The 144,179-nt window shown below is 40.8% G+C and overlaps 1 protein-coding gene across 1 annotated transcript; it reads left to right on the top strand.

The window, feature by feature from the left end:
- Nucleotides 1-31,632: 31,632 nt before the first annotated feature.
- LOC124596449 (juvenile hormone acid O-methyltransferase-like) lies at nt 31,633-97,773 on the top strand. Its single transcript, XM_047135583.1, has 6 exons — nt 31,633-31,657; nt 33,721-33,949; nt 38,351-38,571; nt 42,334-42,466; nt 69,575-69,722; nt 97,547-97,773. The coding sequence occupies exons 2-6, from the start codon at nt 33,797-33,799 to the stop codon at nt 97,729-97,731; spliced, it is 840 nt and encodes a 279-aa protein (XP_046991539.1). The 5' UTR covers nt 31,633-31,657; nt 33,721-33,796; the 3' UTR covers nt 97,732-97,773.
- Nucleotides 97,774-144,179: the final 46,406 nt, after the last annotated feature.

Below are 144,179 nucleotides of genomic sequence, written 5' to 3'. Positions count from 1 at the left end.
GCAATATTAGTGCTGACTACCGGTCACTAGATAGTATCATCATCAGTTCAAGAGCTGCCAATATATGGGTCTGCCATCATCATGAAAAAAATAACTTACATCACAGAATAATTTTGTTAAATGGAATATAAATGTTTTTTACATTGAAATCCATACACAGTGAAAGCTGTAGTTATCATATCCGTGGGTTCTGTCGTGTTAATCGATTACTGATCTTCTTTCACTAAATATTTCGTCTTGAGACTGATGGATGTTGTTCTTATTCAGAATTTGTTGCAAAAAAGTAATCTGTATTAGACATTCAACAAGATTTTATGGCTATTTATAGTAGCAACCGATTAATTATTTTTGTAATAGGAATTTATTTATTAAGCGAACTGGATTTTTCGTTCTGTGCAGTGCCTAGTATCTGTACGTAACTGGAAACGCGGTATGTGGTACCTAGCTCTGCATCAATAAGAAAAGGACACACAGGTATAGGTTTCTTTCTTGTTTGAAGAAAATAAACAAATTTTAACGATATTTAATTTATTCTGAATGAAAATACTTCAGAGATTAGTTATATTTATTACTTTTACTATCACACGAGCGGTTTTAGGCTCTTATAAGCCCATCTTCAGGAGTCGTAACTCGGTGGTGTGACCCCCGAGCGCCGCGGTGAAAGTGTACCACCTCGGCTCTTGGGGGTCACAGCACCACGTTACGACGCCTGAAGATGGGCTTATAAGAGCCTGAAGCCGGTCGTGTGATAATAAAAGAACTTTACAACTGTAGCGGGATTTTCAGCCTCTGGTACAATGCTCAGTTGGAAATGTTCCACCAACAGAATTGTTTATAATTATTACCTTGTAATTGACATGAAGCCTCGGAATTGCTTTTGCATCAGATGCTAGTAAAAGTTTGTATGATCACTAAGCATAACCAAATTATAAGGGGAACATTTCATACTAGTGCAGTATTTGATCTAGTGTTCAATCAATAACATGATTTGCAGTCTGCATAGTAACACTCTAAGTACGACATATGTCCATATGAAGTTTTTGGTTTCAAATGAGAATTCCTGTAATATTCCTAAATGTTGACTATTCCTCCTCTGACACCCTGTAGTATGTTGCGAATAAGGTGCTGAAATTCCTATTCTGAAATTTAATAATAAAAGGAGTTCATAATCGCTAAAGGGTTTTCGTCTTTACATCGCGAATACACAATTTCGTGAATAACTTGGAAAATAAAGGAACTAATTCAACAAGGTTGCAGAAGAACGTTTCCTTTCTAAAACAATAAGCTGTTAAATCTTCATGTTTGTGATTTTTGTGTTTTCGTGGAACTCAAAATTACGAAAATACTACCTTTTAGTACCCGGTTATATATTACTTCCTTTTTGTGTATGTTAAATGGCAATAATTCTAATGATGTGATATTGCGCGATTGTTGGTCGCTAAGCATGGGCTACATTCATACACAGGCTCCAGGAAGAGCAAACAGTATGCAAAAGACGCTATACTAATTTGCAAATTAGAATCTGTAGCAAATTCGTAGATCATATACAGATGCTCACTTTGTATCCTCTCACATTTTTTTAACTTCCAATTTCGATTGAGTGAACCCACTATTAGCTCAAAAATATTTCTTATACTTATGAGTGATTTTTTTAGTGCTGAACACAGTAGAAAAGTTAAATGAAATTAATGTTAAGCCAAGGTTTGGGAACGTGATTGATGTTGTCCACACATTCTTACTTGTTACTGGTAGATGTTGTGCCTACAATTAAGCACACGCCAGTAGTAGTTTCTGAACTTGTATAGATGTAATTACATGGCTATGCACCTAGTGTTGACTAAAATCAATTCAGCTACGATGCTGCATTTGTATAATTCTAATTACACCTGAGGTAGCTGTAGTTAATAAAATTCACACTAATCAAAAATCGAAACTTTTCATTAAAAACATTTTCTTGTATTATTAATTTATAATTCATTGTGCTGTAAGTGCCAGGTATGATCGTCTCCTTAGCAGAAATTGTTTCCCTGAGCTGCTGAAGTCTGGCCCTTAGGCATGGTCTGAATGGAGTGGGGCAAGCAGCGTGATTTTGATTTGCCCTGCAACAAGCAACGCAAACTTGGTTAGATGTAGTGTCCTGGATGCAAGCATTTTGGGGGGCATTTGCAATTAGCGATACCAGCGTCCAGCAGCGCGTGCACATGTGATGGAGGCCAATTTGTTTTTCTCGAGCGTTCAGGGAGCAATGAGCTATGTCCATTGAAAAAATTATCACAGTGGTACAATAAAGGCCAGAAATTTTGCAGTCTAGTCACTGTCAATATAAAAATAGATCGATTGTAAGCATTTAAGATTAATGTTAATAATCATTTTTATTGTGTCATACTGTTTTGACAAAAGTAATTCACAAACATGTCTCACACATTTCTTGCTACTAGTGACAAACTATTATTTCGTCTACCGAGATCGCTATGTTGAACATTACGAGACTGATGTATTATCTCAAACCACATCTTACCCATTGGCTTCTACAAAAAGGAAGCAATAAGACATTCTGGGATTCCAAAATCAAAAATTTTTACTGATGGAGAAAAGTTCAAGTGAAAATGAACCACATGAGAAATAAAAACAAGAAGAGCGTCATATGTTTCTCATGAGTATTTCGTCTTCTGTGAAGAAGTTGTCTACAATACAGAAATTGTGTTTTCAGGGGAAAAATCGATGAGTGGTTGACTGAAGCTGCGAGTGAGAATCTGACTGGTTATTCTTCTCTTCCCAGTCTGTGACGGTATCAGACAAATTAGTCTTGATAATTTACACATCACACATTACTAAAATTACCTCTGTTGTGCTTGACTTTAAACTATAAGACGTTATAACCATTTGACATAAACATTTTTCTGGGTATGGTACCGCGTTATAATGTGTAAAACTACTGCTGCTGGAGAAAAACCAACGTTTCGGCCACGGTTGCAGCGGCTGTCGTCTGGATCTACTCGTGCGTTCAAGCTATGCAGAGTCCCTTGTATTGTGTTGCTACTGTTCACTGCGCACGCCATTACGTCATAATTTTAAAAAGATAGTTCGTTACATTGGTCACTTAGGGAGGAAGGAGAGGGAACTTAATTTTAATACGTTATTGCGGTGGAGGGAGAGCGTAACCCCTTTTGTGTATTGGCTCTTGTGTTATGTGCGATGATTGGTGGTCACCATTGAATGAGAAGTTGGCTCCTATTTATGAAATGCTGGACGTCTTCCCCGCGGCGGGAGTCACTCGCCGGTAGTGATCGTTCCTCGTGTTGACAGTACGGTCTGTTGGGCTCGATCTACGAAACGAACTATTAAAATTATGACATAATGGCATGCGTAGTGAACAGTAACAACAAAACATAAGGACACTGCATAGCTAGGACGCACCAGTAGACCCAGAAGACTGCTGCGGCAACCGTGGCCAAAACGGTAGTTTTTCTCCAGCAGCAGTAGTTTCATACGTTATGACGCGGTACCACACCCAGAAAACTTTTATGTCGACTGACTCTGGCCGCGGAAACGTACGCAATTATATTACAAGCAATTGTTTAAACAATTTTCGTTAAAAATAAAATTGTGAAAAACCAAAAAAAATTTCAGATCTACTTATCTCAAGGTAACTATAAGCTTTTCCTCTGGCAATATAGGTGAATGGAAATTGGTGCAGGTACTCTCAAGTGTGCACCGAGCTTTTTCCAAATATAATCAAATGTAGGCTCAGATGTCCCCGTGTATTCATGGAATTTATTGGAATCTGATTGTAAACCGATTGTAAACTCAAGTATAACGTATTAAACTCTCCAAAAAATTCTCTCTGTTTCACTAGTATTCTTGGAAACTTCCTTACAGTAGATACATTTTCCATGATAGCTCTGTTACTGTTTTCCTGGTAAGTCCTTATAAGGTTCCCTGAATGCTTCCTGCGCTGGCCAGTCATGAGTCCTGTTCGGCATCTGACATCAAGACCTACAGGGTGAGAACTCTCAGACAACCGCAGTTAACTCTCGAGGTGAAACTGAATGTCACGCGCCCCCAACCGACCTGCAGTCTGTCTCAGTCGATTATAAGGACATTATTTGGTAAAAAGTTTGATTCTCACACATCTCACAGCTTAATTCGTTAGCTTCATGTTGATCTCCCTATCGTTTCGTTAATGGTAGTTAGTGTGATATATCCAGATAAACTAAACTACTGCATGAAACAATTAAACCGTCGTCAGTCCTCTAGGACATTGAGTCCCCAGAATCTTAAGAAAGGTAATAGCAAAGAAATTTAAGCAAATAACCACTGGCGTGGAAACAAGACCCGAACACGCCTGGGAGGAAAAGGTGGTAGATATGCAGTACAAATGAAAGCTAGCCTTTAGGACTCGAGACTGTACAACACTCCTTACACTCAGGAACGGGGCTGGATATTTATCGACCTTGTGCCTAAACGCACGTACTTGGTCTTTCCCGTGGCGGTTGACCTGCTGCTCTCTGCACTGCCTGCAATGATGTCTCCTGTAATAATTATTGTCTAGCAGGGAGAGGAGCAATTCACACCAACAATACCAAGAGGTACACGGCTCGTGTTGTCTGTAGTTCAACCATGCCTAGACGGTAAATACCACTGTTCGATGGTGTCCACATTATTACTTTGTGCCAGGAAGGGCTCTCAACAACGGAAGTGTCCAGGCGTCTCGGAGTGAACCAAAGCGATGCTGTTCGGACATGGAGGAGATACAGAGAGACAGGAACTGTCGATGACATGCCTCGTTCAGGCCGCCCAAGGGCTACTACTGCAGTGGATGACCGCTACGTACGGATTATGGCTCGGAGGAACCCTGACAGCAACGCCACCACGTAGATTAATGCTTTTCGTGCAGGCACAGGACGTCGTGTTACAACTCAAACAGTGCGCAGTAGGCTGCACGATGCGCAACTTCACTCACGACTTCCTTGGCGAGGTGCATCTTTGTAACCACGACACCATGAAGCGCGGTATAGATCGGCCCAACAACGTGCCCAATGGACCACTCAGGATTGGCATCACGTTCTCTTCACCGATGAGTGTCGCATATGCATGCAACCAGACACTCGTCGGAGACGTGTTTGGAGGAAGCCCGGTCAGCCTGAGCGCCTTAGACATATTCTCCAGCGAGTGCAGCAAGTTGGAGGTTCCCTGCTGTTTTGGGGTGACATTTTGTGGGGCCGACGTACGTCGCTGGTGATCATGGCTGTACGATACACGAATGCCATCCTCCGAACGGTAGCGCAATCATATCGGCAGCGTATTGGGGAGACATTCGTCTTCGGACATTGCTCGACTAGAGTGGTCAGCATGTTCTGCAGACATGAACACTATCGCACGTGCCTGGGATAGACTGAAAAGGGCTGTTTATGGAAGACGTGACCCACCAACCATCCTGAGGGATTTACACCAAACTGCCGTTGAGGAGCGAGACAATCTGTAGAACACTGTCTTGACGAACTTATGGATGGTATGCCACGACGAATACAGGTATGCATCAATGCAAGAGGACGTGCTAGTGGGTATTAGAAGTACCGGTGTGTACAGCAATATGGACAACTACCTCTGCAGGTCTCGCCGTATAGTGGTACAACATGCAACTTGTGGTTTTCATAAGCAATAAAAAGGTCGGAAATGATGTTTATGTTGATCTCTGTTCCAATTTTCTGTACACGTTACGAAACTCTCGGAAGCGAGGTGATGCAAAACTTTTTTTGATGTGTGTAGACAGAAATAAATACACTGTTAAATCGATTATGTATTAAATATAGTTTCTGTGATAAAGCTTACACATTCAGAATCAAAAATACAGCACAAGTTATCAACGGATATTAAACGGCGAAAAAATTTGTATGCTACAGAAGGTATTTCATCTGCATTTTCGGTGTGCGTATGCCCTACACTCTTTGAGTTTTTTCCTAAGGGAAAAAAGAATCGGGGAATGTCCGACGAATACAAAAGGAAATGCAGATGGGTAAATGCATTCAATTTTGTTTACATAAAATTTGTTAATCATTCATTAAGCTTCTCATTAATTGTCATAATTAAGTGAGGGCATTTATCAGCATGACAGCACTGTGGCATTATAACTCAGCCGGCCGGTGTGGCCGAGCGGTTCTAGGCGCTTCAGTCTGGAACCGCGCGACCGCTACCGTCGCAGGTTCGAATCTTGCCTCGGGCATGGAAATGTGTGACCTCCTTAGGTTAGTTAGGTTTAAGTAGTCCTAAGTTCTAGGGGACTGATGACCTAAAATGTTAAGTCCCATAGTGCTCCGAGCCATATGAACCATTTGAACCATTATAACTCAAATCATCATAGTATACCATAACATTTTTAAAAAATCAATACATTTGAAATGAAAACTCCAGTCACTGCTGTGCAAGAAAAGTTAAGGAACATAGTTAAAGGTATATAAAAAATGACTAAAAGGATAAGAAGCGAGATAAGAAATCTCTAGTAACAATGTTTACTTTAGACAATTTTTCATAAATATCGCAATTATTAACAGATTTCGTTCCTCATTATGAGAGTTTGTGTGTTTCAAGCAAGCGTCCCGAGAAAACTTAAATGCCTACAACAAAGGTTTACAGAGGTTGTGCTGAAAAGGGAAACACTGCGTTCCACACGCCTATTTACAAAGGACGCCACAGCGTTCCAAGAGCCCGCAAAGGCTCAGTGCCGACCTGGCGTTGTTGCGTATGGCGCAGTGGCACGCTTGATTTCTCAGTTTGTGTTGTGACATTCCAGAACGTCCACCTGCTTTGCATGCTTCGGAAACTCACTCCCGAGTAATGTAGAGGATTCCGCATATTTCTGTCAATGTGGGTAACTCAACATTGTCCATATTCACACGCATACACAGACCTGAAACTCACATTTTCTGAGTGCATCGGTATTCGCTTACATAATAAATGGTATCAAAGAATTTTTACAACATATTATTTACAAACTTACAGATGATGCAAATACCAGAGTGACATTTACACACATGGGTCACAGCTGGGGTTTCCCTTTCATTTCAGTTGCTTCCAGAACATTTACTCTTTATGCTAAATTTCTCGTTATACTTTTTTAAAATTCGTTGATGATAGTCTGGTCCAACAAATAAATTTGGAATGAATTTTGAAAATTACTGTTTTAATTAGGTCTTCACTGGAAATTATTTCTCAGAATTATCAGTTCTTGTCTGATCCAACTTCAGATCAGAAATGTTACGAACACCTAACAGCTTGCCAGAATTAGGAAAAGCTAAACAGTAAGCATTCGTGTGAGGTATACTGGCAATCTTAAATGGTCCACCATAAATCAATTTAAATTTTGGAATCTCAATATCAATCTCGCTTGATTTGTCGTTCTCATTAACGAGAACGAGGCTGCCATTTGCGAACTTAGCAAACTGCGATATCGCGTCATGACGCCGTATTCGTGCGTCGGCTTTCTTTTTCATTACCTCTCGTAAACGTTCTTTCTTCACCTCAATGTCAATACTACAATGAAGCGTCAAAGAAACTACTGCACTATAGGCATGCGTACTCTAATACAGAGATATACAAGGAGGCAGAATACGGCGTGCGGTCGGCAACGGCTATGCAAGACAACGAGTGTCTGGCGCAGTTGTTAGACCGGCTACTGCTGTTAGACTGTCAGGTTATCAAGATTTAAGTGAGTTTGAACGTGGTGTTATAGTCGGCGCAAGAGCGATGGGACAAAGCATCTCCGAGGTAGCGATGAATTGGGGATTTTTTCTTACGAGCATTTCATGAGTGTGCCATGAATATCAGGAACTCTGTGAAACATCAAATCTCCGACATCAATGAGGCCGGAAAAAGATCCTGCAAGAACGGGACCAACGACAACTGAGAAAAATTGTGTAGCGTGACAGAAGTTCAATCCATCCGCAAATTGCGGCAGATTTTAATGCTGGGCCATCAACAAGTGTCAGCATGCGAACCATTCAACGAAACATCATCAATACGAGCTTCCGGAGCAGAAGGCTCACTCGTGTACCCTTGATGACTGCACGACACAAAGCTTTACGCCTCGCCTGGGCCTGTCAACACCGACATTGGACTGTTGATGACTGGAAACGTGTTGCCTGGTCGGACGAGTCTCGTTTCAAATTGTATTGAACGGATGGGCGAGTACGGGTATGGAGATAACATCATGAATCCATGGGCCCTGCATGTCAGCAGGGAACTGTTCAGGCTAGTGTAATGGTGTGAGCCGTGTGCAGTTGGAGTGGTATGGGACCCCTGATACGACTAGATACGACTCTGACAGGTGACACAAACGTTAGACTCCTGTCTTATCACTTGCATCCATCCATGTCCACTGTGCATTCCGACGGAGATGGGCAATTCCAGTAGCACAATGCGACACCCTATACGTCCAGAATTGCTACAGAGTGGCTCTATGAACACTCTTCTGAATTTAAACACTTCCACTGGCCACCGAATTCCCCAAACACCAACATTATTGAGCGCATATGGGATGTCTTCCCACGTGCTGTTCAGAAGAGATCTCCACCCTCCCGTACTCTTACGGATTTATGGGCAGCCCTGCAGGATTCATGGTGTCAGTTCCCTCCAGCACTACTTCAGACATTGGTCGAGTCCATGCCACGTCGTGTTGCGGCACTTCTGCGTGCTCGCGGGGATCCTACCCGACATTAAGCAGGTGAACCACTTTCTCTGGCTCTACACTCTAACTCAAGTACATCGTCAGGTATAATGCTCTGCATAGGGGCACGCTTTGTGTAGTTGGTCACTTTCACTCTCTGATATTTATTGTACATCTTTATTCTATCTGTTATTCTCTTTAAATTGTTAAAGTTCACAACCTCAGCCGTTTTCTCTGTGCATTTCTTTGGTCCACAATAGCCATAGGCTACGTGATAATAGTCATCTGTTTGGGTGATGTACTTGGCGGGCCAACAACAAGCCCCGCAAATAGCGAAAAACTCTTTGCAAAACTGTTTGTACTTTCAACATTGCAGCACAGTCAGCAATCGTTGTAACCTAATATGTAAGGAATTATCAGCTTCGATTGCGGTAATGAAACCAACTTTTATCTAGGTTTCATCCCAAATAATTGAGCCTTCTTCAGAAGGTATTCCTGAATCTATAATTTGTCTAACAGGGCATGGTACAGAAATAAAACTAAAAGAGCCTGAATAAGCGTAGTCACATTTTAAAAATGCGGTACATGAGTACTAAGTCAACACCAAGCCTTTACTTGAGCTCTGGCGTGCGCCTCGTCTCCATGGACGCCGTGCCGTGGGCCTCGGGAGCTCACGTGAAACTAAGTAGGACTAGATAACGCGCTGCAAATCAACATGCTGGGCCATGTTAATTGCAGCTTGTTATCTAGTCCTACTTAGTTTCACGTGAACTCCCGAGGCGCACCGCACGGCGTCCATGCAGACGAGGCGCACGCCAGAGTTTCCACATTTTTAAAATGTGACTACGTCTATTCAGGCTGTTTTAGTTTTATTTCTAGACCATGACCTCTTAGACAAATTATAGATTCAGATATATCTTCTGAAGAAAGCTCAACTATTTGGGCTGAAAACTAGGTAAATGTTGGTTTCATTACCGCAATCGAAGGTGATAGTTTCTTGTATCTTTGCAAAACGATTCTGTCGGAGATGTAAACATATTTTAGTTCATCGTGCTAAAGATCATAACATCTTCGATTCAAGTTGTATTACCGATATTTCTTAACAATATTGTCTGTAATCTCCAGTATTAACAACAAACCAAGGCATCCTGCCGCGCCTATCACTCCTCCTTTTATACTCTTAAAGATCTACAGTGAAGGCACATGATCATTCCAGTTCAGTTATTTCGCATGCGAGGTACCAGTTTTACGGAGGGCGACATTCCTTTCGTGAGTATTACTCCTAAGTACAAGGTAGAATAGCACATAAGTCAGACGGTAAAGTAACGCACCATTCTTGAATGCTTCCAGTCACGCACAATCACATTTTCTACAGATGCAATGCATGTGCTCCTTTTTCTGTATGTCTATGTCTATGTGAGTGTCATGGATGGCTGCCATAAATCTTACCTTGTCCTCTCGCTGGTGGATCCACTTCGAACTCTGTCCCAGACACAGTGGTTTGCGATTAATCCCCTTGACACAACAGGATATAATGCGTGGTGGATCCACCAGCGGGAAGACCGGGTCGGGTTTATTGGAGTCATCTGCAACAAACACATGGACACAGACATACAGAAAATAGAGGCAATTCATAGCTTCTGTAGAATATTTGGTAGTGAGTGGCCGCATTCGAGTACAGAGCTATACTACACCATTAGACTAATGTTATGTTCTATCTTGTACATAATACTCACGAAGGACGCTCCATCCATCCAGCGGACATCTAGTACACAAAATAGCGAAATTTGGTTGGTAAAGTGCCTTCATCGTGCATCTTTAAGAGTATAAAAGGAGCTGTGATAGGCATGGCAGGATATCTTGGTTATTACTGGAGAATACAGACAATATTGGTACGAAATGTCAGTAACATAACTTGCATCGAAGAAGTTATGCTCATTAGCAGGATGAAAATGTGCTTACATCGCCTACAGAACAGTTTTGCAAAGAGTTTTTCGGTATTTGCGGGGCTGTAGCAGTATCTAAAATAACGTACATGCTGCTGAAACTGATACTCCGCAGTTGTTATCATGCACGCATGCATGGAGAGCTGTCAGCGGTGGATGGTTGCAGTATAAAAGCATAACTTGCTGTTTGTATATAAATTACGTTGCCAGGGGAGTGTACTACGTAGGTACGAGGAGGGGAAATTCTCACATTCCAGGATACTCAATGCAGTTGACACACTGTCCGCTAACGGATAACATATTACTAGGATCAAAAACCCGAAGTCTACAGTTTGTAGAAGTCCTGACATGGTTGTCGAGACATATCAACGGTGGAAGGAGTAAAGAAAGGTAGCGAAGCTCATCTGGTAAGAAATGAGAGCATATATGTATTGGAAAAGATATGTGAGCAGCAGCAAAAATCAATTCTGTACACATGTCAGCTTCCTGTTGCATATCCCTACACGGCGGAGGGAGGGCCAGATGAATGTGTAGAGCTTTGCCAGACTTTGAGTTTCCACAAAGTGCATCCCTACATGAGTCTGCAGGAAAGCTCTCTGATGTTTCATTGCAGTACACTTATTTGTTCTCAGACTACGAGTTTCCAATCTATACCATTCGTTGACTCTCATTTAGGTACGAGGCAAGTGTTACTATACTTTTCATGAGCTTTTTATCCAAAAATGCATGTATGTAGATCATTGGTAGGGGGGGGGGGAATTCTTAGGATTTTTTAGTAGGTTGGTGTATATAACTCATACATATCCTCGTAAAAAAATCAAACAACGCGTGGGTATGCCAGCAATATGACCATATACATACGGAAAACATGAAACAACAATCCGTAGCTGTGTTCTCACACATGCTGTCAAATGTAAATATTACTGAACTATAGTTGGTTCTCACAACCAATGTTATTCCTTAAATATTAAGAATAAGGATCAATGAGTTTATCAGACTTAACCCCTTCCCTAGAGTGTTCTGTAGGAGAGTGGGCTGAAGCCGCGAATACCACCTTCAGTAGTGTGAGAAGGCTGTACTCAAGATATGTGGAGTTACCACGAAATTTATGCATTATCCCACACGAGCAAAACTACCTAACGTCAGACCAGGTCTTCTTTGTGCAAGAGGAATGGTACCAGAGCTGTGGTAATGCTACAATAAACAGCAATAACACAGTTACATTTCCTTTGGCTGCTGTTCGTGGTGCTTACTCCTTTGTAAGATGTTACGACTTCTTTGTGTGCAGTTTCGTGTAGCAGGGCGTGGGTTGTAGCTCAATGTATCAGCTATCGAAAATATTCAAGTCGGTTTTCTCTCACTCTGTTTCCTAGTGAGACATAGCTGTATCCATTAAAGTCGATACCAATACTAATAATAAGCGCAACTGAATCGGCAAATCTCATTGGGGATACATACGTTGCCGACTCAGAACGGATTTTATTTTTATATTTTAGGATTTTTATCTCATTATAAAATTTGAAATTTTCTGAATAAAATGATTATTTATAACTCAAACTGATAAACTCACATGCGAGGAATTTTTATATATATATATATAATCTACACCGATGGTGTTAAAATTTTTACGAGCATTACTTCAAGAGCTAATAAAACCGGTATTTTTTTGTGTTGAAAGCTGTGGATTTCTGTGTTATAAAGGTTAAATTATGTGTTTCATTGGTAGCACTGTCAAAAACAGTATCGTGTCGTTTCGTAGTATAAACACGCGTTGTATGTCGAAGTGCTAACGTTTTTAAGAGGAAAAGTGACGAATATATTGGTAAATCTCTCAAAAAGTAAAGAATGACGCCAAAATGAAGTGTTTTTAAGAAACTTGGGTTTCATGGTAATAGATTTTCGAGTAAAGGGAATGAAAAACAAGTACGCCACCATTGTCCTCCAGGACCTGATTCATGGTGCAATTACCGCAATGCCCACTACTGAAACAGTTCATACAGCCATTATCATTCCATCCCAGCAGCAGTCATGGATATCATAAAACTTATTTACAGAGACCTGGAAAATCCTGGATTACTGAAGTGTCTGCATGGTGAGACTCAAAATCCCAATGAGTCGTTCAATAAACTTATATGGACTCCCTTATCAAATAGTGTTTTTGTTGAAATAAAGACAATAAAGTGGGGGCTCAGTGACGTTGTTATTGCGTTTATTGATGGCAACATTGGTAGGGTGAAAGTGCTACAGCATGTGCGAATTAATGCTGGAGGAAACTGCATCAGACAACCTGAAAAGTAGACAAGATTTGCATTTATAAAGCAGAGTATGCAGCACACTTGGCCACTAAGGAGTCCAGAAAGAAGAAAAAAAGAAAAAACTTGGAAAAAGATCAAGAGTATGATACACACTATGGTGCAGGGTGCTTCTGAGTGACTAAAAATAAAAAATTAGCGTATATTAAGTGAATTACAGGCTTTCGAAACTTCAGAAGCCCTTCATGAGAATTTAAATTTTCTGTTGTATCTTTCACTTAATCTCAAAAATCACTTCGAATAGAGTATTCAAATTTTAGGGAGTAATAATATATATATATATATATATATATATATATATATATATATATATATATATACTGAATCTACTGAACTAACAGAAGAACATAATGTTATGTACAACTAAAATTATATAGGATAACGTACAAAAAAGTACACAAAATTTTAACTGTGTAATTAAAAAATTGTATTTCCGAAAGCAGTGGCTGAAATGAAATTATTGTAGTTCAGTAAACTCAGAACATACAGTTTAATGTCCTGTAAAAGTTTCATGTCAATGGCAACAGGGGTTCCGGAAATACATTGAAGCCAAGTCATTAAATTTTACGTTGTCGGAATAGGGTATTCCAACTCCCCTTAAAAAGACATATAAAAACCATTAATTTCGTAAGAGACAGACAGCAGTGTCCTGTCTTCGCTCTAGTTGGTTTTTAAGCTGCTCGAGCAGTGATTATACACTGACGATGCCTTCCTAGGTCACCAGAGTAGTGCAAAAGGAAGTAGTTTTACCATTTTAAAGTTTGTCAAATTAGTGATTGGGGTAGGAAACTTGCAGAGTAACTGTCCGATGTCAGACAAATATATCGTGCATTGGAGTGTTAAGAGCGTTGCATTCCACATGATTAATACTTCAGAAACCATATGGCTTTAACAATATAGCATTTTTAGGTGCAGAACGTTGTAGCTACAGAAATGCGTGTTTATGCCCTGTAATCATTTCTCTCATGCTGGTACCTTCCTGGCAGTGACTCCAGACAGTGTAATAATACTTCAGAATTGATAGCACAGTTGATATACATGAAATGTTTCAAACTCCGTCTGTCTGGAGCTCCATCGTGTATAAACTACACGTTTATTCTTAACCATCCGTTATATGATTGAAACACTCCCAGGTCTACTACACACCGATAAGAGGTGCTACCCTCCTCGATATGCACTGATCTGGAGACATCTTGTACATTTGGATGGATGCCGTGGGTAAGACTGATGCGGAACAGTCTTTACTGAATGGCAGTTACAGACACAGCTCGCCCTGTTTTTCACGAGACGTGGAATGTAGTAGGCGTCAACTGCAGATTCACAGGATAAAATTAAAACTACGTGGTCAGTTGTGAAGGAGGTGTCTGGTCAGTAGCACAAGGTCGACGATATAAAGTCAGTTCTCAATAAAAATATTTCTGTTACTGATAAATCATATATATGTATAGTATTTAACAATCTTTTCTGAGCATTGCTGGTGAATTAAATAAAAATTTAGTTTATACAGGAAATGATATAACTTTCTTGGCAAATGCCTTTCCGTGATTGATGTCTGAAATACTCCTCTGTGATATAGACATGAGGGAGATTGAGTCAGTAATTAAATCACTGAAGACTAAGGACTCTGATGGTTATCATGGAGTGTCTAGCAGAATATTAAAGCACTGTGCTGCACATGTTAGCCCTGTATTTAGCCATATTTGTAATTTTTCCTTTAGGAGTAGTCAGTTTCCTGAGCGATTAAAGTACTCATTAGTAAAGCCGCTTTATAAAAAGGTAGAAAGGAATAATGCAGATAATTTTAGATCTATTTCTATGCCATCAGTGCCGGCCGATGTGGCCAGCGGTTCTAGGTGCTTCAGTCTGGAACTGCGCGACCGCTACGGTCACAGGTTCGAATCCTGCCTCAGGCGTGGTTGTGTGTGATGTCCTTAGGTTAGTTAGGTTTAAGTAGTTCTAAATTCTGGGGGACTGATGACCTCAAATGTTAAGTCCCATAGTGTTCAGAGCCATTTCAACCATATTTTATGCCATCAGTGTTTGCAAAAGTTATTGAAAAGGCTTGTATGTAAGGATAATTGATCATTTTATATCACACGATTATGTATCAGATGTACAGTTCGGCATTAGAAGTCGTTTAACAACTGAAAATGCTATATTCTCTTTTCTCTGTGAGGTACTGGATGGGCTAAAAAAAATGTTTGGAATATTTGTTGATTTTACTAAGGCATTTGATCGTGTTGATCACTAAATATTGTTCCAGAAATTGGGCCATTACGGAATACGGGAAGCAGCTCACAACGGGTTCACATCTTACTTTAGCAACAGGCAGAAAAAGGTCACTATTCACAATGTTGATAACGGCTGTGATGTAGGGGGTTTAAGTGGGGTACTGTCAAGTGGGGGATGCCCCAGGGATCAGTGTTGAGGCCACTCCTGTTCCTTATTTATATAAATGATATGCCCTCTGGTATTACACGTAACTCAAAAATTTTTCTGTTTGCTGATAACACTAGCTTGGTAGTAAGGGATGTTGTGTGCAACATTGGCTCGTTTTCCAATATTGCAGTACATGACGTAATTTCATGGCTTGTAGAAAATAAAATAATGCTTAATCACAGTAAGACTCAGTTTTTAAAGTTTCTAACACACAAGTCAACAAAATCTGACGTTTTAATTTCACAGAACCGGCATATGATAAGTGAAAATGAACAGTTCAAATTTCTAGGTTTCAGATAGATAGTAAGCTGTCGTGGAAAGCCTACGTTCAAGATCTTGTTCAAAGACTTAATACTGCCACTTTCACTATTCGAACGGTATCATAACTGAGTGATCATTCGACACGAAAATTAGTCTACTTCGCTTATTTTCATTCGCTTATGTCATATGGTATTATATTTAAAACGATATTTTTGGCTCAGAAACGAGCGGTTCAGGCAATAAGAGGTGTAAGTTCTCTAATCTCTTGTCGACCCCTGTCCACGAGTCGGGTTTTTTTAACATTGGCCTCTCAATATATATATATATATATATATATATATATATATATATATATATTCCTTACTGTCATTTCTTGTTATCAATATTAGCTTTTTCCCAAGAATAAGCAGTTTTCACTCAGTTAATATTCGGCAAAAATCAAACCTGCATTTGGATCGAATTTCCTTAACTCTTGTGCAAAAAGGTGTGCAATATACTGCTGCATCCATTTTCAATAAGCTACCACTCGAATTAAAAAATCTTAGCAGTAATCCACGCTCTTTCAAATCGAAACTGAAGAGTTTCCTCATGGGGCACTCCTTCTGTCGAGGAGTTCCTTGAAAAATTAAACTGATTCTTATTGTATTGTTGATTGCGTTTACTTAAACTTATGGACTGACGTTTTTCGGGTTCATGAACATTTATTTTCATCTGTTATTACTTTTAGTTGTAATTTCATGAACTGACACATTCCATGAGGTTGGAGATTTGTTTTTCAATTCGGTCCTACGGAATTTGATGCGTAAATAAATAAAAAATAAATTAATTAAATTGGCGACAGTGTTGCAGGGAGGATTCGTCAAGGAAAATGTGGGAGGGGCCTGCCAATCTCCAATTTTATCCTACAAATGCGGGAAAACTCTGTGACACCCATCATACAGGGCAAAATGACCAGTCGTAACCATAAATTCTGCACTATGATCGATGTGGTGGAATATATAGATAATCTGACTGCATCGGTATGGAACATTGTCTAATATATTTTGGTGTATATGACCGAATGAATGTACAGCACAGTCATTTATTTGTAGTCACAATTCAGTATACGGTACTTGCATTGTAGTGGACGGGTGATTTAGCGATGATACAGAATCTGGTAATCATTCTACCGTGTGGCGTCGAAACTGTGGAACAATTGGTATAGTCTGGTGTATGTCACTGAATGGACATACTGTACAGTCATCTATTTGTTTTCGCAATCTAGTATGCGGTGTGTATGACCGAGTGGACGTACTGGACAGTCGTCTATCTGCATTCACAATCTGGTAAATGGTACATACAAAGTATTGGAGGGGTGATTTAGTGATGGTACAGAAACTGGGAAGCATTGTGCTGTATCACTGGCTGGAATTGAAATTACCGAACGACTGGTGAAACTGCAAGAATTCGCACACCGTCAACTGCAGTGTGTATTAGAGTACATCATCCCATATTGAACGACTTTTGACAGTCCAATCCATCCACTGATAAGCTTTTCATTGCCACATGATATTGAATGACACCATTTGGTTGAGATTCCCCCAAGGAAGCGTACTGGCCCCAACACCTTTTAATATACACTCCAGGAAATGGAAAAAAGAACACATTGACACCGGTGTGTCAGACCCACCATACTTGCTCCGGACACTGCGAGAGGGCTGTACAAGCAATGATCACACACACGGCACAGCGGACACACCAGGAACCGCGGTGTTGGCCGTCGAATGGCGCTAGCTGCGCAGCATTTGTGCACCGCCGCCGTCAGTGTCAGCCAGTTTGCCGTGGCATACGGAGCTCCATCGCAGTCTTTAACACTGGTAGCATGCCGCGACAGCGTGGACGTGAACCGTATGTGCAGTTGACGGACTTTGAGCGAAGGCGTATAGTGGGCATGCGGGAGGCCGGGTGGACGTACCGCCGAATTGCTCAACACGTGGGGCGTGAGGTCTCCACAGTACATCGATGTTGTCGCCAGTGGTCGGCGGAAGGTGCACGTGCCCGTCGACCTGGGACCGGACCGCAGCGACGCACGGATGCACGCCAAGACCGTAGGATCCTACGCAGTGCCGTAGGGGACCGCACCGCCACTTCCCAGCAAGTTAGGGACACTGTTGCTCCTGCGAGGACAATTCGCAACCGTCTCCATGAAGCTGGGCTACGGTCCCGCACACCGTTAGGCCGTCTTCCGCTCACGCCCCAACATCGTGCAGCCCGCCTCCAGTGGTGTCGCGACAGGCATGAATGGAGGGACGAATGGAGACGTGTCGTCTTCAGCGATGAGAGTCGCTTCTGCCTTGGTGCCAATGATGGTCGTATGCGTGTTTGGCGCCGTGCAGGTGAGCGCCACAATCAGGACTGCATACGACCGAGGCACACAGGGCCAACACCCGGCATCATGGTGTGGGGAGCAATCTCCTACATTGGCCGTACGCCACTGGTGATCGTCGAGGGGACGTCATCGAACCCATCGTTCTACCATTCCTAGACCGGCAAGAGAACTTGCTGTTCCAACAGGACAATGCACGGCCGCATGTATCCCGTGCCACCCAACGTGCTCTAGAAGGTGTAAGTCAACTACCCTGGCCAGCAAGATCTCCGGATCTGTCCCCCATTGAGCATGTTTGGGACTGGATGAAGCGTCGTCTCACGCGGTCTGCACGTCCAGCACGAACGCTGGTCCAACTGAGGCGCCAGGTGGAAATGGCATGGCAAGCCGTTCCACAGGACTACATCCAGCATCTCTGCGATCGTCTCCATGGGAGAATAGCAGCCTGCATTGCTGCGAAAGGTGGATATACACTGTACTAGTGCCGACATTGTGCATGCTCTGTTGCCTGTGTCTATGTTCCTGTGGTTCTGTCAGTGTGATCATGTGATGTATCTGACCCCAGGAATGTGTCAATAAAGTTTACCCTTCCTGGGACAATGAATTCACGGTGTTCTTATTTCAATTTCCAGGAGTGTATATACTAATGACCAGCCCGTCCCCCAAGGCACCGAAAGCTTCATACATGCAGATGATTGCGCCATTACCGCTCAAGCAGACAGCTTTGAAACTGTTGAACAGAATCTGTCAGAAGCCCTCTAACAACTTGCCACATACTATAAGGAGAACCATCTCAAACGCAACTCAGGGAAAACCCAAACCTGCGCCTTCCACCTAAAGAACAGACAATCTGCAAGAAGACTACAACTTAACTGGGAAGGAGTGCCCCTGGAACATTGCGAAACACCAAAATACTTAGGCATCGCCTTGGATAGAGCACTCACCTATAAAAAGCACTGCATTAACACTAAACATAAAGTAGCCGCGAGAAACAACATTGTGCGCAAACTAACGGGCACTACATGGGGGGCACAGCCTGGAATAGTGAGAAACACAGCTCTTGCTTTGTGCTATTCAACAGCGGAGTACGCGTGCCCACTGTGGTACAATTATAGCCACGCCAAGCAAGTGGACATACCGCTTAATGAATGCTGCCGCATCATCACAAGCTGTCTGAGACCAACCCCGACTGATAAATTGTACTGCCTGGCAGGCGTGGCCCCACCAGATATTAGAAGGAAAGTAGCGGGCAGGAAGGAAAAGACAAAGGTGTTGACCTCACCTACCCACCCGCTATACAAACACCAGCCAGCCCACTGTCGACTAAAATCTAGAAAAAGCTTCCTGCACACATTAGAAAACATCTCTTAATATTCTGCGCTCTGGTGTTACACGTTCCAAAGAGAATGTGCGCAAATGGGGCCTCTCAAATGAACCGGCGCTGTGTGACTGTGGACACACTCAAACCACCATCCACCTCACGCAGTGTGTGCTGTGCCCAAGCACCTGCACCGTGAAGGCTTTGATGAATGCACCCCGGAAGCGCAGGACGTGGCCAGGTTCTGGTCCAAGACTTCATAAAATAAAAAACTACTTGACCCTGTTTATGTATCTGCCGGCCGCGGTGGTCTAGCCGTTCTAGGCGCGCAGTCCGGAACCGCGCGGCTGCTACGGTCGCAGGTTCGAATCCTGCCTCGGGCATGGATGTGTGTGATGTCCGTAGGTTAGTTAGGTTTAAGTAGTTCTAAGTTCTAGGAGATTGATGACCACAGATGTCAAGTCCCATAGTGCTCAGAGCCATTTGAACCATTTTTATATATCTGTATACTTTTATACTCTTTTTGTATTTGTTATATACTTGATATGTATGTGTTAATAATTCTGATTTTATGTACGATGCTTCTGACACGATTAAAAAAAAATTGGTTGAGATGGAAAGAGCCTTGGCGGAACACTGGATATCTGCTACTTGTCAGCGTGGAGCATAGTATTAAACGTTGGGTTCATCACCTTCCCAGTTATTTGGATGCGTTCCTCAATTCTGCAGACTAGTCCTATTTTTGTATGCTACAATACCCTTCAGATGTTTTTTTTTTTCACCAATAAAATAACAGTACCTCACATGTGCCTCACATGTACTGTGAAAACACCTTCCAGCGAGGGTCAACACCAGAACAGTAATCATGTACATGACTGAAAAATGAGGGAACAACGCTCTTCGAAACAAAACGCTGAGGCATCCACTATCCCATTACTGTGGAAGATGAGATTAACTGTACAGGGTACCACCTTCTGATAGCTGTTGCGAATATTCTACAATCCCGCAAGCTCTTCCAGTTTTAACATGTTGCGATGTATTCCCGACGTTTGTCATTGGGTAACATAACCTGTGCATTTTATTTCTACCAACCTGTATGTGGTGGTAGCTACATAGTTACACCATGTGGTGTTCAGCTTTCTGTAAGATTGAAACGTAATGATGTCGGTTTAGCACGTGACACAGACCTTTAGGACATAACAGAAAAAGTGGCAGTGCACAAAGCTGTAATTGTATACTGCTTGGAACTGTTACAACAACAAAAAACACAAAACAATATACTAAATTGCTTATGAAGGAATAACAGAGGAACCCTCTCTCGTGATTGATAGTCTGTTGGATATGGTCTTCCTCTAGTATAGTTGAAAAACTTTGTGCAGATCTGCGCAAGAGACTTCGACCAATGCCCACCAGCTCCAGTGAAGTGATACGTGTATATGTAATGTGCTTAGTGTCAACACAAAGATGATATTTGTTTTTTGATACATCAGGAGACAGAGAGATATGGTAAAATCTTATAGGAGGTTCTATTATAAGGAGTCGTATAACTGATTAAAGTTTGCATGCATATAGGTCTCTCAAAACTACACCAATTTTGCTCATGAAACCAACAGAACTCCACTGTATCTATTCTCATGGAATCACAACTGTTTTTATTATTATCATCGCGACTGTGTGTTTAAAAATACGTCTTACCACAAGTCCTATGTTATTTCATACTCCATAATCTCTGATTATAAAGTAGACACCACCTTAATTATAGCTCGTTGTAGAACATCGAAATGATAGTGTTTTTCCCGACATGTGAGTATGTTGTGTGAAACAAGTTGACATGATCAAATTGCTGATAAAACTAGAACGCAAAAATCTGCTGCTATTGCAAATGATAGTTACTCTATGACAGAATCTTTACAGACAGGTCAGTAGAGCGCAGTTATGGAGTAAAAATGTCACATGTAAGCATGCAGACGGTATATACTTTCGATGTATCGGAAGGGATAGACACAGTAAAATCTTATAGGAGTTTCTACTACAGTATAGACTCTCATGAATTGCTTCTAAACGCCAGTGTGATATAACATTACACTGGCAAAACGGGTCCTGCCATAGTGTACAAAAGAGCACTGTACTCTTCAATTATAGCTTGTTATTGTCGAATGTAAAATGATTGTGTTTTCTCTGACGTGGAACAAATGGAGTGAAGGGCTGTATTCTGTAATGTTATTTCACGTGTCTGAAATGTTTGTAATACACACACACATAAGTTTTTTTTTTTTTTTTTTACAGACACTGATTTGAACGTGAGGCTCTCAGGTTGTGTAATTTGTCGAGCAAGCTGAAAAACATTGCTTAACACAAATGTAGTTTCTTTGGAGTTTAAATTCTCGCTTTTTCTTTACTCCATTGATGATTTCGATATAATTAGAACATTCTGCGGTAATCAGTAGTTATCGCAGCAACATAGTGGAAGCATTTTTCCCTCAGTTTTATGCAGGGTGCACATGTATAGGCCTCAGCAGTCTGGTCATCTATGATCGATGGCGGTGCTGTAGATTTTTTTCACTTAGTTAGGTGTCGCAAAATAATAAGATGCGCATTGTATCCTGCAGCAAACGTAAAAACTATATTGAGTGTGTTTTCCTTTTTAAAAGATGCTCGCATACAAGAAGTGCCTTGACATTAAATACTATTGTTACAGTGAAGCGTTTTCACGTTCAGAAAGGTAGCCACTTTCTGGGGTGGGCGTTCTTTGTGTGAGGTCACCAGGGCAGCTGCTCCACAACAGAAGGGGCAGTGTGAGGGGCAGTGCAGTGCAGCTACATTTTAGATGAACAAACTGTTTGTACTAGGGATGGTCCTGAGTTATCTCATACTGTTTAGTTGGCTTTACATCCTTTTATGTTTGCGAAGGGCCGATGCCTAGACCATCACCTCAAGGCTGGGTGCAGCCAGCGGCCAAGGAGAATGGCAGTTTGCCACAGATGGCACACTGTAGCAGTTGAAAGCGCTTGTGTGTGTCCCCCACCCCGCAAAGGTGGAAGGAGGGGTGAGGGAGGTAGGGGAGTGAATTATGGGAGGTGGGAGTGCCTATAATTTTGCTAGCTCTTAGCTGTACTATGAGGAAAATGCATGTTCAACTGCCACCCCTCTGCCATCTTTAGGAACTACATTTTTCCCCATTGATTATGAGTGCAGGTTTTTCTTTTCACGACCAATTCACTGTGTAATTAAAACAGTGAAGCGTTTTCCATCAGCTGCAGTAGCATGTATTGGCTTCGATTACCTGGGCTGTAATGTGATTGTCGAGCAGGCATCTGTAGCGAACTCTGACGCCAAACAGCGATAGATACAGTCCTCAGCTGCAAGCTTACAAGTAATTCACTTATTAAACTCCTCTCTGTTGAGTGGTATTGTGAAATCTTTTCCCAGAGAGATAACATCAGTTGTATGGAAATTTTTGAGTCCTATTGCTATTTTCTGCATTACTTACGTAGTGCTATGCATATAGTTGTGTACTTAGGACTGATCTCTACGATTAATGATGTAATTAAGACCAATCTGTAGTTCAATTTCCCAATCAAAATAAATAAAATACACTAACCTAACCTTCCTCTCCTGCATCTGGATAGTTTCCTTGTGTTGTGGGTGCACTTGGGCTTTCTGTCCAAAAGGACAAGAGTTCGAGTCCTGGAAATAGCAACATCATTTTGAATTTCAGACCACTTCCTTTGTGGGATGGGGGAGATGTGGGATGTCAGGGTAGCGGTGGGAAAAACAAATTTCCACCAAATTTCGATATTCTCGCCATAATTCGAAATTGCCATCATATTTGCAATTCCCACCAATGGGAATGGGTGAGGGGGAGGCGTTGGGGAGCAATGTGCAGGCTGAGGAAAACACATGATGTCACCTGGGGATGTGGTGGATTTGGGGTGGGGGTATAGGTGGTAGTGGGTGGTGGGACTGTTATAGGGGTGGGTGTGGGAGTAATAATTGATCAACTGAATAAATTTACATATCAATTTGATATCAAAAGTGTCCTGGGAGCCTGAGTACCCTACTGCTCATATACTAGCATCTTAAGGGTCTTACAATTGCAGTTGCGGTAACCTGAATAACATGCCTGAAAGCAGCTGAGACGTCCTGCTAAACCTGCAGGACAGGACAAGTAGTAGGAACTGTGGAAGGGAGCCAGAATGAGCGGCTGTAAGTTACTCTCCAAACATAACATTTTATGTAGTTATCCAAACACTACAGCGCAACTTCTAAGCTTGACTATCGACAGAAAACGCCTTTAATTCTAAAACGGCTGAAGGCCCATGAATTAAATACAACAACTATAAAAAAATTTTTTTGAGACAGAAGGCTCCTGGCTTTAACCTTAAGTAGCATTTAATCCCAAGTGATGTAAGACCTGATAAGTAAGAATCGAAAATTTTAAAGCGGCTGAAGGCCCATCATTTTAAGAACAATACAACTACGTTAAATTCTCAACAGGCAGAAAGCCCACAGCTTTATCTTCCAAAGGATGATACTTGATAAGTAAGATCCATAAAACTTAAAGCGGCTGAAGGCCGGTGCTTTTAAAAACAACACACTACAATAAATTCTCAACAGGCAGAAAGCCCACAGCTTTATCTTCCAAAGGGTGATACTTGATAAGTAAGATCCTTAAAACTTAAAGCGGCTGATGGCCGGTGCTTTAAAACAATATAGTAAATTTTCAACAGGCAAAAGGCCCAAACTTTATCTTCAGACAATGTAAGACTTGCTCAATTTAGAAAAACTTACTTTTAAAACTGCTGAAGGCCTTTGATTTTAAAAACACAATTACAAGCATACGATTTCCAACCATCGGCTATGAACCATTAAAAATACACACTTAAACGAAAACAGGAAAGGCAGTATAGGCAACGGTGCTCATAAGTTTCCAGGGGGCTCCGTCTGCCCTTGAAATCGTAAAATTCGCTTAGGTGAGACAAGAAGTCGGCCCAACTATACTCGATCCGTCGGTAACACAACCAAGAGAAAGTCAGGGACCCACCGACAAGACCACTTGCTAGCGACCGACCAGTATACGAGAATTCCAAAGCCAAAAAGTTACAGACATAGCCGCCCACAACCAAAAATACATTAAGCTGTCAAAAACTACACACCATGTTGGACAGTGACAACAGGTGAGGAAAGGACACTGCCTGCATTTACGTCAGCGACTTGGGCAGGTAATCGGAATGCTAACGGCCACAAGGCAGAAAATTCCGCTGGTGCACTTGAATTTCAAACCGACAAATATAGTTAATTCCACCACACGGCGGCTAAATCTTCACTAACTCGAACACTCGCTGTTGCTCCCAGGAATACCACCAACAGCGAACCACCAACCAAGGGAACAACGTGAACAGACGTGGCTTCGGTAATTAAATCGCCACTCAACTTTCATGGCCTGGGTCGGTGAGCCACGAACCTCGTAGCACTCGGAACAGCCCCCACATGCTCCGACACTGCACAGAGACCGACAGCGGGCCCGGCCGAATGTGCCACGCAGACACTTGCTTGCTAATCCGCTCCAACCGACCGATTGGCTGCACACCGCCAAGCCGGAACTATAAACACCAGACCGAAGATGGTATACGGTGTAAATATCGATACACACCGCTGCTGCCACACGTAAAAAGAGGAAGAACCACGGCATAACCGCAATAACCGCGGGAAACCAAACGCAGAGTAACAGCCAAGTTTTAAAGCAACGCATAAGCAGGGGTCAGCACGGCTCATCAACGACTTACTCGTAGACGGTAGTGTGAAACAAGCTGCAGCCATATGTCCACTCCTTCTGTCGTTAAGTATCTTTTAAGGAACAGGCCATACAGATACATAAAATGTGTACCTAACTCAATCGTCTGAATGTATTACAGTATAACAAACACGAGTATAATACTCCTGATGCCATAGTCAGTTAGTTCGATCAACGTCCCGTGTAACGATCTTTTTGTGGCAGTTGCACCTGATGTAGGACAAATTAAAACTTTATTGAGCAACAAATATGTATGCTGAATTAAGGCCACTTTGTATGAAGTGTTCAGACAATTTATAAGTATTTCACTATTAGTTCTTTAAATCACCAGAAGACGAAAGCCACTTCGTAATTACATTTACCAAAGAAAAACAAACAAACAAAACCTTAAAACAGCATTTTCTGTTAGGGAATAAGATTGTATAATAATTTCCACAGTGAAATTTAAAAAATTAGTAAAATACATAAGTTTATAAAGCCAGCTAACCATAAGTATAATACGAGGGTTGGAACTTAAATAGTGACAATTGTTTATTCAGAACCGATACAAATGAGTTACATGTTTGTACCTGTTACTGTCCTTCAAAGTAGTCACCAGCATTGTATAGAACCAGTTGCCAGCAATGTGGAAGGCGTAGTATACCGCTAGCAGAGCCTGTTCTGTTGATGGTGCGAATGGAGCGGTCTACTGCCTGTCAAATCTCTGGAACAATTCTGAAGCGAATGCCACGAAGTGGTTACTTCATTTTCGGAATCAAGTCAAAGTCACAAGGACTTAAGTCTGGAGAGTATTGTGGATGGTACAGTACTTCCCAGTCGCATAGACCGAACAGAGCAGCCACAGCTTGCGCTGTATGCGCCCGCATAGATGCGAGGGTTGCGCAGAAAGTGTCGCCGCTTCTTTCGCAAAGCTGGTCGCAGGTGATGCTCCAAAAACGAACAGTAATACTGTGCATTGACGGTCTGCCGTGGAGGAACGTGATGCGTTAGGATAACACCATCACAGTCGTACACTAGAATAACCATAACTTTAGACCGCTCCATTCGCACCATCAACAGAACAGGCGCTGCTAACGGTATACTACGCCTTCCACATCACTGGCAACGGGTTCTACACAACGCTTGTGACTACTTTGAAGGACAGTAACAGGTGCAAACATGTAACTCTTTTGTATCGGTTGTGAATAAATAGTTGTCACTATTTAAGTTCCAACCCTCGCATCTATGGGCCTACTAGCCCACTTTGCACTTAAATACAATGTTGAAGTATGTGATACCACTGAAGTCACACTCCAAGATAGAGGCCATTTGGCACTAAAAAAAAAAAAAATGCACGTGTTAGTGCTGGCTGCCTACATGAAGTATCAAATCATCAACAATATAAATGGTGTCACCAAGCCACTCTTTCAGACTCCTTCTCTCCTGTAAAGCCAATTATAATCCAAAATAGCCGAACCACTTGTGCTATCGTGCAAAAATAAATTAAAGATGGTAGAACTAGCACAACTGTGTTTCGTACCATCTCCCCTCCTCCTCTCCAGGCAGTCACAGGGTAGTATTACAATGAGACAGTAAAATGTATTAAATTGCCGGCAAGTTCGAAGCTATGCATTAAGGAACTACATAAACTTTACTTGAATAGGTACCAAATTCAAGATATGCATTATTTCGGAGGAGGTCTAATGTAATTCTGTACACATACGTAGCTCTGTTTTTAAGCAATGTGATATCAGAACTATCTGTAAAAATGGAGTCAACTTCCATTATTTTCATGGCAGTCATTGATTTTTGCATATACATACACATGTCTGTATTTCATCAACGTAATATTAAAATGATATGATAATTGGTATAATGTTCATAATTTCCATGAAAGTCGAAGATATTTACATAAAATGGTATAAGATATTTTACATAAAATGCTATATTTGCCTCTCGGTGTAGGGCACTGCTTAAAGAAATGGTGAGGGTAGCCATTTACAAATTCAGAATTGATCACTCTCCTTTTTTTAAAAAAAAGGAATGGGTAATTATTTAAAAAAAACGGATCCAGTAACCATTTAAAGAAATAGAATGGGTCATCAAAATGACTCTGAATTGTACCTCTAACGCGTCAAATTTTGAAACTAAATGTAAGAAGTGTGACGCAGGGCGAAAAGCTGTGTTTCTGTCATTGCTGAGTGTAGGAAGTGGAGCCGACATTCACCGTTTTTCTCGTTTATGGCTGAAATCTAACACATATTTTAAGAATTGAAGGACATGTTGTATTAGAATTTAGACTGACAGACCTGGAGGAATGTTTCCAGATGGATTTTCACTCTGCAGCAGAGTGTACACTGATACGAAACTTCCCTGCTGATTAAAACCGTGCACCTCATTGGGACTGGAACCCAGTTTCTTTGCCTTTCGCAGAAAAATGCTCTACCTGCTAATCTACCCAAGCCCAACTCACGACCAGTCTTCACAGTTTTACTTTCGCCAATACCTCATCTCCCATACCTCATCTCCCACTTCTTTCCAAACTTCACAGAAGCCGCCATATGGCAAGTGTGAAGAACAGGGGGGGAACGGGGAGGGGTTTAGCTGCTACACTACCCTGTCCAGAACCACTTTCGCTGTTCCCTATGAAGGAATTCATAATAGTGTGTTTAAGGGCGCTGGCTGGCTTTACGGGAGTGACAAGGAGAGACACCACACAATAAATTCAGTTTCGGTCTTGGGAACGGGAGGCAGAGACCACGGTTGGTTTGCTTTCCAGATTAAAACAAATCTAATCAATCTACATTTTTTGTCATGTATTTCGTTAATTCTTGTCGATTAACCTTCGCGGTACCATGGGGGTTAGAGGCGGTAATTTGTATCTATGTTTCGAAAATACTGCAATGTAGTCAGGTAATTTATATTCTAAAATTTTGCTTTAAATATTTATCGTTCCTAATGAACCCATATACCAGATTCCGTATTTGTTTCAAATCCTTCAGTTAAACGTGACCCACAAACTGTCGTAGCAGTAGATGTAATGTTTCACAATGAATCTCATATTCAGGATTTTCAGCTTCACGACCATATGCACAAATTAATATCTCTTTACAAAGTATGTTTTGAATAAAAGTCAACTATAATTAATAAAATGTATATTTTTAAAATTTTTTGTCGAGGTCATAAAATAACTCCCCACCCACTAGTTGTACACATTAAAAAGGGCATTGATTTTGCTAAGTATGTGCTAAAAAGTTCTACAACGTAGTTTTACATCAGTACCCTTACAAAAACTACGTTGTCAATATGAGTCAACAGCAGTTAACGAATTTTTGATTTTTCTTTTCTTTTTTTTTTTTTTTTTGGTTGGCATAAGTATCCCCCTCCCGAAACTGGTAATAGACGTTACTGAAAATGCATTGCTATTGCTAGGGCGAATGTGTTGAATATCAAAATCGGCGATGATTGAAGTTGTGTTGAAAGTACTGGAAAGCGGATAGTATCAGCGGAGATAGCAGCTAACTTTACATAAGGGTGATGTGCTCCTTTTATTGGGAACTATGAATTGTAGGCCTTGATGTTTAGTTACTGAAATTGCGATATTATAGTAGTCAATTAATTTTTAGTTAGGAACGAGTTATTCAACGTACAGCATCCTGCAATGGTTCATTTAATCAGCTCGAAAACGTGCATCTGCATAAGTAACTTTATTTGTTCAGAAGTATATGGAGACCTATATGAGATGTGGAGTTGATCACCAAATGTCACGAGAAGCGTACCCCCGCCCCCCACCCCCAGTATAAATGCAGGTGGTGGGTACTGCGTTGTCAGTAGACGAGCAATAACTGCAGAATGGATCAGACACGAGAACTCAGTGACACTGGATGTCGACTGCGGACTGCTGGTGCTGCAACTGAGAACTGGAAACGCGATGCAACATTTACAGCTAAACTAAGATCATGCATGCCTCATGTACTAACGGAGAAGTATCACCTTGAGTGGTTGTAAAAAACTACATGAAATCGGAGGCAGGAATCACTCCTGAATTACAAAGTGCTAGTAACAGTTCACCTAGCACAATGACTGTGCATAGGGAGTTAGAAAGGAATGGGTTGAAATAAGCTCGCAGGTCCTCATGAACCACAAATTCGTGTAGTCAATGCTGAGCACCTCTTGGGATGGACGGACTGCAGTTTACGCTAAATGAGCGACTCGGAGCAATGAGTCACGCTATACCCTGTGGCAGTCCGAAAGAAAGGCTTGGGTTTGGGAACGCCCAGAGAAAATTTCCTGCCATCATGTGTAATGCGAATATTTAAGTTTGGAGGAAGTGTTGTGATCGTATGGGGCTGTCCCTCGTGGTTAGGGCGTGTTCTGCTAATTGCGCTTAAGTCAATGCTAAATGCGGAACTATATGAACCAATTTTACAGCTCTTTTGACAGCACTGTGTGTTCGATCAGCAAGCCAATGCAACCTGTAATGAAGTAGCATCTATCATGTAGTGGTTTGTGTACAATAATATTCCTGGCAATCGGCTGGTTCCCCGTGGGTCCTGACCTGAGCACAATGGAACATCTCTGGGGTAAGTATGAACATCGGCTTAGCCCCACACTCCAGCGTCTAACTAACTTTTCCGGTTTCCCGATCTTGAGGAATGATCGACTGCCACTTCTCCGCAGACATTCAGACACCTCTGTGAAAGAGTCTCCAACGGAGTTCAAGCCACCATAAGGGCGAATAGTGGACACAGCCCGTATTAGTGTCCACAATAGCTTGTTTGATCAGATTGTGTAAGGGTATAAAATTTGGAATGCAACGACTAGTCGTTACGGAAAGTACAGCTCGCGACTATATGAGGCCGACCAGAGGCTGCAGTGGAACACTACTACTTGGGGGCACTTAACTGCCTATGGATAACACTAACACATAAACATGACAACCACTGGTAAATCCCTGCAGCACAGCAAAATTAACTGGTACCGCCAGGTGTTAACTAGCCGACCAAGCGGCAACGCAGGGGAGCTGATCTGCACACTAAAACAAAATAAAACCCAACCACAGCCCTTACACCGTCTTCGATTTACGAGCATTCGACCACTTATATGACAGTCTTGGCCTGTCACAGAGCCAGACGCTGCAGCTGGCCCAGGATACCTCGCAGGTGCCCAGCCCCAGCGCTACCCCTTCTCGAACATTCTTTACGGCGACCTAAGCTATGACAACGGTGCCGGGCATTACACGATACCCAAAACTAAAGGCCACCCTATCCTCATATGTTCTGTCACAGATAGCAAGCAGCTCGCTACTGCTCTTATTATCCTACCAGACAATCGCAGACTCTTGACGCTTGCCTTGGCACATTTTTTCCCTCTGCCCTTGAAAACACTGCCCTTCGCTCGCTTTTCATCCACCATCTATCTCCTCGATGCGACCGTATTAGTGGATAATCTTGCCCAGCCCCATATTCCATGAAGTACTCGGTTAGTAACTGACAAATATGGAGGTGACAGTAGATTTTATGAGATGGTCACCACGTCATTGAGGGCGTAGACGGGCTCTACCCTTTGCGTAATAAAAAAAAAAATGCAGTGGAACTTTCAGTTTGCGACCACGAACTGTGTAGGATCCAGTCGGTTCGCGTGGCCACTCAACAGCACATTCCCGGATGACACCCTGTCTTAGATGTGTGTGCTCTCAGCGCCCGTAAATTTTTAAGTGTCCTAATTCAGTCTACGAAAATATTTAATGGGTTTAACTTTCCTCCCTCCGGTTATGAGAACTTGCGCTGTTATTAAGTAGTAATTGCTGGTTAGAACTTCGTAACTTTTCATGAGTCGCAACCCTCGGGAAATGGATTTATTAGTGGTTTAACGAAGAGGCAGCGCTTTTTACTGTCGTGAGTGAACGACACTCGAAAAATCTCGAATAATGCGCTTAATTTGTAATTTAACTTGACTGATTATGAGCTTTTTCACCCCAGGCGCATAATGTGACAGTGACGAGTACACTGAGTAGGGACTCTCGTGTTAGTCTAGAGACATTAACTGTTATGAAATTCCCTGGGTGCTGAGCTGACAGTCTAGACTCACTATTTGTGCCAGTGGCATTCAGTAGCGTATGGACATTTTAATAAACAAATTAAAAAAGAGTTCAATAGTGTAAGCGTAGGTTTCTGCGGCTGCTGTCACTCTCAATAAAATTCTCTTGCGCTGTGGACAGCATTGTCAATATATAAAACTGTGCGACGTTTCAGCCGCTACTGCAAACGATCTTCCTCGGGGCTTTGTACTGAGCTACACTGTTGAATGTGAGAGACTTTATATCTTATATAGCAGCGTAGGAAGCTGCCTTACGTAATTTGATGGGGCGCTTGTGGGCAGAGGGGGTGTTAGGCGTCCGTTATTGGTGGGTAGAGACGTTTGTGACTGGTGTTTAGATTACGTCTTGCCATTGGTGGAAACAGGCGAATCAGAAACGGACGGTAGTTGTGACGTAGCACTGCGTACTCGTTATCAGGTGTGGGCAGCGGCGTGCCCGCGCTAAGTGTGCGTACGACCACCGCGGTGCCCCGCTCGCACGTGTAAGTCGCTTTGCGCGCTGTCCGCTATCTAATGTCTCTCTTATTAAGCAGTGTAGCTCAGCATAAAGCCCTGAGACAGGCCGTCTACAATAGTGGCCGAAACGTCGGACAGTTTATGTATTGACAATGCGGCCAACAATCCAGAACAGTTTGAGTGAGAAAGTTCAATAGTATTAACAGAAATGGGTTCGTCTTGGCTGCATAGATTTGTAGTCGCTTGCATTTCTGTCACCAGCCTAATGATATAGTGTTCTCTTACAGCTATTGTACTGCATCAGAACTCCCCAAGTTGCGATAAAACACCTTCCCTTAGGTTTCGTGCTTTTATGTAGCGTTTAATCTTCATATTTTCTTGTCAGGTATTCTTCACCAGCGATTAGAAGCTCGTGTGAGCGCCACATGAAAAAAAATGAGAGGCAGATGTTAATTTTCTTCTGGTGGACGCAATGCTAACGTGCCATCGTGTTTTTGTAACAAATTTGCCAAAGTAAATGGTGGGTCTCAGTACACGTTGGCGCGAACTGCGCTGTTCATTTAACCCGTCGAGTTATTTTAAATTTCCATTAAAGAAACAACCAAAAGCTTTCTTCCGACAGTCACAAGGAACGACCACAAATGATACTAGTCTATGTAGGAGCAACTTACATGCCACTTAGAACTAATACTTACGGATGCAGGTTCTCTCCTCCCCCGTCAACCCATCATCACCACCAGATAACGAATGGCCAGACACTTGATGACATTTAGACTAGAACCCTCGAAGGGACGTTAACTACATTTCTATGAAACCTGACACGATCAAAGTTTCTGGAGTACTTTATCTTGATTTTTAATATAAAATTTGTCTTGATCGCACATTCATAAAAAGATGCTCTGTCTCGATTGCTAACTCATGACTTTCATATTTAAAATAGACAGAAAAAATATTGTTCGCAAATACTTCTACGTACTAACAATATTTACCCTATAAAAAGAAAAGAAAATGAATGAGCATAGCATCAGAGTTTCGTTACACTGAGTAACTCGTCAGATGTAATACAAACATGTACAGTGTCATAAAAATTACTGTGCGGTCTATGATGCTACTATTTAACATAGAGACAAATGCACATCTGCTAGAGAGCACAACGGCGTGCACGGTAGCATGATTAAAGTTATCGTATAAAAATCATACAAAAACACAGGAAAAATCTATTGGAAGTTAAATTACGTGCATTTAAGGATTACATTTCAACACGAGTATCTATGGTATCCGCATTTTGTAAACAATTGGAAACATACCACGGCATTAGTTTAACTATGTTTTTGAACGCTAAAACCGGTTTCATCCACCAGTGACGTTTTGCAAATGATTATGAACCCAGCGCCGTTGAGATACACAGAAAAAGGGAAACAGCAACTCGTATTCTAATCTGTATGCTATTAGTAACCAACTTGTCACGAAACATCTAAACGTACTCGTACGGTACACTGTGGTGTATATTATAATTTTCAGGCTGTTCTAACCGTGCACCACCAAAGACAATATCGGTTCACAACACTTACTTATACTGATCACATTACGGGTCTGGAGATGTACAGAAGTCTTATTTTACGAAAAGCTCGTCTTATTTGATGTTATTAATATATACGAAGTGTCCATCAAACGGTTCTAGTAAGAAATTCAGGAATGAAATAGAAGGAGTGGGTCACCAATAAACCCCTTAGGATCTTCTTAAACTGAACTTGTTATGGCTGCTGGAAGTATATTGTTAATGTGTGCTTCTGAATAATGGACACCTTTCTGGACCGGAGTAGGTGACCTGAAATTTTTGTAAAGATACATAAAATTGTTCCCATGGAGCGAACTGTCGGTTTGAAAAATGAGGTATATTATTTACGATAAACTTCATTAACGCGTAAATAGCTGGGAAGCAGTAGTCAGTTTCCTTCGGCCTTGTTTAAAAACCTCTTCCAGAAACTGACTAGTATTCCGTCTCTAACGGCAAACGGTTAACGTCCACCTTCCCATTAAACTGTATCCGATGTGGAGGGGGGTTTCTCTAAAAACGTTTTTCTTCCAGGCATCAGCATCTTGTTCCTGGCTGTGAGGAGGATAGACTTCTAACCAGCTTGGCTGAGCAAGAAGTGTACACCAGCATGGATAAGCCGGACTTGTACAACCTCGGGTGTGCTCCCCTCACGCTGCTGGCCGCCAAACAGGTTGACGAGCTGTGGCCGGTCCTCACATGGCCGAGGCAGCCGCTGCCGGTGCTCGACATTGGCTGCGGGCCCGGTGACGTCGCCAGGAAGGTGGGTTCTTCACTTCCAGTCACGTTACTGCTCCATCAGAGAAATCGACGACTAAGCAACTCCGATGTATTCTGAAAAGTACCGTCGCTCTTGGATATCTAGGACCACCGAGAAAAGGAGGTACACAGAGTGTTCATTTTAACAGAAGACACTGTAGTATCTTGAAACTACACTTCGGACCAAAAAAAGTTCAAATTCCAATTTGCTTGCTCGGAGGGGGACACTCAATGATATCAAACTCAACCCGCCACCCAACCCCGTGCGTGGCTGGTATGGGTGACTTTGAAATCTTCAATGGGAACGCCCGTTTTTTATTGCAGATTACGATTCTACGGCCAAATCTATATACTTTTGTCTGAAGCATTTCCTTCCTTTCGCCACAGATGACGCTGTAATCAGAGGAACACAAATGGGTACCCCATCGCAATTTATGATATGATACTCAGTGGCCCTTGAAAGGCATTGGGACCGCACCTCCATGCTGTGAAGTTGGGGCAGGCCAGTATTTCGTAACTTTTACTTGGAACCCCATTCGCTTCGTCGTATTCCTCCGACACATCGAACAGGGGAGTACTTGACGCGGCACTGTGGCCATGGCTCGCGACGAACTCTACTCTCCTTTTCCATTTCGAGTAAGTGTTCAAAAGTAGTATCACCATCTCCAGTACACTTAATGATCCACTTTCCAAATGATCGTAAACAGGACAGAAGCATAGATGCGGGAATAGCAGCATCGCCGTTTCCGATGCTGTCGCCCATATCTTTACTGCCTGTTGGCACTTGCTGCTGCACTTCATCTTTTGCACATCCCCAAAGGAAGAAATCCAGTGACATCAAATCCGGCGACCTAGCAGAACTATAAACAGGGCCACTTCTCCAGATCCACCGACCAGTGTAAACACGATTTAATAGCTCCGGTGCTCCAATTACATAATGCCCCGGGAACTGTCATGCTGAAACCACATACGTTGTCGAACGTCGGAAACAACGTCTTACAGTTGTACCGGTAGTTCCTGTTTGTGCCACTTCAACGTGCCGTCGATAAGATACGGACTAATGAGTTTGTTTCCTACGACGCCACAAGATATGTTAACCGACCAAGGACGCTGATGGTCAACTTGTTGTAACCAATGGGGATTGTATTCACTCCAGTAATGCATATTATCCCGATTAAGGCAACCATGGTTTGTGAATGTAGACTCACTGGAAAATAGTTTCTCGGCAGATAACTTGGAGTCGATTGCATTTGTTGACGTGTCCATTTACAAACCACTACCCGGTTACGGAAATCGGCGCCATGCAATTCTTGATGCAGCGATTTGTAGTGTGGATAATCCTTAAGACGAAGCAATATTGTACATTACTACCTATGAACATATTCGAATCGCGGTGTAATTGCTTATCCGTGGGCTGTGGTGCACTGCCACTGTTACAGCTACTTCACTATCTTCTCCTTCAACAACAATTTGATATGCCAGACTACCAGTAAATGGTAGCTTTAATGCGCCGCTGCACATACTGAGTAAATGAGATAATGTCTGTCCATCCCGCTCACAGGTAACTCATCACCAGCAGCAACAAGGGCTTTACATTTATCACACCCATTCATGAATTTTAGTAAAGAAAGCTATACATAACGTCCTACGTACGACAATAGATTTTAGACTTGCTGTGGGATTTCTATTCTACTTGCATAATCCTTCTTCATCTCCTGATTTACAGTACGACCTGGTACACAACAGGTGCACCAAATTTCGGGCACCTATAATAATTAACAAGAGAAGGATAGTTGCTAGTCACCATATTGCGGAGATAGTGAGTTGCAGACAGCCACAACAAAAAGAGCTTTCGGCTAACAAGGCCTTCGTTGATAATAGACACTGGCAACCGCAACTCACACACACATGATCATAATCACCGACTATTTTCTTTGAAGGCCCTGTTGGCCGAAAGCTCATTTTCTGACAGTCCTTTTGTTGTGCCTATCTTCGATTCGGCACCTCCGCTATACAGTATCAACTATCTACTTCACAGTACTGTTACTTTCTAGCTGGAATTTTACATTGTGTAGTATCTAACAGATCGATATATCCTTTTCGAAAGCAAGAAAAAACACGATGCTCACGATTAAGCATGGATTATTTATGCAAGGTGTTAAAAATTATCCCATAATTTGAGAGGCGATGCCAACGGCCTTGTCGCAGTGGTAACACCTGTTCCCCTCAGATCACCGAAGTGAAGCGCTTTCGGGCTGTGGTAACACTTGGATGGCTGACCATCCCGTCTGCCGAGCGCTGTTGGCAAGCGGGGTGCAATCAGCCCTCGTGAGGCTAAGTGAGGAGCTACTTGATTGAGGAGTAGCGGCGCCGGTCTCGTAAACCGACTTACGGCCGGGAGAGCGGTGTGCTGACCACGTGCCCCTCCATATCCTCATTCAGTGACGCCTGTGGGATGACGATGACACGGCGGCCGGTCGGTACCTTTGGGCCTTCCAAGGCCTGTGCGGACGGAGTTTTTTTTTTTTAGAAGCGATAGTGTGGTCCAAACCAAGACAAAAATATCCAGTAAACATGGCTTCTAAAACGTATATATTAAGAGCTGTGACCATTTGTTCAGTGTAAAAATTTGTTTCACACGAGCCTATGTGAACAAATGCTCATAGCACTTAAGGTATACATTTTATAGCCCATGTATACTGGTTTTTTTTTTCTTGTTTTAGTCCATATTGCCACCTTTCAATATACGGTACGATTTTTTAACTTCCAGTACAACGAAACATTGGCCTTTGCGTTTAGGTCTCGCGCTGTGAGGGTTCCATACAAACTTCATTATTTATACAGACAGTTCACCCATATCGGAAATCTAGAATCTCGACAACTTATCAACCTGTTATCAACAATGATACTGACAAAGTATTGGTCCCAGGAATTGCAAGGCGTTCGAAAATGTTTTAATTTCAAGTCTGAAGTCGGATTTCAAATGACAAAAAGATATTTTTTCGTGTGATACAATTACAAATTTACATAAACTGTGAAATCTTGCTTCATGCCAAAATTCATGATTCTAGGTGAACGGGAAGTAACTATAGTTTTGATGAGTGAGCTTTCGAGTGTCAAAATATGTCATAAATGGCCGTACCTCGTGATTTCACTGTCTTGGAAGCTTCACTTTCTTACTCCGTCAAGGGACAGTAGATAATAGCATGTGGCATAAATTTAAGCTTGATACGTTTACTCGTTCCTGAGAAAATGGGTTTTTGACAATTGGAGAGACAGATGGACTGACAATAAAGTAATCCAGCAGGGGTTCGATTTTTACCGACTGAAGTAAGGAACCTTAAAAAGAAACGAACTGTAAGTACATTGTGTTTTCATCAGTTTATGAGCAATGTTCTGACACAAGGACACACAAATCTGGAAACAAATCCAGCTCCAATAAAGCTTAAACGCAGCCGATGTTCCTCACACCAGCGTTGAACGCTTGCTGAAGACGTGGACCCGACAAGCTCACCCTACGTATGCAGGAGCCGGCCACAACCCATGGAGTTTCCACGATACCGGCGGGATTTCAAATAGACACCGGTTGATGGTGCGCCACCTGAACTACCTTCCAGTTGACGCAGGCTCTACAGGGAGGTCATAAACAGTCTGAAAAGCTTGTAGGGGTGTTGCAGGGTAGGTTGTACTGAGATATAATTGTTGAGAACAAAATTGATACGTTGCGGCAAGTCCGATTTAATTAGCAATAGAAGCACTTGCACGGGCAAAAGTGCGGTAATGCACAGACACCTGTTAGTCCGTGAATTACCACTTCTTCAAATGCACATCACCAGCTAAAATGTTCGTTTTCCGGAAGTTACAAATTTAATCTAGGTGAGTAGAAGCAACATTTGTGCTGTCTGAGGAAACGAAGGAAGAACATATTTGGCAACAGCTTCTCCGGTACACTGCTTCAATTCACGCGTTCAACTATTTGTCTAGCTAACTTCAATAATAACAAAATCAGAAACGATTAGTAATAATTTCCCAGTGTAAACTACCCTGCAACATCCTTACAAGCTTTTCAGGCCGTTCCCGACCGCCCTGTACGGACTTTAGCTGGTGCGGTGAGCTATGTTCCGCGGACAGCGCGGCGAGCCGCCCCCATGTACCAGACCACGACACACGGACTGGACGCTCTGTAATCTGCACCGTGCTCTCCATTCGACAACTGTGGCCTCTTTCATCACCCTCCTCTTTTCTCAATATTCGACATGTCTGGAAATTGCACAGCACGGTTGTATCAATGATCTGCAATACCTGTGGATCGCTTTGCCTCTTCAAAGAAACGGAAGCACTGATTAACTTTATATGCTGTATAGCTTAGAAGAGCAAATCAGAAAGTATATTTCTGCACTGGCAGGTTTTAGCTCCACGGCTGCCACCGGGCACGAAGCTGGTGGCCTGCGACATCAGCACAAAGATGCTGGAGTTCTGCAGGCAGCACAACGCGCTGCCAGGCACCATCACGTACGAGCAGCTAGACGTGGTTCAGCCCGACCTGGAGAACTCCGCCGTGTGGCAGTACGCGCCCTTCGGCAAGGTGTTCTGTTTGCTGCTGCTGCATTGGGTGCCCGACAACAGGTGTGTTCTCAGTTTGTCGCACTATCCCATACCGTACAACAGCTGGCCTGCCTTATTTCTCCAATTGTAATGCAAGGGGGTTACACTTGATCACTCTAGCTATGGATTGCTGTTGTGGTACTTCCACGAATAAGAAATACAATAACAATCAATCATACATTTTCTCCAATAATATTTTAAGTTTATCGATATGTATATCTTATGGTACAGACAAAACTAGATTATGTAAGACTTGTTGTCAGACTGGCAGAAGAATGTGTTATGTATTAAAACGAAGTCACAGAGCACCATGCAACTACGAGGGCACGTCAAAGGGTAAAGGACACTGTTTAAAATAGAAATAAACTATTTTATATTCAGGCCAACCTCAGCTTTTGAATGACATGGCGTTAGGCAGAAGTCCGCTAACAGTTGGTTAAATTGATTTTCATTGAAGCACAATGGGTTTCTCTGCCTAAAGCCTCATCGTCAGGTGCAACATACGCGGTAAAAACAAAGTACAGCGTCACCATATAATGTGGATGTTAAAATTAGTAAACGAATGTCAAAAGTATAGTCACAACTTAAAAAGATTGCAGGCATACCGGTCGCTCCTAGTAAGGATTTACTATTCAGTGAATATCGTCATATGGCGTACCTTCATTTCTTAAAATTTGCCTGCATCAAAAAAGACGAAAGAAAATATTTTATAGTGAGTGGACGCTAAAATTTTTTAAAAAAGGGACGGTTTAGCGTTAAAAAATTGTCACTACTAACATGATTTGTCACGACACTACGCAGATTACTGTGTGATAAGTGCCAGGTGACAGTGTCTTAGCAGTGTGACAGAAGGGCAGGTCGGTGTAGGATAAAGCAAAAGCGCCCTGCATGACCGACAAGGAGAGACTAGTTGGCTGCCGGAACGGAAGCTATCCATGTGGACCGAGGCCCAGAAGAAAGACAGGTCGCGGCGCGTACGTCACGAATGTAGGCGTGCGCTCGCTCGCTCACTCAACTCAGCAGACGAAAACTACGTTTATACGTCTGTTAACTGGTAACTAAATGTGTACGTACTAACGAGAATTGCATCTTTTGCTGGAATCCGCTGTTATGGATTATTACTGTTATTAGTCCTACAATGACAGGAAGTCCACTACGGCTGTACTGGGGTACAATAAAATTAAAATAATGCCAAAATGATTATCAGCTGCATAAGGAACCACTTCTTGTATGAAATGAGGACTGTTAAGCAGAAGAGACTAAATGCGATACACATTTATATCAAGTACTAGTCTTAAATTACATTTTGTTGTAGTACTGTTAATCAGTAGGACTTGGTTCAAATGGCTCTGAGCACTATGGGACTTAACATCTGTGGTCATCAGTCCCCTAGAACTTAGAACTACTTAAACCTAACTAACCTAAGGACATCACACACATCTATGCCCGAGGCAGGATTCGAAATCAGTAGGACTACATAATAGCAAATTCCAGTAGAAGATGCAATTCTCATTAGTGTGTTCACACCAAGCTGCAAGTTAACAGGTCTAGGAACGCATTTTGTCTGCTGAGCTGAGCGAGCGAACGAGTTCAGGCCTACCTTCGTGACGTACGCGCTGCGGCCTGTCTTTCTCGTGGGCCTCGATGTGGACGGTGTGACGTCATGTACTCATGGCTAGGAGCGCTGGGCCGATGCCTTTACACACGAGAATAATACATAATTTTATTACGTTCTAAAACTAAATCATACAAACAATCAAAATTAGACAGAATGATGTGGTGCTTTAATTTCAACTGGTTATTCAACGTGAATTGTGCGTTTTCGTTTACTCTCTCTAACATATTCAAAATGTGGCCTTTTTCTTTCTTATGGAATATTTTTAAATTTTCTGAAGGGCTTGTGATGTTGTGTCCCTCTTCGCTAAGTGCGCCGTTAATTTAACTCGTGGGTTATTTAAGATAAGGTGTTTCTGAAATCTTATTTGAAATGACCTACCGGTTTGTCCTATATATTTATTACGGCAATCTTTGTATGTAAAACAGTATCCAGCCGCTTCATTATATTTGTTTACCAGAGCTCATATATTGGTTCTGAGCACTATGGGACTTACCAGAGCTTTTTGCCTGGGTTTACTGCTTCTATCCGAAAATGTAAAACACGCTGAAGTAATGTTTTACATCTCGTATGACTGCATTGTTTTCGCGTACTGCACCCAGATATGGTATTCTAAAAGAAATAGAGTGTTCCTTTGCCTTCTCGGGTGGTGTTTTGCTTTGCCCTTCACCGAGCTGCCCTAACTCACACCGGAAAGACACTGCCACTTTATAGTTTCCACATAGTAACTTGCGTACTGCCGCGACGTGTTAGAAGTGACGATATTTTATTGCCAATCCAGCCCCTTTTTGAAAACTTTTAGCGTCCGCTCATTATAAAATGTTTTCTTTTTTCTTTTTAGATGAAGACAAATTTTAAAGGCTGTAGCACACCACTGGTCTCCAGCTAGAACCGAAATTTTTTTTTTTACCAGGAGAGGACTTGGCAGATGTTCGACAAGTCAACTGGAAGAAAAATAAAAGCTGCAAAGGCGTACTGTTTACTGAATATGTTCCTTCTCGATATGCATAAAAAACAATGAAAGTTCATGATTCGCTGCAGGTTGTTCTGCAAGGCATCTTTGAACGAGAGACTACGGGGAGAGTAGTATAGATTTAGAAGCTGTAAAACTACTTTGGAGGAAATAAACCCCTCTGGTCTCTACGAGACATGAAAAAAATCTCATTCACGCTTTCAACTCAACGGAAAAAGAAGGAAAGGACACTATAGATGGATACAGGGGAGAAGCTGCTGGTTTCATTAAAAACAAAACGGCATATCCCGTTGTGGCTTCTGCCCCACATCCCTCCGCCGTCCACAGTATCGGCATCTATTCGAGCTATGTGATATAGCAGAAGAAAATGAAGACAACATGGTCGTTATGAAATAATATTAGGAAAGTTGTTGGACGCGAAAACGTATCCCTTTCATCGTGCCAGAATGAGAATTTCAAAGAAATCACAATTGGATGCAATGATAGTAAAAAAAATGCCGTCGATAGCGCCTTAGCTGCAAAATTCAGCAGAAGGGTCCTTCCCTGTCCCTAAGAGTCCGTTAGAAGAACATGTCGCTTTAATTCCGGGCTATGTACAACAACAGTATATTTGTAAAATAAATTAAAAAACTCTTTCATTAATCAGTTGGAGGATAGACATCATAAATTTTTAGAAAAACTGTTCTTTGCCCCTAAAAGGTAGCAATTTTACAATTAGTCTATAATTTAATGCAACATTTGAAGCCACAGGAACAAAAAAGCTGTAGTCAGTAATTTTTTTATGGAATTAGTGAAGTGCAATTCTGAATTTTCACCAAGGTGTGCTCAATCTGCTGGTTTTCAAATAGCACAAGATATCAACAGAGAGCAAGGAATGATTACATTGAAGACCTATAACGACACTGAATTTACCGTTACATGTAATTTCATTTTTGTGCTCACATTTACAATGTTATCTTTCTCATAATGTGTTCGGCGTTGTGAACAGCAAGTTCAAGCCTGTTAATTTAACTTCGTTTGCATAATGTGAAATTAAAATCACCTTATTTTGTATGGGTTTTTAGTATTAGTGTTGTACATTTTCACCACAAAATAGTTTTGTTGTAATTCGTTCATTTGATTCTTACAAAAAATCAAAAAGTCTTATGTGTCCTCCACTGGGGCAACGCCTCCTAAGACATTAATATTTTCACAGGCGCGCTGTCCAGAACATTCAAAAGCTGTTGGTGCCTGGAGGAGAGGCTGTCTTCAGCATAATAGCTAACATGGTGTTTTACACAGCGTTTGAAGAAATGGCGAAAGACTCGCGTTGGGCGCGGTACATGCAGGTAACCCTTAGGCCTACCCGATATTCTCCTAAATCTTAGAAATACTTGGGAAATTATGTTTAATAATTCTAAAAATGCCCTACCTCAGGAGAAGTCAACCTGTTTAGCCTGCCACCCACTTATGTTTCTGTGTTAGTTGTAAAATTTTCTAACCGTCCACCGATTACACAGTATATATGATTTATGAAGTAGGGATAAGTTTACTTTAGAAAATTTATAAAGCCGAGCTACATCAAGTTAAAACACACAATAGTCAGTCCCTTTTTGTCAACCCCTGCTGCTGGTGTCCCGTGGTTAATGAACAGGGCTAATCATAGGGCAGAAAGAGGCATCCGAGCACTCAGTCTTCCCGAATTTCATGTACGATAAGAACCGGAAGATGCGGTATTACCGGTCAAGCTGATAACAATAAATTATACTGCACTATCCCTTGGAATATGGCTGAACTGGAATGCAATCACACTACTGTCTATGGCTCTACGTTGTCTAGGTGTCTGATTGCATCAGCCGGATCTTGTTCAATTGATAATTCACATGAACGCAGTTCCCTCGAACTGTACAAACAAATGAGTTACAATAAATTTTGCGGCCAATGCAAAGAGTTTGCAATAAATTTAAAAAATTTATTTCAGCAGATTCCATAAACTCTTTTCCTGGTGCCTTTTGTCCGCCTCAACTGGTATTTAAAGCAAAATCGTGAACCAGATGTGCTTAAAAGGAAATGTGAAAGTCCATAGATCGTCTCGTGTACCTCCATACAACGTACGTAACAATTTAAAATTTCTAACTTGTGATCGCTGATGCGCCAAGTAAGTCACTGTTCGAATGATACGAGGGCTTGTAGAAAAGCAATGCCTCCGAATTTTTAATTCTGTTCTCTATACTGGTAGAGGTACTAAAGGTCTGGCTTATTTCTCAGTCGACTGACGTAAGATGGTTTCGAATTGTAGCGTGTTAAATAGCGGTATGTACCGCAACTATGTCGGTGCGTAAGAAACAATGTGTTGTAATGGAGTGTCTAACCGCAGACAACGTGCATCCAATTGAAATCCATAGAAGAATGAAAGCTATGTATGGTGATGATTGTATCGACATCACTAATGTCCGACGCTGGGCTGTACGTGCTCGTAATGAAGGGAGAAAAAATCGTCGAAGGAGACCTAGAGATGAATACAGTAAGTAGATTCAGAACCATGTAGCCTGCAGTATTTATTTGGGTATGAAGAGACTTGCACAGTATAGAATAGCATGGAGAGCTGCATCAAACCAGTCTTCGGACAGAAGGCCACAACAACAACAACCTCATTGTGAGTGACAGAGCACAATCTCTTTCCAAATCTTAAAGAACAGCTTAGAAGACTTCGCTTTAATAGCGATGAAGCAGTGTAATTAGAGGTAAGGTTTTGGTTCCGTCAGAAAGTCAAATATTCTACAATGGCTGATCAACAAACCGGCCTCTAGCTGGGGGAATGTCTTCGTCACCAAGGTGGCTGCGTTGAGAAATAAGTCTATAGACATGAAAAATAATGAAGTAGATATTAATAAAGCTTGTTTAATTTAAAAAGTTTTGTGATTTTTCGAATTAAAAAAGTTCGGAGCCATTCAAGTTCAGCACATCCTCGCAAATACGATTCTCGACTGAACTCAAGCCACAAACCTAGCGGGTATCCCGGGAGGAGTGATCAGTATTGAGGAATATGACAGGAACGATCATTCGAAGCAACAATGCCCAGTAAACATTGACTGCAAAATTCATGATTAATGAGCCTTGAGCACCTGTTCATCATCGATACTGTGAAACCAATCGCACATCGACAACGACCATATACTCTGCAACTTACGCAGAATCGTCACTGGAGAGTGGGACAAACTGGACCAGGGCTGGCTTGATAATCTCATCGAAGATACATAAGCAAAGGTTTAAAGTCTGAACATATTAACGTTGGCCCAGGAATGCTGTGAAAAACCTCCAGTGGGAAGCAGAGGATTTTGTCCTTACACAAATGTCTGTGTGTTTGATTTGGTGATCTGAACACATCCCAAATGAAAACAATCGCATGATTGAAGCCAATTTTTGTTTTCTGTCCAGTGAATTTCCAAGTGAAAGGGCGATGCACAACATTTGTTGTTGCGTGTATTTTTTGAGGAAATAAATTCAGATGTCTCGAAGTGTTTGGGTGACAATTTGCCTATTCTTTCATTTCTCCAGAGAGTGGAGAATTCAGCATACGTCCTATGTCCAGAACATCTGCTATGAATTTCGCCTTGATCATTAATAATAAACTTTATCATCATTGCTTTTTCTCAATTCTATTACAATATGTAGATTTTATTTTAGTAAAACGGATTGCTCTTCATAACCTCACTTCGAGAAGCAAACTGCTGAGCAGACAGCTGTCACAACGCAAGCACTTTCGGCGCTGAGGTGTCATCAAGAGCAACCACTCGTGACAGACGAGACTTGTTACATTGGTACAACGCCAGAGGTCCTGCAGTAGACTCACTTGTCACGAGTAGTCAATAGAGACAACAAAATCGTTCACGTGAAAGGGGCTTTAGACATACTCTGGCGAGACTTTCCAAAACAACCAGTTCTTAGGAGCCGAATCTCCACCAGTATATCATTACGACTTCTGCAGGGTGAGAATTATTGAACTATTTGAATAAAACGTAAATTAGTTACAAACTACGGCGTGCACACAACTTATTCAACATATGAACATCACTACAAAAATTGGGATTTAGATTACGACATGTTCGATATTGCAGCCATCATTGGCGATGATGTGGCGCAGACGAATAACGAAATTCTGCATGACCCGCTTAAGTGTCGGAACAGCGGTGCTGTCGATGACCTCCTGAATGGCTGTTTGCAGCTCAGAGATGGTTTTGGGGTTATTGCTGTAAACGTGTCGTTAATATAGCCCCACAAAAAGGTGTCGCATGTGTTCCGATCCAGAGAATATGGTGGCCAGTTGAGGCCCATGCAGTGGCTTCTGAGTACCTGAGAGCCATAATGAGTGTCCCTAAAGTGTTCTTCCAGAACATCAAACACTCTCCTGTTTCGATGGGGTCGAGCTCCGTCTCTCACGAACCATATCTTGTCGAAATGAGGGTCACTTTGTATAATGGAGATGGAATGATCTTCCAAAACCGTCACGTGCCGTTCGATAGTCACCGTGGCATCAACCATCAACGAATATCGAACCGACAATCCGTGACTGGACATTGCCCACCACAGACTCACCTGCTGAGAGTGAAGAGACTTCTCGATCGCGAAAATCGGATTATCAGTCCCCCCAGTGCGTTTATTTTGGTTACTGACGAACCCATCCAAATGAAGGTGGCCTTCGTTGCTAAGCCAAACAACAATGCGCATGTTAATTCCCATCATGCTACGCAGCCAACAGTGCAGTAACAGTGCAGTTTGAACTTCCTAACGCAAACCATTCAGAGAAGCTATGACGATTTTATTACATGTAGTTCAATAATTGCCCCCCCCCCCCCTCCCCCCGTATAACACTAAGGTCAGTTAAATTCTAATGTGCGCTTTTGTGCTGATTAATTCAAGATGTTACAATAAGATGTGAATGAAGTGTTTCTCACTCAGGATATTTCCACACTATCACGAGTAGACATAATTTAACTTCGTTTATTTGAACAAGTAAACTTCGAACACAAACAGTCACTGTTTCTTAAACAGCGCAGCAGAAGAAAGTAAACGTTTTCCAGCGATTCTTCCTAGTATTGTGAAGGAAAGTTTCATCACAAATAACTGTTCTTAAACGAAACCGGAATAGATTCTTGAGGGCTTAGATTACGTTCTCGTGAGCAATGAAAAGTCTGTCTTCAAAACAAAGTACGTATCCAAAGTTGTATCTCACGGGCAGTACGACTTGTCCACGGCGCGGAACACAAAGGCTCAGAGCGCAGGTCGCGGGCGACGTCCCATCTGAGGCTGTGTCCAAATAGTGGTGGTACTTGAGTCGCTGGCTGGCGAAGACAGAACTTTCTCTAGCCGGCTCCGTGCTGGTGTAACCTCCCCACCGAAAATTTTAAATGATATTATTTTAAATGCTAATGGGCATTGAGCTAAGTGTAAGCTCCCCAGAGAAATTTTGAAACACAATAGTTGAATGTTAACAAGAATACAACCTAACGTAAGCTCCCAGCAAATAAATTTAATGACAATGACAACTAAACAAAAATTAGCAATCTGACCCAAGTATAAGTTCCTCACAAAAATAATGAAAGTCAATTCAGTGATAAGAAAATGTCAGTGATAATGATAACTCAATTAAACCGAAATATCGGTCTTTCGCCCTGTGCAAAAAATCATAATTAATTTCTTACCTCATTGAAACTGCATGTCAAATTTCTGCTCTTATTGTTGGCCACGGCTTGGAGGAACTGCATCGCAAGTAATACTTTTTTTTTTTTTAAATTTAACTAAAACTTTTCTTTAAAGGAAATGGAAGGAAATCGTTCGTTCAATTAAATAGTACTTTTGTTAAAAATATTGCTTTGAAATCAAAATTATTATTGGGGCGATTGTTGCACAAATTAGTTACAGTTAATTTACATTATTAGCTGAGCGCATTTAAAAATAATATACCTCATCCTGAATCTTGACCAGAGTGCCATGTCGACGCTCGCCGACTCCTCACACACAACTGTACTCGACTGCTACTACCGACATACTGCACTGCTCACAGACTGCCCACTGACTACTGCTCGCAACTGTACTGCACGACTACTACTGACAGAGTACCGCTCGCAACTCTCGCGCGGTCAAGCGCAGACTAGCCACGATAAATGGCTCTCTGGTCAGAGACTCTGCAATGCCTCGCCATCGCCGCCACACAACATACGTGTTTCATAACCCTCCACTGGGAGGGCAAAAATGTGGCAGCGATGGTGAGTCATTTGGACTTGCCAAGCGCGGCAAAATTTTTTCTTTAATTAATCAACTTGTACAATTTACCGAATATTTAGATACATGAATTAAATGCTGGGCACATGCACCGAGTACAAAACATTTCAGACAAAGACAAGATATGAGTACAAAACATATTCGCAGATCAGAAAAATGTATATACAAATTATTTGACAGATAACAAAGTGCACACGCACTGAAAAAATTCTTTAGCATTTTCAGAACAAATAAACAGAATGGCAAAAAATCATGTTGACAAGTGACATGAGTGCACATGCACTGCAGTTGAGAACATATCAGCAAATGACGAAATGTATATACAATGAGTAACAAATGACATAAGTGCAAACGCACTGAAGTATTGAACATACAGAATGAGTACAAATCATATTGAAAAATGAGAAAAGTGCACAGGCACTGAAGTTCAGTAGAAAGCATATTAACACATAAGTGCACATGCACTGTAGTTCAGAACATATCATCAAAATAAAATGTACACTCCTGGAAATGGAAAAAAGAACACATTGACACCGGTGTATCAGACCCACCATACTTGCTCCGGACACTGCGAGAGGGCTGTACAAGCAATGATCACACGCACGGCACAGCGGACACACCAGGAACCGCGGTGTTGGCCGTCGAATGGCGCTAGCTGCGCAGCATTTGTGCACCACCGCCGTCAGTGTCAGCCAGTTTGCCGTGGCATACGGAGCTCCATCGCAGTCTTTAACACTGGTAGCATGCCGCGACAGCGTGGACGTGAACCGTATGTGCAGTTGACGGACTTTGAGCGAGAGCGAATAGTGGGCATGCGGGAGGCCGGGTGGACGTACCGCCGAATTGCTCAACACGTGGGGCGTGAGGTCTCCACAGTACATCGATGTTGTCGCCAGTGGTCGGCGGAAGGTGCACGTGCCCGTCGACCTGGGACCGGACCGCAGCGACGCACGGATGCACGCCAAGACCGTAGAATCCTACGCAGTGCCGTAGGGGACCGCACCGCCACTTCCCAGCAAATTAGGGACACTGTTGCTCCTGGGGTATCGGCGAGGACCATTCGCAACCGTCTCCATGAATTTGGGCTACGGTCCCGCATACCGTTAGGCCGTCTTCCGCTCACGCCCCAACATCGTGCAGCGTAGCCAAGACACTGAACTGTCGTAGTAATATTCCATGTTTCCATTTTGGCAGTACATCAGGTACACCAAACAGTGGGACCATAATAACGTCTTCATCGCTCACAGTGGTGGACAGCATGTCGTGTCAACACCACGCTCTTACAAGGCACACCAACGTAGAATTAGTGCAAAAACCAAATATAGTGCTCCATGATCATGAGGATGGACAGGACAAATGCATATTGCAGTAATTCAGAGTAGTTAGCTCATAAGATGAAGGACATTAAGTCACATAATAGGCTTCATTGAGAATTACGGTAGTAGTTTGCGGCATTCATAGCCCAGTTATTGAACATTTCTGTACCAAGTATGTAGTATTACAGAATAATGTTCATAAAATTAAATTATTGGCATCATGGGTAATTGTATTACAATAAACAGTGGCAGTCCTTGGCCAGTTACAAAGCATATTTAGTATGACAGAATAATGTTCATCAGAAGTCTTAATTGAAAAGGAGAGTCAATTATTGGCCAGCATTAACATAATACATAGAGTGATACAAATTATTGGCACTCATTGGCCATTTACCAAAACATGAAAAGTCAACATTGAAAACAAGAGCTAATTAATGGCATAATTAATAACATAATTCATTTAGTGACATTAATTATTGGCACTCAGTGGCCAGTTATAGAACATGAAAAATCATAATTCATTTAATTAGATTAATTATTGGCACTCAGTGGCCAGTAAGTATTGAATAGTATAAAACATTGTTCATCATTCAGTATTATTCATAACTTTCTTAAATGAGTAGCATTATTTGAAACTGGTGATACACACCATTAAGAAGTCATGATTAAAAATCAGTTAATTACAGTCATAGCATTAATAATCATGGGCATTGTAAGTAGTCTCATTACAATAAACAGTGGCAGTTATTTGCCCGTTACAAAGCATTATTTTATATATATATTTTTTTGTATCATTAAGAAGTCATTACTGAAGTGACATACTATTCAGAGCTGATCAGTATTATTCAGAATTCTCTTAAACTAGTAACATTACTTGGGACTGGTAATACATTTTTTTGTTAGCAATGCATTGCTTAGGGTAATTATAGGGGAAAGCAAGAGAGAAGAATTTGCTTCTGGGTTATTGGTATAAATGAAAAATGTGTAACGTCATTCGTCATAAGTCAGCTGTGGCAAGATTATGAAACAAGTAGAGTATATGTAACCATATTCATAGATTTAATGAACAACTGCTTATAGCACATTAATCTCATAAATAATTTCTCCTGCAAAAAATATATAAAAATGGATTATTAAGCTGAAAAGAGAAATGCATTTTATGCTGAAAAGTAGTGAACTTTGAATTAACAGGTAGTGAAATGTGTATAAAAAATGTTTTCCAGAGCTGTCCTTTCCAAAACCTTCAGTCATTATACTGTGCAATATAACACTTGCTGTCAAAACGAACTGCAACAAATACTTAAATAACTACATAGCCTAAATATAACTTCAACATTTTCCTCATCTGCAAAGAAAAAAACTTCATTATCCATATCATCAAAAACTCCATTATCATCATCACCTGTAAAGAAAAACTTCATTATTCATAGCAGCATATTCTTCATCATTATTCATCAGCATTCATTATCATCTGCAAAAAATCACTTCATTACTCATTACACAACTATTCCTTATCTCTAGCATATTTCATCACTAAAACTAAGATGTGTAGTTCTGTCTGACAGCCTGCGTCAATCACCTTGTATTCTGAAAGAAAAAATTAGTTAAGACTGCTATTCTACGATGAGTATAGTATATTCTTGTTAATGCTTGTTAATCCTGATCCATTTACTCTTCCTCATAAAGTTATTGCATCTTCTTTCGTTTATTCCGTAGGTGAAATTCCCATTTCTGTTGAATTTATTTCTTACACGCATCATTTCTTTCTGAAATTGATGAACACAGATTAATGTCTTCCATTTAAATCATATACCCACTAAATAATGACTGGTTTATGGTGACATAATTATCCATACAGCATAACATGACAGAAAACGTAATATGTCAAAGACATTGACAGTGTTCAGATGCAAAAATGTGCACAGAATAATACAATGCAGCAGCAAAAAACGTAAAACAGTCACGATCTTGAGATGTCACAGGGCAACAAAAATGTCAAAGTCAACTGGTGTGTATTATATCTTAACTATTTCACAGTGCATACAAACAGAACTGGAATACAATCATACACACACAAAAAAAAAAATGGAAAATGTGCACGGTCTGATGTGTAACGACAAGAAGAGCGACCTGCTAACCTTACCTTGCCGGGCACTTGCCAAGAAAAAATACGATAATCATCAGTAATTAGTCATGTGAATATAATTGCATAAGTGGTCATAAAAAATTAGTAAATGGCATCATAGTGTGTTGAATCATACAGTGTCTTCATTCAATAAAGGGTTTAATATTTGACCAATGGTGGTTGCCTTTCGATTTTCTGGTTCTCAAAGTTTCGACGTGTACCACATTGGGATGAGGAATGCTGCGAATCCGATATGGACCTGCGTATAGAAGTTCAAATTTACTGCACTTACCTTTTATTCTGCTGGATAAATAGTGTGTACGTACTAATATCTTCTGTCCAATGTGAAAGTCGCGGCGTGTACAAACCTGTTTTTGCTGTCTTCTCCGGCGCTCTACGGCACGTTTGATGTTGTTCAGCGCAATGTCAATTATTTCGTGGTGTCTTAGTCGACGACAGGTAGGGAAATTTACTAATTCTTTGATTTTGTTTGGTGGTTCAACGTTTTTCAGGTTAACATGCGGAGATAGCATAGTGGATTCATTTGGAATGGAATTAATTACATCTTGGAATGAGAATATGTGTTTATCCCAATTAATGCGTCTTTTTTGGCAGTATATTCTACACAGTTTACCAATTTCTTTCATTAACCGTTCACAGGGGTTCGAAGAAGCATGGTACTTGGATATATAGATCGGAGAAATGTTTCTAGCTCGTAACATACGTGTCCATGTAGCAGAACGAAATTGTGATCCATTATCGGAAATTACTTTCATCACATGCCCTACATGAAATAGAAAATGTTTTACAAATGCTTTCGAAACGGCTTTAGCAGTAGCTTTGCGTAACGGAGTGAAAGTAACAAATTTTGAAGTGAGCTCAACAGCGACAATGATGTAGCAAAAACCTCTGTTAGTTCTCGGAATTGGACCAAAAATGTCTACTGCGGCCATATGTCTTAATTTAACAGGTACAATGGGATATAATGGAGGAATATGTGAAGTGGTGTCTGACTTAGGTTTCTGGCAAATTTTACAAGATGCTAAAACTCGTCGTACATGTTTCTCCATGTTGGTAAAATAACAGTTCTGTCTCAGTATAAGAAAACATTTTCTTGCTCCGTAATGTGCGTAACTTAAATGAGTGTACCAGATTAATTTGTTAACCAGTTCGTCAGGAATGCATAATAACCAGTTGTTGCTGTCAGGATGAGAGCGGCGAAACAGAATGTCATTGCTTACAGTGTAATGGTTTCTAATCGTAACATTATTCCTATCTTGCCAAAGGTGTTTAATTTCTTTCCACACGTTGTCTTTATTTTGTTCTTGTGCTATGTCCTGTAATGACGACGAAATAAAATTTTCAAATGCTACTTGCTGAATGTACACGACACTGAAATTTGCTTTGCAGAAGTTGGTTGCTACGTCTTGCTGATTGTTGCTGAGAGAACGCGATAGTGCGTCTGCTATAACATTTTGTGTGCCGGGAATGTGAACTATTGTAAAATTAAATTCCTGTAAATAAAGCTTCCATCTGCTTAATCTGTCGTGTGTGAATTTAGCCGAAAGTAAAAATTGTATCGCTCTGTGGTCTGTGTAGATGGTGGTATGTCTGCCATAAAGAAAGTGCCTAAATCTCGTGAAAGCCCATACAACACATAATGTTTCCAGTTCTGTAACGGAATAATTTCGTTCAGCAGGTGACAAAATGCGACTTGCAAATGCGATGTTTTTAATTACTATTGAACCATCTTCTTCAATTTCCTGGAAAATATGTACGCCTAAAGCGGTGTTGGAACTGTCAGTGGCAATGGAAAAATTTCTAGTAAGATCTGGGTGCGACAAAAGTGGAGCATTCAACAAAGCACGTTTCAGGTTCACAAATTCAGAATGTGCTTGCTTATCCCAAGACCAAATACTGTTTTTACCTGTTAATTGGCATAATATAGGTGTGTCCAAAGCAGGGTGATGAATAAATTTACGAAAAAAGTTAATTAAGCCCAAAAAACTCCGTAATTGCTTCTTCGTCGTAGGAACAGTAATGTCACGTAGAGCTTGAAGTTTTTCCGGATCTGGCGCAATGCCTTCTGCTGAAATTACGTGTCCAAGAAATTTTATAGAAGTTTTGCCAAAGTGCGATTTACTAAGATTAACTGTGAGTCCTTGTGCATGGAAAGTTTGTAACAGACGTTCAAGAATCATATTGTGTTCAGTCCAGTTAGCTTCTGCGATAAGAATGTCGTCTACGTACGTCGTAATTCTGTCTTTAAGTTCTGTCGGAAGTATTGTGTTCAAACCGCGAATAAAAGCTGCAGAAGAAATAGTTAACCCGAATGGTAATTTACAAAATTGATAACAGTCGCCAAAACAAAGAAATTCTGTGTATTTTCTGCAATTAGGATTAAGTTGAATTTGCCAAAATCCCGATTTCAAATCTAGTGTGGAATAAATAGCTGTACCGTGAAATTTCTGTAGAAGTTCCTCTAAAGTCTGTGGTCGATCTGTTTCATTAATAATAATGTCATTAATGTGACGTGAATCAAGCACAAGGCGAAGTGAGTCATCTTTTTTCTTAACAATATGTAACGGGTTTATGTACGGACTAACTGACGGTTCAATAATTCCTTGGTCAAGCATATCCTGCAACTCTTTTTTAACCTGTTCTCTGTGGATATATGGAATGGGATAATGCTTTGCTTTAAATGTGTCGTGCTGTTTCACTAGAAATTCATACATAAAACCCGACATAGTACCAGGAATGTTGTCAAAAACTGGAGCTTGCTGTAAAAGAATTTTGTGTAATTGCGTTCGTTCGTCGTCTATAGTTGCACTGCTTTGTTTAACTTTATCGGAAATCATCTGTATTACGTCGTAGTCAGCTTCGTCTAGAGTATTATAGTTATGTACGTACGTCACAATATTAGTAAAAGCGTTGCGCCAAATCCTAATTATATCTAAGCAACTAAGAGCAGATATGTGGGATTACAGTCTATGTTACGTGACACGGAAATGACCTCTGTGCGATTAATTGTTTGCTCTTCCGCAGATAGTGAGTGCTGAAATTCTAAAGCAAATTGTATATTTTCATCCTTCAACATTAAATAAGAATTCTGAAAATCAATAACTGCGTCATGTTGTACCAGGAAATTCGTACCTAAAATAACATCTGTTGTCAGTAAAGGAACAATCCAAAAATTAGAGTGAAAAGTGTGACCTGCAATACAAAATGATAAATGCGTCTGTAATTTAACGTCTACACCTTTACTCGATACTGCTCCTTTTACTTTCAATTTGCCTAAAGGTAATGTCGGATAGGTATTCTCTCTGTTACACTCGTTAAAAGTTTCTTCATTTATTACTGATATAGGTGATCCGGAATCGATTACTGCTGAAAATTTCGATGAACCAATTTTAATTTCGATGACAGGATGTGAAATAGTTTTCTGAACAAATGGTCTTTCCTGCAAGAGAGTGTCTCTGATATCGTCAAAAGTAATTTCATTTTCGTGGACAACATTTTGCGTGTCTAAAGTAGTGCTTGTATTATTGGAAGATGCGACCTGTACAGTATCTAGTCAGATTCTATCTGATGTGTTACTATTTTCAGCTGGATGTTGTGGCATTTCTACTATTTGAACAGTTCTATTACTTCTTCCAGACGTATTACGCTCTGGATGATACCTACTGTCGGGTTCATTCATGAGAATAGGTTCTTGTGTATAATTTTGCTGTTGGTATGTCCGACTGTTGTTAGATGTACGCTGAAAATTGTTCTCATTATTCTTACGTCTGTCGTAATAGTCATTCCTATACGGTGTATTGCGATAGGAATTGAAATACTGTCTTCTCTGTGCGTAGTTGTTTCCTTGTTGCCGTGTGTTACTGTTTGTTGGATCTGGGACTATACGTCCACGCGGCGAAACATTAAAGTTAGGTTGACCTTGTGCATTCCATTGTTGGTTAGGTATGCTAACCGGCTGGTTATATGTTGTTGTTGTGAAACACCTCTATTGTTACTAAAGTGTGGTTCCTGTTGCTGAAAATTTTGACGATATTGATACTTAGAATTTTGGCTGTTATTAAAGTTTTGGTAGTTGTCGTTCCTAAAGCGTCTGTTACATTTTCTATTAAAATTTCGCGTCTGATCATAATTGCTGTACGTTTGTTGGCCTTGGTTGTTATATGTGAAGTTTTTGTTTACGAAAGAATAGTCTGATTGCTGCACTTCTAAAAGCTGTAAAGATCTCTGAATGCTGAAATGTTTTCTTTTTGCTGGCCCGTTAGAAGTGACACCCTTAATGACCGTGGTAATTTAGAGATGCATAATTGTATAAGTGCGGATTCACTGTACGGTTCACTTAGGTACTGGTTTTGTTGCACCATGTGCTCAAAAAATTGCGTCACACTGGGAAAATTTGAGTTCTCGTAATTTGGCAAACTAATTAACTGATCTTTAATTCCGCGCTGTGTCGTCTTCGACCAATACGCAGATAGAAAAGCATTCTGAAATTCTTCTACCGAGTAACATTGCCTCGCGATCGGTCTCATACGAGTTGCCGGTTCGCCTTCCAAAAAACTGCAAATAAATTCAAGTTTGTGCGTTACGGGCCAAGTCGGTGGAAAAGCAACGCTAAATTGTTGAATCCAATCCAGTGGGTGAATCTGTGTTCTGTCATTCTTAAACACTTTAAATTTTCTTATCGACAGAAAATGTTTGTAATCGAAATTATCGTCTCTGTGTGATGGAACAGGTTCAGGATTGTAAGAGAATCTATTGAACTGTGGTTGTTCGGGATCTAAGTCCCGTACTCTCTGTAGATTACCCAAATTACACGCGCTGCGTGCGTCAGACAAATGTTCATAAAGTGGCGTCTGTTGTGGTATGTTATTAACTGAAATGTTTTTCATCTCTGTTACTTCTTGTTGTAAACTTGACAATTTTCTACGCAGCGTGTTATTAGACGAATCGATCTCATTAACTGTCTGCTGTAAATTTTGAAATTTAGGTGTTTGGTTAAATGAAATCGGTGCAGTATCGTCTGATTTATTATCATTATTACTTTCAATAGCATCAATACGACTGGCTAATTCATCATATTTTTCAGTCAGTATTTTTGCCTGATCATCGGTTTTAGAATCGGACGCATTAATCTGTTTTTGCAACTTACGTGTAGTTTCGTTCAGTTTTTTAACGTCAGCTTTGACGACATCTGAATCCTGTGTTAGTTCTAATTGTTCGAGTCTGTCGGTCACTGTTTGAAAATCGGTTGTGTATGTGTCTGTTTTCGATTTAAGATCCGAAATTTCGTCACGTAATTCTGTGTTCGACTGTTTGATGGTATTAATTTCGTCGGACACTGTCGCAATATTATTGTCTACATACGTTTTTGCCTTCGCAAACATTTTACGTTTGTCTTCTTGTCTCTGTGCTGTGATTGTTTCCATTACTTGTCGTTTTACTTTGTTTTGATCCTGAATAAATTTACGGAAACGCGTATCACTGTTTTGTATATGGTGATTAAAGCGTTCGTCAATCTGAGTGTTCTGTTGGTCGAATTTCGCGTCTATCTTTGCGTCCATTGTGCGCGGAAGTTCTACCGTCATTGCTTTAAACTCGTCCCGTAATTGTGTAGCTTTTTCAGAGCATTGTTTAGCGACTCCGCTAATTTCGTCTCTGAGTGTTTCTGTTGCAGCTGTTTGCAATTCCCTTAATTCCTGAGCAACACACTTAATTTCTTCGCTACTTTTTCTTGAATAAGCCTCAATTTCCTCGCGTAACTGTTCCTTAGTGTCATGACATTGTATGGCAACGTCTCTAATTTGTTCACTAAGCTGTCTGGAACTGTTGTCTAATTTATCATTTAGCTGTTTGGAACTGTTGTCTAATTTATCATTTAGTTGTTTGGAATTGTTGTCTAATTTTTCATTTAAGTGTTGTTTGAGATTTTCGTTATCTTGTTTGACCTGTTCACTAAGTTGATGTTTGAGATCTTCACTCTGTTGTTTGGAATCTTCCTTATTTTGTAGCAATATTGCCATAATTTGACCCAATGTAACATTCTCTACCCCATTCACTGTGCTGTTTAATGGTGGATCTGGAATTGTCGCATTTTGTGTGACCATTTGGTCATTCTGAGATTCACAAAAAGGTTTGTCAGCCGAATGTACACTGTCAGACATTATTTCGGAATTAAATAAATCCGTCGTACTTTGTGTATCCTGTTCATTTTCATTAGACAAATTTGTGTGTTCATCACGTAAATTTAGTAAACCGGTTGTGTTAGGCTCGGCAGCGCTCATTACAATAGAGCGTCCCGCGTCATCGATTGTCGTCAAATCAACAGAGGACATAACCGAGTTCGTTTGTTCATCATTAAGACAAAAGTCGTCATTAGTGGTTGGAATGCACTGATTGTTAGTAAACGCAGGATTGTTATCATTACACTGCGTGTCACATGTCCTATCGGTAAAGTTGTTTGAGTTGGTAGTTTCATTCATAATACCTCGCGATACACTATTCACAGTCTTTCGCGGCATTTTTACAATAGTCAATTATTCACAAAACAAATAAGCACAAATGCAAAAGCAACACACAAATACAACAGAGCAACGAATTGCCGTTGACCTGTAGAAAGAAAGTCACAATATTAGTAAAAGCGTTGCGCCAAATCATAATTATATCTAAGCAACTAAGAGCAGATATCTGACTGTTTTTCAAAAGATTCTCAACGAAATACGATCCTGGACTGGGTGTCGCCAAGTGTAACCTCCCCACCGAAAATTATAAATGATATTATTTAAAATGCTAATGGGCATTGAGCTAAGTGTAAGCTCCCCAGAGAAATTTTGAAACACAATAGTTGAATGTTAACAAGAATACAACCTAACGTCAGCTCCCAGCAAATAAATTTAATGACAATGACAACTAAACAAAAATTAGCAATCTGACACAAGTATAAGTTCCTCACAAAAAAAAATGAAAGTCAATTCAGTGATAAGAAAATCTCAGTGATAATGATAACTCAATTAAACCGAAATATCGGTCTTTGGCCCTGTGCAAAAAATCATAATTAATTTCTTACCTCATTGAAACTGCATGTCAAATTTCTGCTCTTATTGTTGGCCACGGCTTGGAGGAACTGCATCGCAAGTAATATATTTTTTTTTTTTTTTGAAATTTAACTGAAACTTTTCTTTAAAGGAAATGAAAGGAAATCGTTCGTTCAATTAAATAGTTCTTTTGTTAAAAATATTGCTTTGAAATCAACATTATTATTGGGGCTATTGTTGCACAAATTAGTTACAGTTAATTTACGTTATTAGCTGAGCGCATTTAAAAATAATATACCTCATCCTGAATCTTGACCAGAGTGCCATGCGACGCTCGCCGACTCCTCACACACAACTGTACTCGACTGCTACTACCGACATACTGCACTGCTCACAGACTGCCCACTGACTACTGCTCGCAACTGTACTGCACGACTACTACAGACAGAGTACCGCTCGCAACTCTCGCGCGGTCAAGCGCAGACTAGCCACGATAAATGGCTCTCTGGTCAGAGACTCTGCAATGCCTCGCCATCGCCGCCACACAACATACGTGTTTCACTGGGAGAAATACTCGCGAGGCGGAAGGTTTTAATTTCCCTATTGGCTTGTGAAGCTGCAGCGAATGCAGCTAGAGATACGTGTCTGGAGTGACGCCTGTTCTGCGCCCTCTAGCTGCTTACCGGGAGACCCTCTGTGGATTGAGCAAGATACGGCGGGAACCAGTATGACCGCAGGTGTTGGACTGATGATAACCCGTTGAACAGAGATGCGTTGCGGGTTGGCGGCGTCGCAGGCGACTCTGAGATAGACACCAGTTTACACGAAAGTTCTCCCTTAAATGATAACAAATATAACAAGAATGACAGCACAGTATCACTAAATTATTGAAACTGCCTAAAATTACTACTAGGAAACCAAGAGGCGTATCATTCCAATGGCAAATTACGTCCTTTTCTGCTAGCACAGACTTCTTGTAACTAATGCATCTGATTCCTTGATTTTTATTTTATCGTGTTTCGTTAACAAGCTTTCCAAGATTTATGCGTTACCATTTTCTTCGCCTCAACGAATCTCTTTTAATTTTATGTGCTACTGATACAATTATAATGAAATATTCAGCGTTTCGAGCTCTTTAAGAGGATATATTATGCTTCTCTGACCTTTTATGGTGCAGCAACACAAACACAAAAGTAAATGTTTTCGAATACAAGCAACGCACGTAATCAGATGACCAGTACATGGACGCACCAGCCACGCGTAAGTCTGACATTTCCGCGACGCTACCTATACCTGTCCATCGCGAGGTGAGTTTTCTCTGCAGTGACAGGTTTAAGCGACTGTGCCACGCCCCCTCTACTACCAAGGGCGCCATGTTCGTTTCAGTCAGACGCTGCCGACTCATCGCTACTCGGGACAGCTTTTCGTGTGGCAGAGAACCCGTAACGTGTGCTACAACACTGCCTATCCTTTGCCATGCTTTGGGCAGTTTGTTGCAAAGTATGTGTGTATATGTCATGTAATCTCACAATTTCGCTTATCATCGAAAGAACTATCACTTAGGATATAATGTGATATTTGACATGACATCAGAATTGAATTCAAGATGGCGATCCAAGATGGTGGACCTGGGAATACGAACACACTTCCTAGGTCACTTTTCTTAACTTGAAAGTGGCGGGAAATCAAAAAAATCATTCCTTGCAAATGAGAAAAGTAAACATAATTTAAATGTACCCAACGAGGGTACACAGATTGAAATAAATATTGATGACTTCATCCAAACTATGCACAATTTTTGGTGAACTTAAGAACTGTTATAGCTAATCCAGATGAATCAGAATCGTATTATCCAACGTATGATGGAAAATCCAATAATAATGTAACAAAACTGTTTCGTTATGTGACTGTAAAGGAAAGAAATAACATTTTATCTAGAATCGCACATTCTTTGATATTTACTATTAAAGACAGTCTTGATCACGATTTATTTATCAAGGTGACCGGTTTCGATCACAACTGTGGTCATCTTCCGACCTACAGGATGTGTACAAAGCTTTAATTAGAGGGCTACATACATTAAAGAAGATACATCAAGTTATAAAGCTATAAAAAGATGAATTACTATTGAGTAGGATCCTCTTTCTGTTGGAGAATCAATACTGGAGAAACCAGTGCACGTCTTACGATACATAATGGAGGCTCCACTGACTTCAGACTGCATGATGTCATTACTAACCACTGAGTTGTAAGTCGAATTACAATTTAAAATTTCTTAGTTAAAAGAACATTGTCAAGAACTAAAAATAAATACACACTAAAATTAGCTTATTAAACAGCTATTGTCAATTAAGAAGTGTTAAAAATATTTAACTATGTAGGAAAAATGAACTTCGGTTTGGCTGTACATGGGTTGCCCTCTCAAGGCCTGTTAGTGAACCATTTGGAACCACTGGTTGCCATGGTGAAGTTGGACACCGTTGCAAATCTGAGGCAGCAGGCTTCTTTCCACTGATAGTTGTTGTAAAGTCGATAGTCGAACTAGTGGTTGCCATAGTGAGGACAAACGCCAGTGCAAAGATGTGGCAGGAGGCTTCTCTCCAACGAAGTTGTTGTGAAAGTGGAATGGTGCGTCAGACAATGTATTATTGAGCAGCAACATGTCTTTATTGAAACGATTTTCAATGTGTAAGCTGCAATAATCTGTAGCTGATATGTATACTACATGCTGCACAGATACAATATGAAGTAGTTGTCCATATATATGAAATATTGTCTATGAAGTTGGTATGTAAATTACATGTGACAATTTTTAAAGGCATTGCTATTCCTCAAGTTATATTTCAGTCTTACAAGCAAACAAAAATAATGAAAAAGGAAGGAAAATTATAAAATTATGAGCCATAGTGTCAAAAATAAAATGATGTGAATTAGCAACATGCAGTCTAAAAGCAAAAATTCTAAAACAGATAGTCAGTCATAAAATAATATTTCGTGAATAAAATTACAATGTAAAGATAAAATATTTCCTAAAAGTCTTAATAATTTTTTTAAAAATTTTTAAAAAACAAAGGACAGAAGAGTAACCATTCTGAAGAAGATCATCGAAAAGCTCAAAGAAATGTTTATCTTTGAACTGAAGTTGTTCGTTTAAAACATATAATGGATTACTTTTGTGAAGTGAAAAGATTTCAATTTCTTCTCAGGTATTTAGCAGTGGTCCTTTTGGCACAGTATGTAATATTTTCAAAGTGTTAGAAATGCAACCCTCTGAATTATTGTAACCATCTAGATGTTGACCAAATATTGATTTGGTACATGCAGTACCAGTAGTATGTTCTCTGAAACGTGTTAAAAAGTTACAGCCAGTTTGGCCAATATACTGTTTCTCACAGTCATTACATGTTATTTTGTAAACGCCTGACTTTTGGTATATATTTGAGTCTCCAATTGTGTGTTTCAGTTTCATCTGTAGGGGGTTATTAGTTTTAAATGCTATTGTCACGCTTGTGTTCTTAAATAATTTATTTATTTTATCTGAAATAGGTCCCATGTATGTCTTTTTGTAAATCTCTTCTTGGAATTTGTAACAGCATCATTTGTTTCTTGTAATTTTTGATACAACAGATCAATACCTGATGGGAATTAAAATAGTTAGCAACTGCTATCTGTTTTGATGTATCAATCTTCTTCCTGATTGCATCATGTTGGAGAGGAAATTTCAGTTTCCTATGTACCATAGTTTTAAAAAATACCATTTTGTATCTTGATGGATGGCATAATTTAGCATTTATTATTACATCAGTTGATGTGGGTTTTCTATAAATAGAAATATTATGTTTTCCATTCTTATTTGTAATTGTGAGGTCCAGCATATTAATACTATTGTTACTATCGTGTTCTACTTTAAATACAAGTTTTGGATGTAAATTATTTGAGTTGTTAGCGAAAGCATCAGTTTCTTCCTAAAATTTAACTCCACAATTGAGCAATGCAAATATTAAACATGTGATTGCTGATGTAAAGAGTGCTGCAAAACATGCACAATTTAGTAAGTCTGAAATATGTGACTTTGCACGTAAAACTAAAAATGTCATTACTAATGAAAAAGATAAAAACAGACATAATAATGAATTAAAACTCGTACAACAAATCACGAATATACCTATTCAAGAGACTATCTCTATTATTGATGATAACTTAACATATCACAAAATAATGAGCCCCGAAGAAATAGTAGAATTCATCAAACTGTTAAGAATTACTCTAGATTTTAATTATTTTTCATTTAATAATAAAATATACATACAGGAAGATGGACTTGCAATGGGGAATTCCCTGGCTAGCACTATAGGAGATATCTTCGTCAATTATGTTGAAATTCAGTTTTTAAAAAATAATCCAGAAATAACAAATAAAATTATATACTACAAAAGATATGTTGACGACACACTGCTATTATGTAATGGCTCTAAGGAAGAAATTGATGCTTTAGCTAACAACTCAAATAATTTACATCCAAAACTAGTATTTACAGTAGAACATGAAAGTAACAATAGTATTAATTTGCTGGACCTCACAATTACAAATAAGAATGGAAAACATAATATTTCTATTTATAGAAAACCCACATCAACCAACATAATAATAAATGCTAAATCATGCCATCCATCAAGATACAAAATGGCATTTTTTAAGATGATAATACATAGGATACCGAAATTTCCTCTCCAACATGATACAATCCAGAAGGAAATTGATATATCAAAACAGATAGCAGTTGCTAACAATTATAATTCCCATCAGGTATTGATCTGTTATTTTAAAAACTACAAGAAACAAATGATGCTGTTACAAATTCCAAGAAGAGATTTACAAAAATGACATACATGGGACCTATTTCAGATAAAATAAATAAATTATTTAAGAACACAAGCGTGACAATAGCATTTAAAACTAATAACCCCCTACATATGAAACGGAAACACACAATTGGAGAGTCAAATATATACCAAATGTCAGGCGTTTACAAAATAACATGTAATGACTGTGAGAAACAGTATATTGGCCAAACTGGCTGTAACTTTTTAACACGTTTCAGAGAACATACTACTGGTACTGCATGTACCAAATCAATATTTGGTCAACATCTAGATGGTTACAATAATTCAGAGGGTTGCATTTCTAACACTTTGAAAATATTACATACTGTGCCAAAAGGACCACTGCTAAATACCTGAGAAGAAATTGAAATCTTTTCACTTCACAAAAGTAATCCATTATATGTTTTAAACGAACAACTTCAGTTCAAAGATAAACATTTCTTTGAGCTTTTCGATGATCTTCTTTAGAATGTTTACTCTTCTACCCTTCGTTTTTTTTTAATTTTTAAAAAGAATTATTAAGACTTTTAGGAAATTGGTGTACGAACTATTAAATATGAACCAACTTACGAGTTAGAACAACGAGAAAATATTCTGAAAAAATCGAAATTTAAGATATCTTTTTATGAAGTACAACTGCAGAAGTAGCAGGATTGAGTAGTAAGAAAAATTTCGAACTAGATATCACATAACTGCAGAATTTATGGGATATTTCGAATTTATTACATTTCAGACAAATTGTAAAAATAATCAGTTACTTCGCTCTTCGTTATTCGACCACATTAAATGGAACAAATGAAATTTTACCACAGGAAATCTGGAATATTAACCCACCAAATAATATTCTCAAAGCATACAATCAATTTCTCGATTTTAAATGAGTTACACTACTTATATCAGATGCTGACATAATCCCACATAATTTCATAATGAACTATCCTATCTATGAAGATTAATGTGACGTGTAGAAATAATATTGTAAGTTCAAAGGAAAGGACTAGGAATCTTTGTGTGGAACTTTTAATGAAAAATCCCTTCAGATACTTCAACGTATGTTGGAAAGTATAGTAAGAAAAATTTAACTTACAATGCTTCACACAGAATATTTACTGAAAGTTTTTAACTATATAAATGAATAAAAAATTAGAAAAAGTTAAAGAAATATTAACATCATGTTTTCATTTCATTTTAAAATATTTTCAGGATGATAAAGAAAACAAAACTGAAAAATTTAATATGTTAATTAGAAAATGATTGCTCATTGTATTTCTTGTGTATAGCTCTTTTTATGTAGATTATATTAGCATTTCGAATTTTCAAAACCAATTAAGATTTGCGTGAGATCGATGGCTAAAGGACAAGTCTGCTTCAGCTGAACTACTAGTTTGCAACTCGTATTTTATCCAGTGGCAGGTGGCCTCTAGATAAAGATAATACTGACCTAGAGCAACAATTTCCGTCAGTGAAAGAAAGGTTGCGCACTGAGTGAACTTACGTAAACATTCTTTTCCTCTATTTGTAGTATGACTTACGTGAAACATTCTCTCGCGCCAATCTAAGGCAATTCAAAACTTCTTTCAGAGATGGCGCTGATGGACGATCCATTGAAAATAATAGCGGAACATGTTTTACTTAAAACATAAATTAATTGTTTTTAAAGTTGTCTTCAGTATTCATACTATCATTTACATGTTATTCTTATTTCTTCACTTCAAATAAAACACGAAAATGTGAAGAAAATAACTTATTTACATCCAAATTAACTGATAGAAGTAGTGCTTGTAGAATGTACTTTGTCACTCGAATACCTAATATATATACCATTTTAGAGGATATTTACTGTGTCAAAGCTCTAAACCAAGTATGAAGATTGAAGGATTTTGACCATTATCTCTTGAAATCATCAAAGCGTCAGTGGTTAGAGAACAACTAGCTATTTGACAAAACTTTTTCTATTCTCGCTTCTGTACGATCTATCACCAAGTAAAGGGCAAGTTTAAGACCCATCCTAAGGAGCGGGTGGTGTGTTTCATCCCGAAATAATGGAGCCCTCTGTTATCTCAGAAGGAAGATGCACTGACGTACGAGAGGTCAGAGCCCGGAATCTCGGTTTATAGGACTAACACAGTGGAAGGTGTTCGCTAGCGAACGTTTTGCACTTTTTAGGAATGAAGCTAATTTTGTCCTATTAAATTTCATAATCTTTAAATGGACAATATCAAACAGCTAAAGCAGTGTGGTGACTGTCTAGAAAAAAGAATGTTAATGAATTTCATAAAGATAAGTAACGAAAAGATGGATTTGTAAAGAAAGTGCATCGAGACATCAGAAAATTAAAGTTATATGTGAATTTGGTAGAACTGTTGGTAAAACAAGAACACTAAAAAATCAAGTACAATCGACAGTTCATAAAAATCGTATGGCTGCTCAAGAAGAAAGAATTAGGAAAATTTTGAGCAAAGGATAGATTTCTTATATTCACCATAATTCATTACGTTTTATTTTCTTACGTTCACTTTTTATAAAGAAATATTAAATTTTATTTTCTTACATTTACGTTTTATATGAAATATTAAATTTTATTTCCTTGCTTTCACCTTTTGTATGAGAAAATAATAATTTGAAAATTATTGAACGTGATACGAAAAAATGTTCAGATTTATTAACTTTTCTAAGTAATTTAAAAGAAATTAAGTGATTTAGACCTGAAAAGTAGATGTTCTGTTAAGTTCTGTGTAAGTTCTAGTGAGTTAGCTCACGAGGAACGAATCAGCTAGTGAGCTAGAACTGAGATATAATCTACCAAAACGTCCTACTCTCATTGTCTATAGAAAATCTGACACCCACGCACATTGAACCACATGTGGAATATTTTTAAGCTACACTGAAGCGCCAAAGAAACTGGGAGAGGTATGAGTATTCAAATACAGAGAAATGTAAACAGGCAAAATACGGCGCAGCGGCCGGGAACGCCTACATAAGACAAAGAGTGTCTGGTGCAGTTGTTAGATCGGTTACTGCTACTGCAATGGCAGGTTACAAAGATTTAAGTGAGTTTGAACGTGGTGTTATAGTCAGCCCAGGAGCGATGGGACGCAGCATATCCGCGGTAGCGATAAAGTGGGGATTTTCCCGTATGGCCATCACACGTGTGTACCGCGAACATCAGGAATCCAGTAAAACATTAAATCTCCGACATCACCGCGGCCAGAAAAAGATCTTGCAATAATGGGATCAATGACGACTGAAGATAATCGTTCAGCATGACAGTCTTCCACAAATGTCTGCAGATTTCAATGCTGGGCCATCAGCAAGTGTCAGTATACTAACCATTTTCTCGTGTACCGTTGATGACTGCACAACACAAAGCATTACGAATTGCCTTGGCCCGACAACACTGAAATTGCACTCTTGATTACTGGTAACATATTGCCTGGTCGGACGAGTCTCGTTTCAAATTGTGTCACGCGGATGGACGTGTACGGCTATGGAGACAATCTCATGAATTCATGGACTCTGCATGTTAGCTGGGGACTGTTCAAACCGGTGGAGGCTCTGTAATGGTGTGGGGCGTCTGCAGTTGGAATGATACGGGACCCCTGATACGTCTAGATACGACTCTGGCAGGTGACACGTACGTAAGCATCCTGTCTGATCACTTGCATCCATTCATGTCCATTGTGCATTCCGACGGACTTCGGCAACTGCAGTAGGACTGTTCCACACCCCACACGTCCAGAATTGCTACGGAGTGGCTCCAGGAACACTCTTCTGAATTTAAACACTGACGCTGGCCACCAAACTCCGCGGACATGAACGTTTTGATCATAACTGAGACGCCTTGGAACGTGCTCAGAAGAGATCTCCAACCCCTCGCTCTCATACGGAATTATGGACAGCCCTGCAGGAATCATGGTGTCATCTCCCTCTATTATGGGAATCGATGATGATGCTGACTAGTTGTTCCTGATATCGACACTGACATTAGCAAGATATATGTCTTACCTTCAAATTTGAAGTCGATAACAAATGACAAAAGAAATATTTTTCTTCGTGTTATATAATTAAGGATTAATAATTTCGGATTTTTGCTTTACGTGTACTGTGAAACCTCGGTTCTAAGTCAATGGGAAGTACCCTATCGGTTTTGGTGAGTGAAGTTTCGAGTATCAAAATATGTGACAATCGGCCATTTCTTTTGATAGTTTTGACTTAGAAGCTTAAATTTTTACACTGCGAAGGGGCCATAGACTTTGAATATGATACGCCAACCTATTACAGAGAAAGTTTGTCTTAAGGGGCGGACAGACAAACAGACGGATGAAAAATGACCAAAATATATTTTTTTGTGTTATAGTTTTACAAATTAAGCATTTTCGATTTTTTTGGTTTACAATTGTACTGCGAAACCTTGTTTCTAGCTAAATTTCATGATTCTAGGTCAACGGAAGTATCCTATAGGTCTTGATGAATGAGTTTTGCGAATATGGAAATATGTGACATACATAGCTGTATCTTTTGACTGCATCGACTTATAACCTTACAATTTCTTTACTGTTTAGAGACCACAGCCATCTCTGGCTGCTGAGGCAACACTGGGATGAACTGTGCATAATGGGAAATGGGACTCTGTGGTGTGCGTAATGAGAAGCCTTGGGGCGGGGGGAGGGGGAGGGATAGCAGTGTGGAGTGGGGGACGCTAAAGTGCTACCTGTGGGAGCTCACAGGGACCATGGAGAGCGTGTAGGGCAGCTATGTGCAGGCGGGAGGTTAGACGGAGGGTGGGGTGGGGGTTAACGGGAAAGGAGACTAATAAAAAGACAGTGGGTACACTGGTGAATAGAGGTCTGTGTAGTGCTGGAATGGGAACAGGCAAGGGGCTAGAGAGTAGGACAAAGACTAACGACATACACAGCCAGGAGGGTTACAGGAACATAGAATATACTGCAGGGAGAGTTTCCACCTGAGCAGTTCAGAAAAGCTGTTGCTGGTGGGAAGGACCGAGGTGGTGCAGGCTGTGAAGCAACCATTGACATGAAGAAAGTTGTGCTGGCAGCATGCTCAGCAATGTGGTGGTCCAGCTGTTTCTTGGCCACAGTTTGTCAGTGGCCGTTCATGCAGACAGACAGCTTGTTAGCAGTCACGCCGACATAAATGCAGCACAGTAATTGCAGCTTAGCTTTTGGATCACTTGACTGGTTCCACAGGTAGCACTGCCTTTAATGGACTAGAGTAGGTGATGGTGGAAGTGTGACGCTACAACGCAGTCCTTGCTATGAATTTTTTCTCTTACTTAACACATGAGCAAATGCCGGGATGGTTCCTTTGAAAGGGCACAACCGATTTCCTTCCCAATCCTTCCCTAACCCGAGCTTGCGCTCCGTCTCTAATGACCTTGTTGTCGACGGGACGTTAAACACTAACAAGTGTTGCATTCCACCCGACAATAACACCAAGTAGGTTCCTTCCGATCCTTATTTATCAAATTCAGCCGAGTGTGTCACGCCATAATCAAGAGAAAATATGTTAATTATCAAATTATTAGCATACACGGTGAAGAGTAAATTTCAGACTGTTTTGAACGATTGGTTATCATAGTTAATTGTTGCACTTAATAAGCTTATGCGAACCGTAGTAACTTAATAATAGACTGAAGTAATAAATTTGATTATTAAGATTTATTTCCATGCATATTCAGCTGAAGTGGCCGGCCGGTGTGGCCGAGCGGTTCTAGGCGTTTCAGTCTGGAACATCGCGACCGCTACGGTTGCAGGTTCGAATCCTGCCTCGGGCATGGGTGTGTGTGATGTCCTTAAGTTAGTTAGGTTTAAGTAGATCATAAGTTCTAGGGGACTGATGACCTCAGATGTTAAGTCCCATAGTGCACAGAGCCATTTGAACCATTTTTTCAGCTGAAGTTAGTTCAAGGATATTTCATGAAATTATAAAGCTTATTCCACCTGACAATCGCCCAATTAATGAATTTTTATCATTCAAAACATAGTTAATCAATTATTGGCGATATATTTCATTATCAGTAGATCAAACTGTGCAAAGTACGTAATTTTAAAGACAGAATGACAGTCCATTATTCAAAATCTAGACAGATAATTATCTGTGTTGTCAGCATTGCACTTAGCTGACAAATTATGAACAAAATAACTATCAAAATACTTATTGAAAGTTGACCATTAATGTTTAAGTGTAGTTAGATTGTTATGACATTATTTTATATGACTACTGAGCCTGACACAGCACTCATGTAAAAGTTCATGTTCCACCTGCTGCGCTACAAACTGGTAAACTTTATGTTTGACACAATTATTCACGTACTTAACAGTACTGTGGCTCATCAGTTGAGCTGTCGACCGATTTTTTAATTACTTTTACAAGTTAATCATTTCTTTCGGTAAAATTTCAAGTGGCAAAATTTATTTCCAAATTATTTCCATTATTTCGTTTACCGATCGTCATTGAATGAAATTACTCATTCAATAACGATCAAGTTTTAACGTCTCCTGTTTCCCGCGGAATAATCATTATTTACTTAGGATTCGGACGCCTTATCCCGACATTCATAATTCACGGTCATTGTTAACTTGTAATTTCGCAAATCCCGGGAACTTGGGGGGTGTTATAGAAGGACGTATGTGACAGTTGTTGCATCTAGGTCTGTTACGAGGATATGTGCCATGAGGCATAGGGTTGGGAGCAGAATGTGATGTATTCTTTTTTGAAGACAAATCGTTTGCAAGCGTTGTAGTGGAGTGTCGATGTTCACGGATTTTGCCGTTCCTCTCAGGACGTGGAGGAGTTCGTTTCTCCGTACCAACACAGTGAGGACCCAGTGAGCGACTTCCGCCAGCTGCTGCAGAGCGAGGGCTACCAGGTGCTGCGCTGTGACGTCGCGCCGCAGGTGCTCTTCTTCCCGAGTGAGATGCAGCGCAGAGGTGAGCAGCTCCTTTACCTTTAGTGTCAGCCAGTGTCTCACAAACAACGCTTTACATGTGCCTGGGTGCATCTAACGCCAAAACATCCAGCTGTCCGACACTCAGACCTGTACCGATCGTTGTATGTCGATAGTGTGTCAACCAAAGCTCCGATTTAGTTTGTACTATGTGCTGTCGTCCAGTAGAACGACGTAAACGTTAATTAAAAGCAACGTGAGAACTATGGAGCACACAAAAAGCATTACGATCAGTAACTATCAGGTATAGTTTCCGTGGGGAAGTTTGTAGAGCAATAGATCGTTGTACTAAGCATAATGGGTTTAAAACCCAATGACTGCAATTTTTCTTTACTATATTACGAGTGAAAGTGTTATATGGAACTACGTCATGTTTATAGAACTGTGCACTTGGCAGTCTGTTTTCGCTTCGTTCCATTGAAAGCACGTAGTAAACCTACAGAGCACATTTGCAATTTCACAATATACAACCAGAACAAAAAGGAAGAAACAGTTGCATCACATGTGCAGAACTAATAATAATAATAATGGCCACAATAATAAAAGTAATAGCCGTAATAATAAAGAGCGTGATCCATTCAGGAATTAAGGCTTCACAGTACTGGCTGCTTAAGAAGAAGAGTATGAAGAAAATTACTTTTGTTCACCAAGCACATTTGATAAGAGCTTACATTTGTACATACACCCTGAAGAGTGGCGTATGAAAGATTGTGGCTGAAACAGAACTTTGTCGAAGTTTTAAAGCCATTATCCACCGGTGACGGTGAGAATTATGCAAATGTGGAGAACCAAACTGACTGTATGTGACGGGCTGCAGCTTAAGAAGATTTTTCCGTTGTTGCAGACTAATCTCTTCCGAAGAATCTCGAGCACCATCAGACATTTTACGCGTCATATGCTTGTACACTCTGAAGAAATGAAGATCGGACGGTTGATAAATGAAGGTTGTGTTTGCTGGAATTACGTGAATTGCGATTTTGTTTCCTGGTAGGTTATTTTGTGCGTGCTTGTCACGAAGAACACTAATGTCTTCGTGGGGTCCATACGAATCCAGTATTAGCAGAAGTTTCTCCCATATAAAATTCATGCTTAAACACTTAAAAGGATTTTTAATCAGAGGGGTGCTGTGGGGCGGCGGGTGGAAATTATTTGTTTTATAAATGTAATGTAGAATGTAGAAATTATTGCAGTGTTCCCGGCCGTTTTAACCATATGTGGGGCGGCTGGTGGAATTTATGTATATATTTATATGTAATGTTTTGTGATGTAGAATCACTGCATTTCCCTGCTGTTTGACCATATGTGGGGCTGCGGGTGGAATTATGTTGTTTAAAATGTTCCTATTATTTATGCTGTTGTTTTGCCGTTCTCAACACTGGCTCTCTAACTACAATTTTGACAACCAGAAAGTGATTAGCAAAACGCGAAGCCTGTAATTGGAATTCCTAGTGCCCACTTCATCTGAGAAATACACTTATAGCTACAGCTTATAGCTCTGAGGAATTAGGAGCTTGTCTGGGATTAATAATCAAAAACGATCGTGAAAAAAAAAACGTTCTCTATATTCTGAAAGTCACTGATGAAAAAAAAAGAATCCTCACAATCTGACTAACAGAGCAGTTCAGAGTCTAATGCGCTGATGCAACTATAACTGTCCAAATTAAATGTTTAAGTGAATGCTCGCCATAATTAGATGATTAGTTTCATCAAACGCCACGCTAAATAATGGTAGAATGTCTGTCCCGCGGCGACACGTGAAAATACGACATACGCAAACTGAAGATAGATAATTAAAGTCATCCCAGAATTAACACTTCACTCGAAAATGATTTCATGGTTACGCGTATCCCGAGTAACTTAATAAGGCATCAAAAAAATGGTTCAAATGGCTGTGAGCACTATGGGACTCAACTGCTGAGGTCATTAGTCCCCTAGAACTTAGAACTAGTTAAACCTAACTAACCTAAGGACATCACAAACATCCATGCCCGAGGCAGGATTCGAACTTGCGACCGTAGCAGTCTTGCGGTTCCAGACTGCAGCGCCTTTAACCGCACGGCCACTTCGGCCGGCAATAAGGCATCCGAGGCGGTTTATAGCAATGATACCGACGCGACGCGACTGCCGACGCAGATGGTGTGCTATTCAGCGTCTGGAGAGAACTAGGGCCTTGCTTCCTCGCGTGGATCTGCACGGAGATAACTTGTCCTCCGATGTGTGATGGAGTTCGCAGCAGTTATTGCTTTGGCTCCCATTCATGCCGACGTCATGCGTCTTCACATGTAGATTATCTTCTTGGGTGTCTCCTCAGCACAGTTCTGCAGTGCTAGCTATGATGCAGTGAGCAGGTGTGGCCAGCGGGCGGTGACGCTGCGCAGCAGTTTGCGGCCCAGCGTCCGGATTTGGGCGTTGTGTGACCGGCCTGCACGTTCGTAAAAGGTGCGGGCGGTCGCCTGGAAGAGGTCACGGAGCAGAGGTACTTCCGCGATGTCGTGAAAATAAGCGGTGGGGAAATCGTAAGGCAGGTGTAAGGCCAGCCGAAGGATGCGATTCTGCAGTGTCTCCAGCTTCTTCAGGTTCGTGTCGGCGGCGTTCCCCCAGACGACGGCGGCGTATTGGAGTACAGGGCGGAGCAGCGCCTTGTAGAGAGTGATGCCCAGCCGCGGTGGTAGTTGGGAGCCGGGGTTCAGCACCGGGTACAGGTTGTGGAGCCTGTTCCGCACTTTGGTCTTCACTTCGCGGATGTGCGGAACCCACGTGAGTCGGCGGTCGATGGTGACGCCGAGGTAACGCGCCGTTGGACGCCACGGGACAGGGCTGCCACCGACCGTGAGTGGCTGCAGACCTGCAGGAACGAGTCGCCTGGTGACGATCAGGAACTGCGTCTTGGCCCCATTGAATTGTAGACGCCACTTGACGGCCGAAGAACTCGCGCTGCTCGAGGGCGACGAACGCATCTTCCACTAGCCGAAGGAGTTGGTGAACTGACGAGTGGCCCCTGCGAAAGCCGAACTGCTCTTCGGGCAGGAGGCCTTCCTCGTCAACGTGGCGCTGCGGCCGCCTGATGTACACCCTTTCAAAGACCTTGGAGACGGCCGGCAGTAAACTAATAGGTCTGTAGTTCGCAGGCTGACGCAGATCCTTCCCCATCTTCGGAATCGCCACGATCTCTGCATGCTTCCAGGACTGAGGAAAACTGCAGGACTGGAGGATTACATTAAAGACGTCGGCGAGATGAGTGACAGCCACTGGCGGCAACTTCTGGAGTAGGGCGTTGGAAACTTCGTCTGGGCCCGCAGCTTTCCTGGGGTTCAGGGCACACAGCATGGACGACACCTCCTCCGCCGTCGTCTCTTCAATGACGTCATCGTCGTCGCGTGCCTCCAAGTAGCGTGGGAGCCGGTGAGCAACCAAGTCGTCGTGGACAGCGTCGGTTGGGTCTTCGATCGGCTTAAACGCAGCCTCAAAGACGTCTGCGAGGGCATCAGCCTTCGAAGCTGGTTCGCAGACAGCCTGACCGTGGACCAGCAGCGGAAGGATACGTTGCGTGCGGCGTAGGAAACGCTTCGTCGTCTGCCAGGCCGTGCCGTCGTCAAGACAGAGGGTGGCGACCTTATTCAAGTCGCGATTGCGATGGTTGTCAATGGCAGCCCGAATGTCCCGACGCATCCTGTTGAGGAGGCGCTTGGTGTCGGCAGTTCTTGTCCTCTGCCACTCCCGGTATACCCCGTTCTTCGCAGTGATGGCCGCAAGGATGTCCGGCGGCAGCTGTCGGGAGTAGTCAGGCGGAGTGCGAGGTCGGGGCGGCGTTGCTGTAGTGGCAGCGTCGATAGTGGTGGCCGCGAAGTGCAGAAGTTCTGCGTCCGCTCCAGCTTACGCAGGGGGCGGCGCGGCGGCGAGTGAGTCCGTCACGGCTGCTTGAAACCTGTCCCAGTCGATGCCAGCAAGTGAGATGCCTCTCCTGGCCTGTTGGAGGGCGTCTAGGTAGATATCAAAAATCACTGGGACATGATCAGAAGACAGTGCCGTCCTCGTCGTGGCGGTGATCTGATGAGGGATGGCCTTGACGACCGCTATGTCGATTACATCCGGGAGGCCACGGGCAGGGAAGATTGTCGGATCGTACGGCCCAACCACAAGAGCATGGTGACGTTCCACTACCAGGAGCAGGCAGCGGCCAGCGGCATTGGTGATCCTGGAGTTCCAGGAGACATGTTTACTACTGAAGTCCCCAGCGACGAACACCTGCCCCCTCACGGAGAGCAGAGCATCGATGTCAGCAGGGTCCAGTGGACGAGAAGGCGGTCGATAGGCAGCGACGAACGTGATGGCGCCCGCCAGGGTGTGAACGACGACACCAGCGGCCTCCAGCGTTGCCAGTGGCGGAAGTTGTATCACGTGGTGACGAATGCAATTGCGGACGTAAACGGCTGTCCCACCACCTGCCGTCAGTCGATCGGTGCGATAGCTGGAGTAGTTGGCCGCCCTGACGTCGACCCCAGGCTTCAGGTGGGACGCCTGATCATATCGGCTCTCCCAACTAGCCGCTGGGCTAGTAAAGCACCACTTTAAGTTACCGAATAAATCATAGCTTCTTTTGCTGATGGCAGATGAAGCTCTCAATTTAAATGCGCATTCAGCACACAGTTAAGTAATCATAATAAAAGTCTGACGTGGCTAAGTAAAATATTTTGGGCCAGAGAATTAATTTAATTACACTACACGCAGTAGACGAGCTCTGAACTTGCCCTTTGGAGATACGCTATAGCTATAGCTTTATAGTTATTCAATTGAAACTTCTCACATCTCTATGATTATAGCGGATCTCCCTTCTAGTTAAATTTAAACATCCTAGCCTTATTTATTCGCCTACTTAATCTATCTTGCTTCCTTAATATTTTAGACAAAAACCAGAAATCATGAATTTCCACTAAAATTTTAATTTGTGAAATGCAAAGTACTGTTTCTATTAAATTATTATGAAAAAGGAATCTAAATATAATTTTTTAAATCTCTAGCTCTTTTCTATTGCGCCAATGATTTTTTCAGAAAAACGTCCAAATTTCGAAAATGGTTAAAGTTATTGAACTGATATTCAACACATATTGATTTAGTATTACTCCTGACATGCTAGAACCGTTTCAGATTATTTACTTGATTTTTAAAGTATTGCGCAACATTTATGACGTCAGATCGAGTTACAGCGGACTGGCTGGCACGCAATGGAAAGACTGATGTGAATTTATTACAGCGTGAGTAGGCTGCTTCCCTACAGTGCGATCCCGGGACCTATGGTAAGACGACCTCACACTATACCAACGCACCCCGAGATCTACAAAACAATCGCTCACAGATACACTTTTCCAGTGCTCCGTAGTGTTACTTTTAATTGCCGTTTACGCATCTTCCACCAGATGACAGCACGTAGCTCGAACTAAATCGGTGTTTTGGTTGATGCTCTATCGACATACAATATGTGGTACCGATCTGAGTGTGTGACATCTTGGAGGTTTAGGTGAAAGCAGCAAAACTGTGCCCAAACTGTAAATCAAATGCTTTTACAGACCCCCTGTCTCTCTAGTCGCTAATCGCTTATCTAGTGTGCATTCCTTGCTCAGTATGTGTGCAGGTTAAACATTAGAATGTTATTCCTGATTAACCCCTTGATGTGATGTTATAACTACCCGTACTTGGTAGACTGGCCGCAGGGAATATGAAGATACTTGCCCTCCAGCTTCTGTGGAGAAATTTTCTCTCGCAGCAAGACTGTCCTCAGTTGAGGTGGAGATGAGGTGTCCTCAGGCTTCTGTGGAGAAAATTATTCTCGCATCAGTTCCGGACAATGTCTCGTCAGCCCTGCAGTGTTGTTGGTGGCCCAGTTCCAGGACGAGCTGGTTGCAGGTTTGACCCAACTTCTCGTAGAACGAGCCATAGGAGCAGATGTGCAGAGTGTTTCATAATGTCGTTGTTGGTTGGTTTTCTTTTCATAGGAAGAGACTTCAATTTAAATTAGATATTGAGTGCCAATTATCCTCCCTCCATTAGGGGTAAACAACATAACTCACAGAGAGGAATGGTGTGTGTGTTGGAGGGGGGGGAGGGGGGGAGGGCTGTATTACTTTACACACAGGTTGAACATTTCATTACAAATTTATTTGAGAATAGAAAAACATTAACCTGAAGACAATCTTCATAAGTAAATTTTTGCTCTGTTTAAATATCACAATGCAATCATTCAACTGCTAAACAACACTCATAAGATTTCATGTCTGCAGAATTAAAGTCTGCTGCAAGTCAAGACACAGCTATCAAAACACAAGCTCATTTAAACATTGTTGTCGGCATCGTGTTGTCGTTGTGCCTTCTCGGGGATTCTGACCTACGCGTACTGTAGCTTATAGCAGACTGACTGCCTTACCTATTTCATTTTTAGATATGCTGGTTCTTGTAGTTCTTTTCGCGTAGGTCATCTTGTTGCATCTCTTGCTTGTTTTTCTTGCTGTTGTTGCGTGTGGTGCTCGTAACTAATGAAGCAGAAGGTCCGACCACCTCGTAGTCGTTCGCCGGTGCACCTGGTTGCTCAGGCTACTGACGAGACAGTTTTCCGAGTTACACGCTGACGCGCAAAATGTCCTCGAAAATTGCCCGGACCGATCTCTTAGCATCGGAATTCAGGCAATCCTGTGACGCTGTCCGTCAATATTTATTAGTTCAGGCATTTAGGACAATATTCAACAATTCTGTAAAACATCTTGTTCAGTACAATTACAAAAATCTTTAAATAGATTCTTGTAGCACTTCGAGTCATTCAAAAAATGTCAGACATGCTCCCACATCTCCACTATGGCCTCCAATTAAACAAATGTGAGCAAATTCTGACCGCCGTCATATATGGTGTACTACAAAGACGCAGATTGAACCTTCAATAGCATTCAGTTCCTTTACTCTAATACGGTAAGTCATCCATCAGCAACAAAAGGAAGACAGGTTAACATTTAGATGGGCACTCTGAAAACGAACATGTATTAATACTACGGAAAGTAGTAACTACTGCAACCTACATCCTTCTGAATCTGCTTAGGGTATTCATCTCTTGGTCTCCCTATGATTTTTATCCTCCTAGGACTATTGGATGGAGGAGGTGGACAGAGAGAGGTGGAGAAAAGACAGACAGAGAATAAGGAAGAGGAAAAGGACAGAGAGAGATGAGGAAGGCAGAGATGAACCAGTAGAGGAATGGAACAAATACATACCAGGGAAATGCTGGGTACTCATCATTTAAACATAAGTACAGTTGCTGTTATTAGTCAATTAATCGTTTGCTGACACACAAGACAACAACACTTCGTCATGCAATTACAGTGTCACAACTCTGGGGTCGCTGAGGGTGGCAGTAGTCTTGGAAAGAGAACAGTCGACACGAAGTGTTCGAATGGTGCCAACTCCTAACGATCAGAATTTTTTTCTTTTTTTTTTTTTTTTTGGGGGGGGGGGGGGAGGGGCATCCAACTCATAATGCCCTTTCTACAGCTAGTCTATTGTAGGTGTGTGACGTGTAGGTTACTGATTAATAATAATATCAGTACATATGAGGCCCCAGGTGCCACCTGTGAAGGAAACGATCCCTGGAGATTGACTATGACCGTGAATCTGTAATCAGAAAAGGTTTAAAGAAAAACTACATGAAGTAAATTAGTATTGTGTAAACCCCACGAACCCGTTTTGCTTCCGGAAACTTCAAAAGCACACCTCTATATGAGAAGTTTCCCAACCCTGTTAAAATTATGATAATAAAATCCTTTGATATTGGAAAACAGTAAAACAATCTGAAGTTAATTTGATAAATAATGACACAATGTACTGTAGCTTTGTTTACCAGTAACAGTTAAACCCATATAAATATGCATCTAAACATGAATGAAAGGAAATATTACAGTAAGATCGCATACAATAACAGTTGTCATATTCAAAGTTTCCTCTGTAACAGTTAAACCCAGATCAATATGCATCTAAACACGAATGAATGGAAATATACATTAAGACCGCGTACTATCACAGTTGTCAGATTCAAAGTTTCTTCTAATACACTAACTTGAACCAATGGCGAATAAGCTACATCTTTGTAATTGGTCGGTGTAAATAACTTCAATGGCAGATGCCTCAACTTACACATCTGGCCACATTTCGCACAGTGCAGCACATAAATTCTCCTGTCTAAATTACTGTATATACACATCGAAGCACACCCTTCCAAAAGACACATACAACGTATGCAACGACTGGTACAAATACACTGAAAAGCAAAACCAAACAGATGATGGGAGTAACTGCTGTTAGTGATCGCGTCAACAATCACTGAAGGTGAACAATCTTTACAATACACTACTTTTATTTACAGACATTAATCAATTACAGAGCATAAAGCAATTAAATTGCTTACAATTGTGTTTCTCGAAGAGGGGAATGTTTTTTGAGTCTTATCTTTTCTGGGTCGGCGTGCTGTGGCGACGGCGGTGTAAGCAGTGTGAAGTTGCTGATATGACTATTGTAAGTTCATCCAGTCATGTCCCTGGCATTAAAATATCCTCGTTCTTTTCATGCTGTTTTGGCTGGCAGTGGTAATAAGTGACGTAGCATCCATTTGTCGTAGGCCGGAACAAAGTAACTGCTGATGTAGCACCTGAAGGTCGTATTGGCTCACCTGCAACTTTCACAGGGGATAGTTTGGCACAGTCCACATCGTGTTTAAATCAACCTTCCACTTGCTATACTTTGCCAATTGCGAAGCTAGACAGTCCATCTACCATTAAAATTCATGGTTCATAATAACACTTTTCTCACGAAAACAGTCACTAATATAGCAAAACAGTTCACAGTTTCCACATTGGCAGTTAGTGTTTTAGCACATGTCATACATCGTAGTCAAGAAATTGCGCGATATTAAATTCACAATTTATGTAATGCTGCTCAATTCTAAACCGACGATTATACTGTCTGTTCACGAGTGCATTGTCACTGCCACAGACATCGTTTTGCAAAACCAACAGCGTTTGCATAATACAACGTCCGTTTAGAACATCCACCATAAAGTCAGATTTCAAACCGGTCTAACACAAGAATGTCCGGTATAGGCACACACACTTCATGTGCTACACTATATAAACAAATGAAAAATATTCTTTGTCACCAGAAACATATCTATGGAGTACAAGGTAGTAAAAGAAAGAAAAAAATGTTATATCGTTATTAGTCATGGCATCACACACCCCCCAATGCCAGTATTGGCTCTTCTACAGAAAGGTATGACGACCACTAAAACAGAATTAGCTACCGCCCAACAATGTAAGTATTGGCTCTTAAACAGGAATGTTTGCGACCACTCATCTAGAATTAAGTACGGGAAAAATCTTGAGGAAATGTAATTCATTCACGAAGCGAGTACCTTACAAAACACTCTTAAGGCTTACTCGTGAGTTCTGCTCATCAGTCTAAGATCCTTACCAAGTTGGGTTAACAGACGAGATAGAGCCAGTAAGGAGCAGCGCGTTAAGTAGACGCGAGAGCATTGCAGAGATGCTAAACAAACGCCAGTGGCAGACATTGCAGGAAAGCCGACGTTTATTTATTCCATGGTGCTAAAATTCCAAAATGAATCGCATCTGCCCTTTGAATATTCCGTGGAATTTGTATTTTAGACTCCATTGTTATTACTCTTTGAACATGGTTATGGTCTCGTCAAAATAAGTGTACCTTTCCAATTATATGGCCGTGTTTGGTTCAGTTGATAGTGCATACATGTAATATAAACAGGTCTGTTCTGGCAAAGGCCTCGCCACTCTTGTTGTTATTGTTGTGATCTTCAATCTGATGGCAGGTTTGATGCAGTTCCCCACACTAGCCAATGTTGTGCGAGCCTTTTCATTTCGGCGTGATTACCACAATCCATGAACCTGCATTCTCTACTGAATGCTTGGGCTCTGAAAATGTTACTCTCCCATAAGTAATTACCAGACTAACCATTCAGTAATAGTGCAGGACGTCTCATATTAACTGATCCGCTCTCTTGGTCGAGTTGCGCCATTAACTTTTTTTCCCCTCAGTTCTGTTCAATAGCTCCCCTTTAGTTATACCTATCAAACCTGCAGCATTCATCTGTAGCACCAGATATCAAATGATCTTATTCTCTTGTTGCCTCTACTCTTCATTGTCCAAGTTTCATTTCCATACAGGGCTACACTCCATAAGAAGTTCTTCAGGAGGGACTTCCTAGCATTTAAATTTGTACGATGTTAAAAAATTCCTCCTTCTGAAAAACGCTTATCTTGCTATTGCCATTCTGAATTTTATATTGTCTCTGCTTCAGTCATCATAGGGTATTTTGCTGCCTGAGTAACAAAACTCATCAGTTTTTTGAGAGCCTTATTTTATAAATCTGATTCTATCAACAACATAAGTTTGGATAGGCTTATCAAGAATAAAAGACAAAACAACTCCGTTAACATCTATCTGAAGCATTGTATTCACCACAGTATTCACATTTCCCATCTCTCATCGAGCAACAGTTACTCCACATCTTCAGAATTCAATATGTCTACCTGTTCATAGCTATTCTCTGTCATTTTTCCAGCATCGAAATCGGCTACGTATGGAAGTGTCAGTCCCGTATTGGTGGGCTCTCCACATGCACTTTATTCCGTGGATCAGCTGACTGCAGCTCTGCAGTGCTCAGACCTTAGTTCCTATCACTCCAGTGGCCATCCCTGGTATATCCCCTGCTACCTCTATTGTTAATAAAGCGTCTACCATTCCAACCGTCTCTACCTATCATCATGATTCTCGATGCTACCACTTCCCACTACCACATTTATTTCGTCGTCAATATATTGCTCGCGGTCGTAATTTCTAATCCCTTGTAGACTTCAATCAAGATACACAGACTGATTATTACTCCTTCCAGTAGCATTCTCATCACTATTATCATATTCCAACGTCTGTAATAAACTCTGACAACCTAAGTCATCTTTCACTCAAGCAGCTAGAATAATTTGATGTAAATGTGACAAAAGTTTCATTACACAGATACGAATCGACGTAGCAAGACTATAAGGACTGTGTAAGAATTGATTTTTCAATAACATATGTTCAAATAATCAAGCAGGATTGTATAAACCACAATTGCAAAAATTTTACATCATTACAAGACCGTGTTTAAGTCAGTGTTGTGCTGCCTCAGACCAATAAGCAGGCAAGTACATAGGCCTTAACACCTCATAGGATTCACAATTTCTAGTCAATATATGTATCTGCACAGCATATTCACTTTCCAAGTAACCGTACACAAATTCAGTCTTGCGGCCAGCAGGGAGATTAGGCAGAAGTATAAAATCAAATTGCTCCAACAAACATGAGGATGAATGACAATTGCTGTATTCCTGACATGTAAGGAATTACTGTAAGCAAATTCAGACACACCCTCAGAAATCTCATTCTCTTGATCAAGCTCTCTATGACTACTCTTGGTTCTCCAACTCCGTAATGGCACAAAGGATCTGGTTCGTCTTCATGATCTGAATCCATGTCACTGTGCAGTACGTGATCCCTACTGTAACAGCGACATGCAGTACCTTCACTTAATCTTTCTTCAGTCATAGACAATCTTGCCCTAATTCCCTTCTCCTCCTGATAATTTCCATCTTCGTTACCTTAAACCTCAACAGTGATATCATCTCTTCATACTCACAAACAGCAACACGGAGAGTAAAACCATAACAGTAATAACCTAGTTCATGAACTTTCTTATCCATTTTAGTAATTTCTTCCTTACCCTCTGACATTTATTTGTTTGAACTAAGCCTTAACTTTTCAGAATTATCTTCTAACACCGGTTTTAATGTAGCATGACATGAAATCTGTTCTTTAATGTGAATAACTACTGCTTGATTTGGTTCCACTTCTGTCTTATTCTTTTAAAACTCTTCCCCAAAACTTTGAAAATTATTTTGCAACTGCTTATTTGTTCATTAACATCCGCCAGAGGTTAACCAATTCTGTGCAACAATGGAAAGTTTAGGCTCAACATTAGAAATTCTTACATCAAATTTTGTGTGGAAATCCCACCTCTACTGAAAGCTAAATACATTGAATTTCATGGTAACCTCTCCATTAACAGATTCACATTTCTGTAACTGTCCCTGCACGGTAGCAACACTATTTTCTATATTCTCAGCTAAGTTTCTTGCTCAGTTCTAGATTACTGGTATTTATTTTTTTATCAAGTCCGTTGAAACGAATTCCCCTCGTCCTTTCTGTTCTCTTCGTAACGTTTCATAAAATGAAGATTAATTTACGTAATACAAGGTTACATTGTTACCTTTACAGCAACTTGCCTATAAAATGTGAATTGTGTAAAGCCTGAAGCAATAGTACATAAAAAGTAGAAGTCATTACTGAGCCACACACTACACTAATGATGAAAGGAAATGATTACCGAAACGATTGTAACAGTAAACATCTATCTGCATCTTGTAGTCTTTACTTTGTTTCAGTGATTCCAGATTATCAGTGAGTACTGTGAAGCACCCAAACTGGAAATTCTGTTTTTTTTACAACATCATCACTATCAAAATTAATATTTTCAAAGCACAGTATATAGTAATTAGTTACCCACAAAACAACACATGCATTGGGAAACACAACAAGTCAAGCTAAAATGCTGGGCCTCTTACTAATGAGTACTACAACATTCACATCTACATCTACAGGATTACTCTGCAATTCACAATTACGTGCCTGGCAGAGGATTCATCGAAACACCTTGAAGCTACTTTTCTACAGTTCCACTCTCAAACAGCGCGCGGGAAAAACGAACACTTAAATCTTTCTGTGCGTGCTCTGATTTCTCTTATTTTATTATGGTAATCATTTCTCCCTACGTAGGTGTTCGCCAACAAAATATTCTCACACTCTGAAGAGAAATAGGAGACTGAAATTTCATGAGACGGTCCTGCCGCAGGTAAAATTGCCTTTGTTTTAATAATTGTCACCGCAACTCGTTTATCATATCCCTGGCACTTTCCCCGTTATTTCGTGATAATACAAAACGAACTGTACTTCTTTGACCTTTTTAGATGTCCTTCATGAATCCTATCTCATGCGGAATGAATCGCAATCTTTGGTTTTGTATCCCAAGAACATTATCTGTGAACTCATTCCAATTTAAGTTATTTGTGTTGTAATCCCTAAGTACGAGGGCTATCCACAAAGTACATTATGTTTTGGAATTAAAAATAAATACAGAATTGGAATTTTTTTTTGTTATATACAGATGAAAGCCACACTTAAATACTACTTTTCTACATAGTTGACATTTAAATTAAGGCACTTATCTTAGCGATGGTCGAGCTTGGAAATTCCTTCGTCGTAAAATTCGGCCGCCTGCGCCTTCAACCACGTGGTTATCTCTTTTGGGACAGAAAAGGTGTGATTTTTGTGGATTCCCGGGTTCGATTCCCGGGGGGGTTAGGGATTTTCTCTGCCTCGTGATGGCTGGGTGTTGTGTGCTGTCCTTAGGTTAGTTAGGTTTAAGTAGTTCTAAGTTCTAGGGGACTGCTGACCCTAGATGTTAAGTCCCATAGTGCTGAGAGCCATTTGAACCATTTGAACCATTTTGTGGATTTCCTGGAAAGAGGCACTGCAATAAACTCTCAAAGGTATTGCTAAACTCTGCACAAACTCAGAAGAGCAACACAAAAGAAGCGCAGGGGAAAGTTGGGCTAAAAGATCTTGCTGATTCACGACAACACCCGGGCCCACAAGGCAAATGCCACTCGTGAAGTTCTAGAATCTTTTAAGTGGGAGTTGTTTCCTCATCCGCCGTACAGTCCCGACGTGGCACCGAGCGACTTCCACTTATTCCCAGCAATGAAGAAGTGGTTGGCTATCCAGCGTTTTGATGACGACGCACAGCTTCAAGAAGAGGTAACCACGTGGTTGAAGGCGCAGGCGGCCGAATTTTACGACGAAGGAATTTCCAAGCTCGTCCATCGCTACGATAAGTGCCTTAATTTAAATGGTAACTATGCAGAAAAGTAGTATTTAAGTGTGGCTTTCATCTGTATACAGTATAATTAAAAAAAATTCCAATACTTTATTTATTTTTAATTCCAAAACGTAATGTACTTTGTGGATAGCCCTCGTATTTAGCTGGTTTACAACCTGTTGAATTTTGTGATTTATCCTGGAACTGAAATTCAGCGGATTCTTTTTAGTGATCATATGGATGATTTAGATTCAACTGCCACTTTTTTCACAATACAGTTAGCTTGTCTAAATCATTCTGCAATTCGATATGATCATCTGATGACTTTATGTGACTGTTAATGACAGCATTATCTGCAAAAAATCTGAGATGGCTGCTCTGATATCTCCTAAATCGTTTATGCATATTAGGAACAACAGAGGGCCTAATACATTTCCTTGGGGTACGCCGAACGTTGCTTCTGTTTTACTCGATGACATTCCGTCAGTTATTACGAACAGTGACCTGCCCGACACGATATTACGAATCCAGTCACACAACTGAGACGATATTCCATAGGGATGCAATTTAATTAGAAGTCACTTGTGGGGAACGGTGTCAAAAGCCTTTTGGATATCCAAAAATATGGAATCAATATGACGTCTCATGTCGACAGCAGTCATTGCTTCTTGAGGATAAAGAACTAATTGTGTTTCACAAGAACGATATTTCTTAATCTATGTTGACTGTTTGTCAATAAATCGTTGTTTTCAACGTGATTCATAACGTTCCAGAATTCTTCTGCAAGTTGCCTTAGGGATATTAGTCTGTAATTTAGCAGATTACTCCTATTTCCTTTGTTGGGTATTGGTATGACATGTGCAACTTTCCAGTCTTTGGGGACGGAACTTTCCACGAGAGCGCGACTGTATATGATTGCTAAGTACTGAGCCATTGTGTCAACGTACTCTGAATGGAATCTGATTGGTACACAATCTGAGGCGGAACATTTGCCTTTCTTAAGTGTTTTAGGTGCTTCGCTAAACCGATGATATCTGCTTGTAAGTTACTCATGTTGGCAGTTGTTCGAGACTACAATTTTGGAATATTTACGTTGTCTCCGTTGGTATGCTAGTTTCGGAAAACTGTGTTTAGTAACTCTACTTTAGTGGCACTGTCGTCAGTGACGTCAGCATTGTTATCGCGCAATAAATGTATGGATTGCGTCTTGCCACTGGTGTACCTCACATACGATCAGACTCTCGTTGGATTTTCTCCCAGGTTTCGAGACATAGTTTCGTTCGGGAAACTATGAAGAGCTGAAAATAGGTTAAGGAAAATGCTTGTAAATTTGAGATAACTAACAACATTCTGAAAGGTGTTTATATGAAGCACTGCCTGATTGTACACAATAACTCAAACACTCTACAAGATCCTTCAGTATCCTTAACATCACACCAGACCCTAAATCCTGTGCAAAGCTTGTTAAGTTCTAGATGCCTCCAACTAAAAAATTAAATGAGATAAATTTAATTAAATGAGATTAATTTAAAGTAACCAATGAATTTAGTATGCTTTAAATTATTTGAAAATTCCTCTTCCATCAGTCTTCTACACTGAAGAGCCAATGAAACTATTACACCTGCCGAATATCGTGTAGGGACCCCGCGAGCATGCCGTAACACGACGTGGCATGGATTCGACTAATATGGGAAGTAGTGCTGGAGGGAACGGACACCACAGCATTGCCCAAGTCCGTGGAAGTGCACAATGGACATGAATGATGCAGGTGATCAGACTGGATGCTTACGTACGTGTCACCTGTCACAGTCGTATCTAGACGTATCAGGCGTCCCATATGACTCCAACTTCACACGACCCACATCATTACAGAGCCTCCACCAGCTTGAAGAGTCCCCTGCTGACATGCTGGGTCCATGCATTCATGAGGTTGTATCCACGCCCGTACACGCACATTCGCTCGATACAATTTGAAACGAGACTCGTCTGACCAGGCAACACGTTTCCATTCATCAACACCCCAATGTCGATGCTGATGGGACCAGGCACGCGTAAAGCTTTGTGTTGTGCAGTCATCAAGGATGCAAGAGTGGGCCTTTTGCTCTGAAAGCCCATATCTGTGATGTTTCGTTGAATGGTTCGCACGCTGACACTTGTTGATAGCCCATCGTTGAAATCTGCAGCAATTTGCGAAAGGGTTGCACTTCCGTCAATCTGAACGATTCTCTTCAGCCGTTGTTGGTCCGTTCTTGCAGGTTTTTCTTCTGCCTGCAGCGATGTTGGAGATTTGATGTTCTACCGGATTCCTGATATTCACGGTATGCTCGTCAAATGGTCGTACGGGAAAATCCCTATTTCATCGCTATCTCGGAGATGTTGTGTCCCATCGCTCGTGCGCCTACTATAACGCCACGTTCAAACTCACTTAATTCTTGATAATGTGCCACTGTAGCATCAGCAAGCGATCTAACAACTGCGCCAGATACTTGCTGTCTTATATGGCCACTGCCGACCGCAGCGCCGTATTCTGCCTGATTACGTATCTCTTTATTTGAATACGCATGCCTATACCGGGAGAGGGGGGGGGGGGTTGCCCTCGAAATCGACGCCACAGTCACTAAAAACTGAATCAACCATTTGTAGCACTGTCTATGCTATCATAGAATCAACTGCTGAAACACATCACGGAACTTCCGGATTTGCTTCTCTTTATGAGCAGACGACTTTCAAAATGGTTCAAATGGCTCTGAACACTATGGGACTGAACTTCTGAGGTCATAAGTCCCCTAGAACTTAGAACTACTTAAACCTAACTAACATAAGAACATAACACACATCCATACCTGAGGCAGGATTCGAACCTGCGACCGTGGCGGTCGCGCGGTTCCAGACTGTAGCGCCTAGAGCCGCTCAGACGATTTTCCAAGTTGAACAAAATAAATAGTATATCAGCACCAATATTCTACACAGAAAACACACTTCCAAAGAACAAGCATCCAAATCCAGAAAATCAGGTCACATGTCAAAATATACAATGATTAAGAATGAAAATTAGCAATGCAGGATCCAGTTCTTAAGACAAAGTACAACACTTCAACACACGGTAAGAAGAAAATGTTTATAAGTTTAACACTAAAAAGAAGTTGGCAAGAAAAGTAAATTATTTCACGCAGCAACAGTCGTAAACATTCTGACGCTTATCATCTGCCAATCTTCTATCTGAAAAAAATATATCAGTCCAAATTTAAACTTAAATAACAAAATGCTGATTATACTTTAAATTCGAGAAATTTTCACCAGTTTCGACAGTCTCTTGTTTCAGTATGCAGAATAGTGCAAGAAGTAATCATTAGCAACCGCCATTCGTGTTTAGACCACAAACAGCAAAAAATTACTTTCCATATTGTCCTTACTTATCACAGTAATTATCACATAAGCATGACAAAGTACTCTTTACTATTCTCCCTCACAGTGAGTTATGTCAAGAATGAAGTGAAGAAACTCTTTTGAGCCACTCCAAGTATGCACTCATTACTGATCAATTAAGTGTTTAAAGGCGGTGAGAAGATAACGTGTATCATATGCTTTAACGCAAATTGTCCTGTGTTCTCAGCATAAGCAACGATATTCTGTAATAAAATGTATGCCAAAATGAAAACTGTTTCAGAGAACAAAATTTTCAACAAATAGATGAAAAGATTTCTGAACATTAACAAATATACCCATTCGATAGGTAAATTTTATTCGTTAGACAACTCTGGAAACTTACGTTCTTTCATCTTGGCAGGATCGCCAATATGTACATCTGCTGTCGTGTTGTAGCTTTCAAGTGAGTCATCCGGCTGAAAATTCCCCGTTTCAATCATAAATGTTCACCCAGGAAATAATATTATGACGTAACCTGGAACGAAGAGCAAGGCTGAGTGTTGGGAAGAAATGATCTGAGGTCACATGGTCAACAACGGACGATGAAGTCAGCTGTCTCAAAACTTTGTACCCGAGAAACTTTGACGTTGGCTTGATGTGACGTTATGTGTTGGCCAGTGTGGTTGCAATTATTTGAAGTGGAATATTTTAACATGACATGACATGATGGGAAGTGCGACTTGACCTTAAGAGATGCGTGAAATACGATATTTGGAAGTTGACAAATTATAAGACAACTTTCAAACACAATGTGAATGGTCGACCTAAGTTCAAACAGTGTTAATGACTGTGGAATCAAGTGATTTCCTGATCTCGTTAAGTGGCCCCTAAACTATCAATAAAATTGGGCAGCAACATTGTGCAACATATCAAAAGCTGGTTCCAGACAATGAATCGATATGGCACAATCTCGGTGTCAAATCCCGAATGTGCAAACATGGCAAATACTGATGCCACCTCTTATGTGGCTCTTGGGCTGGTTTTGCACTCATGCAAGAAAAGAGAAAGCGTAGACGAATAAAGGAGTGATATAATAAGAGAGGAGAATTGACACATGTAAACGTCCTAAGTGACTTGACAATAAGCGAGCCAAATGAGTATCTGAAATTTCTGAGGATGGACGCTCGCTCATTAGATATACTGTTTCACGTGATTACATCTATAATTCTGATTATATATGGTTAGTATTTACTTATTTACATCCAGTTTTGAAAACAAGAAGTACACATAATTTTACTTAAATTGCGTTAAAAAATTTCTTGCCCTTGCATAAAGCTCAAGCCACCAACGCACCAAAGTGGTGGTTCCAGTAGCTCGGCACCACCAGCCTCGCTTTTCGATGCACTTGTTAATCTTTTCAGCTCTTTCTTATAATTTTTCCACAATGAATTTAATTTCTTTACTAAATGAAGCTTATGTGCTCCCAGGTACGTGTCCCTATATTTCGACAACAACTGATAGAATTGCTCCATTTTCTCATGGTGACTGCTATATTCGTTCCATTTATGTTGAGATTTGGCGAACAAAAGATATGTTATCTGTATTGGCAGTGAGTTAATGTGTATGGACCTTTTCACCTATGCTAGATTTTGCGTTGTATGCTTTTGTGTGTTGGCCTTTGCAAACTGCCAGAAGCAAAGTAAATATAATAAATAAAATCTATTTTCGTGAACAGTATTTCTCCGCCTATATTATTTTACTGTACAGATATAAAATTCAATTGGTTATGGTCCTACGAAGACCGAATTGAATAACTTTGACCAGTAAATTGTGGTATACTTAGTATTACTTGTGAGAAGTCTATAACTTACAGTACCTGTATTGCAACTGCGCAAAGAACTTCTGCCCAAATGAGGCAGATTGAGAAGTTCATGGGTCGAGATAATTATGCAGCTTCGAAGTCTGTAGTATAAGCTTATCTGCACTTGGACAATCTATGGGATGTCATTGATGGAACCTTGAATTTCACAGATTCAGATTTCCAGAACAAAGATCGTAAGGCAAAATCCAAATTAATTCTTCTAGTCGGATCATGTTAATTACCTTCACACAGAAAAGGCCAGTACGGCGAAGGAAGTATGGGACAATCTAAGAAGAGCGTTTGAAGAAGGATGTTTGACTAGGAAAATGAATTTGCAAAGAGAGCTTATCACCACACGTCTAGACGAATGTAAAAATGTTGATGAATATGTGAACAAAATCTTCTTCCACTTTGAATCGTTTAAGAAATATTGGATTCGACATCGCTAATAAATCGATTGGTACCTTGTTACTAGCAGAACTACCTCTAAATTCTCCCACATAATAATGGGCCTAGAGAATTCAGGCAAACCAATTACAGGCGACAGCGTAAAAGTCAAGATATTAAGAATATATAAAAATATTCTATCCAGGACATAGGAATGCCTTCGTATCGAAAATACAAAAAGAAGAAACCTGTTCGATGTTATAAATACCAAGGAAAAACAAGTACGCAAGAAAAAGTCTTGTTTCAAAGGGAACACAAAGGAAAGCGAACAGTAAAGGTAAGGCACTGCATATTATTCTTGGCAAAATTTGGAGTAAGAGTACAGGTTCGCTCCTTGATTCTGCAGTGTCTATGAATATAACCAAAGGCCAATGAGTTTTATACGATGTTTCACCTAGAACATACATTGTTCGCCTAACAGTGGATGGTTCTCCATTACAATGTGAATGGAGAAGAAAGATAAACTTTAATTTGAATGCTAATGCAGAATCACACGGCATTACAGCTCATAATGTAGGTTATATTAAGAATGCTGCTAAAGATTTTTCCTTCAGTTAGTGAAATAGTGAATAAGGGCTACAAGATAATTTTTCTATTTAAATGGTGGAGAAATAATTGATCAGAAGGGCCAGTGTGAGACCCACAGATACTAAAGAAAAAGTTATTTATGAATTAGATGTTCCTGAAGTTTGAAATAGTTATCCTTTACATTCCTCGAAAGGTTTTTTATGTCATAAAGGACTGGAAATCATAGTAGGAGAAGTACGGCCTTGTTAAAACACACGAAAACAGGGTTAAAGGAATTTAATCGTTGTAACATGCGTTGTGAAATTTTTTTACAATGAAATCAAGCCAGATTATCATTTAAAACAAGTAAAAATAGATGTACTGAGCTTTCACAGCTGATACGCAGAGACGTTTGGGCCCATGGAAAAGGAATCTATCAGAGCACTTGTTGTTTACTTACCTTGATTGGTAATTTTTCGAAATAAACCCACGTTTATTTCCCTGGAACCAACGACAAAGTGAGCGAGATATTTGCCACTTTCGCGTCATGGCTCAAAGAAGGAGTGGTAAGAATATGAAAGTTATCAGGTAAGAAAATAGTACCGAATGCGTCAATAAACACTTTAGACAACGACTGAGTGAACTTGGAATCAGAAATCAAACTGCAGCTTGCTTTAGTTCTGACCATAACGCAGTAGCAAAACAGGCTAATAGAAAAATTCTATAAAAAGCAAGGAGTATGTTTAAAGGATCCAGAATTACTCATATGTTATTGGGCAGAAGCAGAATCAAGTGCAGAGTATCTGAATAGTAAAAAAATGAAATGTCGAGTGGCTAGGGGCTCCCGTCGGGTAGACCGTTCGCCTGGTGCAGGTCTTTCGAGTTGACGCTACTTCGGCGACCTGCTCGTCGATGGGGTTGAAATGATGATGATTTGGACAACACAACACCCAGTCCCTGAGCGGAGAAAATCTCCGACCCAGCCGGAAATCGAACCCGGGACCTTAGGATTGACATTCAGTCACGCTGACCACTCAGCTACCGGGGCCGGACATCTGAATAGTAAATAGCCTACTAAAGATTTACCAAAGACGACCACATATGATATTTGGACTGGTATGAAGCCAGATCTGGACCATCTAAGAATATTTAAATGAAAGGCCATGGTACAAGTTCCCAAACCACTTAGAAGAAAATGGGGCTCTAAATTTGAAAATCATATTTATTGGAAATTGTGAAGATTTCCAAGGTTACTGAATCGTAAAGCCTGAATCAAAAACGGGACTAACTAGCAGAGAGGTATTATTTTTATAATTGGTGAGAATGAAACGTATAGTGAAAAAGTATGTGCACATATTAATCTGAATAAGATGTCCAAGAGCGTTCAAAAGCACCAGAAAATTTTGGATTTAAAGTACATGAAAGAGCTGTTCAGGTAGAATCAGATATATTGAGTGAAGATGAAAAGGATAATGAGAACCAGGAAACTCCAGCAGCAATGGACGTAAATTTGCGGCGTTCATCGTGTAGAATAAAATCTAAATTGTATCCAGAATATAAAATGTGTATGGATGCTCAAATATTCAACAGTAACCTCTTACAGTTGAAGAAGCCTTGGTTAGCCCGAGTGCAGTTTATTGGAAGAAAGCTACAGAAAAGGAATTAGAGTCTTTTTCTACTCCGGCCGGTGTGGCCGAGCGGATCTAGGCACTTCAGTCTAGAAGTCTAGAACAGCGCGACCGCTACGGTCGCAGGTTCCAATCCTGCCTCGGGCATGGATGTGTGTGATGCCCTTAGGTTAGTTAGGTTTAAGTAGTTCTAAGTTCTAGGGGACTGCTGACCTCAGATGTTAAGTCCTATAGTGCTCAGAGCCATTTGAACCATTTTCTTTGTCTACGAATGATATTTACGAGTGCACCACAAGGTAAGAAACAATACGAGTGAGATGGGGATTGTACACTCCTTAACTATAGAGCACGTGATCCGATCGCGTAATGGCGATTAAACAATGGACGCGTGAACAGACAAAACAGATAACCGTCTTCCCACCCACTGTGCGCCGTGTACTTTGTGGTCGCGACGTAACGATACGGGTGGCGCTGTATAAAAGATCCAGATCGCGTTGTGGGGAACTCAGTTTAAGCTCGACACTTTGGTCCACAGCTCGACGCTTTGGTTTGCAGCAAATAGAATTATGCACATGGATACACGTCTATATTGGTCCGTTGCTCAGCTCACACTGGTCTCCACATTGTCTTGTGCGAGCCCGTACACGTCGCACTATTCCCAAAGCTGCCACAAAGCTGTTTGTAGAAAACGAAGGTAGAATGTGAAAAAGCAATTCCCTTATTTGCAGGCAGTGGCAATTCTTTTATAATCACCTCAAACTTCCACGCCAAATAGTGCCTAGACCCTAGAATTAAACGTTGGGTTGTAGTTAAAAGAAAATTCTTATATTTAAAAGGAACCGTTGTTTACCAATTAAGTAATTGTTAGACAGTGAACCAGAACCTGGAAAGTTATATTGATGCAGACTGGGGAAAAGAACTGCATAACAGACATTCTATTACAGGCAGCTGTTTCAAGTTGATTGGAGGATTAATATCCTGGTCTTGCTAGAAATAACCAACAGTGGTTTTGATTACTGTTGAGGCTGACTATATGGCAGTGTCTTTCATCTTATCAGAAGTGTTATGATTAAGAGCTCTAATAGGTGAAACTGAGCCACATACGATTATTGAGTCTACCAAAGTGTTTTCCGACAACAAGGGAACTGCCAAGCTAGCTCAGAAGCAAATAACAAGTGTACGATTCAAGCACATTAATATTGGGTACCATTTTACTAGGTATTGCCTAAAACAGAAGGATACGGCTATAAACTGTTTGTGTACGGAGGAAGCAGGTCTGATTTATTGACCAAGGCTCTCAGTAAAGACAAATTCCAGGTATTTGAAAAACTGTATGGTTTAACAACATAGAGTACAATGCGTAGTGCTCCGAAACGATGTAGTGTTCATGATGATTGTGTGCACATAAAACATTTGTTCAACAGGAAGTGTTGAATGTTCGTGCTCGAAACATGTGTTATGTGTGTCAGCATTGAGTTGGCATGTATAGACTTCCTGGCCCAAGGTATGTAGTCTTGGTATATATGCTAGATGTTATGCGTTCCATTCTTGTTGTAGCATGTCTTGGTAAATTACGGGGAATACATCAAATATAATAAAAAATATGTTCCTAAACAGAGTTTCTCCATCAATAATATTTTACTGTGTAATTGTGCAATGCAACAATTAAGTAGTTTGTGAGACTGGAAACCACTAAATATTTTCAATAATAAATGTCCGTTCCTCTATTTCGAACCCATTTCCGTTTCACAACACATCAAAATGCACAAAATAAACACCGTAACAGACTGCTCTGACAGGCATTCAATATTAGCCAGCGCCATTAGCATGAGACATTTTACGTAAAATCTAATTTCAGTAGATCCGTCACTGTGCCGTATAAAATATTACACAACTTTCAATCTTACCTACAGACAGCCAATAACATTGGGCAATATGAAATATTGAGTCATTCTCTGACATTTAGTTCCCACAAGTATACCATGAAAATGTTGTTGATTAATATGTATGCGTGCACCCAGAAATGTACTCATTAACGTGAAATACACTAATATGCACAACTCTTAAATTTAACATAATGTTGTAAACTAACTAACCTCAAACACATGTACACCAGCTGTCAGATTTGAATACTGCGAGGGCTACAGTTCTCGACCGGTCAGAACAAAGCACACTTATAATAGGTGTGTCAGCACACAGTGTAATGGATTTCTAGATATGTTCATTTCATGAAGTTATTTATGTATTACGTCAGGAACATGACGATATACAACTTGGTTAATCCACTGAATGAATGAGAGCAAGTATGGCTATTAATTTACTAAATAGTAAAAAAATTATAGGATGCGCAATGGAGCGAACAGTACATTTATTTGTTCGTACTGTTCCAATGACAACATTGTCTTAAAAATTAAATGAAAACAGTCCTGATCGCGTTTCCAGATTTTTCATTTGTTAGCAACAGGTTTCGGCTCGTTCCTCGAACCATCTTTAGGCTCTTTCTGCCATTATGGCTGCTGGTGACCGCAGACGGAGCGAGATCCGTGTAATTACGGTTCTTTAGCATTTTATACCGATCGCTATGCTCCATCTACAAAATGCTTTCTAAAATTTTGAAAACATTGTCGTAGATTGACCAAATATTATGACTGGAGCAAATTTGGTTTTAACTGGAAACCAGATTGACAAAATGTTATGACCGGAGCAAATTCTGTTTTAAAGAGAAACCAGATACCGTACTACATTGAAACTTCCTGGCAGATTAAAACTGTGAGCCGGACCGAGACTCGAATTCGGGACCTTTGCCTTTTGGAAGGTAGGAGGCGAGGTACTGGCGGAAGTAAAGGTGTGAGGACGGGGCGTGAGTCTTGCTTGGGTAGCTCAGTTGGTAGTGCACTTGCCCGCGAAAGGCAAAGGTCCCGAGTTCGAGTCTCGGTCTGGCACACAGTTTTTATCTGCCAGGAAGTTTCATATCAGCGCACACTCCGCTGCAGCGTGAAAATCTCATTCTGGAAACATCCCCGAGGCTGTGGCTAAGCCATGTCTCCGCAATATCCTTTCTTTCAGGAGTGCTAGTTCTGCAGGGTTCGTAGGAGAGCTTCTGTAAAGTTTGGAAGGTAGGAGGCGAGGTACTGGCAGAAGTAAAGCTGTGAGGAGGGGGCGTGAGTTGTGCTTGGGTAGCTCGGTTGGTAGAGCACTTGCCTGCGAGAGGCAAAGGTCCCGAGTTCGAGTCTCGGTCCGGCACACAGTTTTAATCTGCCAGGAAGTTTCATATCAGCGCACACTCCGCTGCAGACTGAAAATCTCATACCGTACTACATTATTTATCCAGTTAAGAGCCTTATTAACGTAGCAGCCTTTTTCAAAAATTCTCGCTGTGACTGCAGCTGACACGGTTGCAGTATTCCAAGATAGTATGGCAGTTCTGGTATTAGACGATAATATGCTGAAAATGTTTTTAGGTCCGTTATACATCTGAGGTAGAGACAGGACTCCGATACTGGCGCAGCTGTCGGCGTGAGCTCGATGTCGTGGAATTGCAGGTCCAGATATGCATAATTTGAAACATTCGGTCATATATTCGTATATTCTTCTGTTCAGTTGAACTTGTGATACAATTTCAATTTAGTGACTTACACGACGCAGTTTTAGATTTACTCACATAAAAGTACAGTCTTCGAAACGCTCAAACGAGGTACCATGCACACACATTGTTCCACCAGTGACCTACCGATTTGTGCCCAAAAACTGTCTCAGTTTATTCAAGAATAAAAGTGCGACACACAGTTCACATTATATTACTCGCTCTCTTTCTGCAGTTCCCATCAATGCGCTCACGTATTAACATAAATAATTTATCCGTGAGATAACGCACGAAAACCAACGCACCAGCCATGCCACATGTCTGCAGTCCGCGTTCTCATGTAACTGACGGTCTTACAACTCGATTGTTCAGTCTCTACAGGGTCTTTTTTTTTCACCATGTACTGAGAGTACACTGAAAAAATAAAAAAAAGTCTAATGAACATACGTCCGAATGTGCATGTTTTCCACGCTAGAGACCATTTATTCAATCATACTTTGATACAGAGACTGCGGTCTAATACGCGCTGCAATACCATGCAGCCACACTTACAGTATGCATGGTTTTCTCCTAGAGGGTGGTACAGTTCTTGAGATATCAGGCCCTAGAGCCCTCTTCTGCCATAGCAATTGGTAACGTTGTGTCCGATTCACTTCTCTATGTGATTCATGTTGAAGTGGGTGTGATACAGTGTTGTACACAATGGTTCCGACATAGTGTTCACTTGCGGAAAGACAAATGGCAAAAGGGGGGGGGGGGGGGCAGCAAGATTGTATCAGGAGAGCTATCCTCACCGTCAGTAGCCACAGCATTCAATATTTGCAACAGTGTATCGCCATTTGTCTGAGACAGGGTCGTTCCAGGAAACAGGAAACCACGAAGAACTTACCCGAAATGTTCGAACACCAGACTTGGAAGAAAATATGATTAACACATCAGGAAGGCGACCGCTGTGTCAGTACCATTCGGTTTGCCCGCCGGTAAAGGGTAAGCCAGACGACCGTGAGGAACTTTCTCTATATCAGTTGTTACTACCCTCATCACTTCAGACGTGTGCAGGGCGCTCTAGAGACAAACTTTCCACATCTGGAGCAGTTTCGTCACTGGTTTCTTCACCAGGCAACCACGATTCTGGGATTTGTGTCGTCTGTCCTATTCACAGTTGAGACCACCTCTACGAGGAGTGGTATGTTCAACGTTCTTATCAGGATCTGTGCTATAATATGCAGAACCCCCATGGTGTGGTGACAGCGAATTATCAGCATCAGAGCAGCCGGAATGTGTGGGCTGGGATAATTGGCGATCGTCTTTTGGCACCAGTCTTCCTTCAGCGTCGCCTAACGGGCCGGAGCTATCGGCGTTTCTTGCGGGTGACTTTGCCTCCCTTACTGGAAGAAGTGCCATTGATGATTCGAAGGGTTACGTGGCGGCTACGTGATGGTTCTCCAGCCTACTGGACGCATCCTAATCGTGTCTTGCCAGGTCGGTGGACCGGACGAGGGTGTCCAGTTGCATGGCCTCACGTTCGCCGGATCTCAACCGGTGTGGTTTCTGGTTATTGGGCCATCTCAAATGTATCCTGTACACAGAATCATTCCAGATATGCAGACAAGGAAGGAGGATATTCATGCTGCCTTTGACACTGTTCGGATGCAGCCTGGCCCACGTGAACGTGTGAGACAGAGCATGCTACAGCGCGTACATACATGCCTTGAGGCACTCGAAAATCATTTTCAAGACATACTGTAGCTATGGCTGCATGGTGCAGCGTGCATTAGACCGCAGTCTGTATAAGAGTGTATGATCGAATACCCAGAAATCATGAATTTCCGGACATAAGTTCATTAGATCTTTTCTGTTCTGTATCCTCTCATCAATAAATCCACAGACTTTGTACACGGGGGGAAAAAATCCTCCTGTGTTGTCGAAAACGGGAACTTTTATAGCACAGAGAATTATAGACAGAAACAATGAAAAATCAATGTTCAGGTAGAACTACTATCTGAACGTCTTGACGTTTACTACTAAACACAATGAATAAAACAAAACAATAAAGAGAAAATTAATTATGTAGGCTCCCTAGAGCTATACCTTCAATTTTTAAAAATTGTTTTGTTTTTCTACTATATGACATGTCTGATACAGTCTGTAAATGCACTATGGATGAATAAACAACTAATTAACAGTGCCTCGATAGATAAAGTCTGAAGCATTGAACATACTGTAGAACATCCTTCTTTTGCGAACTTTGTCTTGATAAAATGCTGCTTTCGATATCTTAAACCATTATTCAAATATAATATTTGTATGCTTTGTGATTTTTCATCGTAATCTAATATTTGTCGTAATCGAATATTTGCCTTTTTATTTTTTTTAGATTTTCTGAAGTCAGTATGTCCATTCCTGGACCGAGTTCCGGAAGACCAGAAGGATAATTTCTTAGATGATTGGCTACAGCGTATGGAGAAACTGAATGGATTATCAAAGGACGTTGGAAGCAGTGAAGAGCCGAAATACTACATGCACTTTAACATAATGGTGGCTATGGCCAGAAAACTGTAATTGGGAGTTTTGCACCACCGCTTGAACAATAAACAATATTTAATAACGGAAATGACAAACAACACAGAGCACAAACAGAATTCCCAGCTAGTCTGTTGTTAACAGAAAATTAAACTATAGACATTTATATGTAATTATCTTCCCGTAAACTGTTTGGAAAATCCTCTCAGGTGTAAATGGCACTCTAAGAGTATCCTGATCTGTACAGTTTTGACGATACTCCTGTCAAAGATATTCCAACTGCGCTAGTGTTCCGTTTTTAATTACCAGGATGTCAACATTACGCTCCTTTGCTCCCTTAATTCGTTGGATTCTCTCTCACTTTGACATCAGGGGCATAAATGATTCGTTTCGCACCTCTGTCGAAATGAAGAACTACTAAAGGTTTGCTTCTTTAGTATATACACCAACAGAAGTGTAAGCAGAAAGCTTACCAATCGAACGGAGTGAAGTAACCGAACTGAGAGACTACTAAAGGTTTGCTCCTTTAGTCATTCTTCATGTCGACAAGGGTGGCGAAAGGAAATATATTGTTAAGAAGAGTTGTAATTTATACCTTCACTGGTATTCACTGACAGATGCAGCTCAGATTATTACGAAAGGGGTTACTATTGCATAATTTATTCTCATGGCAAATTTTGTGAACCCTGCAATACCAACAATGTCGCCGGCCGCGGTGGCCGTGCGGTTCTAGGCACTTCAGTCCGGAACCGCGTGACTGCTACGGTCGCAGGTTCGAATCCTGCCTCGGGCATGGATGTGTGTGTTGTCCTTAGGTTAGTTAGGTTTAAGTAGTTCTAAGTTCTACGGGACTCATGACCTCAGATGTTGGGTCCCATAGTGCTCAGAGCCATTTGAACCATTTGAACCAACAATGAAACAAGCAGAAAGTTTACCCCGCAAATAGTGTGAACTAATAGGGCGTGTTGAAAAGTAATGTCTTCGATTTTCTATGTGAAAACTCTTACAACTTTTTTAAATAATCCAACCTTATGAAGATAATGCATCTTCAATGTTCATGCCTACATATTTATTTCTGAACGTAGGCACCTTGGCGAAGAACACATTTCTTCCAACGAGGGACATGTTTGTTAATATCGTCACTGCAGAATGTTTGACTTAGTTGACGGAGCCACGCCCTCACCTCTGGTGGCAGCGCTTCATCCCTATCAAATAGAAGTCCCCTAAGGTGTTCGTTAAGGTTTTGTAACAGCTGAAAATTGGATGAAGCCAAGTCGACATTGTATCGAGGATGGTCGATGACGGTGAACCAAAGACGTCAGGTTGTTGCAGATGTCGCAGCGCTCGTGTGTGGTCTGGCATTGTCGTGCTGAAGGACAGGGTGTTCGATATGTGGACAAACTCTTGGAATTCGCGCTTTCAGGTTTCTGAGTGTCTCGCAATGCACTGACACTGTTACGTAACACATCGCTATGCTGCATACTATAGTTTGAAGCTCTCTAGCGGCAGAGGGTTGCAACTTGCGTCAGAGATGCGGAAAAGTCTACCGGCTAATATCAGTGTCATGTAACAGCCGATATTGAAAACAAAATGAAGAAAATTCAGAGGCATTACTTTTCAACCCGCCCTCGTAATCGGACAGTGTGGTATTTGATGTTAAGGGGCGATCAGAAAAGCAATGTTCAGCGAAGCTCTTTGTTGCCCAATATTTGGTATCTATGCATATCTAAATGTTTTCAGAGTGGGCAGTAGTGGCATGAATTTATTTAGCTTTGTGGAGAAAGTGCCACTAGAAAACTTAAAGTGTTTACATTTCTTAGCAGAATAAGCTGGAGAAGTGTCACAAAGGAAAATGACGTCCAACCCGTGCATTTACATTATCGCAAATAATGTAAGGTACGAGGGCGAAAGAAATACTTTACTAAAACTTACTGGCAGATTAAATATGTGTGCCGGACCGAGAATCGAACTTGGGGCCTTTGCCTTTCGCGGGCAAGTGCTCTACCAACTGAGCTACGCAAGCACGATTGATGATCCGTCCTCACAGCTTCAGTTCTGCCAGTACCTCGTATCCTACCTTCCAAACTTCACAGAAGCTCTTCTGTGAACCTTTCAGAACTAGCACTCCTGGTGGTGATGGTGGTTAGTGTTTAACGTCCCGTCGACAACAAGGTCATTAGAGACGGAGCGCAAGCTCGGGTTAGGGAAGGTTTGGGAAGGAAATCGGCCGTGCCCTTTCAAAGGAACCATCCCGGCGGCATTTGCCTGAAACGATTTAGGGAAATGACGGAAAACCTAAATCAGGATGGCCGGAGACGGGATTGAACCGTCGTCCTCCCGAATGTGAGTCCAGTGTGCTAACCACTGCGCCACCTCGCTCGGTAGCACTTGTGGAAGAAAGGATACTGCGGAGACATGTCTTAGCAACAGCCTAGGAAATGTTTCCAGGATTATATTTTCAATCTGCAGAAACAAGTTTTTATAAAATGGATTACTGTGTTTAAATGATCTTTATCAAACCCCGAATGTCTTCCTGAACATGGAGAGTCACTATATCTACATCTACATCTACATCTACATGGATACTCTGCAAATCACATTTAAGTGTCTGGCAGAGGGTTCATCGAACCACTGTCACAATTCTCTGTTATTCCAATCTCGTACAGCGCGTGGAAAGAGTGAACATATATATCTCTCCATACGAGCTCTGATTTCCCTTATTTTATCATGGTGTTCGTTTCTCCCTATCTAGGTCGGCGTCAACAAAATATTTTCGCTTTCGGAAGAGAAAGTTGGTGATTGGAATTTCGTGAGAAGATTTCTACGCAACGAAGACGCCTTTGTTTTAATGATGTCCATCCTAAATCCTGTATCATTTCAGTGACGCTCTCTCCCCTATTTCGCGTTAGTACAAAAAATTCTGCTCTTCTTTGAACTTTTTTATGTACTTTTTTATGTATTTTTACCTCCATTATCTCCCCTTACTCTGTCTTATGCCCCCCTTTTTTATCGCCTTATATGTAACATTTTACTGTCGTATTATTGTCATGTCACTCGGCTGAAAAGCGGCGGATTGTGCCGCTGACAGCCTTCCCCTACCCATATGGCGCAGGGGAATGAAATCACAATAAAGAAAAAAAGTGGGGAGAGGGCTGGTTTTGGTTGGTTGGTTGGCGCTCCGGTGTGCAGTCTGGTTGTCGACGGTCACTCTTCGCGCATTCTCTGCCTGTTTCTGTCACGTGGGCAGTGGGGTTGCAGACGGAGACTTGCGTGCGGTTGGCGTGTGTGTATTGTGTCGTGTGAGAGGGCAATGTTCTCGTCTGTGCTGCTAAACGATGTGAAAGTGCCTTTCGTATACATCAGCCTACAACCAGATGCGCTAAAGAATCAAACGGTGGGAATTATTCAGGTTCTTAGAGTTTTGCTGTATACATGTTTATTGAGTTTCGTGCTGTTTGCAGTTAAAGGATCTTATAGTGTTTGGACTCCCTTGTAGTCTGTTTCGTATTGACCACTGGTGCACAACGTATTGAACAGTGGTTACCTGTCTGAATGAGGTTTGCTTGTTTTGGTTTTGTGTTGGCGTTTCTGTGGTATAATCATCGATGTGCATCGTCTGTTGTAGCTGATCGTTTAACTGGGGGACGACGCCTTGACGGCGGCCAGTTTGAATTGTAACCGATAGCGCGGTCGCTGTGTTTGCCAGTAGACACCAGTTCTTCGGTGAATCTAAGTTGAGTATTACATTATTTGTTCCTGGTGACGCCGAGGCGTCCGTCTTTCCTTCTTCACCGTTCCTTTCAGCTTTCAAAAGTGGTTCAAATGGCTCTGAGCACTATGGGACTCAACTGCTGAGGTCATTAGTCCCCTAGAACTTAGAACTAGTTAAACCTAACTAACCTAAGGACATCACAAACATCCATGCCCGGGGCAGGATTCGAACCTGCGACCGTAGCGGTCTTGCGGTTCCAGACTGCAGCGCCTTTAACCGCACGGCCACTTCGGCCGGCCTTTCAGCTTTCATTCAGGCTCGATCTGAGTTGTAGTTTCCGCAAACCCCTGATATGGTACTACTTGTCACTGAAATTTTGTAAAATCTGGTTGGTTGGTTGGTTTTGGGGAAGGAGATCAGACAGCATGGTCATCGGTCTCATTGGATTAGGGAAGGATGGGGAAGGAAGTTGGCTGTGCCCTTTCAGAGGAACCATCTCGGCATTTGCCTGGAGTGATTTAGGGAAATCACGGAGAACCTAAATCAAGATGGCCGGACGCGGGATTGAACCGTCGTCCTCCCGAATGCGAGTCCAGTGTCGAACCACTGCGCCACCTCGCTCGGTGTAAAATCTGAAAGATGCCTTTCATTCTACTGTGTTTTTAATATCTTACTGCTGTTATATCTTAGAAAGGTGTCTTGCTTCTGTGGGAGTGTTTGTCAGTAAACAATTTATTGTTTGAAACTTCCTGGCAGATTAAAACTGTGTGCCCGACCGAGACTCGAACTCGGGACCTTTGCCTTCCGCGGGCAAGTGCTCTACCAGGTTCGCAGGAGAGCTTCTGTAAAGTTTGGAAGGTAGGAGACGAGGTACTGGCAGAAGTAAAGCTGTGAGTACCGGGCGTGAGTCATGCTTTGGTAGCTCAGTTGGTGGAGCACTTGCCCGCGAAATGCAAAGGTCCCGAGTTCGACTCTCGGTCGGGCACACAGTTTTAATCTGCCAGGAAGTTTCATATTAGCGCACACTCCGCTGCAGAGTGAAAATCTCATTCTGGAATTTGTTGTTTGTATAGTTCTTAAGATTTATGTAAACAGGATTCTAAAATTATTGATTTGGTTTGTTTGGTGTTGGCTTTGACGCCTGTAGACATTTTGGCTTTTTAGTAATGTTTCAGTTTCTTGGGTAATTATGTATATTATTCTGGAGTAATAGCAGTCTGCTGTTGCCATGCAATTGTTAAATAAAATATGTTGGAAATTATAAGCCAGGGTGTGCGTTTCATTGATAATTATTGCCTTGTCTTTATTGGGTTGAAGTATCCATGAGCTTGTGTCCCACGTCACAATGACGTTGATGGTAGAATCAAAAATTTAAGATGGCGTTGGTGGAAAACTAAAAATTAGAAGATGTGAAACTAACCCTTTTGTGCTATTGGGCAATTAAAAACAATTAAACTGGAAAAATTGAAAAATCCAAAAACGTTGGAAGTATACCAGTTATACCTTGCCAGACTGCTGACTCTACAGTCCAGGACGGCGCTATGTTCAAAAGTATCTGAACGATTTGGATTTTGTGCCGCATTCAAAGGCTCTCGATTATACAACCCAATATGATTTTTGATTCTGTGAAATTTTCACGGTTCTTGGAGAACTTTTTCGTACTGATTTCGGATCTGTTATTAATTTTTTTGTGTCGTGTACAGCTTTTTCACAAGCGAAGTAAACTCATTTTTCATTTAGATTTATGTTTGACCAGGAGAAATTTTGTTGCAAGTAACGAAAATTGTATTTTAATAACATGGAGTAGCTGGCTACACTTGTGACAACCATCTGACTGTTAGGGGGAAGCATTAATTGATTGTGGACATGCTACAGTGTCGTGAGACTACATTTGTATTGTTAGATGTACATTTCCAGTTTCTTAGAAATGAGTTTCAACAAGTGTTTGAATAACAGAAACGTATTCTATTATGTTTGTGTTAACTACGTGATTGGTAAGAAAAGACTGGTCATTATTAGTTTTGTGACAAATGTCTGCTAAACGAACTTTTTTCGTATAAGGCTTGGCCATCAATACAAAAACTGAGCACAACACAAAATGCGCCGTACACATGTTGAGGGACTGAGATTGTGGAATACTGCGAAGAGGAAATCAGTGCTTTTTGCAATTCGCATAGTGTAGAGGGAGTTGCAAAAAGATATATATCGTTGTTGTTGTTGTTGTATGGTTATTGTTGGACACAAAAAGAAAGAAGGATATGAAATATCCTAATATTTCTTCGCCCTTACGACCAATTATGCATTGTGAATCTCTCTCTATTCCAAACCCACCTACGATTCTTAAGAATTTGCGAGAGGAGAGCAGCTCCAAAAATGAATGCGATGATGGTGATGATTACAAGCTAGAAAAAGATTATGTATCATAATTATTTAGTTAAAACGATCTAAGTATTTAACTCGTGCCTTGACTCTGACAAGAGATCCTGCCAAACTGTACGGGCTTAGACTGGAAGCCAAACACCTATTACCTGGAGGCTCATTCACTTTGTACGGGAACAGAGAAACAGAATAAGTAAAATTATTTATAGAAGAACATATGGCTGTATGTTGTGACACTGAACGTTTATGATCCAAATCAGTGGAGGTTATTTATATTCTTGTCAAAAAATAGCTGAAAGATGTACTTTTATGTAATGGAAATTTGTTTGGCTCAATACCAGTTGCACACTCATTGTACCATAATGAGATGAACTGTTCCGTATGCGGCACTATTGCCTAGGTTTGCATTAGCAGCCCGAGGCCATCGGGTACCTATACTGCCTAATGTTTTCTGCTCTTTCCTCTCTGGTGGCAGAGGTGGTTATTGGCAGCAGTCAAGACACAGACGAGATCAGTCATCTGGTCCTTGGTCGGAACCACTTGTTAGATCAAGAAGAGCTTTTCCACAAGCTCTCAATGTGGTTGTCTATGGGCCCACCGCACACACTGAGTGATTGCTGCCCTGGAATAGTGTGACTTCTGGGAATGGAGCAGCCTGAATTTAACGGCAGCTATTATAGTGTGTTTACTCGAGTTCGTAGTACGGAAGGAATCCATGTATGCTTCTGTTTGAAACAGATACTTTGACTAGGAGTGGCCATATCACCATTTTCTAGTTACTATTTAAACGGATGGTGAACCGATAGAGTTTGAAAGTTGGACGTTCATAGCGTCTTTTGGTGAGTTGGCTATTGATTCTGCTGCTGCGTGCATACAACAACTTTGAGATATTATTATTGCGAGTGGTAGCGAGCGAACAGTTAGTTGTTGGTAGTAGTGGGACGCAGCCTGGCGTGGGGAGAAGCCGCGCGTCAGGAGAGGCTGCAGCGCGCCCCGTCCGTGATGGTGGCGCCGGAGGAGAGCTCTGTATTAGTCGAGGATTTCCGGTCATTTGCAATTTGGTGCGCCTAGTTGAGCGCTGAAGGGATTTTCTCAATTTTGTGTGTGCACACATTGAAAGTAATATTCATATCTTTGTTGTCACCAGATACGTAATTATTGATGTACGAAATTGTAGAATAATTGATGTTTTCAAAATGTTCAAGGAAAAGAAAGGTCTGATTGAGGTTTGTCAGTGTGTGAATCGTCAGTTTTCGGAATATACCGAATTAAAAGCTTTTATTGATTCTTTTAATTTCTTTCACCGCTTAAAAGGGTTGTTGACTAAACCACTCCTTACATTTAATTTCTATGAAAAAAGGGGAGTGGTTGCATCATTAGTTGTGAACATGCGTTGCACTCTGCATGGATCGCAGTATTTCTTTTGAATTATTTTAGCATGTTGCTGGATGCAGAATATTCAAGCAGTTGCAGCGGAAAGACGAGGTAAGTTGTCTGTTGCGTGCAGGAACATTACAATATAACTGAATATTTTAAAAATTGAAGTCACATACAAAAGACTTAATTTTTCCTGGTGTAGCGGTAGCGTCATCGGTCCCGAGTTCGAAAACTGCCACAGCTTAAATATTGATTGATAATGACCGTTGATAGCTGAAGATTTCCAGCATAGGATGTCACCCTCAGTCTTCCAGCACCCATTTCAAAGAGGACGTAGGAACAGACAGGGAATCATGGCACTCTCTTGTCCTTGGGATGGGAAACTGCACCTAAGGGTGGAAGTATCAGCAATGAACAACGGCAAGAGGATACAGAAGGCAATGGAAACCATGCATTAAAGACACATAACGTGTATCCACAGGACATCTGACCTGTAATTGAAAAGGTGTCATGATGATCTCGCTATTGGCAAAAGATTCCGGAATAGTCTCGATTCTGGAATAGTCTCGTATCTCCAGGAGCGGACTGCCCAAGAGAACGCGACAATAAGAAAAAGATTGAATAACCAACGAAAGGATAACGTTCACGAGTTGGGGCGTGGAAAGTCAGAAGCTTGAACGAGGTAGGCAAGCTAGAACATCTGAAAAGGGAAATCCAAAGGCTCAATCTAGATATAGTAGGGGCCAGTGAAGCGAAGTGGAAAGAAGACAAGGATTTCTAGTCAGATGAGCATACGGTAATATAAACAGCAGCAGAAAATGGTATAACTGGAGTAGAATTCGTTATGACTAGCAAGGTAGGGCAGAGAGTGTGTTACTGTGAACAGTTCAGTGATAAGGTTGTTCTCATCACAATCGACGGCAAACCAACACCGATAACAATAGTTCAGGTATACATGCCGAGGTCACAAACTAAACACAAATAGGCAGAGAAAGGGTGTGATGATATTGAACGGTTAATACAGTAAAGGGAGATGAAAATCTAATAGTCATGGAGGAGTGAAATGCAGCTGTAGGGGAAGAAGTAGAAGAAAAGGATACAGGAGAATGTGGGCTTGGGACAAGAAAAAAGAGAGGAGAAAGGCTAATTGAGTTCTGCCATAAATTTCAGTTAGTAATAGCGAATACTCTGTTCAGGAACCACAAGAGGAGGAGGTATACTTGGAAAAGGCCGGGTGATACGGGAAGATTTCAGTTTCATTACATCATGGTGAGACAGAGATTCCGAAATCAGATACTGGATTGTAAGACGTACCCAGGAGCAGATATAGACTCAGATCACAATATAGCAGTGATGGAGAGTAGGCTGAAGTTTAAGACATTAGTCAGGAAGAATCAATACGCAAGGAAGTGGGATACAGAAGTACTGAGGAATGATGTGCTACGCTTGAATTTCTCTAGGGCTATAGGTACTGCCATAAGGCATAGCTCAGTAGGCAGTACTGTTGAAGAGGAGTGGACATCTCTAAAAAGGGCAATCATAGAAGTTGGGAAGACAAACATAGGTACAAAGAGGATATCTGCGAAAAATCCATGGATAACAGAAGAAGTACTTCAGTTGATCGATGAAAGACGGAAGTATAAAAATGTTCAGGTACATTCAGGGTTACAGAAACACAATTCGCTGAGGAATGAGATACATAGGAAGCGCAGAGGAGGTAAGACGAAATGGCTTCAGGAAAAAAGTGAAGGAATCTAAAAAGAAAATAATTGACCGAAGGACTGTCTCGGAATATAGCAAAGTCAAAATAACCTTCAGTGAAATTAAAAGAGGAGTCGTAACGTTAAAAGTGAAACGGAAATTCGACTGTTAAATGCAGAGGAGAGAGCGGACAGGTGGAAAGAGTACATTGACGGCTCTATGAGGGAGAAGATTTGTCTGATGTGATAGAAGAAGAAACTGGAGTCGATTGAGAAGAGATAGCGGATCCAATATTAGAATCAAAATTTAAAAGAGCTTTGGGGGACCTGAGATCAAATAAGGCAGAAGGGATGGATAACATTCCATCAGAATTTCTATAATAATCATGGTAAGTGGTAACAAAAACAGACTATTCACGTGTAGAATGTATGAGTCTGGTGACAGCAACACAATTCCGAGTACTGCAAGAGCTGACAAGTGCGAGGATTATCGCACCATCAACTTAACAGTTCATACATTCCGGTAACTGAGCAGAATAATATATATAAGAATGAAAAGGAAAATTGAGGATGTGTTAGATGACGATCAGTTACGGTTTATGATAGATACAGGACTAAAGAAAAATCAAGACACGTACGTAGGATTTGTAGGCCTGAAAAAAACGTTCGTCTATGTAAAATGGTGCAAGAAATTCGAAATTCCGAGAAAAATAGAGGTAAGCTATAGGGAAAGACTGGTAATATAAAGTACGTAAAAGAGCCAAGAGGGAATACTAGCAGTTGACGACCAAGAACGAAGTGCTCGGATTAAAAAGCGTGCAAGGTAAGGATGTAGTTTTTCGCCCCTTCTGTTCAATCTGTACATCGAAGAAGCAATGATGGAAATAGAAGAAAGGTTCAGCAGTGGGATTAAAATTCAAGGTGAAAGAACATAAATGATAGGATTTGCTGATGACCTTGCTATCCTGATAGAAGGTGAAGAAGAGTTACATGTTCTGCTGAATGGAATGAACCATCTAATGAGAGTTTGTGGTAACGACAATAAAGTTTCGCTAGATAGCCGAGCAACTTCTGGAGAAAAAGTGTAGATAACGATATTATGGTCAGAGAGAGCTTTACACATTTTCGTGTATGTGTTGCCATAATAATAACTTTTGATGTTGAAGCTATCACTAGCCCTACAATAGTTATAATTTTTGATAATAAGTTTCAAGTTATTTAAACTGTGTTAACAGATTCGGATATAAGCTAAGATGACTTAAATATGATACAGAATGAGAAAATTTGTCTGTACGCTTGAAAGAAAAAGAGTAATTGTTGCGAAAAAATTGTAAATTCCAGAGAGTTTGCTTTAAAATAAATGTATTTAATTCTTTTAAGTTACAAATGCAGACTAGAAAAAATAAAAACTGTGTATCATTTTCGTGGACTAAAATTCTTAGATATGATACGTAGTTCCAAAACATAATATAAATGTGATATTGTTATGTACACAGAAGAGGAAAATTGAGATCTTAAAAATGAGATAGAGAACCCACAAAACGATACATAAATGCAAATGGGATATTCCTATGGGGCGTATTTCTAGGAAATTTATGGCAAGAAATATATGTCAGACTGAACTGCAGAAATGTCTACTTCTTTTTACTGTTTTAATGTGAGTACTATAACGTCATCCAGCAATGGATAGGAACTGTTTACAGTTGAACTGACTATACTGACAGTAATACAAAAATAGGAGATTCGCAAAAGATAATCACTGTTTTACATCAACAGGATAGTTAAACATGAAGCAGGTCCCTCGTATAATATGTTTACGACCCCTGTAGAAATATGAGAAATTGCCAGTTTCCGTATCAAATCAGTTTTATTAATAAGAGATATTTATTTTACTCTTTGTATGCTGTAGACATATCTGTATCTGTATGAATTCCTCTTTCCTCCTTGAAATTTTGCCAAGATACAACGTCCTCCAACAATATGGTCTTGATCTGTCATTACAATAGGATCCAGTGTAGATTCTCCAAATGGGTTGACATTATCTACGCTGTCATCACTCTTGAAAGATATGTCAGAAACAGAATAAGTCTCCTTAGTTTCTTTTCTTTTTTGTGTACTTGTCGTAGCTTTGGTCCAAGCATAGCCTGGCGTAGTACAGCAACTCGACGTGGTATGGACTCAACAAGTCGTTAGAAGTACTCTTACTGAACCGTACGAGGCCCAGTCGCCTATAATTCCTAAAAGTTTGCCGCTGCAGAATATTGTGCACGAAATGGCCTCTTGATTATGTCCCATAATATTCGATCAGATTTATGTCGGGCGATCTGGGCGGCCAAGTCATACGCTCGAACTGTTCAGAACGTTCTTAAAAACATTAGGGAACAATGGTGGCCCCGTGATATGGCGCTTTGTTATCCATAAGAACTCCATCGTTGTTTGGGAACGTGAAGCCCATGAATGGCTGCAAATGGTCACCAAGCAGCTCATCGTAACCATGTACAATCAGTGCTTGATTCAGTTGGACAAGAGGACCCAGTCCGATCCCTGTAAACACACGCCTCACCTTTATGGAGCCACCAACAGCTTGCACTGTGCTTTGTTGATGATTTGGGTCTGTATCACACTCAAACCCTACCATCAGCTCTTACCGACAGAAATCGGGGCTCACCTGATCAGCCCACGGTTTTCCAGTCGTCTGGGATGCAACCATTATGGTCATGAGACCAGGAGAGGCGATGTTGTGCTGCTACCAAAGAAACTGGCGCCGGTCTTCTGCTGCCAAATTTCTTCGTACTGTCATAATGGATACGTTAGTCATTCGCCCCACATTGATTGTTAGCACTGACAACTCTACACAAACGCCGCTGCTCTAGGTCGTTATGTGAAGGTTGTCGGTGACATCATTGTTCGTGGTAAGAGGTATTGCCTGAAATTTAGTATTCTAGCCACACTCTTGGCACTGTGGATCACGGAATGTTGAAGTCCCTAATGATTTGGAATGTCCCATAGTCTAACTCCAACTACCATTCCGTGTTCAAAGCCCGTTAATTCCCACTGCGCGACAATAATCACGTCGGAAACCTTTTCACATGAAACAGGTGGGTACAAATGATAGCTCCGCCTACGGACTGCCCTTTTACACCTTGTGTAATTTATACTATCGTCATCTGTATACATGAATATCGCTATCCCATGACTTTTGTCACCTCCGTGTATTTTGAAATGAAGCGTATCATATTTAAGAATTAAGGCGATTGCTTAACAATTATCTCATTATAATAAATCTGTAAATAATGAATAATCCAATCTACACAGCACAATTATGTATGTAGCACAAATTTCGCTAATTGCGTAAATGTGGCAAGTATTTTAGAACTGTGTGCATATTTATTTTCAGTATTTTAATTCAAAAATGATGTTTCTGCTGAAAAAGGAAATTATGATTACCTATTCCTAAATTTTGGCTGTATAACTGGCAGTAGGAATGTTTGTAGTAGGTATAGTTTTCTTATGAACAGACTCGATGTATCAGATAGTTGGAAAGTTTTGGCTGTATCATGTTTAGGGCACCTGTCCCTATGTTGTGTAGTCTGGTTCTAATAGCGATAGACTTCGTGTGAGTGTGAGTTGTGGATGGACAGTTGTATGATTATCTACAGCCATGTATGAATCGCACATATATTTTAAAGCTGTTCTGTAACTGAAGCCTTGCATGACGGCACATTGTTCATGTGCAGCCAGCTTGTGAAACTTGCACAAAGTGTTGTTATACTCTGTTACCGCGGCAAGAATTCCTAGTTTAGTGTTGGTACCACTCAGCTGTTTCAGGGTAGCCTTTGACATTTCCTTATTTGTGTGTTTACTAATGGACTGTGGCTACGGTACCAAGGCCTATGTAACACATTGGGCTCCTTCCAATGGTAGCTTCGTGTTTATTGTAATTATTACCTCATTCTTCTTAATTGAGTGATTATCAACAAAATGAAATCGGGTCCAGACCATTCTGAACTTAAAGAGCCTTATTGCCTCGTATGCTATGACACTGAAAAGTTTTAATTAAACGTTGTCTTAAGAGTCTTGTTGTATCTTGAATTTTGGAGCAAAACTATGTATTTAACTGCTGTCCTAAGTTCGCTGGACCAACATTTTGTTTAATGCTACAATATTAAACGTGGTGCTAGAATTTAAATTAAAATCTTTTTGTAGTTATAATTTTTGGGGCTAATATTTTCATGGGCTTAATGACTGTACCTTGTTGTAAGTCCATACATATTATAAAAATGCAGTGTGTTTGTGTGTGTGTGTGTGTGTGTGTGTGTGTGTGTGTGTGTATGTATGTATGTAAGTTTCACATTTCCTTCCAAGCCACCTAGATCAGTTTCAAACAAGTCTAGTACACGTATCCCTTACTGTCAGGCAACAATCGCTGTGGGGGTAAGAACCAACTACCTATTATAGTTCTGGAGATAAGTAATGACGTCTTAAACAATGAGATGCGTGAGACACTGCCATGTCGTGTGTGACGTATTGAATTCGCAATACGCTTCTTAGGCAGTATCCACGTATGCCGCTAAATGCACTTTAAAAACTACATCATGGAACCACGTATTTTTCAGCAGACATGACGTCATAAACACTGAGATTTATGAAAAATTGCCGCATTGCGCATGAAATTTAAATTTATTACTTCTTTTCTACTACTTATATGCGCAACAGATTTTGTAGACAGTATCCAATATACCACTGAATGTACTTGCTACAGTACATCATTATAGGACATATAGATCGGGAGATATGACATCGTAAACACTGAGACGCGCAAAAACTACCGCATCGTGTTAAGACGTTTAAATTTTTTACGTCTTTGCACACAACATATTTCGCTGTCAGTATCCACATATGCCGCTGAATGTGCCTACACTAATATATTACTACACGACATATAGTTCGAGAGATATGACGTCAAAAACACTGAGATGTGTGAAAAAAACGCCACAACACGCATGAAATTTTAATACATTTATTCTTTACTGATAACAATAGGCACTCCAACAGTCAGTCAACTTAGGGAAATCCCTGACACCTTGAAACGCCTTCCACAGCTTTCAACTATGCAGAGGGAACGGTTGTAGGCGGAAACGACGGCCGTCTATAGAGCTATGAAGAGCTGTTGCTATAGAGACGTTTACAGAACCGCTTTGTAGACATGCGAATTAGCTGAGTCGAGTGTACAGAAACTATCCGTGATCACGTTTCTTAATCTGAATACTGTACTTATACATTGATACATCGTGCACATTTCTTTGATACGACTGTTTCATAATTTCGAAGGTGTTATCACGAATACATGGAAATGAAATTTTTTCGATACTTCACTACAAATACAGTTCATTTTTTGTTGCCGTATCTACCAGAAAATTGGAAAAATTAATACTCGGGTAATGCCAGGTTTGTCAGCTAGTCAAATTGTAATCTTAGTGTTTTCAGTAGACGGATATTATTTTACTGGTAACTCAATCTATAGATGTCAGCCTTTTATTTGTCCTTGGGCCTACCTGCTTCCCACAATATGAAAACCTCAAAGCTGTGTTGAAGTACAGGAACTATGAGAAATATTTTGGCACAATACGTGGGGATTTGAAAGCAGTTATCACGGTACTACGTCAACAATCCGGCTTCACAAAAATGCCTTATGTCATTTGTGAATGGGACAGCCAAGCGAAAAACAGGCTTCTGGAGGCAACTAACTGGGGTGAAAGAAAAACCCTCCAATTGAATTCATAGAATGTAATAAATGAACTAGTTGTTCCACCATCCAAGATACAATGATCTTCTTTTCATATCACGCGTGGACTAACGAAACAGTTAACTAAAGCATTTCCAAGAAATGGTGACTGCTTCATGTAACTGGTAACAAGATTTCCAAAAGTTTCTTATGAGAAACATAAATAAGGGCTTCTTGTGGGGCCACAGATCAGAAATTTAATGAAAGATAATTTGTCTGAAAGTATAATGCTTCCAGTGGAGAAAGGGCTTTGATTCTTTTTGAAGAAGTAGTGACCAATTTCGGGAGCGACAACAAACACCTAAATTACAAAACCACGGTTAAAACAATGTTGGCAGATTTCATGAAATTTGGGTGTAACATGAGTATGAAGTTTCATTTTCCACCTTGACATACTGGTTTTTTGCCTGCAAACCTGGGCACTGTCACTGAAGAACAAGTGAAACGGTTTCACCTCGGAAGGCGAAACGCATACATTATGCAAAACAGAGATAGCAGTTGCGAAGGCAGACAGTCAGTGACGAGAAGTTTTGCCCCTTGTCAGAAGGAACTTCATGCAGTGGAACCAGCGAAGCGAAATTAAATTGCCACACATGTGTTGTGCTTTGTAACAATTATTAGCTGGTTCAAATGGCTCTGAGCACTATGGGACTTAACATCTGAGGTCATCAGTCCCCTTATTATTAGCATTTTAAGTTAACTATGCTGTTATCTATTCTAACGCAGTGTGTAGTAATTATACACATGATACAAAATAAGTAATTTTAATGGAATAAAAAATCCCCTGTTAGAATAAAATGTGATTTCATCTAAAACATTAGATGTCATATGTACAAAAAGCTGACGTGATACAGAAAAACAAAAATCAGAATGGAAAATATGTCAAATAACACCTTACAGTCACAAAACATTCCTCTAAAAATGTTAAAGGTCAGTATAATGCTATTAATTAAAAACAGATAAAAGTGTGACAATACTGTGGTAACTAGGGATTAAGGATCTAACTTACACGTTGAACAACTCATGTGAACAAGCTTATTCCGATTAATACACCACACACTTAGTGTGAGATGAATTAAATTCACACACGCAAGCACAGGATTTCAGTTTTAAACATTCTTCAGGCAGTGTTACGAAGACCACACTTTGGATGTTGCTCAGTAATGCTACACCTTACAAAGCATCATTTTAGGGGAAAGGAAGATTAGTTCTGCACTAGAAAAACGTGATCTAACTATACGAAACACATGTGGCTAAAATAACTTCCTAAGCAGACCTAAACGAGCTTCTGCCCAAACACGAACTGACCAGGCCTATAACAGTGCAAAACACATGTTACTTACAATACAAATCTCAGCATGCAAACATGCAAAAAAGTAGGCAGTCCAAATCACTGTTCTGTAACTGTCAGCAAATGGAACAGCTCAATTAATGTACGATGCCTGTCACTTGACTGTGGACTCTCAAATTAACTGACAAATTGTTATTGCCATGCCTAATTGTCATATAACAACATACAGCACATATTGCTAAAAATAACATGCTAAACAATTAGTTGAACTTCGTTCTTGGGTATACATGAGGCTGTGCACGAATATGACCTTTTAAGAAAGGCTGCGACATTTACTGATTGGAACTACGGCGCAGAGGGTTTCCAAAAGCATTTCAGCGTGTATTCCCTTTTCTTGCCCTAATCAACTGCTAAATAATACAGAGATCTAATCGTAACGAGCAAAATACAATATGTAAACACACAAAATGATCAAAGAAATTGTTGGACAAAGTTCCACACAGAGGAGAAAGTCTGTTCCATGTCTAAATTTTCTGTAATATGTAGGCATACTTGGAGCTATTTTAGTTGTGGCACGCAAATCCGTTGCCTTGACTTTTCAGAAGTTTTTCAGTAACGCATCACCTCACAAAGCACGATGAATAAGGTTCATGTTCTACACTAGAAAAATATAATTGGTGTTACTGACTAGCTAATATAGATTTCGTCACATTTGAACTAGAGCCTACCTGTGGTGGCATGGTCATCCACCGACGTTACATTTTCCGACACTTTAGCAGACGGAACCATACTAAAAAATGTTGCATTTTGTTTATATAGTTAACAAAGTGTATCACTTAAACTACACATTTTCGTAGTACAGATACATGCCTTCATAATGTTCCAAATATGAGTTGTAAACACACAAAATGCCCACACCACCAAAGGCATTGGTGGAACAAACTTCCACACTGAGGTGAACGTTTGGTATCTGAAAAGACGATCTTTGCATCAAACTAAAAGTGCTCATCATATACCTAATGATTTCTAGAACAAACCACACATACAGGTTGCTTGTCACAGTATTTAAGTACAATTTCAGATCTCTAATGGTGAACCAAAATACGATCTTTGGACTAAAATAAAATCATTTATCAAAATACCTAATATTTCGAGTACAAAACAGACATGGCATTCCCACCAAGCCTGATTGTTCTGTACTGTTAGAAAAATAGATGTGGCCCACTCAAAGCACTATTATTTTAACCTACAGGTTAAATGACACTTGTCGACGAACTTAGTACGATCTTGGTACACAACTTCAATAAAACCAAAACTGTGTGTATTATTTATCGAAATACATAAAAGTTTGTTCTATAACACGACAGAACACTTACACGTGTTACTACTGATGTAACTTATAGCTTAAAGTGCACTTGTCGACAAGAATAGTTTGACCTTTGCACAAAAGTAAACAACATTAGTCTAAAATGAGAGTTTTCGCTCTGCAGCGGAGTGTGCGCTGATATGAATCTTCCTGGCAGATTAAAACTGTGTGCCCGACAGAGACTCGAACTCGGGACCTTTGCCTTTCGCGGGCAAGTGCTCTATCAATTGAGCTACCGAAGCACGACTCATGCCCGGTACTCACAGCTTTACTTCTGCCAGTACCTCGCCTCCTACCTTCCAAACTTTACAGAAGCTCTCCTGCGAACCTTGCAGAACTAGCACTCCTGAAAGAAAGGATATTGCGGAGACATGGCTTAGCCACAGCCTGGGGGATGTTTCCAGAATGAGATTTTTCACTCTGCAGCGGAGTGTGCGCTGATATGAAACTTCCTGGCAGATTAAAACTGTGTGCCCGACCGAGACTCAAACTCGGGACCTTTGCCTTTCGCGGGCAACATTTGTCTAAGTCTAAACTGTCTGTATTATTTGGTCAAAAATATATCTTAATTCGATTAAAATCGAAAAGTGAGTCAAAGAGTACAGTGACAGCAATGCATAATCATTAACTTTATCTTGTTGTAGAAAACACCTGTCATCTTCTGCTAATAATGCTAACATTATTTATCACACAGCGAAGACTAAAAGGCGCTTAAGTGAAACAATGTAACGAACCAGTGTGATCTCACAATGGTAAGCCACATTTTCATATAGCTAGCTAGATCTCGTCATTTTTTAGTCTTACCATCAGATTATCGTGAATTTTGCCTACGTTATGGGGGCTGTTACATTGTTTCTCCCTGATATATGGCTCTGCTGTTAAGTCACATTTTATAACAATATTTAATAACTTTAACAACCTGATTATCAGGTGATAACAATAATTACTAACACGTACCTCTTTCTTTTTTCTTCGCTGTGCAAAGATGAGCGTGTATCTCGAGATAGATATTATCTGCTATATAGATATGAAAGTGCAATAGCCGGCCAGAGTGGCCGAGCGGTTCTAGGCGCTACAGTCTGGAACTGCGCGACCGCTACTGTCGCAGGTTCGAATCCTGCTTCGGGCATAGATGTGTGTGATGTCCTTAGGTTAGTTAGGTTTAAGTAGTTCTAAGTTCTAGGGGACTGATGACCACAGCAGTCCCATAGTGCTCAGAGCCATTTGAACCATTTTTAAAAGTGCAATATTAGTGCTGACTACTGATCACTAGATAGTATCATCATCAGTTCAAGAGCTGGCAATATATGTGTCTGCCATCATCATGAAAAAAATAACTTACATCACAGAATAATTTTGTTAAATGGAATACAAATGTTTTTTGCATTGAAATCGATACACAGTGAAGGCTGTAGTTATCATATCCGTGGGTTCTGTCGTGTTAATCGATTACTGATCTTCTTTCACTAAATATTTCGTCTTGAGGCTGATGGATGTTGTTCTTATTCAGAATTTGTTGCAAAAAAGTAATCTGTATTAGACATTCAACAAGATTTTATGGCTATTTATAGTAGCAACCAATTAATTATTTTTGTAATAAGAATTTATTTATTAAGCGAACTGGATTATTCGTTCTGTGCAATGCTTAGTATCTGTACGTAACTGGAAATGCGGTATGTGCTACCTAGCTCTGCATCAATAAGAAAAGGACACACAAGTATAGGTTTCTTTCTTGTTTGAAGAAAATAAACAAATTTTAACGATATTTAATTTATTTTGACTGAAAATACTTCAGAGATTAGTTATATTTATTACTTTTATTATCACACGACCGGCTTCAGGCTCTTATAAGCCCATCTTCAGGTGTCGTAACTCAGTGGTGTGACCCCGAGCGCCGCGGTTAAAGTGTACCACCTCGGCTCTTGGGGGTCTCAGCACCAAGTTACGACACCTGAAGATGGGCTTATAAGAGCCTGAAGCCGGTCGTGTGATAATAAAAGAACTTTACAACTGTAGCGGGATTTTCAGCCTCTGGTATAATGCTCAGTTAGAAATGTTCCACCAACAGAATTGTTTATAATTATTACCTTGTAATTGATATGATGCCTCGGAATTGCTTCTGCATGAGATGCTAGTAAAAGTTTGTATGATCACTAAGCATAACCAAATTATCAGGGGAACATTTCATACTAGTGCAGTATTTGATCTAGTGTTCAATCAATAACATGATTTGCAGTCTGCATAGTAACACTCTAAGTACGACATATGTCCATATGAAGTTTTTGGTTTCAAATGAGAATTCCTGTAATATTCCTAAATGTTGACTATTCCTCCTGTGACACCCCGTACTATGTTTCGAATAAGGGGGTAAAATTCCTATTCTGTAATTTAATAATAAAAGGAGTTCATAATCGCTAAAGGGTTTTCGTCTTTACATCGCGAATACACAATTTCGTGAATAATTTGGAAAATAAAGGAACTAATTCAGCAAGGTTGTCAGAATAACGTTTCCTTTCTAAAACAATAAGCTGTTAAAACTTCATGTTTGTGATTTTTGTGTTTTGGCGGAACTCAAAATTACGAAAATACTACCTTTTAGTACCCCATTATATATTACTTCCTTTTTGTGTATGTTAAATGGCAATAATACTAATGATGTGATATTGCGTGATTGTTGGTCGCTAAGCATGGGCTACATTCATACACAGGCTCCAGGAAGAGCAAACAGTATGCAAAAGACACTATACTAATTCGCAAATTAGAATCTGTAGCAAATTCGTAGATCATATACAGATGCTCACTTTGTATCTTCTCATATTTTTTTAACTTACAATCTCGATTGAGTGAACCCACTATTAGCTCAAAAATATTTCTCATACTTACGAGTGATTTTTTTAGTGCTGAACACAGTAGAAAAGTTAAATTAAATTAATGTTAAGCCAAGGTTTGGGAACGTGATTGATGTTGTCCACACATTCTTACTTGTTACTGGTAGATGTGCCTACAATTAAGCACACGCCAGTAGTAGTTTCTGAACTTGTATAGATGTAATTACATGGCTATGTACCTAGTGTTGACTAAAATCAATTCAGCTACGATGCTACATTTGTATAATTCTAATTACAGCTGAGGTAGCTGTAGTTAATAAATTTCACAATAATCAAAAATCGAAACTTTTCATTAAAAATTTTTCTTGTATTATTAATTTATAATTCATTGTGCTGTAAGTGCCAAGTATGATCGTCTCCTTAGCAGAAATTGTTTCCCTGAGCTGCTGAAGTTTGGCCCTTAGGCATGGTCTGAATGGAGTGGGGCAAGCAGCATGATTGTGATTTCCCCTGCAACAAGCAACACAAACTTGGTTAGATGTAGTGTCCTGGATGCAAGCATTTTGGGGGGCATTTGCAATTAGCAATACCAGCGTCCAGCAGCGCGTGCACATGTGATGGAGGCCAATTTGTTTTTCTCGAGCGTTCAGGGAGCAATGAGCTATGTCCATTGAAAAAATTATCACAGTGGTACAATAAAGGCCAGAAATTTGGCAGCCTAGTCGCTGTCAATATAAAAATAGGTCGATTGTAAGCATTTAAGATTAACGTTAATAAACATTTTTATTATGTCATACTGTTTTGACAAAAGTAATTCACAAACATGTCTCACACATTTCTTGCTACTAGTGACAAACTATTATTTCGTCTACCGAGATCGCTATGTTGAACATTACGAGACTGATGGATTACCTCAACCCACATCTTACCCATTGGCTTCTACAAAAAGGAAGCAATAAGACATGCTGGGATTCCAAAATCAAAAATTTTTACTGATGGAGAAAAGTTCAAGTGAAAATGAGCCACATGAGAAATTAAAACAAGAAGAGCGTCATATGTTTCTCATGAGTATTTCGTCTTCTGTGAAGAAGTTGTCTACAATACAGAAATTGTGTTTTCAGGGGAAAAAATCGATGAGTGGTTGACTGAAGCTGCGAGTGAGAATCTGACTGGTTATTCTTCTCTTCCCAGTCTATGAAGGTATCAGACAAATTAGTCTTGATAATTTACACATCACGCATTACTCAAATTACCTCTGTTGTGCTTGCCTTTAAACTATAAGATGTTATAAGCATTTGACATAAACATTTTCTGGGTATGGTACCGCGTTATAATGTGTAAAACTACTGCTGCTGGAGAAAAACCAACGTTTAGGCCACGGTTGCAGCGGCTGTCGTCTGGATCAACTCGTGCGTTCTAGCTATGCAGAGTCCCTTATATTGTGTTACTACTGTTCACTGCGCACACCATTACGTCATAATTTTAAAAAGATAGTTCGTTACATTGGTCACTTAAGGAAGAAGAAGAGGGAACTTAATTTTAATAGGTTATTGCGGTGGAGGGAGAGCGTAACCCCTTTTGTGTATTGGCTCTTGTGTTATATGCGATGATTGGTGGTCACCATTGAATGAGAAGTTGGCTCCTATTTATGAAATGCTGGACGTCTTCCCCGCGGCGGGAGTCACTCGCCGGTAGTGCTCGTTCCTCGTGTTGACAGTACGGTCTGTTGGGCTCGATCTACGAAACGAACTATTAAAATTATGACATAATGGCATGCGTAGTGAACAGTAACAACAAAACATAAGGACACTGCATAGCTAGGACGCACCAGTAGACCCAGAAGACTGCTGCGGCAACCGTGGCCAAAACGGTAGTTTTTCTCCAGCAGCAGTAGTTTCATACGTTATGAAGCGGTACCACACCCAGAAAACTTTTATTTCGACTGACTCTGGCCGCGGAAGCATACGCAATTATATTACAAGCAATTGTTTAAACTATTTTCGTTAAAAATAAAATTGTGAAAAACCAACAAAATTTTCGGATCTACTTATCTCAAGGTAACTATAAGCTTTTCCTCTGGCAATATAGGTGAATGGAAATTGGTGCAGATACTCTCAAGTGTGCACCGAGCTTTTTCCAAATATAATCAAATGTAGGCTCAGATGTCCCCGTGTATTCATGGAATTTATTGGAATCTGATTGTAAACCGATTGTAAACTCAAGTATAACGTATTAAACTCTCCAAAAAATTCTCTCTGTTTCACTAGTATTCTTGGAAACTTCCTTACAGTAGATACATTTTCCATGATAGCTCTGTTACTGTTTTCCTGGTAAGTCCTTATAAGGTTCCCTGAATGCTTCCTGCGCTGGCCAGTCATGAGTCCTGTTCGGCATCTGACATCAAGACCTACAGGGTGAGAACTCTCAGACAACCGCAGTTAACTCTCGAGGTGAAACTGAATGTCACGCGCCCCCAACCGACCTGCAGTCTGTCTCAGTCGATTATAAGGACATTATTTGGTAAAAAGTTTGATTCTCACACATTTCACAGTTTAATTCGTTAGCTTCATGTTGATCTGCCTATCGTTTCGTTAATGGTAGTTACTGTGATATATCCAGATAAACTAAACTACTGCATGAAACAATTAAACGGTACCGAGCTAGGTGGCGCAGTGGTTAGACACGTGACTCGCATTCGGGAGGACGATGGTTCAATCCCGCGTCCGTCCATCCTGATTTAGGTTTTCCGTGATTTCCCTAACTCGCTCCAGGCAAATACCGGGATGGTTCCTTTCAAAGGGCACGGCCGACTTCCTTCCCCGTCCTTCCCTCATCCGATGAGACCGATGACCTCGCTGTCTGGTCTCCTTCCCCAAACCAACCAACCAACCAATTAAACGGTCGCCAGTCCTCTAGGGCATTGAGTCCCCAGAATCTTAAGAAAGGTAATAGCAAAGAAATTTAAGCAAATAACCACTGGCGTGGAAACAGAAGACTTGTAACACGCCTGGGAGGAAAAGGTGGTAGATATGCATTACAAATAAAAGCTAGCCTTTAGCACTCGAGACTGTACAACACTCCTTACACACAGGAACGGGGCTGGATATTTAACGACCGTGTGCCTAAACCCACGTACTTGGTCTTTCCCGCGGCGGTTGATCTGCTGCTCTCTGCACTGCCTGCAATGATGTTCCCTGTAATAATTATTGTCTAGCAGGGAGAGGAGCCATTCACACCAACAATACCAAATTGATCTGGTAGAATTCGTTGTATTCTGTTAAACATTCGCACAGTGTGGGGCTGCACTGTTCACAATTAACATTATTCCACAATGGTCGTGATCTGTATTTGTACTCCAAGTAGGTGTCTGTTGTGATGTGTAAGGTTGCTGTCTAATTGATGGCATCCAATGCAAAAACACGGTGCATAGAAAAAATAATCACTGTTCAACGGATGTTTTATCAGTCGACGATTAGCATAGTTCTTCCTAGAGTGCTAAACATTTGAACAGCTAATAACACTAGCATGCTCGTGACCGAATCGCGACGCGGATGCTCCATAAAATTTCGGGTACAATTTACGAACGAGAAAGTACCTGCTCTCGTGATATTCAGCCAGTCAAAACGATATGTGTTTCTTTCATGCAGAAGTTTCAATCAGGATTATACCAGTCCTCATTATTTTTTCGTAACCGTCGCGTCGCGGTTGATTGTTGTTCTCCCTACACGACACACGAAACCGAGATACATCACCTTTTGGATAAATAATGATACTGCGTCGTGAACACTGAAATTAAACGCAAAATATGTGTGGCAAACATTTTCAATTGGCTCTCCATAACTTGTAAGGTAGGTGCTGGAGCCACGGCATCAACACAACACTGCGCCCACGCTCCACGAAAGCTACGCCACACTCCCCACCCTCGCTCTGCGCTCGGCAGAGAGGCGACTATCGATAGTCAACGATACAGGTCTATGCCTACAGGCTGTCACGCTATTCCACAGCAGAACACTTCACGAGAAAATAAATAAATCAGAAAATATTGACTATGCAGATATTTATTCTGAAGTACTAAATTTTGAAAGTAAAGTAAATGAAGCTACTGGTTAAATAAATGACTGGCTTAACTTCAACTTTACTATGTAAAAAAATGACTTTCAGTAACCTCAGTGCAACATAATGCAAAATTTAGAAAAAGTCAAGCAATTTACTTTTGATTATTGGAAGATTGAATTGAATTTATTGTAAGCGATTGAGGAACTGATTTTAATTTTAAAATAACAACAGTAAAATACATACCAAGCCAACAGAAGACACTCGCTAAGCTAAATACTGAATAAACGATACTGTGCGCTCTTAATTAGTGCTGTATATGTAGTTACTAGTATTTCCATTGAAAGTTTGCGTTAATTTAAATGAATGAATACTCAAAATTGCAAATTAGTTAAGCCTCTGTTATGCAATATGAGAATGAACAGTTACTGTTACTGAGGCAGGAAATTTAGACTGAAACTGAGGACAATGACAACATAGGTACCCTACAAGTTTGAGCTATTGCACTTTATTATTCAGAAGAGCGATACTTTGTGAAAGAAATGCCTCTAGGTAATGCCTATGTCAGTTTGTAATTGTAGCTGTGTAGGCGACGGAGAATGTAGCCTACGGCAATGCTGAACTGCCGCTATTGCTGCTGAGGCTGGCTGGTAACCGCGAGTCATCTCCAGAGCCACGGGTAATTATGGGGCAGGCAATAGATACAGTTCCAGCTTCCTCCGCCTGTCCGCTCCTACCGTGCTGTCAATACTCGCGAATTAACGAATTTGTTGAGCGTACACTGGCGCGATCATAGCTGCACACTGTGTCTGCGGGAGTGCCCAACAAACACTTCCGCACTCTTTCATGACTCAATCGACTTTGCTTCCTCTCTCCTCGCAACGCGACAGAGACTCTCCATAAGCAAAGATAAACTATGGGACAGCTACTGCCATTTCGTCGATGCTTTCGGGACAGTTAAATAAACTACCCTTGGCTATTACCCAGCAATTTACAGTATATTCATTATAATTACGATCAATTATACACACATCAAAAAAAGTTTCGCATCACCCCAGATCCAAGAACTCCTGAAGATAGACGTTGACTGTGGATATTGTATCACAGACACAGTTCCTTTGACTGTTCAAAGATGTCACTAAATTCGGCCAGAGATGTGAACAACTATGCACGAACAGAGGATATTAGACGGAGGGGGTCCGACAGCCGATCAGTTCGTCATTCCACTAGGAAAGAGGTACACGGCTCGTGTTCTCTGTAGTTCAACCATGCCTAGACGGTAAATACCACTGTTCGATGGTGTCCGCATTGTTACTTTGTGCAAGGAAGGGCTCTCAACAACGGAAGTGTCCAGGCGTCTCGGAGTGAACCAAAGCGATGTTGTTCGGACATGGTGGAGATACAGAGAGACAGGAACTGTCGATGACAATCCTCGCTCAGGCCGCCCAAGGGCTACTACTGCAGTGGATGACTGCTACGTACGGATTATGGCTCGGAGGAACCTTGACAGCAACGCCACCATGTTGAATAATGCTTTTCGTGCAGGCACAGGACGTCGTGTTATAACTCAAACTGTGCGCCGTAGGCTGCATGATGTGCAACTTCACTCCTGACTTCCATGGCGAGGTGCATCTTTGTAACCACGACACCATGAAGCGTGGTATAGATGGGCCCAACAACGTGCCCAATGGACCGCTCAGGATTGGCATCACGTTCTCTTCACCAATGAGTGTCGCATATGCCTGCAACCAGGCACTCGTCGGAGACGTGTTTAGAGGAAACCCGGTCTGCCTGAGCGCCTTAGACACATTCTCCAACGAGTGCAGCAAGTTGGAGGTTCCCTGCTGTTTTGGGGTGACATTATGTGGGGCCGACGTACGTCGCTGGTCTTCATGGCTGTACGATACACGAATGCCATCCTCCGAACGATAGCGCCATCATATCGGCAGCATATTGGCGAGACATTCGTCTTCAGACATCGCTCGACTAGAGTGGTCAGCATGTTCTGCAGACATGAACACTATCGCACATGCCTGGGATACACTGAAAAGGGCTGTTTGTGGATGACGTGACCCACCAACCATCCTGAGGGATTTACACCGAACTGCCGTTGAGGAGTGCGACAATCTGTGGAAGAGTGACTTGACGAACTTGTGTATAGTATGCCACGACGATTACAGGTATGCATCAATGCAAGAGGACATGCTAGTGGATATTAGAAGTACCGGTGTGTACAGCAATATGGACAACTACCTCTGCAGGTCTCGCCGTATGGTGGTACAACATGCAATTTGTGGTTTTCATAAGCAATAAAAAGGTCGGAAATGATGTTTATGTTGATCTCTGTTCCAATTTTCTGTACACGTTACGAAACTCTCTGAACCGAGGTGATGCAAAACTTTTTTGGTGTGTGTAGACAGAAATAAATACACTGTTAAATCGATTATGTATTAAATATAGTTTCTGTGATAAAGCTTACACATTCAGAATCAAAAATACAGCACAAGTTATCAACGGATATTAAACGGCGAAAAAATTTGCATGGTACAGAAGGTATTTCATCTGCATTTTCGGTGTACATATGCCCTACATTCTTTGAGTTTTTTCGTAAGGGAAAAAAGAATCGGGGAATGTCCGACGAATACAAAAGGAAATGCAGATGGGTAAATGCATTCAATTTTGTTTACATAAAATTTGTTAATTATTCATTAAGCTTCTCATCAATTGTCATAATTAAGTGAGGGCATTTAATTACCATGACAGCACTGTGGCATTATAACTCAGCCGGCCGATGTGGCCGAGCGGCTCTAGGCGCTTCAGTCTGGAACCGCGCGACCGCTACCGTCGCAGGTTCGAATCGTGCCTCGGGCATGGATGTGTGTGACCTCCTTAGGTTAGTCAGGTTTAAGTAGTCCTAAGTTCTAGGGGACTGATGACCTAAAATGTTAAGTCTAATAGTGCTCCGAGCCATTTGAACCATTTGAACCATTATAACTCAAATCATCATAGTATACCATAACATTTTTAAAAAATCAGTACATTTGAAATGAAAACTCCAGCCACTGCTGTACAAGAAAACTTAAGGAACATAGTTAAAGGTATATAAAAAATGACTAAAAGGATAAGAAGCGAGATAAAAAATCTCTATGCTAAATTTCTCGTTATACTTTTTTAAAATTCGTTGATGATAGTCTGGTCCAAGAAATAAATTTGGAATTAATTTTGAAAATTACAGTTTTAATTAGGTCTTCACTGGAAAATATTTCTCAGAATAATCAGTTCTTGTTTAATCCAACTTCAGGTCAGAAATGTTACGAACACCTAACAGCTTGCCAGAATTAGGAAAAGCTAAACAGTAAGCATTCGTGTGAGGTATACTGGCAATCTTAAACGGTCCACCATAAATCAATTTAAATTTTGGAATCTCAATATCAATCTCGCTTGATTTGTCGTTCTCATTAACGAGAACGAGGCTGCCATTTGCGAACTTAGCAAACTGCGATATCGCGTCATGACGCCGTATTCGTGCGTCGGCTTTCTTTTTCATTACCTCTCGTAAACGTTCTTTCTGCACCTCAATGTCAATACTACAATGACGCGTCAAAGAAACTACTGCACTATAGGCATGCGTACTCTAATACAGAGATATACAAAGAGGCAGAATACGGCGTGCGGTCGGCAACGGCTATGCAAGACAACGAGTGTCTGGCGCAGTTGTTAGACCGGCTACTGCTGTTACACTGTCAGGTTTTCATGATTTAAGTGAGTTTGAACGTGGTGTTATAGTCGGTGCAAGAGCGATGGGACAAAGCATCTCCGAGGTAGCGATGAATTGGGGATTTTTCCCTACGACCATTTCATGAGTGTGCCATGAATGTCAGGAACTCTGTAAAACATCAAATCTCCGACATCAATGAGGCCGGAAAAAGATCCTGCAAGAACGGGACCAACGACAACTGAGAAAAATTGTGCAGCGTGACAGAAGTGCAACCCATCCGCAAATTGCGGCAGATTTCAATGCTGGGCCGTCAACAAGTGTCAGCATGCGAACCATTCAACGAAACATCATCAATACGAGCTTCCGGAGCAGAAGGCTCACTCGTGTACCCTTGATGAGTGCACGACACAAAGCTTTACGCCTCGCCTGGGCCTGTCAACACCGACATTGGACTGTTGATGACTGGAAACGTGTTGCCTGGTAGGACGAGTCTCGTTTCAAATTGTATTGAACGGATGGGCGAGTACGGGAATGGAGATAACATCATGAATCCATGGGCCCTGCATGTCAGCAGGGAACTGTTCAGGCTAGTGTAATGGTGTGAGCCGTGTGCAGTTGGAGTGGTATGGGACCCCTGATACGACTTGATACGACTCTGACAGGTGACACAAACGTTAGACTCCTGTCTTATCACTTGCATCCATTCATGTCCACTGTGCATTCCGACGGAGATGGGCAATTCCAGTAGCACAATGCGACACCCCATACGTCCAGAATTGCTACAGAGTGGCTCTAGGAACACTCTTCTGAATTTAAACACTTCCACTGGCCACCGAATTCCCCAAACACCAACATTATTGAGCGTATATGGGATGTCTTCCCACGTGCTGTTCAGAAGAGATCTCCACCCTCTCGTACTGTTACGGATTTATGGGCAGCCCTGCAGGATTCATGGTGTCTGTTCCCTCCAGCACTGCTTCAGACACTGGTCGAGTCCATGCCACGTCGTGTTGCGGCACTTCTGCGTGCTTGCGGGGATCCTACCCGACATTAAGCAGGTGAACCACTTTCTCTGGCTCTACACTCTAACTGAAGTACATCGTCAGGTATAATGCTCTGCATAGGGGCACGCTTTGTGTAGTTGGTCACTTTCACTCTCTGATACTTATTGTAAATCTTTATTCTATCTGTTATTCTCTTTAAATTGTTAAAGTTCACAACCTCAGCCCTTTTCTCTGTGCATTTCTTTGGTCCACAATAGCCATAGGCTACGTGATAATAGTCATCTGTTTGGGTGATGTACTTGGCGGGCCAACAACAAGCCCAGCAAATAGCGAAAAACTCTTTGCAAAACTGTTTGTACTTTCAACATTGCAACACAGTCAGCAATCGTTATAACCTAGTATGTAAGAAATTATCAGCTTCGATTGCGGTAATGAAACCAACCTTTATCTAGGTTTCATCCCAAATAATTGACCCTTCTTCAGAGGTATACCTGAATCTATAATTTGTCTAACAGGCCATGGTACAGAAATAAAACTAAAAGAGCCTGAATAGGCGTAGTCACATTTTAAAAATGCGGTACATGAGTACTAAGTCAACACCAAGCCTTTACTTGAGCTCTGGCGTGCGCCTCGTCTCCATGGACGCCGTGCGGTGGGCCTCGGGAGCTCACGTGAAACTAAGTAGGACTAGATAACGCGCTGCAAATCAACATGCTGGGCCATGTTAATTGCAGCTTGTTATCTAGTCCTACTTAGTTTCACGTGAACTCCCGAGGCGCACCGCACGGCGTCCATGCAGACGAGGCGCACGCCAGAGTTTCCACATTTTTAAAATGTGACTACGTCTATTCAGGCTGTTTTAGTTTTATTTCTAGACCATGACCTCTTAGACATATTATAGATTCAGATATATCTTCTGAAGAAGGCTCAATTATTTGGGCTGAAACCTAGGTAAAGGTTGGTTTCATTACCGTAATCGATGGTGATAGTTTCTTATATCTTTGCAAAACGATTCTGTTGGGATGTAAGCATATTTTAGTTCATCCTGATAAAGATCATGACATCTTCGATTCAAGTTGTATTACCGATATTTCTTAACAACATTGCCTGTAATCTCCAGTATTAACAACAAACCAAGGCATCCTGCCGCGCCTATCACTCTTCCTTTTATACTCTTAAAGATCTACAGTGAAGGCACATGATCATTCCAGTTCAGTTATTTTGCATGCGAGGTATCAGTTTTACGGAGGGCGACATTCCTTTCGTGAGTATTACTCCTAAGTACAAGGTAGAATAGCACATAAGTCAGACGGTATAGTATCGCACCATTCTTGAATGCATCCAGTCACGCACAATCACATATTCTACAGATGCAATGCATGTGCTTCTTTTTCTGTGTGTCCAAGTCTATGCGAGTGTCATGGATGGCTGGCATAAATCTTATCTTGTCCTCTCGCTGGTGGATCCACTTCGAAGTCTGTCACAGACAGAGTGGTTTGCGATTAATCTTCTTGACACAACTGGATATAATGCGTAGTGGATCCACCAGCGGGAAGACCGATTCGGGTTTATTGGAGTCATCTGCAACAAACACATGGACACAGACATACAGAAAATAGAGGTAATGCATAGCTTCTGTAGAATATTTGGTAGTGAGTGGCCGCATTCGAGAACAGAGCTATACTACACCATTCGACTAATGTTCTGTTCTATCTTGTACATAATACTCACGAAGGACGCTCCATCCATCCAGCGGACATCTAGCACACAAAATAGCGAAATTTTGTTGGTAAAGTGCCTTCATCGTGCATCTTTAAGAGTATAAAAGGAGCTGTGATAGGCATGGCAGGATATCCTGGTTATTACAAGAGAATACAGACAATATTGTTACGAAATGTCGGTAATATAACTTGCATCGAAGAAGTTATGCTCATTAGCAGGATGAAATAAAATGTGCTTACATCGCCTACAGAACAGTTTTGCAAAGAGTTTTTCGGTATTTGCGGGGCTGTAGCAGTATCTAAAATAACGTACATGCTGTTGAAATCGATACTCCGCAGTTGTTATCATGCACGCACGCATGGAGAGCTGTCAGCGGTGGATGGCTGCAGTACAAAAGCATAACTTGCTGTTTGTATATAAATTACGTTGCCAGGGGAGTGTACTACGTAGGTACGAGGAGGGGAAATTCTCACATTCCAGGATACTCAATGCAGTTGACACACTCTCCGCTAACGGATAACATATTACTAGGATAAAAACACGAAGTCTACAGTTTGTAGAAGTCCTGACATGGTTGTCGAGACGTATCAACGGTGGAAGGAGTAAAAAAAGGTAGCGAAGCTCGTCTGGTAAGAAATAAGAGCATATATTTATGGGAAAAGATATGAGAGCAGCAGCAGAAATCAATTCTGTACACATGTCAACTTCCTGTTGCATATCCCTACACGGCGGAGGGAGGGCCAGATGAATGTGTAGAGCTTTGCCAGACTCTGAGTTTCCACAAAGTGCATCCCTACATGAGTCTGCAGGAAAGCTCTCTGGTGTTTCATTGCAGTACACTTATTTGTTCTCAGACTACGAGTTTCCAATCTATACCATTCGTTGACTCTCATTTAGGTACGAGGCAAGTGTTACTATACTTTTCATGAGATTTTTATCCAAAAATGCGTGTATGTAGATCATTGGTAAGAGGGGAATTCTTAGGATTTTTTAGTAGGTTGGTGTATAGAACTTATACATATCCTCGTAAAAAATCAAACAACGCATGGGTATGCCAGCAATATGACCATATACATACGGAAAACATGAAACAACAATCCGTAGCTGTGTTCTCACACATGCTGTCAAATGTAGATATTACTGAACTATAGTTGGTTCTCACAACCAATGTTATTCCTTAAATATTAAGAATAAGAATCAATGCGTTTATCAGACTTAACCAATTCCCTAGAGTGTTCTGTAGGAGAGTGGGCTGAAGCCGCGAATACCACCTTCAGTAGTGTGAGAAGGCTGTACTCAAGATATGTGGAGTTACGACGAAATTTCTGCATTATCCCACACGAGCAAAACTACCTAACGTCAGACCAGGTCTTCTTTGTGCAAGAGGAATGGTACCAGAGCTGTGGTAATGCTACAATAAACAGCAATAAGACAGTTACATTTCCTTTGGCTGCTGTTCGTGGTGCTTACTCCCTTGTAAGATGTTACGACTTCTTTGTGTGCAGTTTCGTGTAGCAGGGCGTGGGTTGTAGCTCAATGTATCAGCTATCGAAAATATTCAAGTCGGTTTTCTCTCACTCTGTTTCCTAGTGAGACATAGCTGTATCCATTAAAGTCGATACCAATACTAATAATAAGCGCAACTGAATCGGCAAATCTCATTGAGGATACATACGTTGCCGACTCAGAACGGATTTTATTTTTATATTTTAGGATTTTTATCTCATTATAAAATTTGAAATTTTCTGAATAAAATGATTATTTATATCTCAAACTGATAAACTCACATGCGAGGAATTTATATATATATATATATATAATCTACACCGATGGTGTTAAAATTTTTACGAGCATTACTTCAAGAGCTAATAAAACCGGTATTTTTTGTGTTGAAAGCTGTGGATTTCTGTGTTATAAAGGTTAAATTATGTGTTTCATTGGTAGCACTGTCAAAAACAGTATCGTGTCGTTTCGTAGTATAAACACGCGTTGTATGTCGAAGTGCTAACGTTTTTAAGAGGAAAAGTGACGAATATATTGGTAAATCTCTCAAAAAGTAAAGTATGACGCCAAAATGAAGTGTTTTTAAGAAACTTGGGTTTCATGGTAATAGATTTTCGAGTAAAGGGAATGAAAAACATGTACGCCACCTTTGTCCTCCAGGACCTGATTCATGGTGCAATTACCGCAATGCCCACTACTGAAACAGTCCATACAGCCATTATCATTCCATCCCAGCAGCAGTCATGGATATCATAAAACTTATTTACAGAGACCTGGAAAATCCTGGATTACTGAAGTGTCTGCATGGTGAGACTCAAAATTCCAATGAGTCGTTCAATAAACTTATATGGACTCCCTTACCAAAATATGATTTTGTTGGAATGAAGACACTAAAGTGGGGGCTCAGTGATGTTGTTATTGCGTTTATTGTTGGCAACATTGGTAGGGTGAAAGTGCTACAGCATGTGCGAATTAATGCTGGAGGAAACTGCATCAGAGAATCTAAAAAGTGGACAAGGTTTACATTGATAAAGCAGAGTATGCAGCACACTTGGCCACTAAGGAGTCCAGAAAGAAGAAAAGAAGAAAAAACTTGGAAAAAGATCAAGAGTATGATACACACTATGGTGCAGGATGCTTCTGAGTGACTAAAAATAAAAAAATTTGCATATATTAAGTGAATTACAGACTTTCGAAGCTTCAGAAGCCGTTCATGAGAATTTAGGTTTTCTGTTGTATTTTTCACTTAATCTCAAAAATCACTTCGAATAGAGTATTCAAATTTTAGGGAGTAATAATATATATATATATATATATATATATATATATATATATATATATATATATATATATGTATATATATATATATATATACTGAATCTACTGAACTAACAGAAGAACATAATGTTATGTACAACTAAAATTATATAGGATAACGTACAAAAAAGTACACAAAATTTTAACTGTGTAATTAAAAACTTGTATTTCCGAAAGCAGTGGCTGAAATGAAATTATTGTAGTTCAGTAAACTCAGAACATACAGTTTAATGTCCTGTAAAAGTTTCATGTCAATGGCAACAGGGGTTCCGGAAATACATTGAAGCCAAGTCATTAAATTATACGTTGTCGGAATAGGGTGTTCCAACTCCCCTTAAAAAGACATATAAAAACCATTAATTTCATAAGAGACAGACAGCAGTGTCCTGTCTTCGCTCTAGTTGGTTTTTAAGCTGCTCGAGCAGTGGTTATACACTGACGATGCCTTCCTAGGTCACCAGAGTAGTGCAAAAGGAAGTAGTTTTATCATTTTAAAGTTTGTCGAATTAGTGACTGGGGTAGGAAACTTGCAGAGTAACTGTCCGATGTCAGACAAATATATCGTGCATTGGAGTGTTAAGAGCGTTGCATTCCACATGATTAATACTTCAGAAACCATATGGCTTTAACAATATAGCATTTTTAGGTGCAGAACGTTGTAGCTACAGAAATGCGTGTTTATGCCCTGTAATCATTTCTCTCAAGCTGGTACCTTCCTGGCAGTGACTCCAGACAGTGTAATAATACTTCAGAATTGATAGCACAGTTGATATACATGAAATGTTTCAAACTCCGTCTGTCTGGAGCTCCATCGTGTATAAACTACACGTTTATTCTTAACCATCCGTTATATGATTGAAACGCTCCCAGGTCTACTACACACCGATAAGAGGTGCTACCCTCCTCGATATGCACTGATCTGGAGACATCTTGTACATTTGGATGGATGCCGTTGGTAAGACTGATGCGGAACAGTCTTTACTGAATGGCAGTTACAGACACAGCTCGCCCTGTTTTTCACGACACGTGGAATGTAGTAGGTGCCAACTGCAGTTTCACAGGATAAAATTAAAACTACGTGGTCAGTTGTGAAGGAGGTGTCTGGTCAGTAGCACAAGGTCGACGATATAAAGTCAGTTCGCAATAAAAATATTTCTGTTACTAATAAATCATATATATGTATAGTATTTAACAATCTTTTCTGAGCATTGCTGGTGAATTAAATAAAAATTTAGTTTATACAGGAAATGATATAACTTTCTTGGCAAATGCCTTTCCGAGATTGATGTCTGAAATACTCCTCTGTGATATAGACACGAGGGAGATTGAGTCAGTAATTAAATCACTGAAGACTAAGGACTCTCATGGTTATCATGGAGTGTCTAGCAGAATATTAAAGTACTGTGCTTCACATGTTAGCCCTGTATTTAGCCATATTTGTAATTTTTCCTTTAGGAGTAGTCAGTTTCCTGAGCGATTAAAGTACTCATTAGTAAAGCCGCTTTATAAAAAGGTAGAGAGGAATAATGCAGATAATTTTAGATCTATTTCTATCCCATCAGTGCCGGCCGATGTGGCCGAGCGGTTCTAGGGGCTTCAGTCTGGAACTGCGCCACCGCTACGGTCACAGGTTCGAATCCTGCCTCAGGGGTGGTTGTCTGTGATGTCCTTAGGTTAGTTCGGTTTAAGTAGTTCTAAATTTTTGGGGGACTGATGACCTCAAATGTTGACTCCCATAGTGTTCAGAGCCATTTCAACCATTTTTTATGCCATCAGTGTTTGCAAAAGTTATTGAAAAGGCTTGTATGTAAGAATAATTGACCATTTTAAATCACACGATTATGTATCAGATGTACAGTTCGGCATTAGAAGTCGTTTAACAACTGAAAATGCTATATTCTCTTTTCTTTGTGAGGTACTGGATGGGCTAAAAAAAATGTTTCGAACGCTTGTAATATTTGTTGATTTTACTAAGGCATTTGATCATGTTGGTCACAAAATATTGTTCCAGAAATTGGACCATTACGGAATACGGGAAGCAGCTCACAACTGGTTCACCTCTTACTTTAGCAACAGGCAGAAAAAAGTCACTATTCACAATGTTGATAACGGCTGTGATGTAGGGGGTCTAAGTGGGGTATTGTCAAGTGGGGGATGCCCCAGGGATCAGTGTTGAGGCCACACCTGTTCCTTATTTATATAAATGATATGCCCTCTAGCATTACACGCCGGCCGCAGTGGCCGTGCGGTTAAAGGCGCTGCAGTCTGGAACCGCAATACCGCTACGGTCGCAGGTTCGTACCCTGCCTCGGGCATGGATGTTTGTGACGTCCTTAGGTTATTTAGGTTTAACTAGTTCTAAGTTCTAGGGGACTAATGACCTCAGCAGTTGAGTCCCATAGTGCTCAGAGCGATTTGAGCCATTTAGTATTACACGTAACTGTTTGCTGATGACACTAGCTTGGTAGTAAGGGATGTTGTGTGCAACATTGGCTCGGTTTCAAATAGTGCAGTACCTGACGTAAGTTCATGGCTTGTAGAAAATAAAATAATGCTTAATCACAGTAAGACTCAGTTTTTAAAGTTTCTAACACACAATTCAACAAAATCTGACGTTTTAATTTCACAGAACCGGCGTAAGATAAGTGAAAATGAACAGTTCAAATTTCTAGGTTTCAGAAAGATAGTAAGCTGTCGTGGAAAGCCCACGTTCAAGATCTTGTTCAAAGACGTGTAAGGGGTCCGTAGGCCCTTACTATAAGTTTTGCGACAGCACAGGTCGACAGGACAAACAATCGATAGTGTGTGTCGGGTTGCGAGAGCGAGAGCGAGTGTTGAGACAGTAGAGTGGGACCCACGCTGCGGGCCGGGCCGTGGGGCGGCCGGTGGCCGTAATGCAAGGCCGTACCGACAAAGGGGGTGGCCATCGCCGCGGTTTAGCCCCTTTTGTGTTAGAAATATACGGGAAAGTGAAGAAGTACAATTACTTGTATGATTCAGTGATATTTTTGTGCCGATATTTGTAATTACGCGTCTACCGCACCGGCATCATTTGGATTGCAGTGTTGGATTGCAGTGTTGGATTGTAGTGTTGGATTACAATGATTGAAATTTCGTGTGACGATAATGAATAACTAAAGGGCCTGTGCTGAGATTAGCCGTTATTAATTCTGTACGACGAAGGCAGTGGCTGTCTCCTTACTTTGTGTTTTTGTGATGAATATAGGTTGTTGATTAATGAAGCTGTGTTGTCGTTCTTCTTGCCACCAGACATTTTATTATTACAGAATTCGAGAAGGACAAATTGGAATGTAACAACTCCGTAGCAGTCCAATCCGATTGCCAGCCCCATTAGGTACACGGTCACATTAATTATTATCTATTTGTGCTGCTATCAGATCCCGATCGAGCGGGATAAGTCAGAAAAATAAACCGGAGTGTTACACCCTTGGCGACCGTGACAGGACAAGTGCAATTTTCGGACGAATCGCAAAGAACAATAGGTAATTTTATCTTATTTGACTCGAAGAGAATATTTTCCATTGTTGAATCGGGACAGAGCATAAACTTTATAATCGCGACAAGAAACAGTGCATTTTGAATAATACGAAGTAATAGCACCTTACGAATGTGACTAAAATTTTTCTTGCCATATTAGATGAAAATAATAGTGTCAACAAACTGTGTTATAATGTGCAAATGCGTAAATCCGCACGAAAAACTGTGAAAAGTGAACACTAAAGAAAGACACGTGTGAACATTATTACGCCCAAAACGAGCCAATAATTCGTCACAAAAGTTTAAAGAAGTGTTTAGTGATAATATTTTGACTGGAATTGCTTTTTAAATAGTGAAAATCGGACAGCTTTATGTGGACCCATAAACTGTTATGCGGACGACAATGTATTGTGGCGACGCAATTATTGAGTGACGTCACGCAGACCCGTGTAGCAGTGGCACGAAAAACTGTAAAAAGTGAACACTAAAGAAAGACACGTGTGAACATTATTACGCCCAAAACGAGCCAATAATTCGTCACAAAAGTTTAAAGAAGTGTTTAGTGATAATATTTTGACTGGAATTGCTTTTTAAATAGTGAAAATCGGACAGCTTTATGTGGACCCATAAACTGTTATGCGGACGACAATGTATTGTGGCGATGCAATTATTGAGTGACGTCACGCAGACCCGTGTAGCAGTGGCGCCAAAGAGCTTCGATCTGCGAGGTGATTTCACACGCCCGCCACAGCAAGCACACGCGACTTCGAGACACCGAGCGCCGTCCCGACATCTAGCAGCCGAACTACAAACTACGCCTGCTTGCAGCGCCACGGAGCGGCCGGCTGAGAACTACGACATCCCACCACAGCGAGACCTCACACGGTTCCGGCGGCATGGAAATCTCTGGTGTTACACGTTCCAAAGAGAATGTGCGCAAATGGGGCCTCTCAAATGAACCGGCGCTGTGTGACTGTGGACACACTCAAACCACCATCCACCTCACGCAGTGTGTGCTGTGCCCAAGCACCTGCGCCATGATGGATTTGATGAATGCCATCCCGGAAGCGCAGGTTGTGGCCAGGTTCTGGTCCAAGACTTCATAAAATAAAAAACCACTTGACCCTGCTTATATATCTGTATACTTTTACACTCTTTCTGTATTTGTTATATACTTGATATGTATGTGCTAATAATTCTGATTTTATGTACAATGCTTCTGACATGATTTTAAAAAAAATGGTTGAGATGGAAAGAGCCTAGGCGGAACATTGGACATCTGCTACTTGTCACTGTGAAGCATAATATTAAACGTTGGGTTCATCACCTTCCCAATTATTTGGATGCGTTCCTCAATTCTGCAGACTAATCCTATTTCTATATGCTACAATTCCCTTCAGATGTTTTTTTCTCACCAATAAGATAATGGTACCTTTTTTATTATTAGTGCCTCACATGTACTGTGAAATCACCTTCCAGCGAGGGTCAACACCAGAACAGTAATCATGTGCATGACTGAAAAATGAGGGAACAATGCTCTTCGAAACAGAATGCTGAGGCATCCACTATCCCATTACTGTGGAAGATGAGATTAACTGTACAGGATACCACCTTCTGATAGCTGTTGCAAATGTTCTACAATCCCGCAAGCTCTTCCAGTTTTAACATGTTGCGATGTATTCCCAACGTTTTTCATTGGGTAACATCACCTGTGCATTTTATTTCTACCAACCTGTATGTGGTGGTAGCTGCATAGTTACACCATGTGGTGTTCAGCTTTCTATAAGAGCCAATGGATTGAAACGTAATGATGTCGGTTTAGCACGTGACACAGACCTTTAGGACATAACAGAAAAAGTGGCAGTGCACAAAGCTGTAATTATATACTGCTGGGAACTGTTACAACAACAAAAAACACAAAACAATATACTAAATTGGTTATGAAGGAATAACAGAGGATCCGTCTCTTGTGATTGATAGTCTGTTGGATATGGTCTGCCTCTAGTATAGTTGAAAAACTTTGTGCAGATCTGCACAAGAGACTTCGACCACTGCCCACGAGCTCCAGTGGAGTGATACGTATATATGTAATGTGCTTGGTGTCAACACAAAGATGATATTTGTTTTTTGATACATCAGGAGACAGAGAGATATGGTAAAATCTTATAGGAGATTCTATTATAAGGAGTCGTATAACTGATTAAAGTTTGCATGCATATAGGTCTCTCAAAACTACACCAATTTGGCTCATGAAACCAACAGAACTCCACTGTATCTATTCTCATGGAATCACAACTGTTTTTATTATTATCATCGCGACTGTGTGTTTAAAAATACGTCTTACCACAAGTCCTATGTTATTTCATACTCCATAATCTCTAATTATAAAGTAGACACCACCTTAATTATAGCTCGTTGTAGAACATCGAAATGATGGTGTTTTTCCCGACATGTGAGTATGTTGTGTGAAACAAGTTGACATGATCAAATTGCTGATAAAACTAGAACGCAAAAATCTGCTGCTATTGCAAATGATAGTTACTCTATGACAGAATCTTTACAGACAGGTCAGTAGAGGGCAGTTATGGAGTAAAAATGTCACATGTAAGCATGCAGACAGTATATACTTTCGATGTATCGGAAGAGATAGACACAATAAAATCTTATAGGAGTTTCTACTACAACATAGACTCTCATGAATTGTTTCTAAACGCCAGTGTGATATAACATTACACTGGCAAAACGCGTCCTGATATAGTGTACAAAAGAGCACTGTACTCTTCAATTATAGCTTGCTATTGTCGAATGTAAAATGATTGTGTTTTCTCTGACGTGGAGCAAATGGAGCGAAGGGCTGTATTCTGTAATGTTATTTCACGTGTCTGAAGTGTTTGTAATAAACACACACATAAGTTGTTTTTTTTTTTTTTTTTTTTTTTTACAGACCCTGATTTGAACGTGAGCCTCTCAGGTTGTGTAATTTGTCGAGCAAGCTGAAAAACATTGCTTAACACAAATGTATTTTCTTTCGAGTTTAAATTCTCGCTTTTACTTTACTCCATTGATGACTTCGATATAATTAGAACATTCTGCGGTAATCAGTAGTTATCGCAGCAACATAGTGGAAGCATTTTTCCCTCAGTTTTATGCAGGGTGCACATGTATAGGCCTCAGCAGTCTGGCCATCTATGATCGATGGCGGTGCTGTAGTTTTTTTTCACTTCGTTAGGTGTCGCAAAATAATAAGATGCGCATTGTATCCTGCAGCAAACGTAAAAACTATATTGAGTGTGTTTTCCTTTTTAAAAGATGCTCGCATACAAGAAGTGCCTTGACATTAAATACTATTGATACAGTGAAGCGTTTTCACGTTCAGAAAGGTAGCCACTTTCTGGGGTGGGCCTTCTGTGTGTGAGGTCACCAGGGCAGCTGCCCCACAACAGAAGGGGCAGTGTCAGGGGCAGTGCAGTGCAGCTACATTTTAGATGAACAAACAGTTTGTACTTGGGATGGTCCTGAGTTATCTCATACTGTTTAGTTGGCTTTACATCCTTTTGTGTTTGCGAAGGGCCGATGCCTAGACCATCACCTCAAGGCTGGGTGCAGCCAGCGGCCAAGGAGAATGGCAGTTTGCCACAGATGGCACACTGTAGCAGTTGAAAGCGCTTGTGTCCCCCCCCCTCCCCCTACCCCCGCAAAGGTGGAAGGAGGGGTGAGGGAGGTAGGGGAGTGAATTATGGGAGGTGGGAGAGCCTATAATTTTGCTAGTTCTTAGCTGTACTATGAGGAAAATGCATGTTCAACTGCCACCCCTCTGCCATCCTTAGGAACTACATTTTTCCCCATTGATTATGAGTGCTGGTTTTTCTTTTCACGACCAATTCACTGTGTAATTAAAACAGTGAAGCGTTTTCCATCAGCTGCAGTAGCATGTATTGGCTTCGATTACCTGGGCTGTAATGTGATTGTCGAACAGGCATCTGTAGCGAACTCTGACGCCAAACAGCGGTAGATACAGTCCTCAGCTGCAAGCTTACAAGTAATGCACTTATTAAACTCCTCTCTGTTGAGTGGTATTGTGAAATCTTTTCCCAGAGAGATAACATCAGTTGTATGGAAATTTTTGAGTCCTATTGCTATTTTCTGCATTACTTACGTAGTGCTATGCATATAGTTGTGTAATTAGGACTGATCTCTACGATTAATGATGTAATTAAGACCAATCTGTAGTTCAAATTCCCAATCAAAATAAATAAAATACACTAACCTAACCTTCCTCTCCTGCATCTGGACAGTTTCCTTGTGTTGTGGGTGCACTTGGGCTTTCTGTCCAAAAGGACAAGAGTTCGAGTCCTGGAAATAGCAACATCATTTTGAATTTCAGACCACTTCCTTTGTGGGATGGGGGAGATGTGGGATGTCAGGGTAGCGGTGGGAAAAACAAATTTCCACCAAATTTCGATATTCTCGCCATAATTCGAAATTGCCATCATATTTGCAATTCCCACCAATGGGAATGGGTGAGGGGGAGGCGTTGGGGAGCAATGTGCAGGCTGAGGAAAACACATGATGTCACCTGGGGATGTGGTGGATTTGGGGTGGGGGTATAGGTGGTAGTGGGTGGTGGGACTGTTATAAGGGTGGGTGTGGGAGTAATAATTGATCAACTGAATAAATTTACATATCAATTTGATATCAAAAGTGTCCTGGGAGCCTGAGTACCCTACTGCTCATATACTAGCATCTTAAGGGTCTTACAATTGCAGTTGCGGTAACCTGAATAAAATGCCTGAAAGCAGTTGAGACGTCCTGCTAAACCCGCAGGACAGGACAAGTAGTAGGAACTGTGGAAGGGAGCCAGAATGAGCGGCTGTAAGTTACTCTCCAAACATAACATTTTATGTAGTTATCCAAACACTACAGCGCAACTTCTAAGCTTGACTATCGACAGAAAACGCCTTTAATTCTAAAACGGCTGAAGGCCCATGAATTAAATACAACAACTATAAAAATTTTTTTTTGAGACAGAAGGCTCCAGGCTTTAACCTTAAGTAGCATTTAATCCCAAGTGATGTAAGACTTGATAAGTAAGAATCGAAAATTTTAAAGCGGCTGAAGGCCCATCATTTTAAGAACAATACAACTACGTTAAATTCTCAACAGGCAGAAAGCCCACAGCTTTATCTTCCAAAGGATGAAACTTGATAAGTAAGATCCTTAAAACTTAAAGCGGCTGAAGGCTGGTGCTTTTAAAAACAACACACTACAATAAATTCTCAACAGGCAGAAAGCCCACAGCTTTATCTTCCAAAGGGTGATACTTGATAAGTAAGATCCTTAAAACTTAAAGCGGCTGATGGCCGATGCATTATAACAATATAATAAATTTTCAACAGGCAAAAGGCCAAATCTTTATCTTCAGACAATGTAAGACTTGCCCAATTTAGAAAAACTTACTTTTAAAACTGCTGAAGGCCTTTGATTTTAAACACAGTATTACAAGCATACGATTTCCGACTATCGGCTATGAACCATTAAAAATACACACTTAAACGCCAACACGAAAGGCAGTATAGGCAACGGTGCTCATAAGTTTCCAGGGGGCTCGGTCTGCCCTTGAAATCTTAAAATTCGCTTAGGTGAGACAAGAAGTCGGCCCAACTATACTCGATCCGCCGGTAACACAACCAAGAGAAAGTCAGGGACCCACCGACAAGACCACTTGCTAACCACTGACCAGTATACGAGAATTCCAAAGCCAAAAAGTTACAGACATAGCCGCCCACAACCAAAAATACATTAAGCTGTCAAAAACTACACACCATGTTGAACACTGACAACAGGTGAGGAAAGGACACTGCCTGAATTTACGTCAGCGACTTGGGCAGGTAACCGGAATGCTAACGGCCACAAGGCAGAAAATTCCGCTGGTGCACTTGAATTTCAAACCGACAAATGTAGTTAATTCCACCACACGGTGGCTAAATCTTCACTAACTCGAACACTCGCTGTTGCTCCCAGGAATACCACCAACAGCGAACCACCAACCAAGGGAACAACCTGAACAGACGTGGCTTCGGTAATTAAATCACCACTCAACTTTCATGCCCTGGGTCGGTGAGCCACGAACCTCGTAGCACTCGGAACAGCCCCCACATGCTCCGACACTGCACAGAGACCGACAGCGGGCCCGGCCGACTGCGCCACGCGGAGACTTGCTTGCTGATCCGCTCCAACCGACCGATTGGCTGCACACCGCCAAGCCGGAACTATGGACACCAGACCGAAGATGGTATACGGTGCAAATATCGATACACACCGCTGCTGCCACACGTAAAAAGAGGAAGAACCACGGCATACCCGCAATAACCTCGGGAAACCAAACGCAGAGTAACAGCCAAGTTTTAAAGCAACGCATAAGCCGGGGTCAGCACGGCTCAGCAACGACTTACACGTAGACGGTAGTGTGAAACAATCTGCAGCCATATGTCCACTCCTTCTGTCGTTAAGTATCTTTTAAGGAACAGGCCATACAGATACATAAAATGTGTACCTAACTCAATTGTCTGAATGTATTACAGTATAACAAATACGAGTATAATACTCCCGATGCCATAGTCAGTTAGTTCGATCAACGTCCCATGTAACGATCTTTTTGTGGCAGTTGCACCTGATATAGGACAAATTAAGACTTTATTGAGCAACAAATATGTATGCTGAATTAAGGCCACTTTGTATGAAGTGTTCAGCCAATTTAGAAGTATTTCACTATTAGTTCTTTAAATCACCAGAAGACGAAAGCCACTTCGTAATTACATTTACCAAAGAAAAACAAACAAACAAAACCTTAAAACAGCATTTTCTGTTAGGGAATAAAATTGTATAATAATTTCCACAGTGAAATTTAAAAAAATTAGTAAAATACATAACTTTATAAAGCCAGCTAACCATAAGTATAATAGGAGGGTTGGAACTTAAATAGCGACAATTGTTTATTCAGAACCGATACAAAAGAGTTACATGTTTGCACCTGTTACTGTCCTTCAAAGTAGTCACCAGCATTGTATAGAACCAGTTGCCAGCAATGTGGAAGGCGTAGTTTACCGTTAGCAGAGCCTGTTCTGTTGATGGTGCGAATGGAGCGGTCTACTGCCTGTCAAATCTCTGGAACAGTTCTGAAGCGAATGCCACGAAGTGGTTCCTTCATTTACGGAATCAAGTCAAAGTCACAAGGACTTAAGTCCGGGGAGTATTGTGGATGGTACAGTACTTCCCAGTCCCATAGACCGAACAGAGCAGCCACAGCTTGCGCTGTATGTGCCCGCATAGATGCGAGGGTTGCGCAGAAAGTGTCGCCGCTTCTTTCGCAAAGCTGGTCGCAGGTGATGCTCCAAAAACGAACAGTAATACTGTGCATTGACGGTCTGCCGTGGAGGAACGTGATGCGTTAGGATAACACCATCACAGGCGTACACTAGAATAACCATAACTTTAGACCGCTCTATTCGCACCATCAACAGAACAGGCGCTGCTAACGGTATACTACGCCTTCCACATCACTGGCAACGGGTTCTACACAACGCTTGTGACTACTTTGAAGGACAGTAACAGGAGCAAACATGTAACTCTTTTGTATCGGTGAAAGGTGGCTACATTGAGCCACTGCGCCAGAGATTGCGCCAAAGAGTATTATTCTGCCGCCTCCACAGTGCTTGTCGAGAGCTCGTAGAAGTCAGTGCTTATCGAGAGCTCGTAGAAGAGTGCCTGTTAAGAACTCGTAGTAGTCAGTGCCTGTTAAGAACTCGTAGAAGTCAGTGCTTGGAGAGAGCTCGTAGTAGTCAGTGCCTGTCAAGGTCTCGTGGTAGTCTGTGCCGAGATGTTGTAGGAGAGAGTGTTTGTTGAGATGTGCTATTAGGCAGTGCTTGCTGAGATGTGATATTGGAGAGTTCTGGTTGAGATATAATGTTAGGATTAGAATGATTTTCATCAATATAAATGTGGTAATTAACTCAGTTTGTTTTTATTTTAGTGTCCTAAATAATGCGTCATTACAGGTTCAGTCAACAAAGCATCTGGCGTGTGTTCTTGTATTAGAGTGTAATTCTACTTTCCTTGAGCGATTATGGTATTTCTAATTTTCTTTTATCACGTCAGTATAATTGGTATTTAAAAATTCTTGTCTTGTTGAAGAAGAACCGTGCCAGATGTACGTTGAGTCACACTCCCACACACAGAACATTTACATTTGTGCTTTGGTTTTGTAGGTTTTATAGTTGCTGCGGACTTAATTAATTAACTGTGTTTACAAAAATTTTCATTTCATTCTTTGTTGTTGTTCTTTGCAGTCAGATAGCGTAATAATACTAGTCAGGGCCAACCGTTTACGAGACACAGCGTAATCGGACATACAGCTACGAAAAACTAAAAAAAGTATTTTCAAAATTATTTAATTAAGCCCCCATGCACGTGGCGACCGCTGCTTCGGATCGTCCCTTGGATTCTTCTGATTGTAAAAAATAGTAGACGGTAGTATTGTTGTAGTAATTTGTAGTTAGTAATTGTAGTCTATTTTGCATGTGTAGATTTGGTAATTGTCATTCGTCTAATGGAATTTTTTTCTCAGAATTTGATTTGTTGTCTTGTATACGCGTTTGACAATTTAGTGCAATTATTTCAATTGTTCGATTAATCGTGTTTGAGGGAAACATTTCATGTGAATGGTATTGTTGGAGATAAAGAGTCATTGTGTGTAATTTTCGTACAGTGACGAATTTTTTATGTTTTGTAAATGATTACGCGGTCAATGAAAAAGGCAAAAATGATGGATAATCGTAATAACGAAATTGTTGACATGGCGAACTCGCCAACACAGAAGAACAGTGTTATGAATAATGTAGTGGAAAACAATTTAATAAGTAGGGAAAATAGTCCGGAAACAGTTCAAAATTTTTCACAATCGAAAAATTCTCAGATTGCGTGGTTAACGACAGAAGAAATGGAGCAGTTTATGAGTGCAATATTAAATTTCGGATCACAGTTGGAATCTGAATTAAAAACAGTGGGATCTGAATTAAAAACAATGGGATCACGGTTACGATCTGAATTCAAAACAGAAATAGGAACAATTAGAACTGAGATGAAAGCAATGACAACACAGTTATGCTCAAAAATAGGTACAATCGAAACAGAAATAAGAACAATTAAAACCGAGATGAAAGCAGTGGGATCACAGTT

The sequence above is a fragment of the Schistocerca americana genome, chromosome 2 (assembly GCF_021461395.2).
Source record: "Schistocerca americana isolate TAMUIC-IGC-003095 chromosome 2, iqSchAmer2.1, whole genome shotgun sequence".
NCBI classification, from domain to species: domain Eukaryota; kingdom Metazoa; phylum Arthropoda; class Insecta; order Orthoptera; family Acrididae; genus Schistocerca; species Schistocerca americana.
This window is presented reverse-complemented; position numbering and strand designations above follow the sequence as displayed.

What these genes read in the sequence shown, in the direction of transcription:
- LOC124596449 (XM_047135583.1), top strand. Translation starts at nt 33,797, where the DNA reads ATGGATAAGCCGGACTTGTACAACCTCGGGTGTGCTCCCCTCACGCTG. An exon ending in CCGGTGACGTCGCCAGGAAG is followed by an intron (nt 33,950 to 38,350) that starts GTGGGTTCTTCA and finishes CTGCACTGGCAG; the next exon opens with GTTTTAGCTCCACGGCTGCC. An exon ending in GTTGGGCGCGGTACATGCAG is followed by an intron (nt 42,467 to 69,574) that starts GTAACCCTTAGG and finishes CGTTCCTCTCAG; the next exon opens with GACGTGGAGGAGTTCGTTTC.